Source organism: Balaenoptera ricei, chromosome 1 (assembly GCF_028023285.1).
Source record: "Balaenoptera ricei isolate mBalRic1 chromosome 1, mBalRic1.hap2, whole genome shotgun sequence".
Classification (NCBI taxonomy): Eukaryota; Metazoa; Chordata; class Mammalia; order Artiodactyla; family Balaenopteridae; genus Balaenoptera; species Balaenoptera ricei.
Window position 1 is genome coordinate 169,183,521 of NC_082639.1, and position 136,475 is coordinate 169,319,995.

General features: G+C 45.3%; 1 protein-coding gene and 1 long non-coding RNA gene across 7 annotated transcripts; one reads left to right on the plus strand and one right to left on the minus strand.

The window, feature by feature from the left end:
• Positions 1-15,872: 15,872 nt before the first annotated feature.
• Positions 15,873-42,948, minus strand: PSEN2 (presenilin 2). Of its 6 annotated transcripts, none has more exons than XM_059941434.1 (12): positions 42,868-42,941; positions 41,845-41,988; positions 32,909-33,069; positions 30,645-30,859; positions 29,227-29,368; positions 26,600-26,667; positions 25,671-25,891; positions 24,532-24,630; positions 21,934-22,017; positions 21,462-21,563; positions 17,895-18,013; positions 15,873-16,600 (listed from the first exon to the last, which is right to left on the minus strand). In XM_059941434.1, the coding sequence occupies exons 3-12, from the start codon at positions 33,047-33,049 to the stop codon at positions 16,445-16,447; spliced, it is 1,347 nt and encodes a 448-aa protein (XP_059797417.1). In that variant the 5' UTR covers positions 33,050-33,069; positions 41,845-41,988; positions 42,868-42,941; the 3' UTR covers positions 15,873-16,444. The 6 variants fall into 6 exon arrangements, 5 of the variants coding, with proteins under 5 accessions (XP_059797417.1, XP_059797442.1, XP_059797409.1 ...); XM_059941459.1 differs by having other exon boundaries at positions 21,462-21,560; positions 41,845-41,967; positions 42,868-42,918; XM_059941426.1 differs by having other exon boundaries at positions 41,845-41,967; positions 42,868-42,918.
• A 44-nt stretch (positions 42,949-42,992) lies between these two features.
• LOC132353884 (uncharacterized) lies at positions 42,993-92,802 on the plus strand. Its single transcript, XR_009499117.1, has 3 exons — positions 42,993-43,136; positions 88,981-89,019; positions 92,296-92,802. It is a non-coding gene; the product is annotated as an uncharacterized LOC132353884 (long non-coding RNA).
• Positions 92,803-136,475: the final 43,673 nt, after the last annotated feature.

Here is a 136,475-nt window from a genome sequence, read left to right on the forward strand (position 1 = left end):
TGTAAATTATTAATCATTAATACAATGAACTATTATACAGCCTTTAAAACTGTTTTTGAAGAATGTTTAATGATATGAGAAAATACATATGAAATACTGTCAATGAAAAAATCAGGATGCAAATACCAGAGAATATATGCTCTCAGTGATGTGAAAAATATCAGCACAGAAATGTGATGAAGGAAATATGCTAAAATGTTAACAGTAGTTATCTCAGATAGTAGAATTATTAGTCACTGTTAATTTCCTCTACATACTTTCCTATATTTTGCCACAGTGGGCGTGTATTACTTCTACAAAAAGGGGAAAAAACCTATTTTCTGGAAAAAAAATCACCAAGCTGGTAGAGCAGGTCAACCACACATATAAATAGGACATCATGGGACTTCCCTGGTGGCACAGTGGTTAAGAATCCGCCTGCCAATGCAGGGGACACAGGTTCGATCCTTGGTCCGGGAAGATCTCACATGCCACAGAGCAACTAAGCCTGTGAGCCACAACTACTGAGCCCGCCTGCTGCAACTACTGAAGCCTGTGCACCTAGAGCCCGTGCTCCACAGCAAGAGAAGCCACCACGGTGAGAAGCCTGTGCGCCGCAACTAGAGAAAACCCACGCGCAGCAATGAAGACACAACAAAGCAAAAAAAAAAATAGGACATCATGATTTCACAAGGCATTTGACAATGTCCTTCAACACTACTCACTTCACTGATAGATAAGATTGTGACTCAATATGAATATAGGTGGTTGATAATCACAGAATGACCATACCCCATCCAGAATTAGGTTTCCTGTTCAATATTTTTACCCTTGTCTCAGGCGAACATCTGCACTATCCAATATGCTATCCACTAGCCATGTGTGAATAATTGGTTTTAAATTAATTAAAATTAAATACAATTTAAAATTCAGTTCCTCAGTTGCACTAGCCTTATTTTAAGTGTTCAATAGGCACATGTGGCTAGTGACCATTGTATTGTACAGCTTAGCTATAGAGCATTTCCATCACTCTAGAACATTCTGTTGGAAAGTGCTGATCTACAGGTAATGATTATCAGTTTCACAGAGGACACAGGCTGAAGGAGAGTCAGCTTCCCAGGTGATCACCACGGGCTGGCACAACGAGCCAGGTCTAGACAGATGAATTTGAACAGTTCTAAGCATAACATCCTCCATGGGGGCTCCAAAATATGACTGCAGATGTATAGCAGAATGGAGGGGCGTTAATTTTTGTTGAAGAAAAGCTCCATAGGTATCTGTGAGGGTATTGCAGCTAACCAAAATAATGAGCTCTTGAGTTGAACTAATGAAGCATAAGGTTCAGAACAAGAAAGTGATAGTTCCAAGCTACGTTGGTCAGACTACACTGAGAATGTGTTTTTCCTTCACTGGTGTTTCAGAACTAGAATTGGCCAGAATGAAACTGATGAAATAGAAAAAATATTTTGCATCACTGGAGACTGCTGTTGGTTATGAGCAGATCTCAATTGGGAATTAGCACAGAGTATGGGAGGGAAAAAACTGTTAGGAAGAGTCCAGCTACTAGGTTTTAACAGCTTTGTGCCTTGTTTACTAAACCATGAGATAATAAGTCAAAGTTGCAAGACTGGCAAGAAACTGTTAACATGGTGCTGCTGTCTGTGGGGTGGGAGGAGAGAGAGAGAGAGAGAAAGGGTAGCGGGGAGAGAGAGAAACTGAGACTATTACCCTTGAGCAAATGCCAGAGGTGATCAAGTGATATTTAAGGTTTTATAGCAATCCTACCAGAACTATGAAAACAGCTTTGTTATCAAATTGTTTGCAAGAAAATTAATTTTGTTACTGTACATCTAAAACTTTCTATTCCTTAACCCTGATTTAAAGAAAACAGTTCTTACGTTAGTTTAGAACTCCTCTTTAAAAAGTTGTTTTTTGATAATGTGTGATTTCCCCAGAATGCAACTATCATATTATAGTGGAGTAGACAGAATTGTATTCAGTTTTGGGTATTTCAGTCCAAAAGGGATGCTGGAGTACTTGAGCAAGTCAAGAGAAAAAGGAGCAAAGTGGATAAAGTTCTAGAAACAATGGCTACAGAAGATATTTAGAACAGAAACTGCTGTGTGTACACCTGGGAGAAAGGGGAGTGATGGGAACTGGATCTCAGCTCAACACAAGGAAGGGCCTTCCAACAGTCAGAGATGATGGAGTGGCTGTAGGAAGTAGTACCGGGGTGAGGAAGGCCGAGTAAGAGGCCAACCTGAGTTGCATTCTGGAACTTTCTAGCCATGTGACCTTGGGCAAGTTACTTAGCTCTTCTAAGCCTCAGTTTCTTCACCTGTAAAAGAGATAATAACTCTTAGTGTTACTATAAGAATTAAATAGGGACTTCCCTGGTGGCACAGTGGTTTAGAATCCGCTTGTCAATGCAGGGGACACGGGTTCGAGCCCTGGTCCGGGAAGATCCCACATGTCGCGGAGCAACAAAGCCCATGCGCCACAACTACTGAGCCCGCGTGCTGCAACTACTGAAGCCCACTCGCCTAGAGCACCTGCAATGAGAAGCCCACGCACCCCAATGAAGAGTAGCCCCCGCTCGCCGCAACTAGAGAAAGCCCGCACGAAGCAGCAAAGACCCAACGCAGCCATAAATAAATAAATAAATAAATTTATTTTAAAAAAAGAATTAAATAAGCTAATGCATCTCTAGTGCTTATCATAGTGCCTGGTACACGGCAAACCCTCCATCAGTGTTACCTATTGGCCATTATGATTGTTCATGGTGATCAAGCTCCTTGTCTCTGGATGTTCCAACAGAGTCTGCTCGATTACTGATTGGAATAATAGGACAGATTTCTGCATTGGTAGATGGTTAGGATGTGCTGTGCCAATACTAGCAACCTGGAACTTAAGAGGCGATGTATGAAAAGGATTCTGTGGTTAAATCAGTTGACAAATGCTGGAAAATGCTGTCGAAATTCAACAGGTTTCTTTATACTCTGTGACTTCTCTGAGCCTTTAATACACTACCCTGAGCTTTAAATCCCCATCATACTTGGCCACAGAACCCTTTTTCTTAGAACATTTGAGGGAAGAGAGTGTTTTGAACACATTTTAGGAAATACTGAATTAGATGATTTCTGAGATTCTTTCTGACCCTGACATCTGAAAAAGTTGTGAATTTCAAACGCAGTGAAGTTTACAGCTACTCTTTATTGAGCACTTACTGTGAGCCACGTGCTGATTTGAGCACTTTAGATGCCTGTCACATGATTCTCACAGTAACCCTATGACATTTCATCACCCCCTTTTTACAGCTGAGAAAATTGAGACTCAGAGGTTAAGCAGCTTCCCCAAGTTCACACAGCTAACACATGGTGGAACCAGGAATACAACTTTTCCTGCTCTTCAAAGCCCTGCTCTTAACGGCCAGGCCATGCTTCAGCAGAAACTGCTGATTTTTTGTGCATCAGTGGGTTGACTAAATATGATGATGACTACTTAGGGAAAAAAAAAAAACAATGTGGGGTTGGCATAATAGTAAAAGGGAGAAAACACAGTCCAGAAGCCAAGAGACTTGGGACTTGAAGGCTTGTCTTACAAATTTAGATCTTATGCCCTTTCTACTGACCAATGTTCAAGCCAGCTATTCATGCCAGGTTGCTTTAAGGTTGTTGGGAAGAGGTCATTAGCTAACAGAAAGTGAGAGGATTGTCTGTGTTAAATGACCACAGGCTCTCTTTTTCCTTTGCTAGAGGTTTCCATGGCTGTTGAAAAATGAGGCCCTTCACATATGCCCTTTACCTCTACCTTCATCCAAGATGCGATAAAAGGAGAGAAGAATTCCTTTGCTCCCTCTCTCGCCTTACTTACCCCTTTACTGTGTTAACTACACGCTACTTAACAGGAAGGGGAGCAGGATACTCCTTCCTTGCGGGCAGTGCTGATGAGAAGGGAGCACGTCCAGGTTAAAGCTGAGAACCTGGAGAATGGGCTTCTCAGCTCATCTCGACATCGAGGTCATGTTCATTCCCAAACATGTCAACCTCTGCCGTGTGGTCAGTGTCTGGCCTGGGCCTGGATCAAACCTAGTCCTCTCCTGGCTCCTCGGCTCACTGGGAGGGAGCACAGGGGTGCTGCATCTTCTACAGGCAAGGACTTGGGTTTATCACCTTTGCTTCCCCAGCACCACTGGCCAGACACCCGACAGGAACTCAGTGCTGCAGGCTGAACCCTGAACACTGGGGCTTGAGGGCCTCACGGTGGCTTCTGGCAGAATCTGCTGCCCTCATGTGGCCATCCTGGCTCAGAGATAGCAGAAGAGGAAATTCAAACCCTTGAGAGGCTGGGAAGGACAGTTGAACTGATAGCCACCAGGTGAAAGTAGCAGCCTTGTGTGTGGGGGGAGGAGGGGAGGCAGTGGTCCTCCAACTTTTTGGTCCCAGTACCCCTTTACACTCATAAAAATTATTGAGGACCCCAAAGACCCTTTGTTTTTGTTTTGTTTTGTTTCTTATAAATTTTTTTATTTTATTTATCTTTGGCTGCATTGGGTCTTCATTGCTGCACGCGGGCTTTCTCTAGTTGCGGCGAGCAGGGGCTACTCTTCGTTGTGGTGCATGGACTTCTCATTGTGGCGGCTTCTCTTGTTGCGGAGCACAGGCTCTAGGCATGCAGGCTTCAGTAGTTGTGGCACGCAGGCTCAGTAGTTGTGGCTCGCGGGCTCTAGAGCACAAGCTCAGTAGTTGTGGCACACGGGCTTAGTTGCTCCACGGCATGTGGGATCTTCCCAGACCAGGGCTCGAACCTGTGTCCCCTGCATTGGCAGGTGGATTCTTAACCACTGCACCACCAGGGAAGCCCCCCAAAGACCTTTTGTTATGTGATTGATTCTCTCCTAGAAATTACAACTGAGAATAATTTTACTTTTTTTTTTTAAATTATTTTTTTAATTTATTTTATGGCTGTGTTGGGTCTTCGTTTCTGTGCGAGGGCTTTCTCTAGTTGTGGCAAGCGGGGGCCACTCTTCATCGCGGTGCGCGGGCCTCTCACTGTCGCGGCCTCTCTTGTTGCAGAGCACAGGCTCCAGACGCGCAGGCTCAGTAATTGTGGCTCACGGGCCTAGTTGCTCCGCGGCATGTGGGATTTTCCCAGACCAGGGCTTGAACCCGTGTCCCCTGCATTAGCAGGCAGATTCTCAACCACTGCGCCACCAGGGAAGCCCAAGAATAATTTTAAAATATTGATGTGTCAGTTCTTTTAGAAGTAACAATAAACATTTCATGTTAACATAAATAACATAGTTATCAAAAGAGGTGTATTTTGCAAAACAAAAGGAAACTTTAATAAAACGAGTGGCATTTATTTACATTTTTTCAATTCTCTTTAATAGAATACAGTAGTTCAACAGAAGACAGCTGGACTCTCATTTCTTTTGCATTCAGTCCCTTGCAGTATAGTGTCATGAAACTTATAGAAAACTCTAGCACACATTTGCGAGAGAAGGAGAATGAAATAGGCAAAGAATATCTTAGCATTATTGTGAAGTAGTCTTGACTTTATGGGGCCCTGGAACCACATTCTGAGACTAGTCCTGACTCAGGGTCCTCCTCTATCAGCTGAAGAGCCCAAGGCCAGGGAAGCCAGGACGGGAAGCACCCTAGGTGGCCTCTACTCCAAGAGGAAACTTCCACAGAAATAGATAGGAAAGCCTTCTAATTTTTTTTTCTTTTACATTTAAAAGAGCTGGACTGATGTGAGACAGAAAAATTGGGAAAGAGTCAGTGTTTCTCCATCAGAGACAAGATTTTTAAATTTTCTCCAGGCTGAGGGAGAGAAGAGTGTGCAAGAGGAGATGAATAGAAAGAGGTTCTGGCAGAGTCTGTGGGAAGAGCTCAGGCCCCGTGGCCCCCCTCTTCTCCCTCATTAGGCTTCTCTCTAAAGGAGGTGGCTGAACCCCAGATAACAGAGGGGACCTGCCCCCTCCTGCCCAGAACCCTGGGGACCACAGGTGCTCAGAGGTCCTTGTCCTACCTGTCATATGGATACTCAAGGGAAGAGGTGGCCACATGGAGGTACAGGCAGAAGGACCCAAGATTCCTCTGGGTTTTCTGTGGTCCCAGAGAGCAGCACCCTTCCTGTGCCCGGAGAAGGGCACAGAAGCCAGCAGAGGGGGAGGGAGGGAGAAACTGAGAGGGTCCCCTAGTTGGGACAAGGGAGTGTGGTATGCATCCTAAGGCCAGAGATCATCTCAGTCACAACCAAAGTAGACTAACCATGAACAATCCAAAAAGGAAATTAAGAAAACAATCCAATTTATAACAGCATCAAAAAGAATAAAATATTTAGGAACAAACTTAATCCAGGAGGCAAAACTACAAAACATTGCTGAAAGAAATTAAAGAAGACACAGAGAAATGGAAAGACATCCATGTTCATGGACTGGAAGACTTAATATTGTTAAGATGTCAATACTCCCCAAAGTGATCTACAGATTCAGTGCAATCCCTACCAAAACCCCAATGACATTTTTTGCAGAAATAGGAAAAAACATCCTGAAGTTCATGTGGTATTTCAAAGGACCCCAAATAGCCAAAACAATCTTGAAAGAGGACAAAGTTGGAGGCCTCATACTTCCTGATTTCAAAACTTACTAAAAACCTACAGTAATCAAAACAGGGTTGTATAGCATAAAGACAGATCAATGAACAGAATAGAGAACCCAGAAATAAACCCTTGTGTATATGGTCAAATGATCTATGAGAAGGGTGCCAAGACCACTCAATGGGAAAAGGATGGTCTCTTAAACAAATGGTGTTGGGAAAGCTGGACATCCATATGCAAAAGAATGAGGTTGAACCCTAACCTTACATCATACACAAAAATTAACTCAAAATGGATTACATAAGACCCCAAACTATAAAACCCCTAGAAGAAAACATAGGCGAAAAGCTTCATGCCATTGGATTTGACGATTTCTTGGATATGACCCAAATGTACAGGCATCAAAAGCAAAAAGAGACAAATGGGACTTCATCACACTTAAAAACTTCTGTGCATCAAAGGAAACAATCAACAAAGTGTGAAGGCAACCTAAAGAATGGGAGAAAATATATGTAAATCATATATCTGATAAGCAGTTTAATAACCAGAATATGAAAAGAACACCTACAACTCAACAACAAAAAACCAAATAATCTGATTGAAAAATGGGCAAAGAAATAAAATAGATACTTCTCCAAAGAAGATATACAAATGGCTTACAAGCACATGAAAAGATGTTCAACACTGTTAATCATTAGGGAAATGCAAATCGAAACCACAAATAGATATCACCTCACATCCATTAGGGTGGCCGCTATCAAAACAAAACAAAACAGAAAATAACAAGCATTGGTGAGGACGTGGAGAAATTGAAACTCTTGTGCAATGTTGGTGGGAATGTAAAATAGTGTAGCCGCTATGGGCAATAGTATGCTGTTTCCTCAAAAAATTAAATAGAATTACCATATGATCCAGCAATCCCACTTCTGGGTATATATATCCCAAAGAAATGAAAGCAAGATCTCAAAGAGATATTTGCACAGCTATGTGCATTGCAGCATTATCCACAATGGCCAAGAGGTAGAAGCAATCCAAATGCTCATTGACAGCTGAATAGATAAAGAAAATGTGGAATGTACATACAATGGAATATTATTTAACATAAAAAGGAATGAAATCTGTCACATGCTACAACATGGATGAACTTGAAGGACTTTATGCTAAGAGAAATAAGCCAACCACAAAAAGAGAAATACTGTATGAATTCCACTTAGATGAGTTATCTAGAGCAATCAAAATCATAGAGAAAGTAGAGCAATGGTTGCCAGGGGCTGGCGGGGAGAGAAAAATGAGGAGTCGTTCAATGGGTACAGAGTTTCAGGGTTGCAAGATGAAAGCATTCTGGAGATTTAATCCACAACAATGTGAATATGCTTGACACTACTGAACTCTGCACTTGAAAATGATTAAGATGGTAAATTTTATGTTATGTTTTTTACCACAATTAAAAAGAAATCAAAGCATATAGGTGCCAATCAAGGACTACATGTGCTTCCCCCATCCCTCCACACTTAGGTGCTACTCCAAGAAGAAGGGAGAAGATGACAATTCATAAAACTGAGTTTATCAGTTTTATTTTCTAACAATAGGCACAATGGGACTTAAGTTACAGAAAAAGTAAGAAAGTTATTGTGGCAAACACTGTTAGTTGTCTATCTAGAACCTTCCCTGCTCCTCTGCCATTTCTTCCTTAACTAACAGAACTCCAATTTTATTCAGATATCCACCCCTCCCTCGTGAGACTCAGGGTTCAGTTCTGATTGGTCTAGGCTGGCCATGGCAATCCCACACTAAACCAGTGATTGGTTTAGGTGTCGGGATGTGACACAATTCTGGCCAATGAGATTTAGGGGGAAATCTGCCCAGGGGGCTTCTAAGAATGATTTGCATTGACCTTAAAAAATGACACAGGAATATTCATTCTCTCTCCCCCTCCCCTCTTCTCTCTCTCTGCATCTGGCTCTGCACAGGTGAGAATGCCAGAGAAGAAAATGGAAAGAATGAAACAATAATCAATGATGATTTCGTTGAACTGCTGAATAAACCAAACCCAGAACCACCATATTCTACTTCTTGTCATGTGAGATAACAAACTCCTGACTGTTTAAGTCCATTGGAGCCTAAATTAAGACAAGACCTACCCCAATTTAAACAAATTAATTTCATTTAAACAATTAAAAAAAAAAGTCCCCTACTAAGGCCTTCAGATACTTGTAGCCACAGCATCCTGGTGGTTTTCTGTATTTTTTCACATCTGGAAACATGGTGTAAAATAAGTCCCCCTCATTCTGCACCATGGCCATCTGGAATCAGGGAGGGTCACCTTTCCCTCAGGTATCTCAGTTACCTCTCTGAGGTTCCCATACCTCTGACCAGCTCTGCTTTGCTGTCTGTTTTGTCACTGCAGCCCTCTTGGGTTTGACTTGTGCTTCTGGAAACTAAAAATTCTTTTAGTGGCCAGACTCCAAGCCCCTTGAGACCTGAATCTTTTCATTTCTATATCTCCATGCTGCCTGGAATACACCAAGGAGGTAGCAAGTTCTCTGGTAGGAATAAATTAATTTCCTCCTGAACCAGGGCAGACCATGCCCAGAAAAGTCTCCTTCTGTGGTGACAACTGACAACTCTGCCTGTACCAGCCCCTCCAACTACCCTCAATGCACAGGGCCTGGACCAATAGGGACGAGCCTGGGACAATTAACCAAGTCCCAGGCCAGGGGCTGAAGGGCAGGCAGAGTTCCCTTTGTGCCAAGGGTCCCACTTTCCTCCCTCCCAAGAGCCCTGTGTCACCCCCCCCCCCGCCATGTTTAATTCTGGTCTACCAGACTCGCTGTGGTTATTAGCTAATAGTTCGAGTGGCCTTGCCGTAGCTTTTTAAAAACTGTTAAAATACCATTTGGATCACTTTTACTACTCTTCAAATCACTAGTTTGGGAATCACTAATGTGTTTTAAACCCTTCACTTTATAAATGTGAGAAACTGGGGTCCAGAGAGGTAAATTGGCCAGCTGGTCATGGCTGTGGGTAGCTGACTATAAATCGACTTTCTAGGCCCCAAACAGCCATACATTTTATTGTATTACACTCTTCTTTTGTCAGGAAACTGTGACTATAGGAGAATCCCATGTGTATTTGCTTTAGGAAGATACAATTTCTTAGCCTAATGAGAAGGTAGAGGGAGACATTGGTTATGCTGGGGCAGGTCTTGTCTTAATCTGGTTCCCTCAGCAGCCAGCCTGAGATGAGGATTGAGAGCAGGCAGCTCCTGTGCACTGCGGGGGATGTTCCAGTATGGGGGGGAGGGGGAGGGAAGAGGGGGAGGAGAGGGAGGAGGGGGAGGGGTGGGAGGAGGGGAGGGGGAGGGGTGGGAGGAGGGGAGGGGGAGGGGTGGGGCGGGGAAGGAGCGGGGGCAGCAGCGGGTCAAGGTGCGTCATCAGGCTTCTGGCGGGGAGGCCAGTGGGGGGCAGGGAGTGTTGACTGAACAATTCCCCAACCCACCCCGACTCCTACATCTGCAAAGGAAAGTCACTCCCCGATCCTGTTCTAGTCCTTCATCCGTAAATATGAGCCATCAAGCAGGGATCATTGGCCATTTTAGAACAGGTATAAAAAAGAAAAGGATAAGCAGATGAAGAAAAAGATAACCTCCAAGAAAACTGGGAGGATTCAGAGAGTAGAAAACTTTTAAAACTGATTAATTTTTCCAGAGAGATCTGAGATGATATTATCTATGTCAAAACATTAACAGGTCAGCTGTGAGAAAGGAACAAGTAGAGGTGAACACATCCGGGAAATTTTTAAAAATATGATGCCATTCATCACACACACACACACAATTCTGTTAACTGTGTGTGGTGATGGATGTTAAGTAGGCTTATTGTGGTGACCACTTCACAATATATACTCTTAAAAAAGAAACAATAGGCCCAAAATAGAGTCACCTGTGCTAAGCCCACGTCACCAAACTGAGACTTAATGTCTAACCTAATTGCAGTCAGCCTGTCCAGAACTGTAATCTTAACCAGTCTGTCTGGAATTTCCTGGTCAGCACTACTGAGGTCATCTGCCAGCTAGACCCCTGCCATCCCCCAAAGGCAGGTGACCTTCCCTGAAACAATCCACTCTCTGCTTGTAACTTCCTTGTCCTGTCTCCTTCTGCCTATAGAAGTCTTCCATTTTGTACCGCAGTTCAGACCTCCTTTCTATCCGCTAGATGGGATGCTGCCTGATTCAAAAATCATTGAGTAAAGCCAATTAGATCTTTACATGTACTCAGTTAAATTTTGTTTTTTTTAACAATACAAATATCAAATCATTATGTTGTACATCTGAAACTAATATAATATTATATGTCACTTAATTTTTAAAAATGTGATTGCCAAAAAATAAAGTGTTGGAAGGCTGAAAGATAAATTAGAATATAGGCAGGAGGAGAGACAAAGAGAGAGCACAAGTGAATAGTTTAGAGACATGTCCTGCACACTACTAAGGAACAATTTGAAAGATCTAACAGCAGTCTCAAAAAAGCAAACAAACAAACCAACAAAAACCTAAAAGAGAGAATAGAGGAAATATGAGAACATTTCTGAGATCTAAACAAAGACACAACTATTCATACTGAAGGGACACAAGGAATACTGAGCAGGATGGAGGAGAGAAGATAAAATTCACATCCCTGGCTTCTGTAAGTCATCTGCACATAACACTATTTCAGGGTTGGGCTGACGTGATCAAAGGTTTGGGGGGTTCTGGGGTGAGGTAACATCACAGAGTGTGGCCATGGGCCTCCCACTGGCTCTTTTTCTTCCCTCATCAAGTAGATGCCAAACTCTCCTCCAGGAATTATTATTCTACCTCCTAGTGTATGAGGATTAAAGGCATTAACACATGAACTCATTTAGCAAACTCTGGGTAAAGCGTTGCTGTTCTCACCATCACTCTCCAGAAAGTTCTCAGGCATTGCCTCGAGGTCCTTCCAGAGGTGCTCCACGCTCACCCTCCTCAACCCACGGGTCTCCTGTCTGTCCCCAGGAAGCTCGTCCAACTTCCTCAAAGCCCTCTGGCCACTTGCTCAGACCCTTCCTACCTAGCATCATTCAAAGCTGTCCGGAAATCCCATGTCCTGCACACTACCTTTCCCGAGCAGCTGGAAGAAAGGTGGTGACTTACAGGGCCCTTCCTTCTCAGCAGATGACCCCAGGACCCCCTCTCCCCATTCAACTCACATAAATAATCCCACATCACCGAATCACAGACCCCCGGAGCATTTCTGCATCGGGTAGTTTGGTCAGCTTGCAGTGCCTGCAGGCTGTGTTGTGAGGCAGGGAAATGCCCCCTAGCAGGGGCCATAGATTTGCACCACATCCTTCATAAGTGTAAGCTGCTGGCAGGCACTCTGTAACGCAGTGGATAGCAGGAGGGGTCTCCTAGCTCATGGATATTGTGCTAGTGCACCTCCATCACTCTCTCTCCTGCCTGTTTTAACTCCAGGATGACTGTCTACCGTAATCCCTGGCTGTCGTCTGTGATCTCCCAGGGCCTATTTCTACCTTCTTCGAAGACACCAGCTTGTGGTCCACACTATCCCTCATGACCTCGTTTTCTCATACTGTTTTGGTAACTTCAAGATCTATGTTGGTGAATCAGAAGACACACCATAACCGCATACTTCCTTCTCTTCTTTAGACGGATATATGGTCATTTGAAATAAAGATATTTCTCAGTCTCCCTTGTAGCCATGTGAATAATGGCCAACTGAATATAAGTAGGAGTGCTGTGGGCGACTTTAAGAGGAGGAAGTGCATCCTTTTCTTATCCTCCTTTCATGTCAGATGGAGTGTGGATGGCTAGAGCCCGGCAGCCAATTTGGACCATGAGGTGAAAGCCACATACTGAGGACATCAAACAAGAAGATAGAAGACTGACCCCTGAGACCACAAGCTATCATGACCTCTCTGAGCTGCCTGTTTGTGGGAGAACAATAGCCATATTGTTTAAATCACTGCTATTTTTGTTATATACAGTTTAACTTAATCCTGTTATCAGGAAATTTAAGAGACTTCCCTCAGGTCACACGGTAAGTAACTGGCAGAGGCAAAATTTGAACGTTGGCAGTTTTACTCCAGAGCCCGTAAGGACACTCATGAAAGTGGGGTTTGCCTCATCTCGAGGGCCTTACAGAGGGGGCACAGCCCAAGGGACTGCAGTCATGAGCTCCAGGGGGCAAGAAGAAGCTGAGAGAGTGTGTGATGGAGGAAGAAAAGGGAGTAAGAGGAACACAGAGCAGAGGGAGTGGGTAAGCCTTCCCGTACACTCTGCGTCCTCCTTCCCATGGCACTGAGCAAGGAGACAGAGGGAGAGGAAAGCTGGCATTTGGGCTGAACTAGTTACACCAGGTTTCATTCCAGGACTGTCTTTTTATCCAATGAATACAGACGTTGATTCCTACAGCAACTTGACACTGGTATAATGTAGTTTTGTACTACTTTTGGAGATGTGGTGTAATCAGATTTACATACCCTCTGCCTCTAGAATCCCAGGAATGGAAGCTCCCAGAAAGAGCTCCATCTTTTCTTTTCACCACTGGACTTCTCTGCTTAGAATCACTTGGTGAGGTATTGGCGTGGGAGAGTGCACGTACCAGTGGAACAGAACAGATGGCTCAGAAGCCATTTATGGAAACTTGGTGAATATCTGGATAGTTCTATAAGCTCATGGGGAAAGCAGAAACTGTTCAATAAATAGTGCTGAGACAACTGTTCAGATGCAGAAAAACAAAATTGAGCCCCTGCTAAATAAAGTACACAAAAATAAATTTCAGATGAATTAAAAATCTTAATACGAAAATAAAAATTTAAGCTTTTAGAAAAACTTGAGGGCAGGGAAGGATCTCTTTAAAGATTCAAAGGCATAAGCCATAGAGGTGAAAGACTGCTACATTTAACAACACTAGCATTTAAAAATTACTTTGGCATCACAGAAGACTCCAAAGGGAGGATAGGGAAGACAAGCCACAGCCTAGGAAAGATACTTGAAATGCATATAATTGACCAAAGATTAGCATCTCTCCAGAATATATATCTCAAGAGGCCTAACTATCTGTAAGTAAAAGGCTAAGCATCGAAATAAAAACTGGGCAAAGGATATGGACAAAAAACAAGGGAATCTGGGGAATTCTCTGGCGGTCCAGTAGTTAGGACTCCGAGCTCTCACTGCCAAGGGCCCAGGTTCCATCCCTGGTTGGGGAACTAAGATCCCACAAGCCGTGCAGTGCAGCAGAAAAAAAAAAAAAGGTGGGGGAATCCACACAGTCAAAACGTGAGAAGATGCTTAACTTCATTGCAAACTCAAACCTCAGGAGGTAACACCTACCCAATGAGCAAAAGTGAAAAATTTGATAATGCCAAGTGTTGGCAGAGCTGGGGGAAAAGGGGGAACTCTCAGATGGCTGATGGGAGGATCAAGGGATTCAAGTGCTTGGGAAGCAAGTGGGAACATCCAGTCAATGAGAGGACTGCTGGTACGCACCCAAATTCACAAAACAGGATGCTCGTTGCAGTAGTTATAATACAGAAACCCTGCAAAAACCTGGAGTGTCCATCAATAACATCACGCATAAACAGTGGAATATCACGCAATGCAATACTAAACAATAGTTAAGACAAAGAACCAGAGCTTCATCTACATACATGAATGTCTCAGAATGTAATACTAAAATTTTTTTAGATGTCAAGTATGTACAGTATGATACCATTTCTATAAAGTTTTAAAAAACATGCCAACATGCAAAACTAAAGTAAACATGGATGGGAAGGACACAAGCTGACTTCAAGACAGTGGAAGGGAGTAAATGCAATTGGGGCAGAATACAAATAGCACTGCAGAACAGTAAGATTTTATTTGTACAAACAAATCTGGAGTGAATATGGAAAAAATACTAAGATTAATTGATTGGTTACCAGGTGGGGGACAGAGGGGTTTGCATACCACTTCTCTGTTCTTCTCAGCATGCATGCCTGAATTACCTTTTTTCATCCTCTTTTTTCCTCTCCTCCACTTGGGTGCTGGGTTCCCTAGTCTCCCAGCGACTCAGGGACCACGCTTCCATGTGTAGAGTCTCCTCAAGCATCTTTGTTTTCTCACCAGTGGCTTTTGCCCTTTTGCCTCCTCACATTTGTTCCTTCCCAGTCTTCATATTAATCTTAGCACCTCATCAGGGCACCGTTCACCTCTCCTCCCCTCACTGTCCATCTCTACCTTCTGCTTTTACCTCTAAATGAGGCTCCACCCCCAGCACCCTGGTCAGGCCTTTGACAAAGGCCTTTTAAGCCTAACCAGTCAAAACACTTGTCAGATCTCCTCTTTGGAAGCCCCACCCTGAGACCCCTCTTTCAAAGATAAACATTGCCCTACTTGCCAAACTGAAGAGTTTTTCCCAGTTTTTCTTCCCCTTTAATCTCCAGGGAGCTTTTACTATCACGGCCCAGCCCTCATCGTCTTAAAATTCTCCCTACCTTCAGCTTTCGAGGCTGTGATGCCGCCACCCTGGGTGTCACCTGCGAGTCAGTCACAAGCCAGTGACAGCTGTCCGGATTGAACTGCCACCCCCAGGCCAAGCACACTGGCCTCCAGGCTTCCACGCCTCCCTCAGTGCTTCTACAAACAGCCCAGGGGAAAAGGAAGCTAAGTCAAACACCAAAGTACACAATTCTTTCATCTCCTTGTGATACCCAGCCTCCTGATACCCAGGCTCCTGCGTTTCTCGTTTCTCGGGTGTCTGACAGCCGCGCTCCCCGCGGGCCCAGCGGCCTGCTCTGCAAGGCCTCAAGGGGCTCAAATTCCGGTCTGGAGGCTGAGGTTCTCTTTGCAGCCCGTGAAAGATGTAGAGAAACAAAGGAAAAACCCCTCTGCCCACCTCCCACCCCCCGCAGTGCCCAGAGACATGGCCATAGAAGGAAAGGAGAGCGGGTTCCTGGGCTCCCACCTGGCCCCCGCTGCGCTGCTTCCGCCGGGGACCAGCCCTGCTCTCTCACTCTGTGTTTTGGCAACAGCCTTGCAGTGTTTATGAAGACAGCCAGCCCGGCACCCGCCCAGCTGTCAGACAGCGGGCCTCGGGAGTCTGTGAGCGCCTCTGTTTAGGAAACCTAGTTAAAGAAACGATTGCAGAGAGGGGGGCAGTTAAGCCTCTCTCCTCACAACTAGGCAAATCTCTTCCCTTTCGTGCCCAGAGCACGTTATCCCAGGATGCCGGAAGAGGGGCCCACACTGATGAACAGACCAAACCCCAACACTGCAACAGGATTCGTCTATTTATTGATATTAAGACACTTCCCAGCAGTAACTGCTGTAACAAGGACTCTAAAGGTAATAAAATGATGACAACATCATAGACAAAGCGTTGGGAACATTCCTTGCAGAGAAAATTGGCTTTTCCTCTCTGGCCAGAGTGACCAGGCGCTACAGGCCGTCCCGGGCGTGACCTCCCGGTCCTGAATATATGCGCCCCGTCATCCGGCTGGGCCCTCATAGGACTCCAGGCTGTGGGGCGAGGGCAGGGGCCTTCCCCAAGCCCCTCCCACATCTCGGAACCTTCCGCAGCTCCTCTGGACCGATTTCCCATGTCTCCTGTTGGTGAAGCAAGTGCTCACGAAGGGGTGAGCCACGGCCTGGTGACAAAACAACCAGCACCAAAAAGCTGTCCTTCCGCTTCACAAAGTAAACACAACACTTTTTTATTCTCTTTTTTTTTTTTTTTAAAGGAAAGAAAAGTCTCAAAAATATATGGCACTAGAGTGTAAAACTGTACAACTGCATCCAGTTACCATTTCTTCCAGCTTCCAGGCCACGGTGCCCAGGCTTCCCCTCAGATGTAGAGCTGATGGGAGGCCAGGGTGTCCATGAAAGGCCGTACCAGGTTGTCCGTGGAGAAGTAGAAGATCAGCCCGAACGTGATGGAGATGGGGAGGGCAGGCAACGCTTTCTTGAACACGGCGAGCAGCAGGAGGGTCAGACACAAACCCTGCAGGACACAAAGGTGAGGGGGTTGGTGGTGACCACGGGCGTGGACGGGGGACGGGGAGCAGTCAGTGATGGTACAGTGCCCGGGTTCAGGAGCCCTGGACACCCCGTCGTCTTCCCTGGTCCTCTCAACAGCTCTGTGAGGTGCCTGAGGGCAGGAGCTCTCATCCCGTAGCAACGCCCTGCACATGGACGGCTGAACCAGAAAGCAGGCCTCCTGACCCCTAGAACGGGGCTGCCACTACCAGACTACCTCCCCTGGCTGGCTGCTGTAGGGACGTGTGGCCTGATGGTGGGAAGCTTCCCCCAAGGGGACATATATTTATACAAGAACTGGACGGGCTGGACTGAAAGCCAGCAATGTTCTCAGCAGCTGACACCAAGGGAACCAAGATGCCATGTGACCCCCCCCACCCCGGGAAGCAGGCACAGTGGCTGCCTATCCTGTTCCCACCCCAGCCAATGCAGGCAGTGGCCCAGGGTGGGGACAGGGAACCAGAGTGTCTGCCCTATCCCTGGGGGGAGCAGGAATTCAGGGCAGACGATCCGGAAGTGGAGGAGCCTGGGACTTCTCTACCCCATCCCTGACACACACTGGGCAAATACAAAATGTCCAAAGAACTGGAGCCTCAGCCCTAACGTGCCACGTGCCACCCGGGGTTCACCAGGCAGAACACCGAGTATGCACCGTTCAGAGCCTCCACCTCTCCAATCGCCATAAGACGCTTCCCCACCATGTGTATCTGGCCATGTTAAGTGACATACAGGTCTCCAAATTTCACTGCTGGGGTTCAATGTGATGGGCCCCCGTCTCAAGTCCCAGGAGATCCCATGGGGATTCACAACCCCATGGTGCCTGGGTGGCATGGAGGGAAAACACACAGCCCTGGCTTCAGAGACTCGAGTTCAAATCATAGCTCGGCCCTCACAGCTTTGTGCCCACGGGCCAGGCCCTCAACCTGTTCCGTCTTCTGTAAATCTCAGGTCACCATCCCTGCCTCACAGGTGCCGTGAGACAAATGCATGGAGCGAGCCAAGACCTTGGCACCCGGCGCACAAGCTCAGTAATGTCAGAGCCCCTGGTCGCTCCTCCCCTGTGCTGTGCCTGCATCTGTTGATGACCAGAACCTCCTGTAAACCTCGGTCTCATCTTGAGGATCTTCTTGGCAACCCTGCCCAGCCCCTCCAAGGGATGACAGCATCTGAAAATTCCCCTGGGTTCCTGGGCCCCCCACCAGACCCTCAGCGGCCCCATTGCCCAGGGCTGGGCGGGGAGCATCCCCCAGCCCACTCACGATGAGGATGGCCACAAAGCAGGCCAGCGTGGTGTTCCAGTCCCCACTGCCCGTGGCTGCCGCCTTGCCCACCAGCACGCTGTAGAAGATGAAGTCTCCGAGGCCGAGCTTCACGCCCCCTGTGTGGTGGAGACAGAGGGAACCCATAGGTCTCGGAAGCCCCAGGAGGAAGCGGCAGAGAAGGCTGACCCCAGCCAAACAGCCCAGGTTCTCTGCCCAGCCCAGGGGCCAGAGTCCTGAGGAACGCAGAGGGCAGATGGGGTAGTGTCACTGCCCAGCTCACCTCACCTGGACTCTGGGACAAGGACTGGCTGCCTTGGAAAAACAGCAGCCAGTGGGAGAAAGGGGGAACCTGTAGCCTGAGCGACTTGCATTCTGGGCTGTGCAAAGCCAGCATTTCTGATAACCAAGTGCCAAGCACCAGTTTTACTCGAGTTAAGACAAGAGCGAATAAAATGCATTGTCCGGGGCTGATGGGAGGCTACCCAACTGGGCACTCAGTTTGAATTATAAATGCTTTTTAGGAAACTTAATTTCACTACTTTCAAGAACATGTACAATACCTGAGGTTCTCTGGAGACTCATGTCCCTCAAAAATAGGTAAATGTACACTGCAAATCAACTGAACTTCAATTAAAAAAATAAGTAAACATAATTTGTAACTAGTGTATCCACTACTAATAAGGAAACAAGAGCTTCTAGAATGCTTTCATTTGTTTCCTTTAGTACAACCGCCCTGTATGCTTGTTTATAGGATAATTTTATTCATCACCGACAATAAAAATGTTTACGAAACAGACTTGAATTGAGGAGGTCTGCATCAAGGAAACATGCTCTGCCCCGTCTGCGCCCCTCGCCTCCCTTCTGGGCTCCAAGCAAGAGGCACCTCACCTTGGTCTGTCCCTTCCTCCACGCCCCCTCTTCTCTGACTTCAGCTTCCTCACTTTGGCTCCTGCCTCAGCACAGAGCAAACACTCCAGTTTTGTCACCTTACAGAGGTGACTTCTCTTGCCGTGCTCTCTCTCGCCACTACCCCCACTCCTGCTTCCCTGCTCTCTCCCCTCCCTTCTCTCTTTTTCAATCAGTTCTTTCTCAAAGGAACTGCGCTCACCTCCCAGGCACTTCAGAGATCTGTGGCGGCAGGTCCCACATCCCCCAGCCAACGTGCTCTGGCCAGGCCACCGCCCAGCCCCCGTGGACACCCTCACGCTACCTGTCTGTCTCAGTGCCCTGTCCCTTGGCTGGCTACTCCCCGGGGTCCTCCACAAGCACCCTTCCCTTCATCCTGTAAACGTCACCCACGCTGTCCCTCTCGCTCTCCATTCCGACCCTACACCTTCCCTGGGTACCTTCTGGGGACCCACAGTTCTGACAACATGTATATCCTGGTGACTCCCACTTGGGCCTCCAACCCCGACCTTCCTGAGCATCCCTCCCCTTCGTGTGTCTGTGGCATCTCCATCTGATGTCCTGCAGAGCCTCCCACCTTCCCCCGTCACCCTCCACGCCTCCCTGCCCATCCCTTGCCCAGCCAAGTCCCGCCATTGCGTCCCAGGTATGTGGTGGCACCAGCTCCTCTCAGCCTGCTGCCTGAGCTGGGCCCTCATGGCTCTTCCCGCACCTGGTCCCCCAGCAGTCTGTGTTCCTTGCTGCTGCCCGGGATCTGTCTGGGATGCCGCTCTGCTCACTTCAGTTCCCTGCAACAAACCACTCACGGCTCCCCACAGCCTGCAGGATGAAGTTCGAGCTCCCGTGGGCGCTGCTCACCCTTAAAAGGCCTGGCCCCCAGCTGCCTGGGCCACCCAACCGCCCGGAGCTCCCTGAAGGCCTCCTCCTCTCTCATCTGAGCCTTTGCCAGTGCTGCTGTGTAACAAAGAATCTAACTGGCCTTTGTCCCTGGTTCCAGGAGGGAGACCAAATCCTTGGAATTTCCCCAGTAACAGGAGTGTCTTTGTTATTCAGGAGCCCCTTGGATCAATGCAAATGAGAGGATCAGGATGGCGCTGGTCACCAGAAAGACCACGTGGTTATGAGATAAGGGGGTTGGGACTCTGGGCCAGACCAACCTCTGGGGAGAAGAGGGAGCCTGGAGATGAAGTCCAGTCCCACGAGCAATGTGGCTCTTCATTTGACTGGTCCTGATTTGTACCCTTTGTACTAAAACTGTAATTGTAAGTTTAGTACTTTCCTGAGTTCTGTGAGTCGTTCTAGCAAATTTTCCAACCTGGGGGGGTTGTGGGAGCCCCCAGATTTGTAGCCAGTCGGTCAGAAGTGCGGGTGGCCTGGAGGTCCCCAGGACTTGCGGCTGGTGTGTGAAGGGAGGGTGGCCTTGTGGACTGCGCCCCGGTGGGATCCGTGCTGACTCCAGGGGCTCAGTGCCAGGCCTGGGCTGCAGCCTGGCAGCCTGTCTGCGGGGTGACTGCCAACTTGTCCTTCCAGGCCCACCTCGGCATTATCTTCTTCCCCATGTCTGCCCTGAGTACTTTAACCTCCCCCCGCCTGGGCTGCTCCCACGGGAACTTCTCAAGGGCAGAGGCTGCTTTAACCCTGCAGCACCTCCCTGTTCCCATGTGCCACGCGGCACATAGTAGGTGGTCCATAAATGTGTGCTAATGGAATAGCTATTTTAATCCCCTTGGGATCACAAGCATATGTTAGAACGTCTCTGGGTGCGTCTTCAAGACGGCCTTCCACACCAGCTCCCCCTGCTCCCAGACACCCGGGGCTCTGCCTGGGGGAGTCTCCACCCCAGCTCCACAGCCCACTGTCAGTCCCCTCAAGGAGCCGTGCTGCTGGCGCCGACCTGCCCAGCCACTGGGACGCCCGCCGGCCACGCAGGCGCACATCTCGCCGGCCACAGGCCTGCCCTTCTCCCTCATGGCCCTCCTCCCACGCAGCTCGAAACCCTCCCCCACCCCCAACGGCTCCCACTGCTCACGGGACACAGACCAGCATCCCCGTTTTGATCCAGAAGGCCCCTCAAGTCCCTGCCTGCCTCCCTGCCCCATCTCTGCACTCGGGTCTCAGCGTCCTGCCTTCACTTGCTCTAACTCACCGTGCCGTCTGCCTCAGGGTCTCTGCTCCCAAGGTCCCCTCAGCTGGAAACGCACCCCCGCTGTGCGTCCCCCTCTCCGAGTTCCAGTGGCTCAGCCTCTGGAGCTCAGCTCAGAAGTTACTTCCTCAGGCGACTTCCTCTGACCCCTTGAAACAGGTCAAGAGCCCCGTCAGTGCTCCCCATCACCCCGTGCTCTCCTTCACGGTCCTCCCGGCTCCGGGGAGGGCGGTCAGTGCCCACGCCCGCGTGGGTGCGTCCCCCAGAGCCGCATCCGCACGACCGCCCCCCAGCGCACAGCGGGCACACAGCTGGTACTCAGCCAACGTCTGTCACACGCGAGGTGCAGCCTGGGCGTAGAAGTCCCCGCGGCCTGCCAACAAGGCTGCGCCTTTGCAGGCTCCTCGACTTTGCGAAGCCACCTCTGATGTGAAAGGGGCTCCTCCCCACGCGCCCTCCTCCCCTGACCTCAGGGAGCCCCACCCGGGCCCACGCAGGCCATCTGGACACCTTACTTTCCTCCTCCTCCTCCAGCTCCTCCCCCGGATAGCCAGGCACGGGGGGCTCAAAGATTTCAGGGTACGAGGGCTCCCCCAAACTGTCATAGGAGTCCTCTTCTGGGTGTCCGGCGTCGTGTGAGCAGAGAGCAAGGGAGAGAGACAACAGCCCGTCAGAGGGTCCTCTGAGCCCAGGGCTCCCCTGCCCTCACCATCCCCCTACCCCCCCGCCACCATGCCAAGCCCGACCCAAAGAGGATTCTCCAGTCCACACAGCAAGGGAAGGGAAGGGAAGGGAGAGGAACGGGGCCGAGGCAGAGGAGCGCAGTCCCACCGCACTCGATCCCCAGGGCGTGTGTGTCCAGGGGGGCTGGTCTTCCCACCTGCCCCCCCGGTCCCCGTGCCTCCCGCAGAGGCCAGGCCAAGCTGAGCTGGATGTGGTGAAAAGCCACCCCCGATGATGAGAGGCTGTCAGCCCCCTGATACTCACCCATCTCTGGGTCGTAGGGGAGCTGAAGGGCTCCCTGAGAGGAGGGGTCCAACTTGGCCATGCCCACTGTCCACACCATGGCGGCTGGGGAGGGAGAAAAGGGTCAGGCCTCAGGCAGTACTACCTGTGGCTGCCCCCAGGGCCTGGGAGGCAGGCGGGCCAGCCTGTGTCCACAGAAAGCCTGCACGGGACCCTCAGTTCCTGTGGGTATTTGCTTATGCCCCACTGCTAGGGGGCCGCTGGGGGTCCAGACTCACTGACCAGGTGTGGGCAGGCAATGCTTCTTCCCGTCTTTTTCTGCCTCCTCACAAAAACAATGATAATGTTATTAGTGAACAAGTTTGGTGAACTAATTATGTTTTTGTTTTATTGTGGTAAAAAAACATGTAACATGAAATATGTCATCTTAACCATCTTTAAGGTACAGTTTAATAGTGTTAAGTATACTCACACTGCTGTGAAAGAGATCTCCAGAACTTTTTTTGTCTTACAGAACTGAAACGTTGTACCCACTCCCCATCCCCCAGCCCCTGGCAAGCACCATTCCACTTTCCGTTTCTATGATTTTGACTACCTAAGATACCTCGTATAAGTGGACTCATACAGTATTTATCTTTCTGTGACTGGATTATTTCACTTAGCATAATGTCCACAAGGTTCATCCATGTTGGAGCACGTGTCAGAATCTCCTTCCTTTTTCAGGCTGAATAATAATCCATTCTATGCATATACCACATTTTGTTTATCTGTTCATCCATCCACAGACACCTGAGTTGCTTGCATCTCTTGGATATTGTGAATAGTGCTGCTATGAGCATGGGTGCACAAAAATCTGTTCAAGATCCTGCTTTCAATCCTCTTGGGTCTATGTCCAGAAGCAGGACTGCTGGATCCTGTGGTACTAACATGTTCTCTCTCTCTGGCCTGGAAACTCTCTCCTGAATTCTTATCCCATCTCTCGAACTCTCTATCTGAACGTCCAGTGAGCATCTCAAACTCAACAAGCCCTAAACGCTCTCAACAACTGCCCTCCGACCCGCCCACCAGCCTTCTCCTTCTCAGTAAGCAGCAACTCCATCCTTTTTGTTGCTCAGGCCCAAAAAACTGACAGTAACCTTGACTCTCTTTCTTACAACCTGCACCCCAACCATCAGAAAATCTCGCCAATTCTGCCTCCAAAATGTCTGCAGAGTCCAAGCACATCTCAACGCCTCTACTGCTGCCCTGGGGCCAGACGCCAACATCTCTCTCCCGGATTATTATTCAGCCTCCAAACCTGGCTCCTGCTTCCACTCTTGTCCCTGATAGAAACTTCGCGGTCCTGTTAAAACGTAGTCAGGTCAGTCCACAACCTTCCAGTGGCATCACATCTCACTCAGCAATAGAAGCCACGTCCCCACCATGGCCTAACAGCATCTGACCTCCCCCGCTCCCCGCTGGCTCCCTCTGCCTGGCCTCGGGGCGCTCCGAGCACACCAGGCCCACACCCATCTCAGGGCCTTTGCACTTGCCGCTGTTCCTTCTGCCTGGAGTTCTGTCACCAGTTATTCCTAAGGCAGGTCTCTGGTCAAATGTCACCTATGACACAGGGCCCCCTTGACCACCTTCTGTAAAACAGCACCCCTCACTACCCTGGAGTCCTTCACGCCCCCCCGCTTTATCTTTCTATGGAGCTCTCACCTCCTGACTTCTGTTGGCCTGTTGAGTCCCTGTCTGCCTCCCCTCCTAGAATGTAAGCTCCATCAGAGCACAGAGATGGTGAGCGGAAGTCTGACACGGCTCAGTCTTTCCATACACGGTCTCTGCTCATTTTTTAGGCTGTGCCTGGAATGTGCTTTCTCACCCTGGGGCCAGGCCGCCAACGGCTCTCCACGACGAGCTCGGTTCTTCATTTGTATAGAGTGCCAACTCTAGCCATTCATAGACTGTTTCCCAGTGCGCCCTGCAGACAACTGAGCCCCAGAAATTCAGGCTCTCTACGTGAATAACAGAGGGGAGGGCATGAAAACCACAGCGCTGTGAGCTCCCTGAGGCCTGGGACCTTGTGGATCTTGTTTCCATGGCAACCCCACTGCCCAGCACAGCGCCCACCACAAAGTATGAATTTGATGCATGTCTGTTGATGCCTTTACAAGTACAAATCCCCAAGTGCACTGGCCCCGAGGCCAGCAGCAACCCCGAGGGCATTCCCTTCAGAGACTTCACTTCAACCAGCCACGAAGCTGTTGAGGCAGCCCAGGGAAAGGCAGGCGCACCCTCCCCCGCCAGACCCCCACCCTGAAGAGTCCCTCTCCAAAGTCCCTTATCAGGGGCCTGGAGGGCTGAGGCCTTGGGCTCATGGGAACGTGGCCTGTAGCCACCACATGCCACTGGAGCTAGGTGGGAGGAAGCTGTGGGGCAGGACCACATCCTCTGGTGCCCTCTTCCTGCTGTGACTTTCCAAGTTTCTTCCTGTCTAAGAGCAAGACACAGCCCACCTTCGTCTCGGAAGGTGGAGCCCTCCTGGGGTCACCGAGGCTGCCTCGTCTCCTTTCGTCAGGGAAAGGGTTAACTATCTCTTCATCACCTCTGAAAGCCATGTATGTATCATATACTCACATGAATATATCAGGGCAGGAAATATGGGCTCGTTTCTCTCCTGGGCAGTTTCTACCAGCATTCTCAGCGGCCCTTTGGGGCACAGCACAGCCACGAGATCTGGGAAAGCAAAGACGCCCTTGGCATGTTAAGAAACATGTTTACTCCCAAGCAGTCCCCAGAGAGGAACCAGCCCTCTAACACCAGGCGTCAGAGCGAGTGTGTCCCAGAGCCCCAGGACAAGGCTCTCAGACCACGCCCTGCTGCTCCAGCAATCCCACCCCCGGGGTTTCAGCCACGATCCCTAGAGCCTGCATTGGCTGGAGCCCACAGCTCCGGGGTCTGAGCGGGGTCTAAACAGGCTAGCTGCAAACAGGGAACTGCTGTGTGCCTCAGAGACCAGAGGATGGGCTTGAAGTCCCACTTCTCTGAGCCCCAAATTCCTTATCCTAACAACGTAAGAAGCAGTACTGGTGATGGTTATCACACTAATACAGTCGGCTCTCCATATCTCTGGGTTCCGTATCCATGGATTCAACCAGCTGTGGATCAAACATATTCAGAAAAATATCCCAGAAAGTTCCAAAAATCAAAACTTGTATTTGCTGCACATCGGCAGCTATTTACATATTGTTTATGTTGTATTATGCATTTAAGTAACCTAGAGATGATTTAAAGTATTCGAGAAGATGTACGTAGGTTATATGCGAATACTACATCATTTTATGTAAGAGACTAGAGCATCCTCAGATTTTGGTATCTGAGGGGGTTCTGGTACCAGTCCCCCGAGGATACCGAGGGACGACTATACTAACTGAAGAGCAGCTAACATTTTGGGTGCTCGTCATTTATCGGTACTGTGCCCAATCTCAGGGTTGTTCTGAGGAACAAATGACTTCCAGTGTGCAAAGTGCTTAACGGTGTGAGTGCTCAGTAAACATCTGCTGTTATTAGTAACCATGTCAACAGTCACGATTCCACAGGACCCCATTTGTTATTTTACAAAGGTGAACTTTCTAGAAAGGGGACCATCCAGGCCTCCTGGGGCAGGGGTGGGGGGAGGGGGGACTTCTCAACACCCATCACCCTTGTCCAGCAGTGAGGACTCAGCCCTGGACGTCGCTCCATGGCCCACCCCTGCAAGCTCATGGCCCACCTACCATACACAGAGATGGCGCCCAGGATAACCCACGCAGACCACTCCGGGAGGTACTTGATGAACACCAAGGCCATGAGCGCGCTGATCATGATGAGATAGGCCTGCTGCAGCACCAAGGGACCCTTCCAGTGGATGCACACCATGCCCACCGCCCCGAAGTTCCAGACGGTCAGGAACAGGGTGGGGTAGTCCATGGCCACATTGTAGGTCTTGAGCACTTCCCTGCGGGACCACAGTCAAGGCCGTGAGCTGGGAAACTCAGTGGAGATGTTAGACCCTGACACAGTTCAACACCCTTCCATCATTAAGTCCCAGCCTGGGTTCTTCCAAACTCTGGCTTCATTTGCTGACATCTCCTTCCCTGTTTCCATGAGCCCTACATGTAACCACTTGAAAAATTTATGAAACGGTGGGAAGTACCCCAACGTCTCATCCTTGGGCTGGTTCCCGTAAACGTGAGCCGGCACGACCCGGAAGACCCTCTGCCTGTGGAAAAGGTCCTTGGAAAAGTGTTCTCTCCTGTCCCTCCAGTCTCTTTGGGCCCCTGGGTCAGGCTGATGTCCCAAATCCAGGGCAAGAGAGATCCCTTTCCCCATAAACTAGGAGGCAGCCAGGCCCAGCCCGAAGATCAGAATGTAAATTTTGAGGGGTTTCTGCCCCTGAACCCCTCCCCCACCCCCCGCTGGGGTTCACAGAGAACCTCCTCTGTGATGGCTCTGCGTTATTTGTTTAAAATCAGGAACCAGAAGGAGACGTGTGGCCCAACTCGCAGCTCCACTCCCGTGTCGAGGAGGCCGGGCTCCTGGAGCAGCAACGTGGGGAAGGTGTGGAGACCAAGGGGCGCCCTTCCCTCCCAGGTCCTTCAGGCCCACCCGTACCACAGGGTGGGGGCCTCCTGAAGGACCCTGTTGCCCACCGGCTGCCACTCACCCAAGGTAGATGTAGGTGAAGAGGAACAGCAGCATCAGGGAGGACACGATCAGCCAGCCGTGGATGAACTAGGTGGAAACAGGCAGCATGACCGCAGGCCCCGGTCCTCGGGACTGACGCCCAGGCCTGGAAACCCTTCTTCCTTAGGCTCCTTCCTCCCTGACTATGGTGGAAGGCGGCCATTGTACAGATAAGGAGGGCACAGAAATTCAAGGAGTTCTCTCCAGGTAACCCAGCAAGCATACGAAGGAGCTGGAGCTCCTTCAGGTCTAAACACCTAGAACTCTACTCGTTCACTTGGAAAGGACACACCAGGCACATTCCACGCTCTGGAGATAAAGCTGGCAAGGTGTCTGCCCCCAGGGGCTGCAACCCGGTGTGAGGGCAGTGGGACAACAAACACACAGACACATGTTAGCATGAAGTGATAAGGGCTACGGAAAAAACCTTGGCTGGGTAAAGTGACAGGAGACCCACTGGGGTGCTACTTTATTAGACAGAGTGGTCAGGGAAGACTCTTGAGGCAGCCTGTTTAGAAGAGTCAGCGCGGGGAGTCACTGCCCACCTGAGGGCCTATAGACAGGTCTTCAGAAAGACACGTTCCTCCTCCCCTGGCCAAATAAGGGAGGGTGAAGGGCGAGGGTGGGGCTGATGCTAAACCAGTCCTTTAGCCAGCCGTCAGCGGCGTGGTGGTCACCGCTACCAGCCTCCCTGGAGGACAGACCCATCAGTCACCAGCTCAGGCCGCTGGGGACCTCAGCAGCCACCTGGTCTGTCTGCCATGCCGTGCGCACCACCCAAAGGGGAAGGGGCCGCCTCCGGAACGTGCTGACCCTCCTCATCCCACCTGGGCCTGCTCAGTCCACTGTCATCTCCTGCCCGCGTCACGGAGTAAATCTTACTGAACAGAGGGTCGAGCTGCCTCTTAACAGTCCCTGGGAGTGGTCGCGTGACACCTGCTGACCAGAGCGGTGCCAGCTTTTCACTGGCCACGCTCCTTCTAGCTTGTCCTTACGCGTGCTGTATCCTCTCCTCCAAACACAAAGCCCTCTACCCTGCTTCCTGCCATCCACGGCCATCCCTGCCCCAGTTACGAACTCTGCCTTGTTTATACAGGTAGCTATTTATTGAGAAGCTCCAGCTCTCGGACACTCCCTTCCCACCGCTCACCCCCATGGTCACCCCCAGATGGGACGGGGCTCATCCCTCTAGACGGAGCCTCCCCATCTGTACCTACCTGCTCCACAGATGGCGGCAGCCTAATATCAAGTGCTGCGCACGCCTGAGTGTGAACGGTTTTAAATCAGATAATGTCTAGTTCAACTTCCCTTCAGTCTTCAGGGTTTCAAAGCCTTCCTTGGGAGAAAAGCCTGAAACCCGTGCCTAAAAGCTTACGGATTTCTATGGATGATTTGGGCCACGTGGGACTCAACTCCCCTGTTCCTCCCTGGGACTGCCCCGCAGTGCAGGGGGCCCACCCGAACATCTCCCAGTGTTGGAAGACCTCGGCACAGCAGCTGTACATCTCCAGCCGAAAGGGAAATGGGAAAATAAAAATAAACTTGGAGGAGAAGTATCGGGTGAAAGGAGCCCAAAATAGAACATCTCATTTCTTCGGAAGGAGAAGCAAAATAAAATTAACTTATGAATGTGAGAAATAACCCTATGAACACTGCAAAGAGGAACTCAAGTAAGTGGGATTATGTGTAAGTTCAAAGGACAGGAGTATTAGGTAATCCATGGGGGGGCAGAGGTGGGGTGGGAAAGAGTACAGGCAAACCTCAGTGAGGTTAGGGTTGGGTTCTGGACCACAAGAAAGAGAGTACGCAAGAAAGTGAGTCACAAATTTTTTGGTCTCCCACTGCACGTAGAAGTTAACGTCTATACTATACTGTAGTCTATTAAGTGTGCAATATATAGCATTAGCATTATGCTAATTAGTATTAGCAATAGCATTATGTCTAAAAAAATTTTAAAACAGCATTAATTAAAAAATAATACTGGGGCTTCCCTGGTGGCGCAGTGGTTGAGAATCTGCCTGCTAATGCAGGGGACACGGGTTCGAGCCCTGGTCTGGGAAGATCCCACATGCCACGGAGCAGCTGGGCCCGTGAGCCACAACTACTGAGCCTGCACGTCTGGAGCCTGTGCCCCGCAACGGGAGGGGCCGCGATAGTGAAAGGCCCGCGTACCGCGATGAAGAGTGGTCCCCGTACCGCGATGAAGAGTGGCCCCCGCTTGCCGCAACTAGAGAAAGCCCTCGCACGAACCGAAGACCCAACATAGCCAAAAATAAGTAAATAAATAAATAAATAAAAAAGAAAAATAACAAGTGACAAGTGTTGGCAAAGATTTGGAAATAAAAAAATAATAATAATAATAATACTGTTGCAAAAATGGCACCAACAGACTTGCTCAATGCAGGGTTGCCACAAACCTCCAATTTGTAAAAAACGCAGTGTCTGTGAAGCCCAATAAAACGAGGTATGCCTGCACCAAAAATCAGGGTCTATTTTACAGAAAAAAAATGAACTCTGTTAAAAAAAAAAAAAAGAGCCAGGGTTGCTGCCAAAGAGGCACTGAGGTGTGGCAGGCAGGAGGAGGAGAGCAGGCGGACCGGCGCTCACCTTGTAGCAGCGGTACTTGTAGAGCACGACCAGGAAGATGGTCATGACGACAATGACGCTGATCATGATGAGGGTGTTGAGCACGGAGTTGAGGAGGCGCTGGCCCACCGAAGGTGTGTCCTCGGTGAAAGGTGTGTAGATGCTGAGGGAGGGGCAAGGGCTAGGTCTCTGTGCCCTGCCTGCTTACACGCCTCACCCCGAGGGAGCCTGGACCTGGGGGGCAGGTGCCCTGGGCACCCCTGCCCCGCAGCACCGAGCTCTGGCTGCCCTGGCGAGTGCTGCCCGCCATCCCCATGAGCTGCCCTGCCTTCCCGTCTCCTGGCTCCTGACTTTGGCCTATGACTGAGCCGATGTAGCCGCACGGAAGGGCCTGGCTGGCCTCACCAAGGCCTCCCCTGGCCCCCACACCAACTCAGCCCTCCCCTGGAAGTGCTTCTCCCTGCTGACCCCAATCCCCAGCTCTGGTCCAGGGAGACCCACCAGTTCCCTACATCCACTTCCTTATCGGCCCCATCCAGCCTAGGATGCCTCCGCCCCCCCTGCTTCCCCTACCCACACCCAGCGTAACCCAGGAGCTGCACAGGCAGCTAATAAACTCAGAAGGCAATTCACTGATCCCTCGCTCTGGACGTAGGGAAACAAACTGCCTGCGAAGTTCTCAGGGTCTCTTAACGTTCTTCACCCGAGCTGCTCTGAGTCCCCCAACAGACTACAAGCTTCCTGAGGGCAAGGGCTTCTTTCTCTACTCTTTTCATTAAAAAAACCATAAAGAAAATTTAACAAAAACTCCCTAAAAAAAAAAAAAAAGATGTTTAGAGAAGGTACTCAGCAGCAATTACCACAGGGAGGCTGGGGGAGGGAGCACAGGCAGCCCTCCCATTTTCCCAGGCCGCTGCTTCTGCCTGCGTTTTCTTCATTAAAATAAACAAAATCTCCCGTGCAAGGCTGGAAGTGAGCTAAGAAATCATCTGGTCCTCCTTGGTTTACATTCATGGGGATATGAATGAGAGGCCCAGAGAGAAAGCAACTTGCTCGTGGTCACCCAGTGACGGGTGGTACAGCCACACCCGGGACGGAGAGCTTGCCTCCTGCAGTGAGACCCAGCGTGCCGGAGCCCTGCCCCGAGGGTGGCAGGTGTTCCTCTAAGCCCTTTACATGGATTAACTCACTCAATTCTCCTGGTAACCTTGTTATCAAACCCATCATACAGATGAGGAAACTGAGGCCGAGAAAGGTTAGGAAAGTGCCCAGGCAGGTCACACAGCCAGGAGGCAGTGGACGGACCAGGGTGTGGACTCAGGCAGCTCCTCGGCCCTGCTCTTCACTGCTGGCATGGGGCCGCAGGTGCAGTGGCCAACACAGGCTGCACTCCCCTCCCCCAGCTCCTCCTCCCCCGCCCCGCCAAGCCCCCAACTCACAGCTGTCCATTCTTCTCCGTGTAGAAGCGCACGGACTTGATGGTGGCCACCACCACGATCATGCACAGCGTGACAGGCACAAATAGCATGATCACGTGCTTTGCCCCATATTTCAGGGTCAGCTCCTCCTCCAGGCCTGGTGGCCGCCCGGGGACCCCGCTGCAGGCGTAGCGGTCAGGGTCCTCCTCATGGTCCTCCTCGCTCTCCTGGCCTCTCTGTGGGAAACCACGCTGTGAGGGCCACGGAATGCCCTCCCCCGAGACCTTAGCGACATAGCGCATGGGTGTTTTGGAACCGGAAACGAGAACTTTGAATGTTGCTTTCCAGATGTAAGAGCCAGTCTATGGGCTGTAGTTTAGATGTGGGAGTGGTGGAATTGCAGGACATTTGAAAAGTTTACGAGGACGAGAGATTTAAGTTGGCACTGACCACCACAGATGCAGGAAGGGAGGCCGCTTTGCTGTGGAAGAGGACGGTCCGTTTAGCTGTGGAAGAGGACGGTCTGCAGAATGGGTCTGGAGCATGTCTAAAGATCCGTCCCCTCCCTCAGTATAGGGACTCAGGATGCCACTCAGTTCTGTTCACACGGCCACACTAATTTGGCAGGCCAGGTGATAGGAGGAGGGCAGAAATTAAACACTGTTGGTTGAAAAATCACAAACTAGAATGGTCAGCACACATGGGGACGTGGGGACTCTCTCTGATTGTGAATAAGACACTGGGAATTTGCAGAGGAAGAGATTACTTTGAACTTTTTGCACCCCGTCCCGCCCCCCAAAGCAAGCATGCAAGATTTGCAGCTCTGAAGCAAAGGGGCTAACTGGGCATCAAGCATCTGGGAGGACCTGGGTTACATATAAATGAGGAGGCAGCGAAGGAGGACAGGACGCCTGCCAGGCGCTGGCACACACTGATCTGCAAGGATTTGTTTTGGAATTGTGGCAATTCAGGATCATTAGCTGCTTTGTTAATTACATTAACAGCCAAGACAAAGCCAAATGAAACAAAAATCATAAGTGGCTGTTGTTTGTTATCAGTTCTTTGCAGAGAGAATTCCACCTATATATTCATCTAAGAAAGGAAAACTGTTAATGAACAGGAACTGAAATAGCTGAAATGCACAAGAACTCCAGGAGATAAAAGACAAAGCCACTAGCAAGAAACGGGCTAAGGAGTAGCTGTGCAGTGGCCTTGAGCTGGTGAGATCTCTCTCAGAGCCCAGAGGAGGATAGGAGAAGTGAGCTCAAGTTTCAGCAAAGGGAAATAAGGCTGGCTGGAAGAAAAGATTACTATAATGGCAAAACGAAGAATGGAATTTAGGCAAATTCAGATGTTGTTTTACCCTGATGAGAAGGGAGGTGGCTTGGCTAGATGACTCTCCCAAGTATATCCTCCACTTCATACTGTTGCAATCTCCTGCCCTGCGGGCTGCAGAGGTAAAATCGCAGTGCAGCCCACCCCTCCTGCTATGGGCTGAATGTTTGTGTCCCCCAAATTCACATGCTGAAGCCTAACTCCCAATGTGATGGTGTTAAAAGGTACGGCCTTTGGGAGATGATTAGGTCACGAGGGGGGAGCCCTCACGAATGGGATTCGTGCCTTATAAAAGGGGCCCTAGAGAGCTCCCTCACCCCTTTTGCCAGGTGAGGACACAGAGAGAAGACAGCTGCCTATGAACCAGGAAGTGGGCCCTCACCAGACATCAGATCTGCCGGCACCTTGATCTTGACTTCCCAGGCCCCCAGAACGGTGAGAAATAAACTTCGGTTGTTTGTAAGCCACCCAGTCTATGGTATTTTTGTGATAGCAGCCTGAATTAACTAAAACACATCCCCAGCTCAAAAGTCAAACATGAATCAGGTAACCTCTTGGTGACCATGTCTGGCCATCTACCAAAAAGGTTCCCTCTAGCAGTTTCCTCCTACCATCCTTTCGTCTCTGCGCTGCCTGTCCTGGCATCCAAACTCACTCTCAGGTTCCTGTGGAAATAGTAACCTGCACTAGGAAGGTAAACCTAAGGGGCAGGGCCAGGATGGAGAGAATCACTCAGTCCATTGCGGAGTCGATCTGTAATAGGCTGTGTCTGTGCAGAGTCTACTCTCAAGCCTTCACAGACCTAGGATCCACCATGGTGGGCCACCCGCCCTTTTGGCCAATTCTCACCTTTCCTTTCCCCTCCCTCCCACATCAGGGAATGCCTGATTTCTGGCCACTAGGACCCCAGGGACCTGTCCGGAGGCCTTGGACTGCTGGTGGGAACCTACCCACTGGGCGGCACCCTCTCCGTTCTCCAGGGCCTGCCTGCCTTCCTGGCAGGAGCGCGGCATGGGGCTCTCAGCTGACATCAGGGACGTCCGCTCGTCACACACTTCTTCCTCGCTGTCAGAGGCCATGAATGTGAGCATGACCCTACCTCCGAAAGTGCCTGGAAAAGGAGCACAGGGGACCTCGTTCCACTCTCCTGCGAGGCAAAGGCCGCGGAAGGTGAGAGGCGGCCTTAAGACCTGCACACAGGTCCTGCCCGCAATGACCACCCAAGACGCGCTTGTCAAAGGACTGCTATAAAGCAACAGTCCCCAGGAGCCACTAATGAGGCTGCAGCAACCTCGAGAGGGACTGGCTAGAGGAGATCCAGGCCACAGGGGGCAAAACCCCCAACTAGAAATGTCAGAGCCACTCCAAACTGTCAGCACACTCACTCATTCAATCAACAAACATCTGTTCAGCACCTATCGTGTGCCAACGACACTTTTGTCGTAAAAAATTAAAAACCAACCATCCAATGTGACAAATTATATAATCCAGGTGTTCACCAAGAGGTACAGAAGCACAAAGAAGGGACTAAAACGCAGAGATCAGGAGTGTTTTCTGGAGAAGATAACATCATTTGATGGAGACAGCTTTTCCCAGGTGGGAGGGAATGGCAGAGGGCGTGAAGAATGTTCCAGCCTGAGCCCAGCACTGCCGGGGTTGGGGTGGTGATGCTGTATGCTGTGGAGGTGTGAAGGGTCTCTGGTGCCGAGTTCAGGAGGTGTGCTTCATCCCCCAGGACAGAGGTGACAGATCAGATCTCTGGTTAGAAATATCAGTCTGGCGACTGACTGAAAAAGGAGTAAAAAGAAGGAAAGGTGACCTCCCTGGAGACAATTGTGGGAAGTGAAGAGGGCCTAAGGTGGCAAGAATAGATGGGAGTAAGGAGAGAGAATCCAGAAAGGGTAGGAGGTAGACAGACAGGACCAGATGTGGGGGACAAAACGGGACAGAGTCCAGGACTACGGCCAGACAGGGAGTAGGATGGGGAAGGCGGGAGAACAAGGTTTCAGAGGAAAGACTGTGAATTTGATCCAGGAATCTGCTGAATGTAAGTGGGTTAAAAGGGGGAAGATGCCTGGGAGGCAGCTGAGTGCAGGGGCCTGAGGTGGAGGGGAGGGAGATGAGAGTCATGAGTTTAGAAGTGGTGGCCACGGGAGCAGTGAGCTGAGACCACGAGAGGCGAGCGTGTGTGTGTGTGTGTGTGTGTGTGTGTGTCTGTGTGTGTGTGTGCTGGGGAAGTACAGCTGAGCGTGGGACCCACAGGAAAAAACAAGGCTGAAGGGACCATACGGGAGGGAGCCTGTCCCCCGGGACTGCTGTGCCGCAGTGCTGTGGACAGGGCAGCACCACCGGGAAGCCGGGGCAGCCCGAAGCCCTACCAACATCCTGGGCAGGTCAGCTGGGCTAGCAGCAGGGCCAGCTCCCCCAGCACCTGCTTCCTGGGACCCTGGGGCAGCCTCACGCCACTCGGCACAGTCAGGTCTGCTCTCAGCTCAAAGTTCATCTCCACGTCAGTTGCCCCCAAGAATTTATGATTTTCAAGTGGGGCAGGCAGGTTCCTTCTACTGAGTCAGCCCCAGTTCTGTTCATCTTGGCAGGGTCCGAGGCTGCTGCTTTCTTTGAAGACAGTGCCCCAGGCTGTGGCCTGGATTACTACCCAGCTGGACTTCAACTCCATCCCCAAGTACAGGCCCACGGCAGGGCCTGACTCTGCTCACCCCACAGACTCGGGCCCTCACAGAAGGCTCCCCCGTGGCTCTCACAGGGATTTCAGAATGAACAAGCTAAGCTCCCCAGGGCTCAGCAGAGATAAGACAAGCACAGGAGTGACAGCAGTAGTGACATCAGTAGGAAGTAAAGTACAGTAGCTGCCAGGAGGGGTGACGAGGGCGCTGTGCTACTGCAGTTATGACTAAGGCGGGGCAGGCGGGGGGAGTCTACCAGCTGCCGGGGGCAGATGTCTCAGATCTCCAGGAGAAAGAGCGACGTGAAACGGGCCTCGAAGGTTAGGAATATCCTGCCAGGCAGAGACTGAAGGAGGTGGGGCACCTGGAAGTAGCCTCGTAACTAGATGGTGGGATGGGTGACCGGATGGGGCCGATCCTGACAACAGCCAGCAGGCTGATGTGGCTGAAGCGTGGGGACCAGGGAGGCAGCGGTGGGAGGTGGGACCATCCCAGGGAGGGGCGTGGAGGCCTGACCGGGGAGGGGGAGCTGAAGCTAGCAGAGGGGGCCAGCCAGGGTTTTGGTGCTGAAGAGGGCTGTGACCAGAGTGCACTTCGTGGGAGCAGAGGGCCAGCTGAGCCCTCCTGCCTCTTCCCGGAAGCCCCCAGGACTAGTGTGGCCTAGGGCCCAGGAGGCGGATCTGCTCCTCAGTGCCCAGGCCTGGGACCAGCAGAGTCTACCTAAGAGCCCAATTTGAGGGGACACGGCTTTGCAGCCCCACAGGCTGTGAGACCTTGGGAAGTTCTTAGCTTCCTTCATCTGCAGTAACGGTAACGAAAGAAACTACTTAATGGAGACCCAGGAGGGAAAACTTCAAAGCGCTCCTCCTCTGCAAGGCGGGGCCCCGCCAGATAAATCCCAAACAGACACCTGCCTGGACCCAGGAGATCCCCTCGCTGCCCACTCTGGCAACGGTGAGTCCATCCTTACTCAAAAAGGGGTACCCGCACACAGAGCTGGCTGCATTTCTTCAAGCTAAACCAGGACATTCCAACTGGAGCAGTGCAGTGGCTCTTTCCATACTTTATTCTGTAGCACGTCAGATTTGTCTGGGGCGTGAATTAATAATTTAGTTACGATCTCACTCCTTCTATTCTTCCCACGCCTCTGGAGGGCCTGTGATTCGTCTTTACCGTGACTGGAGGGGCAGATCAGGAGTCCCTGCATCTAAACGGCAGGGCTGCACCCCCAGGGCAGAGGGCAAGCTCACCCTTCAGAACCACAACGGCCGCAGCATCCTGGCTGCCTCTTCCCCTAGTAGGGAAATGGGCAAACAAGGAGTGAAGATGCTTCTTGGAAGGAGAAAGGGAGCTACGGGGCGGGTGCGGGACAGAAAAGCACGGGACCCGGATCAAGTAAAGTCCTTCCAATTTCCATTTCCTCAGCCAGTCACCAGATCCCAGGAAAGCACTCCTGCCTCCCAAAGTCTGTGAAGGACGCGCCCAGGGAGAGTGAGCTTAAAAAAGGACTGTATCCCTTCCATGCGGCATTGCAGTGCACAGAGGCAGGAAGTCAGAAAACTACAAAACATGCTTTTCCATCCACCGCATGTAATTCATGGCCTCCTCACCAGAAAACAAATGCTCCCTGAGCAGATTCCTTCCCTCCTTGCGCTCTGCCCAGGACTCCCAGAAAACCAGGGCACAGAGGGGCTGCAGCAGGGAAGAGCTGGTCTTGGCTGTGGCTCTAATCACAGCCCTCTGTGCCTGGTGGTCATGAGCCCAGGTGGAGGTGCCTCTCGCAGCTCCTAGCACCTGAGGGCACGGCTTAGGACTTTCAGAAAGCTGTAAGATGCTTGAGATGCTCAAAGTGGTCCAAGCCACCTGAGGGGTGGTGACAGAACAGCTGCTGAGCACTCACTATGCACTAAACACAACAGTCAGGTACGAGGTACTGCTATCCTCCTCCATTTCACAGATGAGGAAACAAGATTTAAAAAGCGATAGGTTCAAAGTCATCCTTGGACCTAGGTAGTCAGGTTCTGGGCTCTTAAACGCTACGCTAGGGTGCTTAATTTAAAATGCAGATCCTAAGTTCCATCCTGGCCAGAGGTCCAGGGATCTGCATTTTGAGATGGTCCCTGGGCAATTCTTAGGCTGGTGTTAGACCTTCCCTGGAGCTGCTGCCGAGTAACCAGATGCCCCAGCCAGGGCCCAGACTTGGTACTGGAAGTGCCCAGTTACAGTTCCCCTCCCTGTCGCAGGGGCAGGGCACCTCGCTCACCGACCTTGGCACACCTACTGCTCTGTACAACTTGCTCACTGAATGGGGGCGTGAAAGAACGCACCGTCCTTTCTCCTGAATACCCTGTGCCCGGTCAGAGAGCCACTGGGGAGGCACATGGGCAGGAGATTTTCAGACTAGGAGAGCCACAGGGGGAGAAGAGAGTGGTCTGGCTGAAAAAGTCCCCAAGCAATGCCCACCTCGAAGGAGGGTGTGGTAAAACTGGGGCTCAAGCGTTGCTGGTGCAAACTGGACCAGCCTTTCTGAAGGCAGTAAAAATCGAGGGCTTTAAAAACATTCATACTTTTTGATCCTGAAATGCTACTTCTTGGAATTTGTCCTAAGAAAATAATAAAAGATTTACATAAAAACATGGTTGTTGCATTTATAATTTTTTTTAAAAAAGTGAGAATGACCAAGATGCCTGACTCTGTATGATAATACATCCATTTGATGGGGTCTAACATATGACTACTAAAGATCTCACTTCAAAGAATATTTACTAAAAAAAAAAAAAAAAAAAAAAGAATATTTACTAACATAAAAAAACAAGATGTTAAATCTAATGGATATAAAACTTGACATACATAATTATCTGAATTGTCTTAGAAAATGCATGTATATGAAGGATTGGCAAGAAATATTACAAAACATTAAAGGTGGTTATCTTTGGATAGTGAGATTGTGGGTGATACTTTATATTTTTCTGCATTTCTCAAAGCTTCTATAATAAACATGGATTGTGCCTGGCGTTTTTTGTAAAGTTATTAATTTTTTAAAGGGAAATAACACGTATCAACATTTAGACAGATTTTCTTCCATCCCGCCTTCTCCCACATCCTCTCTTCCTGGACTTGGGGGGGAACAGATGGACTCAGGAAGCCGCTTTTACACCTTCTCCTAACCCCTCCTATTACCTGGTTCCTGAAGGAGAACAGAGCAGCTGGGATGTACTCCTTTTGCTTCTAAGTTGGAATTGAAGACTGATGATACTCTGCAATCCTTGGAGGGAAAAATCACCACTCAAATGTATGCAGATAAACAACCTTCTTGCTAGATGTTTGTCCACATCAGAGCACCAGTGACGCCAAGAACTCCTGCGGGGAGGCTGACTCACAGGCAGGTGCTGGTGGGACTGGGTGACTCTCCTACTGCTGATGTCAAATCCTATCAACCACACAGCAACCGGCTCTCCGTTCTCTCTGACAGAGCAGCGGGAAAATGCAGAGAAGCTAAGGGGAGGAACAGGTGCCTAAGACTGCATTCTGGAAACCCTTTCCAGAACAAAGCACTGTGGCTGAAAGCTCCTTGGATTAGGATGTAAAATCAAACAACCAAAGAAGCCACTGCTCATCCCCCCCCACCACATTAATCAGCTGAATGGGATCCAAATGCTGAATGAGCCAAACCAAGGGAGTCTGACCCAGAGAATTTCCCCAACCTTGCTTATGTCAGCAGTTCCTGCAATTATTATAGAAACCCTGGTGACCCAATTTCCTCAACCTGATTTTCATTTCAGACAAATGCAAAGGTTTTGACCTTAAAATTTAAGGCCAATGGACCTAAGTAGGAAATCGATTCCTACCTAAGTAGGAAATCGATCTTTAAATGTCATAGTAAACACCAGTGCCTCATGCAAAAAGATGGAAATTTCGGCTCCAAAAGAAAATTGGGAGTCACTGCACTTAAGACAAACAGGTGGTCAGCAGAGAAAGGCTTGGATCCGGGTACTTGTTTTCTTGTTTTCACAGGCCTAACTGAACAGTGCCCCTCACTTTCTTTCATTATTGAAGGATAGTTGACTTCCAATATTACAGTAGTTTCAGGTGTACAACATAGTGACTTGATAGTTTTATAGATATTCCATATAATGTTATTGCAAAATATTGGCTATATTCCCTGTGCTGTACATTACATTCTTGTATCATTTATTTTATACATAGTTGTTTGCACCCCTTAATCCTCTTCCCTTATCTTGCCCCTCCCCGTTTCCTTCTCCCCACTAGTAACCACTGGTTTATTCTGTTGGTCTGTTTCTGTTTTGTCACATTTGTTCATTTTACTTTTCAGTGCTCCCTCAAAGAGGGTGGCATTGGTTTTAAATGGGCCTCTTTCTATGGTCACACGGCTACTTCACAGAGCTCCCATGACCCCTGGGGGGTTCCCTGCCTTCGCTCATACCAGGGAAGAATTTCCTGAGCTGAGGAAATTCCCTTAGAAATTCCCACAGCTTGCCTGCCTGTCTCCCCCGACCATGTACTGGCCCTGGCTGACCTTCATCCACCTGTCCATCCACCCTGCCCATACTCTGATGCACATCACTTGCCAGATGGCTCTCCCCAGCACAGGGAGGTGGCCTCGGCCGGAGCCAGGGCCTGAGTCCCACAGGGAGGCCCTGAAGTCCCACTCCGCCCTCCCAAGTCACAGGCCCCAGGCGACCCTATGGGGCCTCCTGAAACCTTGATCCAGGCTCTAGATTTACCTCTGTCTGCCCTTTCCTACTCAGAAGTTCCCAGGAAACATTTTCTCTCATTTCCTGAAGGAGCCTGGAAAAGGGGCGGTTTGGAAGTGGCAGAGGGAAGCTGTGAAGGTAGCCACCGTTGAGTAGGGCCCAGAAAAAATTGTGGGTTTTTTTGGTTTGTTTGTTTGTTTTAATGAGAAGCAGTAAGCCAGTGGTCAAAAGCTGAGCCTTAGAAACGGACAGAGTTCCAACCAGCCAGCTGACTGATGCAAACCACACGCTGCGACAAGTGGCCCACACACTCGGGCCACTTCACATGGCCCCTGTCCCCTTCTGTAAAAAGCAGGAGAGGCACACTTTGCAAGATTACTGTAAAAACTAAAGATAATGTGTAAAGTGTCTGGCACAAAGCTCAATAAACGGTAGTTATAATGAAGATGAAATAAAGGCAGGGGACTCAGTGAGAAAGGATAACAGAAGCCTGTTGATGGCCCTCTTGGAAAGCTACCATCTGCTAAACCACCAGACACACGAGTTGAGCACCAAGGTCACGCCTCATCCAGGCCCTGGGTGTTTCCACTTTAGCCCCAGCCCAGGGCACGCTGGCAATGTGAACATTCTGTCAAACAAAGGGGCAAGTCCGTAGACTGATGTCAGAGCTGGCAAGGACCTTAAAGGCCATCCGGTCAGCACCCCATTTTCCATTTAGGGAAACTGAAGCCAAGAGGGACAAAAGGACAAAAGGTTAAGGGCCCATGACCAGAATCCACAGTTACAGCTCAGGTCTCCAAATTACCAACAAGGAGCTCTTCCCTGCTGCTCAAAGTACTTGTGAGGGTCACATACTCAGTGGCCCAGGGCCATAGTCACACAGGTAGCCTACAAAACACAGATGAGGTCAGGATATGTCTCAGCAGATACGGTACCGCAGAAAGTGAGCACCCTTTAATTTTTCTTCCCACTGCTCCAGAAGACTGTATTTTAGCAAAGACAAATGAGCAACCCATTCTCCCAGGCAACGAAGAAACTGGACAGAAATGATCTCCCTTCCTCACATCTGGTCCTCCCTTAGGATCAATTTGAAATTACTTTTCCCCAGACTGTAATAACACAGCAGCCTCACCACCTCCAGGTCAAGAAGCCAACACTGACTACACAGGGCTTGAAGCCCCTGTCAGATCCAGCCAGCTCAAGGTGCGGAGAACCTCTCAGGCCCTGGCCAGGGGCAGTGCGGAGGGTGTGCCAGCCTCAGAGCCCCTGTATTCCACCCCCAGCCCCACCCCCAGCTGCTGCAGTCCAGGAACAGGTGGAAGTACTGGCAGAAACATTTGTTGTCTTGCCAGTCCCCAACTAAACAGTGTCTAAAAGTCAAATCAACAGCTGAAAAACAGCCAAACATGTCTTCAATAGAAACATAATGTGACCTACACACACACTGCTTTGGTTTCTTTATAAAAAAAATTTTTTTTTTTTTTTTTTTTTTGCTTTGCCAGGTAGCTGCTAATGGAGACCACATAACAATGTCCTGGGCGGTAGTGCAGTGACATGGGTAGGGCGTGAGTGTGGGAAGCCTGCTGTGCAAAAACTCAAAAGGTGAAGGAGACACAGACAGCTGGGTTCAAATCCTGGTGCTCACAGTCACGGAAGCCACACAATAGGACAAGCCGCTTGTCTCCCTGAACCTCAGTTTCCCCTTCCGTAAAAGGGTAAAACTAAGAACGGCTTCAGTGTGACTGATGCTCTTAAGACAACTGTGACAACTACTGTACAAAATGGCTTTTTATTGTATATGACAAACGTAAGTTATGTTATTGTCATTATTATCATCAGTGACTTAGAGAGAGGCCAAGGTAGGTGGGAGCCTCTCATTTGGCAAAGTCCGGGGGTGCAGCGGGGCTGTGAGTAGCCACAGAGGAGCTGGGGGAGAGGGGCGACGGGCCCCCAGGCACATCTGAGCGGCAGCCCCTGGCCACGCTCTTCCTTGTCCTCCTCTTCCTCAAACAGACAGGCTCAGGGCATTCACCTCCCATGCATGCACATGTCAGACTCTAGACTTGGTGCACGGATACTTCAACACCAAACGATACAGAATTTTTCCTAAAAACCTGACACAACATCCATCCCACTCCACAGCAACATTCCACCAAGCCCCCCACCTCCAGCCTCTGCCCTGAATGCTCCCCCTCGCACACCCAGGGCACAAACCTGGATGGCCTGCCTGATGGGTGGCTGAAGCTGCAACTCTGAGCTGGAGACAGGACCCGAGGCCCTTTCACCAGCCGGGCTCAGAAAACACCGCTGCTAACACATTTCCCTGTCCCACACAGCCACATTCACACAGAGGGGAACCTGAGGCTCACACACCAGAAGCAGCTTTATACGAAGCCTTGTAACTACTGCCAAAGGTCTTGGCTGAAGTCCTTGGAGACTCAGGTGTCTACAGAATGGGGTCTATGTAGAAGTCAGGGGCATCCATACCGGAAGCCGGGGTCTGTACCGATCAGTTACTCTCAGGACAGGCTGGCAACCCAAGCTGTCAATTTTGGGTCAGGTTGGCTCTGCAATCGTTCTGGATGGGATGGATCCTCTCAGGTTCTCCGTCTGGAAATGAGGATGCAGGTACTGCACCAATCCACAGTTCGTACCGTAAAAAGGGAATACTCATTAAGTCACAGACGGGGGCATTTCATCCAACTGTCAAAGGGCTGAGGTCTAGTCCCAGGGCTGGACAACAGAACTAGAGTCCAGGACAACGGGTTCTAAGCCTCGCTCTCATATATCCGACCTGCGTGACCTTGAACAAAGTCACTTTAGCTCTGTGGGCTGAGTTTCTTCACTGATAAAATTTGGGATGGGAACTAGCTTCTGTTTCGGGCTTCTTCAGCTTCAAAAACTAGATTCTGCGAGTCTCCTCGCAGCTGTAAATGCCTGATACAACGGCCAAATACCGCTGATAACGAAACTGGGGTCTCCAAGTCCGGACCTGAGGTCCTGTTCCTCACGTACGCGGGAAGACCTCCGCCTCCCCTCCAGCCCCCGCCAAGCAGTGCCCGGGCCGGGTGCCACAGGCCGGCAGGACTGGGCGCCCATTAGGTGCCAGCCAGGAGAGAGGAACACAATGCCGCGTCCGCACGCCTTCGAGACCCACGTGCACTGCTCCTTTAAATGCCCCGGCCCTTTAACAGCTCGCACCGCGCCCACCCCGGCGGGGGCTCCGGCGGCCCGGTGGACCGGGCCCTGCTGAAGGCCCGAAGCCTGCGGCCCCTCCCCGCGCTCCTTCCACTCCCCAGTTCCGGGCCGGCCCCCATAGCCGCTGTCCCGGCGCCCTCCCCTCCCCGGCCGCTGGGGCCGCAGCCCAGGAACCCGCCAAGGGGCCGCGACCGGCCGCCGCAAACGGCGTGCGGAGGGCAGGGCCCGGCAAGCGGGTTGCGGCTCCACCCCGTGCCCTTCGAGCCGCGGGAGACCGGGCCGCGACCCGCGCGCGCCTTCCAGCCCACTCACCTGCTCCGCCGCGGCGCTCCGGCAGTGTTTACGCAGCTGGCAGAGCGCCCGCCGGACCCGGCGCCGGCGCAGACCCCGCCCCCGGCCCCGCCCCGGCCCCGGCCCCGCCCCCGCCCCGTCGGCGACGCTACGCTCCCTGGTCCACGTCGGGGCTCCGACCGGAGGCGCGTCCCTGGAAAGGCAAGGGGCGCGAGAGGGGCCGGGCCTACCCCGCTGCGCCGCAGGGACCCCGGAATGGACCTGACGTTGGACTGAGCACTGACCTTAGAGTGAGTGGAGGCTGGGCCTGTACTGTAAGAAGGCCTTGGCAGCAGCACCATAGGGCGGTAGCGCATTTGCTTCGTGGACAGTCTCCTGTCTTGTAGTTTTAGGTCCCCGCATTCCAACCCCCCCACCCCACCCCCGGGATTTACTCACAATAAGGGAGCACTAGTGGCCTGGGGTGAGCTAACATCTTGAGAGTTTTCCTGGTCTGTATTCTAGAGCTTCAAAACTACCAGGTAAAATTGAACAGGGATAAAATTGAACAGGGATGAAATTGCTACCCATGACCTGAGAATTGACCTGGAACGTTGTTTCCAGGATTTGGAGTCCAAGGGGTGAGTTGTCAATAATCTGATATTTCTGAGTGGCTTCACTTTAAAAAGGTGAAATTCACTCAACATAACAATTTTAAAGTGTGCAGTTCAATGGCATTTAGTACTTCACGGTATGGTACAATCCCAGCCACCTCTATCTAATTCTGAAACATTTCCATCACTCCAAAATAAAATCTCCTACCCATTTAAACAGTTTCTTCACATCTCTTTCTCCCCTCAGTCCCTGGCGACCTATTTACCTCTTTTGGATATTTCATATAAACGGAATCATAACAATATGTGACCTTTTGTATCTGGCTTCTTCACTTAGCATAAATGTTTTCAAGGTTCATCCACATTGTGGCATGTATCAGCACTTCATTCCTTTTTTAATTTATTTTTTAATTTTTTAATTTTTTTAATCAGTCATCAATTTTATACACATCACTTTATACATGTCAACCCCAATCGCCCAATTCAGCACACCACCATCCCCACCCCACCGCAGTTTTACCCCCTTGGTGTCCATACGTTTGTTCTCTACATCTGTGTCTCAACCTCTGCCCTGCAAACTGGCTCATCTGTACCATTTTTCTAGGTTCCACATACATGCGTTAATATACGATATTTGTTTTTCTCTTTCTGACTTACTTCACTCTGTATGACAGTCTCTAGATCGATCCACGTCTCAACAAATGACTCAATTTCGTTCCTTTTTATGGCTGAGTAATATTCCATTGTATATATGTACAACATCTTCTTTATCCATTCGTCTGTTGATGGGCATTTAGGTTGCTTCCATGACCTGGCTATTGTAAATAGTGCTGCAATGAACATTGGGGTGCATGTGTCTTTTTGAATTACGGTTTTCTCTGGGTATATGCCCAGTAGTGGGATTGCTGGGTCATATGGTAATTCTATTTTTAGTTTTTTAAGGAACCTCCATACTGTTCTCCATAGTGGCTATATCAGTTTACATTCCCACCAACAGTGCAAGAGGGTTCCCTTTTCTCCGCACCCTCTCCAGCATTTGTTGTTTGTAGATTTTCGGATGATGCCCATTCTAACTGGTGTGAGGTGATACCTCATTGTAGTTTTGATTTGCATTTCTCTAATAATTAATGATGTTGAGCATCTTTTCATATGCTTCGTGGCCGTCTGCATGTCTTCTTTGGAGAAATGTCTATTTAGGTCTTCTGCCCATGTTTGGATTGGGGTGTTTGTTTCTTTAATATTGAGCTGAATGAGTTGTTTATATATTTTGGAGATTAATCCTTTGTCCGTTGATTCGTTTGCAAATATTTTCTCCCATTCTGAGGGTTGTCTTTTCGTCTTGTTTATGGTTTCCTTTGCTGTGCAAAAGCTTTTAAGTTTCATTAGGTCCCATTTGTTTATTTTTGTTTTTATTTCCATTACTCTAGGAGGTGGATCAAAAAAGATCTTGCTGTGATTTATGTCAAAGAGTGTTCTTCCTGTGTTTTCCTCTAAGAGTTTTATAGTGTCCAGTCTTACATTTAGGTCTCTAATCCATTTTGAGTTTATTTTTACGTATGGTGTTAGGGAGTATTCTAATTTCATTCTTTTACATGTAGCTGTCCAGTTTTCCCAGCACCACTTATTGAAGAGACTGTCTTTTCTCCATTGTATATCTTTGCCTCCTTTGTCGTAGATTAGTTGACCATAGGTGCGTGGGTTTATCTCTGGGCTTTCTATCTTGTTCCATTGATCTATGTTTCTGTTTTTGTGCCAGTATCATATTGTCTTGATTACTGTAGCTTTGTACTATAGTCTGAAGTCAGGGAGTCTGATTCCTCCAGCTCCGTTTTTTTCCCTCAAGACTGCTTTGGCTATTCAGGGTCTTTTGTGTCTCCATACAAATTTTAGGATGATTTGTTCTAGTTCCGTAAAAAATCCCATTGGTAATTTGATAGCGATTGCATTGAATCTGTAGATTGCTTTGGGTAGTATAGTCATTTTCACAATGTTGATTCTTCCAATCCAAGAACATGGTATATCTCTCCATCTGTTGGTATCATCTTTAATTTCTTTCATCAGTGTCTTATAGTTTTCTGCATACAGGTCTTTTGTCTCCCTAGGTAGCTTTATTCCTAGGTATTTTATTCTCTTTGTTGCAATGGTAAATGGGAGTGTTTCCATAATTTCTCTTTCATATTTTTCATCATTACTGTATAGGAATGCAAGAGATTTCTGTGCATTAATTTTGTATCCTGCAACTTTTCCAAATTCATTAATTAGCTCTAGCAGTTTTCTGGTGGCAGTTTTAGGATTCTCTATGTATAGTATCATGTCATCTGCAAACAGTGACAGTTTTACTTCTTCTTTTCCAACTTGTATTCCTTTTATTTCTTTTTCTTCTCTGATTGCTGTGGCTAGGACTTCCAGAACTATGTTGAATAATAGTGGTGAGAGTGGACATCCTTGTCTCATTCCTGATCTTAGAGGAAATGCTTTCAGTTTTTCACCATTGAGAATGATGTTTGCTGGGGGTTTGTCATATATGGCCTTTATTATGTTGAGGTAGGTTCCCTCTGTGCCCACTTTCTGGAGAGTTTTTATCATAAATGGGTGTTGAATTTTGTCAAAAGCTTTTTCTGCATCTATTGAGATGATCATATGGTTTTTCTTCTTCAGTTTGTTAATATGGTGTATCACATTGATTGATTTGCGTATATTGAAGACTCCTTGCATCCCTGGGATAAATCCCACTTGATCGTGGTGTATGATCCTTTTAATGTGTTGTTGGATCCTGTTTGCCAGTATTTTGTTGAGGATTTTTGCATCTATATTCATCAGTGATATTGGTCTGTAATTTTCTTTTTTTGTAGTGTCTTTGTCTGGTTTTGGTATCAGGGTGATGGTGGCCTCATAGAATGAGTTTGGGAGTGTTCCTTCCTCTGCCATTTTTTGGAAGAGTTTGAGAAGGATGAGTGGTAGCAGTTCTCTAAATGTTTGATAGAATTCACCTGTGAAGCCATCTGGTCCTGGACTTTTGTTTGTTGGAAGATTTTTAATCACAGTTTCAATTTCCTTACTTGTGATTGGTCTGTTCATATTTTCTGTTTCTTCCTGGTTCAGTCTTGGAAGGTTATACCTTTCTAAGAATTTGTCCATTTCTTCCAGGTTGTCCATTTTATTGGCATAGAGTCCTATAAATATCAATTAAATCTATCTGGTCTATTGTGTCATTTAAAGCTTCTGTTTCCTTATTTATTTTCATTTTGGATGATCTGTCCATTGGTTTAAGTGAGGTGTTAAAGTCCCCCACTATTTTTGTGTTACTGTCAATTTCCTCTTTTATAGCTGTTAGCAGTTGCCTTATGTATTGAGGTGCTCCTATGTTGGGTGCATATATATTTATAATTGTTATATCTTCTTCTTGGATTGATCCCTTGATCATTATGTAGTGTCCTTCCTTGTCTCTTGTAACATTCTTTATTTTAAAGTCTATTTTATCTGATATGAGTATAGCTACTCCAGCTTTCTTTTGATTTCCATTTGCATGGAATATCTTTTTCCATCCCCTCACTTTCAGTCTGTATGTGTCCCTAGGTCTGAAGTGGGTCTCTTGTAGACAGCATATATATGGGTCTTGTTTTTGTATCCATTCAGCAAGCCTGTGTCTTTTGGTTGGAGCATTTAATCCATTCACGTTTAAGGTAATTATCGATATGTATGTGCCTATGACCATTTTCTTAATTGTTTTGGGTTTGTTTTTGTAGGTCCTTTTCTTCTCTTGTGTTTCCCACTTAGAGAAGTTTCTTTAGCATTTGTTTTAGAGCTGGTTTGGTGGTACTGAATTCTCTTAGCTTTTGCTTGTCTGTAAAGCTTTTGATTTCTCCATCAAATCTAAATGAGATCCTTGCCGGGTAGAGTAATCTTGGTTGTAGGTTCTTCCCTTTCATCACTTTAAGTATATCATGCCACTCCCTTCTGGCTTGTAGAGTTTCTGCTGAGAAATCAGCTGTTAACCTTATAGGAGTTCCCTTGTATGTTATTTGTCATTTTTCCCTTGCTGCTTTCAATAATTTTTCTTTGTCTTTAATTTTTGCCAATTTGATTACTATGTGTCTCGGCATGTTTCTCCTTGGGTTTATCCTGTATGGGACTCTCTGTGCTTCCTGGACTTGGGTGGCTATTTCCTTTCCCATGTTAGGGAAGTCTTCGACTATAATCTCTTGAGATATTTTCTCTGGTCCTTTCTCTCTCTCTTCTCCTTCTGGGACCCCTATAATGCAAATGTTGTTGCGTTTAATGTTGTTCCAGAGGTCTCTTAGGCTGTCTTCATTTCTTTTCATTCTGTTTTGTTTAGTCTGTTCCACAGCAGTGAATTCCACCATTCTGTCTTCCAGGTCACTTATCCGTTCTTCTGCCTCAGTTATTCTGCTATTGATTCCTTCTAGTGTAGTTTTCATTTCAGTTATTGTATTGGTCATCTCTGTTTGTTTGTTCTTTAATTCTTCTAGGTCTTTGTTAATCATTTCTTGCATCTTCTCAATCTTTGCCTCCATTCTTATTCCGAGGTCCTGGATCATCTTCACTATCATTATTCTGAATTCTTTTTCTGGAACATTGCCTATCTCCACTTCATTTCGTTGTTTTTCTGGGGTTTTTTCTTGTTCCTTCATCTGGTATATAGCCCTCTGCCTTTTCATCTTGTCTATCTTTCTGTAAATGTGGTTTTTGTTCCACAGGCTGCAGGATTGTAGTTCTTCTTGTTTCTGCTGTCTGCCCTCTGGTGGTTGAGGCTATCTAAGAGGCTTGATGGGAGGGACTGGTGGTGGGTAGAGCTGACTGTTGCTGTGGCGGTCAGAGCTCCGTAAAACTTTAATCCACTTGACTGTTGATGGGTGGGGCTGGGTTCCCTCCCTGTTAGTTGTTTTGCCTGAGGCAACCCAACACTGGAGCCTACCTGGGCTCTTTGGTGGGGCTAATGGCAGACTCTGGGAGTGCTCACGCCAAGGAGTACTTCCCAGAACCTCTGCTGCCAGTGTCCTTGTCCCCACGGTGAAACAGAGCCACCCCCCGCCTCTGCAGGAGACCCTCCAACACTAGCAGGTAGGTCTGGTTCAGTCTCCCCCAGGGTCACTGCTCCTTCCCCTGGGTCCCGATGCGCACACTATTCCGTGTGCACCCTCCAAGAGTGGGGTCTCTGTTTCCCCCAGTCCTGTCAAAGTCCTGCAATCAATTCCCACTAGGCTTCAAAGTCTGATTCTCTATGAATTCCTCCTCCCATTGCCGGACCCCCAGGTTGGGAAGCCTGACGTGGGGCTCAGAACCTTCACTCCAGTGGGTGGACTTCTGTGGTATAAGTGTTCGCCAGTCTGTGAGTCACCCACCCAGCAGTTATGGGATTTGATTTTACTCTGATTGCGCCCCTCCTACCGTCTCACTGTGGCTTCTCCTCTGTCCTTGGATGTGGGTTATCCTCCTTGGTGAAGTCCAGTGTCTTCCTGTCGATGACTGTCCAGCAGCCAGTTGTGATTCTGGTGTTCTCGCAAGAGGGAGTGAGAGCACCACTTCATTCCTTTTTATGGCTGAATAATATTCCATTGCATGTATAAACCACAATTTGTTTATCTGTTCATCCACTGATGGGCCTTTGTGCTGTTTCCACCTTTTGGCTATTGTCAGTAGTGCTGCTGTAGACATGTGTGTACATATATTTGTCTGAGTACTTGTTTTCAGTTCTTTGGGGTACATACCTAGGAGTTGAATTGCTAGATCATATGGAAATTCTATTTTTAACTTTTTGAGGAACCATCAAATGGTTTTTCACAGAGCCTGAACCATTTTACACTCCTACCAACAATGAACAGAGGGTTCCAATTTCTCCACATTCTCCATCACTTGTTATTTTCCATTAAATTTTAAAATTATTATTTATTGCCTTCCTAATGGGTATGAAGGTTTTGGTTTGGATCTCCCTGTTAACTAGTGATGTTGATTGTCTTTCCTGTGCTTGTTGACCATTTGTATATTTTCAGAGAAATGTCTATTCAAGTCCTTTGCCCATTTCTAATTGGGTTATCTTTTTGTTGTTGTAAGTGGTTCTTTATATATTCTGGATATCAGACCCCATCAGATATATGATTTGCAAATATTTTCTCCCATTTTGTAGGTTGTCTTTTCACTTTCTGATAATGTCCTTTAACGTATACATGGCTTTAATTTTGATGAAGTCCAGTTTATCAATTTTTTCTTTTATTGCTTGTGCATTTGGTGTCATAGTCAAGAATCTATTGTCAAATCCAAAGTCATGAAGATTTACCTCTGTGTTTTCGTCTAAGAGTGTTATGGTTTTAACACTTACATTTAGATTGTTGATACATTTTGAGTTAACTATTGTATATGGTGTGAGGTCCGGGTCCAGCTTCATTCTCTGGCATGTGGTTATCCAGTTGTCCCAGCACCATTTGTTGCAGAGACTGTTCTTTCCCCCAGTGAATGGTCTTGGCCCCCTTGTCAAAAATCACTGGGCTATAGATAAACGGGAAAAAACAAATTTTAAAAAGAGCTATTTAAATGAAAATTAACCCAAGATGGAAATGGGGCAGGTCAGCATTTTGACAGACAAAATAATGATCCAAATAATGACCTTCGATAAATTAGAGAAATGAATTACAAGTAACAGAAACAATGATTAAATAATAGGTTCTTTAAAATGTAAAGATCCTTGAGGGTCACAAACTCAACTGATGTATGAGCCATCTCTGCAGAATCCCCAAGAAAGGACTGCCCAGCCAGGTTTGTCGTTGTTTTGGGAACTTTCAGTATTGTACTTTATTGAGAGGTTGAATTTCAGCCCCTAATGTGGAGCATAAAGACTCGTAAAATGAGTTTAGGAAGTAGTCCCTCTTCTATTTCCTGGTAGAGTTTGAGAAGGATTAGGTGTTAATTCTTCTTTAAAGGTTTTGTAGAATTCACCCAGAGAAGCCATCTGATCCTGCCTTTGGAGAGATTTTTGATCACTGATTCGATCTCTTACTTCAATCTCTTTACTTTTTATAGGTTTGTTCAGATTTCCTATTTATTCTTGAGTCAGTTTTGGTAATTTGTGTGTTTCTAGGAATTTGTCCATTTTCTGTAGATTATCTAATTTGTTGGTGTATAATTGTTCATAGTATGCCCCTATAATTCTTTTTTTTTCTGCAAGGGTCATAATGATGTCCCCACTGTCATTCTGATTTTAATTATTTAATTATACCTTTTCTCTTTTTTATCAGTCTAGCTAAAGGTTTGTCAATTTTATTGAGCTTTTCAAATTTTTCATTTTAGTTATTGTACATTTCAGCTCCAGAATTACTTCTGTTTGGTTCCTTTTTATAATTTCTGTCTCTTTGTTGATATCTTCTATTCGTTTATACATTGATTGTTCTCTGGTTTCCTTTAGTTCTATGTCCACAGTTTCCTTGAGCTATTTGAGCATATTTAAGACAGTTCATTTAAAGTCTTTGTCTTAACAAGTCCAGTTTCTGGGCTTCCTCAGAGATGGTTTCGGCCAAATTCTTTTTCCTGTGAATGAGTCATACTTTTTCTTTGTATGCCTTGTAATTTTTTGTTGACAGCTAGACAATTTGAATATTGTGGCAGCTCTGGAAATCAGATTCTGTACCCCTTGGCAAGGTTTGCTGTTATTGCTTGTTAAGGGTTACAATCATCCATTTGTTTAGTGACATTTCCAAACTATTTTTGCAGACTGTATTCCTTTTTTTAATTTAATTTTTATTTTATATTGGGGTATAGTTGATTTACAATGTTGTGTTAGTTTCAGGTGTACAGCAAAGTGATTCAGTTATACATATACATATATCCACTCTTTTTCAGATTCTTTTCCCATATAGGTTATTAAAGAATATTGAGTATAGTTCCCTGTGCTATACAGTAGGTCCTTGTTGATTATCTATTTTATATATAGTAGTGTGTATCTGTTCATCTCAAACTCCTAATTTATCCCCTTTCCCCTTTGGTAACCATAGGTTTGTTTTCGAAGTCTGTGAGTCTGTTTCTGTTTTGTAAATAAGCTCATTTGTATCATCTTTTAAAATTCCACACATAAGTGATATCATGTGATATTTGTCTTTCTCTGTCTGACTGACTTCACTTAGTATGATAATCTCTAGGTCCATCCATGTTGCTGCAAATGGCATTATTTCATTCTTTTTTATGGCTGAGTAATATTCTATTGTATATATGTACCACATCTTCTTTATACATTCCTCTGTCGATGGACATTTAGGTTGCTTCCAAGTGCAGAATGTATTCCAATCATGTGTGGTCACTGAGGTCTCTGTTCCATTATCTCATTGGTCAGCCACTGACTTGACACAGATTTCCTTAAATACCTGGAGTTCCCCCTCCACCGCCCCAAATTAGAAGAAACCTCTCCTGGTCCTTGTAGATTGGCCCTGAGGTGAGTACTCCTGCTGCACTTAACCAGGCCACCTGCAACTCTGCCTTAGTCTTTATTTCCTGCTTGTATGGAAGATCAGCCAAAAGTGCAAGCCTAGGGTCCTCTCAGGTCTTTTCTGAGCATGTGTCTGGCCCTGGACATGTGTGTTGTAGTCTGGATTCCCTGATATAAGAAGTAGCCCTGCAAAGCCCTTATTCTTCCAGTATCTTCCTCCTCAGTCTTCCCCTTTCCAGGCTTTTTGGTTTGTCTGCTGCTTAACCCCATCTGCCGCCCCTTGCCCCAGACAACTATGGGTACTGTATGTCTTTAAATCCTTTCAAAAGACGCCACCTGGGAAGCTGTTCCAGTCTGAGGGGGGTGAAGCAAATGTCAGCCTCTGCACCCTCACGGAACTGCCAGCTGGGCCAAAATGTACAGCCACATTTTTGAGAACAAGGTCTGTATTGCCCACCCTGGCACCAGCAAGCCACAACGGATTCAGGCTGTTGTCCCCCTGGCTGCTGCTGGGCTGGGGAATGGGAGATGGTGGGTGGGTAAGCAAAAATGCTGCAACAATTTCTTACTGAAATAGCAGCCTCTTTCTTCATGAGTCACTCCCCTGGTTGCTCTAAGTTATTTTTTATTAGATTCCAGAGTTTCAGAAAAGCTGATTCTGTCAGATTTTATCAGCTTAATGGTTGCTTAAGTGGAGGTACTGATTCTTGGAGCTCCTGGTCTGCCATTTTCCATGACATCACTCCTAAGTAGCCTCACTTTTACCACTGAACACTATTGACTGAAAAATTTTCTCCTTGATGCCGTGCTCGCCTTATTTCTCTCCATGGTGGACTTCACCTCCTCTGCCCATTGTTGCTTCCAGGCGTCACTGGAGTTCTGTTCTCACTGTGCACACTCTTCTTGGGGAATCCACCCATGACCCAAGCTGCCACCTCTATGTTGATGAATCTCCAACTTAGTCCCCTCCCCAGAGCCCCAGACATATGGACCACTACTCATGGACCGCTCCACTCAGAAATCCCACAGGTCACTCTAGGTGAAGCCGTGTGAGTAAGTTCTGGCTAATGGGATGGAAGGAGAAGAGGTACATCCTTACTCTTATTCTTCTTGCTATCTGGAACGTGGAGGTGATAACCAGAGCTCAAGCAGCCATCTTGGACCATGATGACCATGAGGATGGAGAATCAGCTCTGTCTTTGATGATTGTGGAGCCACTAGCTTAGAATTGCTTACCTTCTTACTCTGTCTCAGGGAGGGAAAACCAATTTTATCTTGTTCAACAGGCTGTTGTTATTTTGTGACTCCCTCACATGAAGCTAAACCAAAGCTTGCTTAATGCACAACACTGTTGCAGCCCTATTCCCCTTGCACCATTGCTCCACTGGCTGTACTAAGCTACGTGCAGCTCTCTCTGCTAGCATTCCTTTGCACAGCATCTACTGCAGACAAGTCACTTGTCTCCCTCACTTCCTGTGAACATCTCTAGAGCAGGACCTATACATTTCTTGGATTCCTGACATGTCAACTTTTTTAAGGCAAGAAAAAGAGGAATAGGGAATGGACAGTTCTTGGATCCCATTTGTATGTGCTTTACATTTTATTTGTCTTAACTTGAACTATTAGAACAACTCTGTGAGGGGTGGAACATTATTATTGCTCTTTTATATATGGGGAAATGGAAGTCAACAAAGACAAAGCTGTTTCCCAAATATACATGGATAACGAGGGGCAGAATTAAGTGTAGACCTAGAGTCTGTCTGACCTGATGCAGCAGCCCTCTTTAGCCCACTTATAAGTTTCCATGTCAGTGCATCGGCTGGGCTGTGGCTGAGTAATCTTTGATGAATTAATTCCCTTCATGGTTCTCCTTTGAGATTGTCACTCTCAGCTGCTTTTCACATGCTCGTTTGTGAAGGATGAGTAAGCGCCTTCCTGAACCTGACCTCAGTTCCAGAAGGGGTGGCCTCTGCTTCAGGTTTTGGTGTGCAGGGGATTTTAAGTTTCCTCAAAAAATTAAAACTATGGTCCAGCAATTCCACTCCTAGGTATTTATCCAAAGAAAATGAAAACATTACTTCGAAAAGATATATCCACCCCTATGTTCATTGTAGCATTGTTTACAATAGCCAAGATAGGGAAGCAATCTAAGTGTAAATAATTTTTAATTTTTTGAGCAACCTCCATACTGTTTTCCATAGTGGCTGCACCAATTTACATTGCTACCACCAGTGCACAAGGGTTCCCTTTTCTCCACATCCTTGCCAACACTGATTATTTCTTCTCTTTTTGATAATAGCCATTCTGACAGGTGTGAGGTGATATCTCATTGTGGTTTTGATTTGCGTTTCCCTGATGATTAGTGATGTTGAACATCTTTTCATGTGTGTTGGTCATCTGTATATCTTCTTTGGAAAAATGTCTATTTAGCTCCTCTGCCCATTTTTTAATTGGGTTATTCATTTTTCTGATGTTGAGTTGTATATTTTGGATATATTATATTTGTATATTTGGGATATTAACTCCTTATCAGATGTATTATTTGCAAATACTTTGTCCCATTCAGCAGGCAGCCTTTTCATTTTGTTGATGGTTTCCTTTGCCATGCAAAAGCTTTTTAGTTTGATGTAGTGCTATTTGTTTATTTTTGCTTTTGTTTCCCTTGCCTGAATAGACAGATCCAAAAAAATATGCTAAGACCAATGTCAAAGAGCCTACTGCCTATGTTTTCTTCTAGGAGTTTTATGGTTTTATAAAACCTATGACTTAGGTCTCACATTTAAGACTTTAATCCATTTTGAGTTTATTTTTGTGTATAGTGTGAGAAAGTGGTCCAGTTTGATTCTTTTCCAAGTGGCTGTCCAGTTTTCCCAACACCATTTATTGACAAGGCTGTCTTTCCCCCACTGTTTATTCTTGCCTCCTTTGTCATAGGTAAATTGACATATAAGGGTGGGTTTATTTCTGGGTTCTCTATTCTGTTCCATTGATCTATGTGTCTGTGCCAGTATCATACTGTTTTGATGACTGTAACTTTATAACGTAGTTTGAAATCAGGGATTGTGATAACCTCCAGCTTTGTTCTTCTTTCTCAAGATTGTTTTGGCTATTCAGGATCTTTTGTGTTTCCATACAAATTTTAGAATTATTTGTTCTAGTTCTGTGAAAAATACCATGGATATTTTGATAGGGGTTGAATGGACTCTGTAGATTGCCTTGGGGAGTATGGGCATTTTAACAATATTAATTCTTCCAAACCATGAGCATGTTATATCTTTCCATTTGTCTTTGTCATCTTCAGTTTCTTTCATCAGTGTCTTATAGTTTTCCAAGTATAGGTCTTTTACCTCCTTGGTTAGATTTATTCCTGGGTATTTTATTCTTTTTGATGCAATTGTAGATGGGATTGTCTTCTTAACACATTATTGACCAGAGATGTATTAATCCGTTTTTAGAGAGTGATACAACTAACATCACCGTGCAAAGTTGTTAGAACTTAAAATTGATCAAGGGTTCATTATAGAACTCATGATTGTCATTATCATTCACATTTTGCTCCGTTAGGTTTTTGTTCCAACCTTATGTATATTATAAATGTAAAATTTTCTAACATGACGCATCACAAAATTTTGAGTGAAGAAGAATTTTTCGGCGAATTTTATGCAGATACTTTCGCTGATTGTCCGAGTGACATATATACTAGTGTCTCAGAAGGTGATAGTTCTTCAGAATATAGTTCTGATTCAGACGATGTGAATATTAGGCCAAAAAAAGACAAAAAACCTTAGTGATTGATTCTGATATGGAAAGTGAAAATGAAACTCATGGTGCTGGAGAGTGCTCCTTTGCTTCTACAGAAGAGTGGATTGAAGATAACATTTCATGAAAATTAGAAGACTTTACAGGTGTGTCAGGTGTAACTATTGAATATAATAAACCCTCTAAGTGTTAGTGAAATAACATAATTGGTTTTTAGCTGGCCAAAATAAAAATCACCTGCCACAGGCATTAGTTTCTGCAAAAATCCCCCAGTCAATAATGAGTTAATTTTATTTTCTGGTAGTTCATTATTAGTGTATAGAAATACAACAGCTTTCAGTATATTAATTGTGTATCCTGCAACTTCACTAAATTTATTTCTTAGTTCTAATAGTTTTTTGGTTGATGTTTTTAGGATTTTCTATATATAGTATCATGTCCTCTGAAAACAGTGACAGTTTTACTTCTTCCTTTCCAGTTTGGATTCCTTTTATTTCTTTTTCTTGTCTGATTGCTGTGGCTAGGACTTCCAGTACTATGTTGAATGAAAGTGGTAAGAGTGGGCATCCTTGTCTTGTTTCTGATTTTAGAGAAACACTTTCAGCTTTTCACCCTTGAGTAAAATGTTGGCTGCTAGTTTGTCATATATAGCCTTTATTATGTTGAGGTATGTTCCCTCTATAACTGCTTTATTGAGAGTTTTTATCATAAAGAGGTGTTGGATTTTGTCAAAAGCTTTTTCTGCATCTATTGAGATGATACTGTGATTTTTATTCTTCATTTTGTTAATGTGGTGTATCACATTGATTGATTTTAGATAATGAACCATCCTTGCATCCCTGGGATAAATCCCACTTGATCATGGCATATGTATGATCCCTTTAATGTATTGTTGAATTTGGCTTGCTAATATTTCCTTAAAGACTTTAGCATCTGTGTTCATCAGTGATATTAGCCTGTAATTTTCTTTTTTTGTGGTGTCTTTGTCTGCTTTCAGGCTTCATAAAATGAGTTTGGGAACATTCTTTCCTCTTCAGTTTTTTGGAATAGTTTGACATTAATAGTTTGATATTAATTCTTCTTTAAATATTTGGTAGAATTCATCTGTGAAGCAGTCTGGTTCTGGACTTTTGTTTGTAGGGAGTTTTTTTTTTTTTTTTAATTACTGATTCAATTTCATTATTGGTAATTAGTCTGTTCATATTTTCTATTTCTTTCTGGTTCAGTCTTGGGAGATTGTATGTTTCTAGGAATGTATCCATTTCTTCTCGGTTGTCCATTTCATTGGCATATAATTGTTCATAGTAATCTCTTATGAGTTTTTGCATTTCTGTGGTGTCAGTTGTAACTTCTCCTCTTTCATTTCTGATTTTATTGATTTGGGTCCTCAATCTGTTTTTCTTGATGAGTCTGGCTAAAGATTTATCAATTTTATTGGTTTTTTCAAAGAACCAGCTCTTAGTTTCATTAATCTTTTCTTTTGTTTTTTAAGTGTCTATTTCATTTCTTTCTGCTCTGATCTTTACGATTTCTTTCCTTCTGCTAACTTTGGGCTTTGTGTGTTCTTTTTTCTGGTTCTTTCAGGCATAAGTTTAGGTTGTTTATTTGAGATCTTTCTTATTCCCTGAGGTAGGCTTGTATTGCTATAAACTTCCCTCTCAAGGCTGCTTTTGCTGTGTTCCATAGGTTTTGGATTGTTGTGTTTTCAAGTCTGGAACAGTTTCTTTGCCTCCCCTTTGAGCCATGCAAAGCCACTTTCCATGATACACCATGTTTGGATAGTCTCACCAGTAGGGTTTCAGGACAGAGCCAGTCTGCCAGCTATGAAACCCAGCCATGGGCCAGTTGCTGGCAACAGATCTGCAGTATTGCCAGTCATGGGTGACACTGTGGACAGAAGGGATGCTTGAAGGACACCCTGAAACAGCTCTTGCCAGTAGGTCTAGAAATTGCCAGCAATTGTCTGAAAGATTATGTCAATTCACGTAATGACTCACATTTATATCATTTTCTCTGCATGATAGCTAGGATGGCTCATCTCTCCTCAGAGGATGTTTGTATTATTATTATTATTATTATTATTATTATTATTATTATTATTAATTATTATTTGGCTGCACCATGCAGCTTGCAGGGTCTTATTTCCCTGAACCAGGGATTGAACCTGGGGCCCTGGCAGTGAGAGCACCGAGTCCTAACCACTGGACCACCAGGGAATTCCCGATGTTTGTGTTATTTTAAAGGAGTTCCTATGATGTCTGCTTTTACCATTTCAATAATTTAAGCTAGACATTTTCTAACTTTTTGGTTTTGCTACCCCTTTATGCTCTTAAAACTGAGGACTCCAAAAAGCTTTTGTTTATGTGGACTATATCTATCAATATTTACGGTATTAGAAATTAAAACTGAGAAATTTTAAAAATTTATTCATTTTAAAGTAATAACAACCAATGACATATTAACATAACATTTTTTTTAAACTTTTTTGGGGTTTATTTATTTATTTAATTTATTTATTTATGGCTGTGTTGGGTCTTCGTTTCTGTGCGAGGGCTTTCTCTAGTTGCGGCAAGTGGGGGCCACTCTTCATTGCGGTGCGCGGGCCTCTCATTATCGCGGCCTCTCTTGTTGCGGAGCACAGGCTCCAGACGCGCAGGCTCAGTAATTGTGGCTCACGGGCCTAGTTGCTCCGCGGCATGTGGGATCTTCCCAGACCAGGGCTCGAAGCCGTGTCCCCTGCATTGGCAGGCAGATTCTCAACCACTGCGCCACCGGGGAAGCCCCAACATAATATTTTAATGAAAAATAACTATATGTTACCCAAAAAAATTAGTGAGAAAAGAGGCACTGTTTTACATTTGTGGTAGGTAGAATAATGTCCCCCAAAGAAGTCTATACCCTATTCCCTAGAACCTGTGAATATGTTACTTTAAATGGCAAAAGGGACTTTGTAAATGTGACTAAGGGTTAAGGACCCTGAGATGGGGAGTTTTCCTGGATTGTCCAGGTGGGCTTAGTCGCACAAATCCTTAAAAGTGCAGAACCTTTCCTGGCTGTGGTCGGAAGGAGATGCAACAACTAAAGAAGAGTCAGAGGGAAATGCAGTGTTGCTGGCTTTGAATATAGAGGAAAGAGACCTCAAGCCAAGGAAAGAGCGTGGCCTCCACAAGTTGGAAAAGGCAAGGAGACACCTTCTCCATTAGAGCCTCAAAAAAGGAGCACAGCCCTGTAACACCTGTTAGTCCCGTAAGATGTGTGTTGGACTTTTGCCCTACAGAACTGTAGGGTAATAAGCATGTGTTACTAAGCCACTAAGTTTGTGGTAATTTTTTATAACAGCAAAAGAAAACTAATACAACATTTTTACATATTTCTTTAATGTCTGGCTTATAAGAAGACAACTGGATCCTCACATCTGCTTCTGCATTCAGTCTTTTGTGATATGCCACTTTGGCAGAAGTATACGAAGAAAATTTGACCTTGCATAGATTTAAAGTTAGAAAACATAAGAGTGTTTCAATAGCCTTCTCAGATCATTGTGGATTATTCTGATACTATGCTAAATTTAACAATTGTAATTTCTTATAGTTGCAGAGTGGAGTCTGAAATGATATCAATGAACTTTTCATATGTTACATTAAAATCCATTGATCTCTCTTGAACTTTAATGGATCCTTTTACCCATGCATGATTTTATAACATCATGTATTGACCATTTAGAAAAACATTGGTTCACTGAATTATGTAGATCTTCCAAATGTTAACACACTTCATTTTACAATATAAACAACACAAATTTTTAATATCACCACCAATCTCATCCAAAAAATCTTTAGGTGCTGGGAAGCTATTAAAGTCACTATGGCAGATACAAGTTTTCTAGAATTCTCATTTTCACTTGAAAGCTCAAATTTTGTCATTAGCAACACATACCATCAGTATCTTCCTATGACTTGTTTCCCTTGAAATGACAGGCCCACTTTGTTCATTTTCAAGAAAATGTCTGCCAGGTACATAAGTCTGAATAACTTTCAGTTGTCCATCATACTTCCAAGCAAAAATGATGTTCTCTAGAAAAAGCAGCTAGTGCAGCTTACATGTAAGTGTAGTCACGTAAGTGCTTTTCATAGAGACAACCAAGACACTTCAGAGTGTAGCAGAAATGCTTGATGCCTGCTTCCCATTTCACTACACAGAATATTAAAAGGATTATAAATCAAGGGTAGAGATTAAATAAAATTGATAACCTTTACTGATTTCTTTTGTACGTTCTCAGTTGAATCTGGCACTTTTAAAAAGTCACTAATTTGTGGCAGTGACTGATGTAATGACTACCAGTACTGTTTGGTGCTGCTGAGTTCTTCTACACTCCGACACCAGAAGTTTTACCTGCCATTGCTTCAGTGCACATGTCAACATAGTGAGAAAGAGTAATAATAAAATCTTAGTATTAGTATGAAAACCACGTTGCCCACACACATACCCTAGGGGTCTGCAGATCGCACTTGGAGAACCACCAATTGAAGCCGTTTTCTCTCAGGGCTCCACCTTCGTTCAATATTTCTATGGCATGAAGCGGATGGGCGCAGCATTTTGATGTTTGTTTCTTTAAACCATTTCTAGGATGTGCATATCACCTTGTCGTTTTTCTTACAAGATTTATGAAATTAAATTATACTTTGTAGACAACTCGGCAAACATTTTTTTTAATAGCCTGGCTACCACTTTCTTATTTTCTTTGGTTGTGTGTACCACTCTACACGTGTTAGTTTAGGAAGGAAAGTAGTAGCTATCCAATAGTCATGCCCACTGAGGGAGGAATTACTTTACTGAACGTGGAGGGAAAAGGTGTGATGCACATTAAGGTAATCAAACAAGGAGGCCATTAGACTGAATTGGCTCTAATGCGTTGGTGCCCCACGCAAGCAAACCAAAACCTAAGCCAGAGTTGATGCACTTGAACCAGAGAAAATGAAACTTAAGAACCACCAACACAGCCAACTAGGCTTTCCCAGATAAGGCAACTAACTGCTTAAGCTGTGGCCAGTCAAATAATTTCCTTGCTTTGCTTCTTCTCTGTAAAACCCCTCCCCTAGCTCCTGTCAGTGAGAGCTCCTAATCACCTTTGGTTTGGTGCTGCCCAATTAAATCAATGTGGACTCAAATAAACTCTTAAAAAAAAAAAAAAGTTAATGTGCCTCAGCTTACCTTTTAACGTGCATATGTCTGGACAATATTTAGTTTCATTACACTTTGTTTTCCTCCACACCTAAATCATACGGTAACGTTGGATTGTGATATGCTAATCAACACTCATCATTTTCTCTGGCTTTACAACGTTTGTTTCTATGGTAAAGCGATACATATTCATTAAAGAAAAATTTTAAATTCTAAGTAGTAAAAAGGAGAAGAGAGTAATGAATAGTCCCGCCTCCCAATGATGATGAATGATAACATTTTGGTGCATTTCCTTCCAATCTTTTTAAAAAATACATTATGTGAACCATTTTATAGCCTACTTTTTTTTCCCTTAACATTGCATTATATTCATGTATTACTATGTAGTTTTCATAAACATTATTTGAAATAGTGGGACAATATTCCAGTGAATAGATACACCACACTATGTTTAACCATTCACTTACTATTGTACTTTTTAGATTATTTCCAGTTTAAAAAAATTTTAGGGTATAGATTTCTTTGTATTTAGAATTATTTCCTTTAGGATAAATCTGCATAAATGAAATTATTGGCGCTTTTGAAGAATATTATGAAATTGCTTTTCAAAAGATTTGCATTAAAGTTTCCTCCCCTCCAGCAAGGCATGAGACTGTCTCTTCCCTCTACCCTGGCTATTTTTAGAAATTACCATTTTTATAAAATTGCTAATTTTTTTTGAATTTTATTTTTTTTAATACAGCAGGTTCTTATTATCTATTTTATGCCTATTAGTGTATATATGTCAATCCCAATCTCCCAATTCATCACACCACCACCCCCCCCACTTTCCCCCCTTGGCGTCCATACGTTTGTTCTCTATATCTCTGTCTCTATTTCTGCCTTGCAAACCAGTTCATCTGTACCATTTTTCTAGATTCCACATATATACATTAATATACAATATTTTTTTTCTCTTTCTGACTGACTTCACTCTGTATGACAGTCTTTAGGTCCATCCACATCTCTACAAATGACCCAATTTCGTTCCTTTTTATGGATGAGTAATATTCCATTGTATATATGTACCACATCTTCTTTATCCATTTGTCTGTCAATGGGCATGTAGGTTGCTTCCATGACCTGGCTATTGTAAATGGTGCTGCAGTGAACATTGGGGTGCAAGTGTCTTTTTGAATTATGGTTTTCTCTGGGTATATGCCCAGTAGTGGGATTGCTGGGTCTTATGGTAATTCTATTTTTAGTTTTTTAAGGAACCTCCATACTGTTCTCCATAGTGGCTATATCAGTTTACATTCCCACCAAAAGTGCAAGAGGGTTCCCTTTTCTCCACACCCTCTCTAGCATTTGTTGTTTGTAGATTTTCGGATGATGCCCATTCTAACCCGTGTAAGGTGATACCTCATTGTAGTTTTGATTTGCATTTCTCTAATAATTAGTGATGTTGAGCAGCTTTTCATGTGCTTCTTGGCCATCTGTATGTCTTCTTCGGAGAGATGTCTATTTAGGTCTTCTGCCTTTTTTTTTTTTAACATTTTTATTGGAGTATAATTGCTTTACAATGATGTGTTAGTTTCTGCTTTATAACAAAGTGAATTAATTGTACATATACATATATCCCCATATCTCTTCCCTCTTGCATCTCCCTCCCTCCCACCCTCCCTATCCCACCCTTCTAGCTGGTCACAAAGCACCGAGCTGATCTCCCTGTGCTATGCGACTGCTTCCCACTGGCTATCTAGTTTACATTTGGTAGTGTATATATGTCCATATATACACTTTGTCCCAGCTTACCCTTCCCCCTCCCCATGTCCTCAAGTCCATTCTCTAGTAGGTCTGTGTCTTTATTCCCATCTTGCCCCTAGGTTCTTCATGACCATTTTTTTTTTTTTTAGATTCAATATATATGTGTTAGCATACGGTATTTGTTTTTTCTTTCTGACTTACTTCACTCTGTATGACAGACTCTAGGTCCATCCACCTCACTACAAATAACTCAATTTCATTTCTTTTTATGGCTGAGTAATATTCCATTGTATATATGTGCCACATCTTCTTTATCCATTCATCTGTCAATGGACACTTAGGTTGCTTCCATGTCCTGGCTACTGTAAATAGAGCTGCAATGAACATTGGGGTTCATGTGTCTTTTTGAATTATGGTTTTCTCTGGGTATATGGCCAGTAATGGGATTGCTGGGTTGTATGGTAGTTGTATTTTTAGTTTTTTAAGGAACCTCCATACTGTTCTCCATAGTGGCTGTATCAATTTACATTCCCGCCAACAGTGTATGAGGGTTCCCTTTTCTCCACACCCTCTCCAGCATTTATTGTTTGTAGATTTTTTGATGATGGCCATTCTGACGGGTGTGAGATGATATCGCATTGTAGTTTTGATTTGCATTTCTCTAATGATTAATGATGTTGAGCATTGTTTCATGTATTTGTTGGCAATCTGTATATCTTCTTTGGAGAAATGTCTATTTAGGTCTTCTGCCCTTTTTTGGATTGGGTTGTTTGTTTTTTTGATATTGAGCTGCATGAGCTGCTTGTAAATTTTGGAGATTAATCCTTTATCAGTTGCTTCATTTGCAAATATTTTCTCCCATTCTGAGCATTGTCTTTTCGTCTTGTTTATGGTTTCCTTTGCTGTGCAAAAGCTTTTAAGTTTCATTAGGTCCCATTTGTTTATTTTTGTTTTTATTTCCATTTCTCTAGTACGTGGGTCAAAAAGGATCTTGCTGTGATTTATGTCAAAGAGTGTTCTTCCTATGTTTGAGAAGGATAGGTGTTAGCTCCTCTCTAAATGTTTGATAGAATTTCGCCTGTGAAGCCATCTGGTCCTGGGCTTTTGTTTGTTGGAAGATTTTTAATCACAGTTTCAATTTCAGTGCTTGTGATTGGTCTGTTCATATTTCCTATTTCTTCCTGGTTCAGCCTCGGAAGGTTGTGTGTTTCTAAGAATGTGTCCATTTCTTCCAGGTTGTCCATTTTATTGGCATATAGTTGCTTGTAGTAATCTTTCATGATCCTTTGTATTTCTGCAGTGTCAGTTGTTACTTCCCCTTTTTCATTTCTAATTCTATTGATTTGAGTCTTCTCCCTTTTTTTCTTGATGAGTCTGGCTAATGGTTTATCAATTTTGTTTATCTTCTCAAAGAACCAGCTTTTAGCTTTATTGATCTTTACTATTGTTTCCTTCATTTCTTTTTCATTTATTTCTGATCTGATCTTTATGATTTCTTTCCTTCTGCTAACTTTGGGGTTTTTTTGTTCTTCTTTATCTAATTGCTTTAGGTGTAAGGTTAGGTTGTTTATTTGAGGTGTTTCTTGTTTCTTAAGGTAGGTTTGTATTGCTATAGACTTCCCTCTTAGAACTGCTTTTGCTGCATGCCATAGATTTTGGGTCATCGTGTTTTCATTGTCATTTGTTTCTAGGTATTTTTTGATTTCCTCTTTGATTTTTTCAGTGATCTCTTTGTTATTAAGTAGTGTATTGTTTAGCCTCCATGTGTTTGTATTTTTTACAGATTTTTTCCTGTAACTGATATCTAGTCTCATAGCATTGTGGTCGGAAAAGAGACTTGATATGATTTCAATTTTCTTAAATTTACCAAGGTTTGATTTGTGACCCAAGATATGATCTATCCTGGAGAATGTTCCATGAGCACTTGAGAAGAAAGTGTATTCCGTTGTTTTTGATGGAATGTCCTATAAATATCAATTAAGTCCATCTTGTTTAATGTATCATTTAAAGCTTGTGTTTCCTTATTTATTTTCATTTTGCTTGATCTGTCCATTGGTGAAAGTGGGGTGTTAAAGTCCCCTACTATGATTGTGTTACTGTCTATTTCCCCTTTTATGGCTGTTAGTATTTGCCTTATATGTTGAGGTGCTCCTATGTTGGGTGCGTAAATATTTACAATTCTTATCTCTTCTTCTTGGATTGCCCTTGATCATTATGTAGTGTCCTTCTTTGTCTCTTGTAATAGTCTTTGTTTTAAAGTCTATTTTGTCTGATATGAGAATTGCTACTCCAGCTTTCTTTTGATTTCCATTTGCATGGAATATATTATTCCATCCCCTCACTTTCAGTCTGTATGTGTCCCCAGGTCTGAAGTGGGTCTCTTGTAGACAGCATATATACGGGTCTTGTTTTTGTATCCATTCAGCCAGTCTATGTCTTTTGTTTGGAGCATTTCATCCATTTACATTTAAGGTAATTATCGATATATATGTTCCTATTACCGTTTTCTTAATTGTTTTGGGTTTGTTATTGTAAGTCTTTTCCTTGTCTTGTGTTTCCTGCCTAGAGAAGTTCCTTTAGCATTTGCTGTAAAGCTGGTTTGGTGGTACTGAATTCTCTTAGCTTTTGCTTGTCTGTAAAGCTTTTAATTTCTCCGTCAAATCTGAATGAGATCCTTGCTGCATAGATTAATCTTGGTTGTAGGTTTTTCTCCTTCATCACCTTAAATATGTCCTGCCACTCCTTCTGGCTTGCAGAGTTTCTGCTGAAAGATCAGCTGTTAACCTTATGGGGATTCCCTTGTGTGTTATTTGTTGTTTTTCCCTTGCTGCTTTTAATATTTTTTTTATATTTAATTTTTGATAGTTTGGTTAATATGTGTCTTGGCGTGTTTCTCCTTGATTTATCCTATATGGGACTCTTTGTGCTTCCTGGACTTGATTAACTATTTCCTTTCCCATATTAGGGAAGGTTTCAACTATAATCTCTTCAAATATTTTCTCAGACCTTTTCTTTTTCTCTTCTTGGGACCCCCATAATTCAAATTTTGTTGTGTTTAATGTTGTCCCAGAGGTCTCTGAGACTGTCCTCAATTCTTTTCATTCTTTTTTCTTTATTCTGCTCTGCAGTAGTTATTTCCACTGTTTTCTCTCGCAGGTCACTTATCCGTTCTTCTGCCTCAGTTATTCTGCTACTGATTCCTTCTAGAGAACTTTTAACTTCATTTATTGTGTTGTTCATCATTGTTTGTTTGCTGTTTAGTTCTTCTAGGTCCTTGTTAAACGTTTCTTGTATTTTCTGTATTCTATTTTCAAGATTTTGGATCGTCTTTACTATCATTACTCTGAATTCCTTTTCAGGAAGACTGCCTATTTCTTCTTCATTTGTTAGGTCTGGTGGGTTTTCGCCTTGCTCCTTCATCTGCGGTGTGTTTCTCTGTCTTCTCATTTTGCTTAACTTACTGTATTTGGGGCCTCCTTTTCGCAGGCTGCAGGTTCGTAGTTCCCGTTGTTTTTGGTGTCTGTCCCCAGTGGCTAAGGTTGGTTCTGTGGGTTGTGTAGGCTTCCTGGTGGAGGGGACTAGTGCCTGTGTTCTGGTGGATGAGGCTGGATCTTGTCTTTCTGGTGGGCAGGTCCACGTCTGGTGGTGTGTTTTGGGGTGTCTGTGACCTTATTATGATTTTAGGCAGCCTCTCTGCTAATGGGTGGGGTTGTGTTCCTGTCTTGCTAGTTGTTTGGCATAGGGTGTCCAGCACTGTAGCTTGCTGGTCGTTGAGTGGAGCTGGGTCTTGGTGTTGAGATGGAGATCTCTGGGAGATTTTTGCTGTTGGATATTACATGGAGCTGGGAGGTCTCTGGTGGACCAATGTCCTGAACTTGGCTCTCCCACCTCAAAGGCACAGCCCTGATGCCTGGCTGGAGCACCAAGAGCCTGTCATCCCCACGGCTCAGAATAAAAGGGAGAAAAAAAGAAAGAAAGAAAGAAAAAGATTTTTTAAAAAAAGTTATTAAAATAGAAAACAAAAAATAATTATTAAAAAACTTTTTAAATTAATTTTTAAAAAAGAAAGAAAGGAGAGAATAGCCAAACCAAAAAACAAATCCACCAATGATAACAAGCACTGAAAACTATACTAAAAACAAAACAAAACAAAACAAAACAAAATGGACAAACAGAACCCTAGGACAAATGGTAAAAGCAAAGCTATACAGACAAAATCACACACAGAAGCACTCACAGAAGACACACACAGAAGACACACTCACAAAAAGAGAAAAAGGGAAAAAAATTTATATATCGTTGCTCCCAAAGTCCACCTCCTCAATTTGGGATGATTCGTTGTCTATTCACATGTTCCACAGATGCAGGGTACATCAAGTTGACTGTGGAGATTTAATCCGCTGCTCCTGAGGCTGCTGGGAGAAATTTCCCTTTCTCTTCTTTGTTCATACAGCTCCCGGGGTTCAGCTTTGGATTTGGACCTGCCTCTGCGTGTAGGTCACCTGAGGGCATCTGTTCTTCTCTCAGACAGGATGGGGTTAAAGGAGCAGCTAATTCGGGGGCTCTGGCTCACTCAGGCTGGGGGGGGAGGGAGGGGTACAGAGTGCGGGGCGAGCCTGCGCAACAGAGGCCCACGTAACATTGCACCAGCCTGAGACGCGCCATTTGTTCTCCCAAGGAAGTTGTCCCTGGATCACGGGACCCTGGCAGTGGTGGGCTGCACAGGCTCCCGGGAGGGGAGGTGTGGATAGTGACCTGTGCTTGCACACAGGCTTCTTGGTGGAGGCAGCAGCAGCCTTAGCATTCCATGCCTGTCTCTGGGGTCCGCGCTGATAGCTGCGGCTCGCGCCCGTCTCTGGAGCTCCTTTAAGTGGCGCTCTTAATCCCCTCTCCTCGCGCACCAGGAAACAAAGAGGCAAGAAAAAGTCTCTTTCCTCTTCAACAGTTCCAGACCTTTTCCTGGACTCCCTCCCAGCTAGCCGTGGCGCACTAGCCCCCTTCAGGCTGTGTTCACGCAGCCAACCCCAGTCCTCTCCCTGGGGTCTGACCTCCAAAGCCCGAGCCTCAGCTCCCAGCCCCCGCCCGCCCCAGCAGGTGAGCAGACAAGCCTCTCGGGCTGCTGAGTGCTGGTCAGCACTGATCCTCTGTGAGGGAATCTCTCTGCTTGCCCTCTGCACCCCTGTTGCTGTGCTCTCCTCCATGGCTCCGAAGCTTTCCCCCTCTGCCTCCCGCAGTCTCTGCCCGTGAAGGGGCTTCCTAGTGTGTGGAAACCTTTCCTCTGGACTGGTGCAGGTCCCTATTCTTTTGTCTCTGTTATTTCTTTTTTCTTTTGCCCTACGCAGTTACGTGGGGAGTTTCTTGCCTTTTGGGAGGTCTGAGGTCTTCTGCCAGCATTCAGTAAGTGTTCTGTAGGAGTTGTTCCACATGTAGATGTATTCCTGATGTATTTGTGGGGAGGAAGATGATCTCCACGTCTTACTCTTCTGCCATCTTGAAGCTCCTCCTTCTGCCTATTTTTTGATTGGGTGTTTTTTTTGTTAATATTGAGCTGCATGAACTGTTTATATATTTTGGCGATTAATCCTTTGTCCGCTGATTCATTTGCAAATATTTTCTCCCATTCTGAGGGTTGTCTTTTTGTTTTGTTTATAGTTTCCTTTGCTGTGCAAAAGCTTTTAAGTTTCATTAGGTCCCATTTGTTTATTTTTGTTTTTATTTCCATTTCTCTAGTATGTGGGTCAAAAAGGATCTTGCTGTGATTTATGTCAAAGAGTGTTCTTCCTGTGTTTTCCTCTAAGAGTTTTATAGTGTCTGGTCTTACATTTAGGTCTTTAATCCATTTTGAGTTTATTTTTGTATATGATGTTAGGGAGTGTTCTAATTTCATTCTTTTACATGTAGCTGCCCAGTTTTCCCAGCATCACTTATTGAAGAGACTGTCTTTTCTCCATTGTATATCCTTGCCTCCTTTGTCATAGATTAGTTGACCAAAAGTGCCTTGGTTTATCTCTGGGTTTTCTATCCTGTTCCATTGATCTATATTTCTGTTTTTGTGCCAGTACCATATTGTCTTGACTACTGTAGCTTTGTAGTATAGTCTGAAGTCCGGGAGTCTGATTCCTCCAGCTCCTTTTTTTCCCTCAAGATTGCTTTGGCTATTCGGGGTCTTTTGTGTCTCCATACAGATTTTAAGACTTTTTTTTGTTCTAGTTCTGTAAAAAATGCCATCGGTAATTTGATAGGGATTACATTGAATCTGTAGATTGCTTTGGGTAGTATAGTCGTTTTCACAATGTTGATTCTTCCAATCCAAGAACATGGTATATCTCTCCATCTGTTTGTGTCATCTTTTATCTCTCCATCTGTTTGTGTCATCTTTGCTAATTTTTCAAGATTAAAAAAATACAAGAACAACTCCATGTTGTTATAAATTACATTGATTGCTAGGAAGTATGAATCTTTTTCTATATTTGTTTACATTTTTTCTTTTGTGAATTGCCTATTGAGTCATGTGTATGTATCTTTTGGTTTCTCGATGCTTTTCTTAATAATTTATATGAGCTTTTGTAATAAGGATATTGGCCCCATTCAAATATTTGCTATGAATATTTTCTGAGCTAACACAAAGGATCAGATGAAACTGGACTGACCTGAGGCAGAGATCTTGCCAGTATCAAATTTATGAATATAATAATCAAGAGGCACCTGCAAAGCAGGGGGAAGTCTGAGACATCCCTGGTGGTTCCCGGTTCTGTCCTTCCTGCTTGGACATGTGCTCTCTGGCTCAGAATAATATATGAAGTCTCTAATGAGGTTTGCAGGGCACCTCACACAGTGGGCGTTGTGGGGAGGAGTGGCATTTAGGTTATCTAAATTTAGGTCATCTCTATTTTATACCCAATAGTTGTACAACTATAATATTACCCTTTCCAGTCATAAATCCAGAGCCTAGGTCTGTTTATGATAAGCAATTCTAAACCAGAGACATCAAGCTGAAAGAATTTAGTTTATAAGCACTCTCCTCCTAGACAATATCCAGTTGTCAGTATATTTACAAGGAGATTAGACCAGGTCGTTGGTCTTTCTTTCCCTGGGAATGTCCCCCACTAATCGGAAGAGGAGTGGGTCCAAGCCAGCTGCTTAATTTGTTTCTTCCTCATTTTCCAAGGTAGCTGTTTGCATTAAAAAAAAATTTTTTTTTTGGACTCTAGAAGTTCTTAAAAATTGTAGTGTAATTAAGGGGGTTTCTGGTTTCAACAATGACAGAGTAGCTTATATTAGTCTAATCCTCTTACAGACAACAGTTACAAACTCTAGACAAAATATTTTAAAAATACATTATTTTAAGACACTGGAGAGCAAAGAAAGCAGGCAGAAACTGGAGGGTATTTGACTCTTGAGGAGGGAGGTGCACTATGTAAATCCCTCTTTTCTGTGACTTTCCCCTGGAGGCACTGACCAATCTGTAATAGCTTGGGGTGACTAAAAGTCAAGTAGGAAGCCACAGTCAGTCACAGACACAGTCAAATGTATCCAAAGACACAAAGTTAGGTACCAGAGCATGGAGTTTGAGGCTGGCAGAGTAACTAGAAATCAGGGGAGACCATCCTGGAAAGAAGGAGCCACAGAGGGGAGAGCCCCCTCCCAAATCTGCATGTAAATTCCCCTCAAAGACATGGCTGACCCCTGAACTGTATTACTGTATCACCAGAGATGAAGGGCATTTTATAATGATAAAAGAGACAATTCATCAGGAAGATACGACCATCCTAATTATGTATGTATCTAACAATAGAGGTTCCAAGCTCATGAAACAAAAACTGAGAACTGAAGGGAGAAGTTGAAAAATTCACAATCATGGTTGGAGAGAGCTTAACCGTCCTCTCTTAGGAATTGATAAAATGAGACAAAACACATACACGCACACACGCACGCACACAACAGTAATGATAAAGATTGGAACGACACTGTATTAGTTTCCTATGGCTGCTATAACAAATTACCACAAAGTTGATGGCTAAAAATACAAAATAACTCTCTCACAGTTCTGGAGGTCAGATGTCTGAAATCAGTTTCTCTGGCCCCAAATCAAGGTGCCAGTGGGCAGCACTGCCTTTGGAGGCTCTGTTTCCTTGCCTTTTCCAGCTTCCAGAGCTGCATCCTTGGTTTGTAGTCCCTTCCTCCACCTGCAAAGCCAGAAATGTAGCATTTTCCTTCACATTTCCTTCTTCTCTGTAGTCAAGTGTCCCTGTGCCTGCTTCTTACAAGGACCACTTGTGATTACATTTAGGGCCCACCTTGGTAACCCATGATAATCTTCTCATCTCAAGATCCTTAACTTAGTCACACATGTAAAGCCCCTTTTGCCCTTGTATAGAAAACCCACACCACTCCTGTGAGTCTCTCCTCTGCTCTCACATGACTACTACACTCACAACACTTCTGACACCAGATGTGTGGGGTTATTCCCCACACCAAGCAATTCTCCGCAACACCAGATGGGTGTCTACAGTTTAACTCAATTCTAACACTATCTACCTGGAGATGGCATTGATCCCACAGGTGAAGGGCTCAGTCCCACAAGACTTCAGATGCCACTCACAAGTAGTTGGTCCCCAGGTTACCCACAACTTGTGTCCAACGTGACAACTGATCAGTGATTCCCATGACCTTCTGCCCCTTGGATTCAATTACTTGCTAGAGTAGCTCTCAGAACTCAGGGCAACACTTATGTTTACCATCTATTAAAGGATATGATAAAGATACAGAGGAACAGCCAAATGAAGAGATACATAAGGCAAAGGCTGGGAGAGTCCCAAGCGTGGGAGTTTCTATCCCCATGGAGTTGAGGAGCTTCACCCTCCTGGCACATGGATGTGTTCACCAACCTAGAAGCTCTCTGAACCCCACACTATTAGGATTTTCATGGTGGCTTCATCATGTAGGTATGATCAATTTTTAAATCAATTTTCAGATCCACTCCTCATTCTCCAGAGAGGGGAGAGGAGCTGGAAGTGGAGTTAGTGATCAATCATGCCTGCATGATGAAGCGTCCATAAAAATCCCAGTAGTTTGGGGTTTAGAGAGCTTCCAGGTTGGTGAACACATGGAGGTGCTAGGAGAGTGGTGGGCCCCGAGAGGGCATGAGAGCTCCATGCCCCTTCCCATATACCTTGCCCCATGCATCTCTTCCATCTGGATGTTCGTGTGTATCTTTTATCATATTTTTAATAATAAACTGGTAAACAGTAAGTAAACGGTTTTCCTGAGTTCTGTGGGTCACTGTGGCAAATTAATCAAAACCAAAGGGAGCGTTGTGGGAACCTCCAATTTACAGCTGGTTGGTCAGAAGCACAGGTAACAGTGTGGACTTTTGATTGGCATCTGAGATGGAAGGTGGGGGGCGGGCAGTCTTATGGGATCTGATGCTGTCTCCAGGTAGATAGTGTCAGAATTGAGTTGAATTGTAGGACACTCATCTGGTGTCATACAATTGCTTGGTGTGGGAAAAACTCTCACACGTCTGGTGTCAGAAGTGTTGTGAGTGTGATAATAGTGTGAGAGTAAAGGAGAGACAAAAAAGAGGAGGACTGAGGTTTTCTTTAAAGCCATATAAGGTAATATTCACAAGTTCCAGGGATTATAACCTGAATATCTTTGGGGACCATTTTTTAGTCAACCACAGTCCAACCCTCAGCCCTCAAAGTGTCACGTCTATCAAAACATAGAAAAGATAGTCACCTCATCCTAGCATCCTCCTAAGTCTCAACCTATGACAGTATCATCTCAAGCCACAAATCTTGTCTAAATATCATCAGCTCAAAATCTCATCACGTATATCATCTAAAACAGGTATGGGTGAGACTCTGGGTATGATCCATCCTGGAGCAAAATTCCTCTCCATCTGTGGACTTGTAAAATTATAAAACAAGTTACCTGCTCCCAAAATACAATTGTGGGACAGGCACAGGATAACCGCTGTAGACATTCCCATTTCAAAAGGGAGAGAATGGAAGGAAGAAAGAGTCACCAGCCCCAAGCAATTTTGAAATCCAACTGGCCAAACTCCATTAGGTCTCAAGACCCAGGAGTTATCCTCTGTGGCTTGAGGCTTCCGCCCCTACCCTGCCCCCTGCTTCCCCATCTTCATTTTTCTTGAAGGGTAGCACGTGTTTGCAGCAGAGTAGTTTTATCAGCCTGTTACCGGCCTCTAGAATTTTGGTGACAACCTTGTTTCATTTCACCCTCTCTCTTTCAGTTCGAGCTGGCAGTGTTTCTGCTGATATAACATTCTCAAAACCCTTGTGTATGTCAAGGACATTAATCACACCATGAAACAAGAGGTTCTTCCACAGAGCTTCCCTGGAGTCTCCCATCTCTATTCTTGCCTTCTGCTGAAATGGCTGGGGGGATCCACGGTGACGTGTCTCACCTCTTCAGCACTAGCAAATGGCTCTCCAGCCACACCCTTGGCCTTCTCTCTACAGTCTGCTTTTTGGACAGTGACTCTCCTAATTAGCATCTTTTGCAATCTGGATGGGTCGAGGGTTTCCCAAATCATCAATTCTTGGTGCTTAACAGTTCTTCCCTCAATTTATCTGTTACCTCTCAAATTTTACTATAAGCAGCAAGAAGAAACCAGGCTGCATCCTCTGCACTTTGCTTGGAAGTCTCCTCAGCTACACATCCAAGTGCCTTGCTCACAAGTTCTGCTTTCCTCACAACAGGAGGACATAATTCAGCTAAGCTTTCTGCCATGATATAATAAGGATCCTCCTCCCTTCTGATCACATGTTCCTCATTTCCTCTGAACCTTCACCAGCAGCACCTTTAACATCCATATTTTTTGCCAACAGTCTGTTTATGACAATCTAGGTAGTCTCTAAGATTATGTGGGCTTTTCTACTGTGCTCCTCACTTCCATCTGAGCCATCACTGACAGAGTCTTTTTTTTTTTTTAATCATCAACAATTTTTATTTTATTATTATTTTTTTTAACAGGCAGTAAGTCTTTTTTTTTTTTTTTTTTTTTTTATGGCTGTGTTGGCTCTTCGTTTCTGTGCGAGGGCTTTCTCTCTAGTTGTGGCAAGTGGGGGCCACTCTTCATCGCGGTGCGCGGACTTCTCACTATCGCGGCCTTTTCTTGTTGCAGAGCACAGGCTCCAGACGCGCAGGCTCAGTAATTGTGGCTCACGGGCCTAGTTGCTCCGCGGCATGTGGGATCTTCCCAGACCAGGGCTCTAACCCATGTCCCCTGCATTGGCAGGCAGATTCTTAACCACTGCGCCACCAGGGAAGCCCACTGACAGAGTCTTTAGCAACCATATTTCCCCTAACAGTCTACTCACAGCAATCTAGGCTCTTTCTATCATGCTTCTCAAAATTCTTCCAGAGTCTATCCTTTCCCCAAATGCAAAGCTACTCTGTGTTTTCAGGTATTTGTTACAGCAGGACCCCGCTTCCAGGCAGTAGAATCTGTATTAGTTTCATATGGCCCCTGTAACAAATTACCACAAGCCGGTTGGCTCAAAACAACATACATTCACTCTCTTCTACCTCTGAAGGTCAGAAGTCTGCAATTAGTTTCACAGGGCCAAAACCAAGGTGTCAGAAGGCAGTGCACACTCCAGAAGCTCTAGGGGAGAATCCATTTCCTTGCCTTTTGCAGCTTTTAGTGGGGTTTCTCCTGCAGATTCCAGCTTGCATTCTGTGGCTCATGGCTCCTTTATCCATCTTCAATGCCAGCAGCATAACATCTTCAGATTTCTCTCTGCTTCATCATTGCATCCCCTTCTCTTCTGTCTCTGTAATCACATCTCCCTCTGCTTCCCTTAGAAGTACACTCATGATCACATTTAGGGCCCATCTGGATAATCCAGGATAATCTTCCCATCTCAGGATTCTTAACTTAATCATATCTGCAAAGGTTCTGTTGCCATATGTGGTTAATTTTATGTGTCAACTTAGCTAGGCCATGGTACCCAGATATTTGGTCAAGCATTATTCTAGATGTTTCTGTGAGGGCATTTTTAAGATGAGATTATCATTTGAATCAGTAGACTTTGAGTGAAGCAAATTACCCCCCATAATGTGGATGGGCCTCATCCAATCAGTTGAAGCCTTAATAGAAAAAGACTGACTTCCCTGGAAGAAAAGGGAATTCTGCCAGCAAATGGCCTTTGGACTCAAACTGCAACTCTCTTCTGGGTCTCCAGCCTGCCAACTACCCTGCAGATTTTGGATTTGCCAGCCTCCATGATTGCATGAGCCCAATTCTTTAAAATCTCTCTCTCTCTCTCTATAAATTTATACACACACATCCTATTAGTTCTGTTTCTCTTGAGAACTTGACTAATACATCATATAAGGTAACATTCAGTTTCCAAGAATTAGGACCTGGATACCTTTGGGGCCATTGTTCAGTCTATCACAAATGCCATCAATTCTTTTCAAGTGCATATGGAATATTCATCAAAATAGACCATATGCTGAACCATAAAATAAGTCTTAGTACATTTCAGTCCTACATAGTATGTTCTCTTTTGACAACAGGAATAAATGAGAAATCAATAATAATATAACTAGAAAAGTCCCACATATCTGGATATTAAGCAGTACCCATAGGACAAGGGAGAAATCACAAGGAGAGTTAGGAAATATTTCATACTGAATAAAAATACAACCTATCAAAAACTGAGGGTTGCAGCTAGGCAGTGCTTAGAGTAAAATTTATAGCATTAAATGCTTACAGTGTTAGAAAAGAAGAAAGATTTAAAATTAATGATCTAAGTTTTACTTCCAGAACTAGAAGAGTGATTTAAACCCAAAGTGAGTAGCAGCAAAAATAATGATAAGAACAGAAATCAACAAAATAAAAAATAAGTGATAGAGTAAATTAACAATTCCAAAAGTTGGTTTTCTAAAATGATTAATAAAATTGGTAAACCCCAGTAAGACTGATTAAGAAGAAAAATAAAGAAAGAAAACATAAATTACCAGTATCAGCAATAAAAGAGGGGTATCATCACAGATTCTACAGATGTTAAAAAGATAATAGATGAATATTATAAATAACTCAATGACACTAAATCTGAAAACTTAGATGAAATGAGAAAATTTCTTGAAAAATCCAAATTATCAAAACTGACACAAAAATAAATACAAAAATTTAATGGTCCCTTTTTACAAATATTGTCTATTACAGATGTTGAATTCCTAATTAAAAATCTTCCCACAAACAAAACTCCAGAACCAGATAGTTTCATTGGTAAATTCAATAAAACATTTAAGGAAAAAATAATAATGCCAATCTTACACAAATCCTTTCAGAACACAAAGGAGGAAGGAAGAGTTTCCAATTTGTTTGGTGACACCAGCAATAAATAATCTTGAAGCCAAAATATGACAAAGATGCTACAAGAAAAGAAAATTACAGATCAATATCCCTCATGAATATGGATACATAAATCTTTAACAAAATATTAGCAAATTGAATCCAGCAATGTGTAAAAAGAGCAATACATCAAGTCCAAATGGGATTTATCCCATGAGTGCAAGATTGGTTTCATATTGGAAATCAATCAAAGTAATTCATTGTATCAACAGAATAAAGAAAAACCATATGATCTCAATAGATGTAGAATAAGCATTTGAAAGAATGCAACACTCATTCATAATAAAAATCTCAGAAAACTAGGGGTACAAGGGAATTTCTTCATTCTGATAAAGGCCACCTATGAAAAACCTATAGCTAACATACTTAATGATGAAATATTGAATGTTTTTCCCTAAGACTGGGAAAAAGGCAAGAATGGTCTCAATTTTATTCAGCATTGTACTAGAGCCATAATGATTGCAATCAGGCAAAGAAAAATAAATAAAAGGTGTAAAGATTGGGAAGGAAGAAGAAAAACTATTTACATCTGACATAACCATATATGACATCTATGAAACAACCACTAGAACTAATAAGTGAGTTTAGTAAGGTCACAGATTACTAGGTCAATATACAAAAGTTAAGTGTATGTCTATATACTCACAGCAAGCAGTTTAAAATGGAAATTAAAAAATCTCTTTTTAATAGTATCCACAAACAAAAAAAATTAGGAAAAGATTTATCAAAATACATGCAGAACTTTACCATGAAAACCACATGACAATCATGAGGAAATTTAAGAAAATCTAAACCAATAGAGAAATATATCATGTTTGTAGATTAGAAGATGTCAGTTCTCTCCAAATCTATCCATAAATTCAATGTGCCAGTTAAAGTCTCAATTAAATTAAAATCTTTTTGGTGGGAAATGACAAGTTGATTAAAATTTTCTAATGGAAATGTAAAGAACCTATAATAGTTTAAACAATCTTGAAAGAGAACAATTGAAGGCTCCACAGAATCTGATTTCAAGACTGCTGTGGTAGTCAGGACAGAATGGTATTGGCATAAAGGCAAATAGATCAATGGAACAGAATATATAGAGTCCACACATAGATAATCAATTGATTTTTGACAGAGTTGCCAAGGTAATTCAATAAGGAAAGGAACGTATTTTCAATAAATGGTGCTGGAACTATTGGATAAATGTATATGAAAAAATGAACCTTGTCCCCATCATAAACCTAAACGTAAATGCTAACACTATAAAACTTCTAGAAAAAATTTAGGTCATTATTTTCATGACCTTGGGATTGGGGACGTTTTCTCAGAGCAGACACAAAAAAAGCACTAAACATAAAATTAAAAACTGATAAATTGGAGTTTTTTGAAGTTGAAATTTTCTGCTTACTAAAAGACACCATCAATAAAACAAAAGGACAGGGCTTCCCTGTTGGCACAGTGGTTAAGAATCCACCTGCCAATGCAGGGGACATGGGTTCGAGCCCTGCTCTGGGAAGATCCCACATGCTGTGGAGCACTAAGCCCGTGCACCACAACTACTGAAGCCCGCGTGCCTAGAGCCCCTGCTCCGCAACAAGAGAAGCCACCACAATGAGAAGCCCGTGCACCGCGATGAAGAGTAGCCCCCACTCGCCGCAACCAGAGAAAGCCTGCACACAGCAATGAAGACCCAATGCAGCCAAAAATAAATAAAATAAATAAATTTATAAAAAAAACAAAAAACAAAAGGACAAGTCAGATTGTTGGAAAATTTTTGCAATACATGTATTTGACAAAAGACATATCCAGAATATATAAAAAACTCCTATAAATAAATAACAAAATGACAGACTACCCAATTAAAAATGGGCAAAAGACTTGAACAGATACCTGACAAAAGAAGATAAACAAATGGTTTAAAAAGGCATGAAAAGATGCTCAACATCATTAGTTGCCAAGGAAATGCAAATTCAAACCCCAATGAGATACGATTTCTCGCCCTGACAATGCCAAATGCGGTGAGAACAGCAAGCAGCTGGAACTCTCATACAGGTGAGAGTGTTAAACGGTCCAGTCATCATGAAAAACTGTTCCACATCCGTCCATACTATGACCCAGCTGTTCTATTCCATTCCTAAGTATTTATCCACAAGAAATAAAACATAATGTCCAGAAAAAGTTTCTAATGAGAATTTTCATAGCAGTTCTATTCCTGTGTCAAAAATTGACAACAGCTCTAATATCTATCAACAGAATGGATAAACAAATTATTGTATATTTATACAATAGAATATTCAGCAATAAAAAGTAATATACTGGGCTTCCCTGGTAGCACAGTGGTTAAGAATCTGCCTGCCAGTGCAGGGGACATGGGTTCGAGCCCTGTTCTGGGAAGATCCCACATGCCACGGAGCAACTAAGCCCGAGCGCCACAACTACTGAGCCTGCGCTCTAGAGCCCGTGAGCCACAACTACTGAAGCCCACGTACCACAACTGCTGAAGCCTGCGCACCTAGAGCCCATGCTCCGCAGCAAGAGAAGCCACCACAGTGAGAAGCCCGTGCACCGCAACGAAGAGTAGCCCCCGCTCGCCACAACTAGAGAAAGCCCACACACAGCAACAAAGACCTAACGAAGCCAAAAGAAAGAAAAAAGAAGACCATTAAAAAAAAAAAATGTACTGATACATGCAACAGCATGAGTAAATCACAAAAATATTATAGTAAAAGAAGACAGGCACATTAAGAGTACATATGGTATGATTCCATTTGTAAAAAGTTTAAGAATGGGCAAATTTATCTATGGGCTAGAAATCAGAATAGTGGTTTCCTCTGGGGGGTGAAGATTAACTGGAAGCGGGTATCAGGAACTTTCTGGGTAATAAAATTGTTGTGTATTTTGTCAGAGTAGTGGTTATATGGATGTGTACGCATATCCAAACTCACTGAATTGTATATTTAATATCTGCATTTCACTGTATGTACATTTTTATATATTGTGTGTATAATATAAAATATATATTTATATTTGTTACGGGCATCCCAGTATCTCAAAAATAAGTGCTACTTAAGGTGAAGCTCAAAAGTAAAATAAAATACATTTAACTGGGTTTGTTTTTCCCCTCCTCTTTCCTTGTCTATTGTAAATATGCAATATCTTAAGTTAAAATAAATAATAAAGATTGAAAAAATTTCATTGTCTTTTTAAGTATTCTATCCAATCAAAGCTTAAAGAGTCTTGCTGAGATAGAAATTTGAAAAACATATTTATTTCTCTTATATATTTTTTTCTGAATTTCTCTTTAATCCATCCAGAATTTAGTGAGGAGAATGCCTGATTCTAGCAGTAGAGAGGAAAGGGCTTTCTTTTCACCTCCACGTTCTTTCCCCTTCCCTCCTTGCTTCTAGGTGCCTGCTTCTTCTGGCCAAAGAAAGAGGCAGTAGAAAAGTGTGAGGTGGCTATTCAGGGTGAGAGTTGAGTGTCGCCCTCTCCACAAAAGGGCACTTGTCCTTTTCCTGCTCATGACTGTCTTTGTCTAAATGACCTCATTTTCTGATTAATACAGCTCAAAATTGGCCCATTTCCTTGAAATTAAAACAAAAGTACAGTCCCGGAAACGCTCAAAAGAGGATAAAGCAGAAATAGTTACCTGAAAAAATAGGAAAATGCTCTAAATGGAATTTTATACCCATCCTGTGAAACGCATGGAGTGTTGTACATCTGATAAATATGGACCTTTGGGGAAAGGATGATTCTGTGATTGGCTCTGGTCTTTGGGCATCAGCCCTGGGGAGCCGGGGGTAGTTGGAAGTACATGCAGTAAGAGGTGCCTGAGTCTGACTTACGGGGTCATTTCAGTGCCAGGCTTAGTGGCATCTACACTCTGTTCTTAAACTAAAGAGCAGCTGGTCTTGGCACGAGTTGAAGAGAACTTTGGTCTCAGAGCCTTTTTCAAAGCTAGGTCTACATGGCAACCACTGTCAGCAATGGCAACATCTGCAGATACAAGAAGCAGCCAGGCAATTATTGTTGATCTTCCATAGATCTTCATAGCGTTTATTTGAGGGTGTTTAAAACCGTGAGACCAGAATTATCTGGGATTTGTGAACGCTGCAAAACGTGATGATAGGATAAAGCTGTGTGAAACTTTGTCTCCAGCTCACACCCCTAAGTGAATGTTACCCTCCCAAATCACCGCAGGAAGCACCACGTGGGTGCCTGGCTTAGAACATGCTTTAGATTTCTTCTGTTCAAATTGATGTAAGAATCAGCATATGATCCACAAGGGGGAAATCAGCTTGGTTTTCTTAATTCGCATCAGTTGGTTGTGAATAACTTGTGTCTGTTTCCAAAAATTCAGTCCACCCCCAGAAAGGACAAAGATTGGCCAGCAGTGAAGGTATTAAAGGAAATTCCGGTCCACTCTTTTGAAATGTTTGCCATCAGAGTTCTCCACGGACATAAGGTGGTTGGTTGCCTTCCGCACGGAGCTGACTCTGAAGGGACTGCTCTCATTGGACACATCGGTCCTATTGGCTTGTCACCGCACTTCTCCTGCATGCCATATTCCTTTAGGGTTGGACCTCATCAGCACTTACAGATTTCCCTTCTGCTCAAAGTGAAAAACAAATGTCAACCCTGCCGCTAATATTTCTGCCTTTTCTTCTAACTCTTTCTTCCTCTCCTGCTCCCACTTGATGGTTTGGAGGATGAGAGGTGATAAAAGATTTCTGAGGGGTGGAAGGAACAAAAGCTTTTCTCATATCTCCGTACCCCGCAATTTTCCAACCTAAAAAATGACCACTTTCCTCACCAGATGACATCAGCACAGTCACAGTGATTCACCTGGATCCCGGGTGAGGGCTGAGTTCCCTCTGTTTCACGCCTCCCTCCTTCTCTGCTCTCCTCCAGGCCCCCAGTGATGTTCCCTGCAGAGCAAAGGCCCTAAAATGTTTATTCCCTCTGCTTCCTTTCCTCTGCCTACCACATGTTCTTCTTGTCTTTGCCTGATAAGCATCTATTCTGTATACTTTTATTTACCGAAATTAAAAATTTTTTCTTGTTCATATAAGATAGACTTTAAAATATATTTTAGAAACGCTGTAACATCTACTTATGACATTTAAAAATGTACAGTGTTCTAAGGTTCCTAAATTGCAATCCCTTTCTAGCCCATCTCTCCTTTGGCCTTTTGTTTTTTACTTTATTTTTATTTTTAGTTGTGGTAAAATACACATAACATAAAACTTACCATCTTAACCATTTTTAAGTATACAGTTCAGTAGTGCTAAAGTACACTCGCATTGTTATGCAACCATCGCCACCATCCATCTCCAGAACTTTTTTTAAAAATTACTAAACTTTATTTTTTGGAGCAGTTTTAAGTTCACAGCAAAATTGAGCGGGAAGTGCAGAGTTCCCGTATACCCCTGTCTACACAACCTGCCCTACTATCAACATCCTGCACCAGGGTAGTACATTTGTTACAATCCCTGTACCTACACTGATGCATCGTTATCACCCAAAGTTCTCCAGAACGTTTTCATCTTGTGGAACTGAAACTCCATACCCATTAAACAGCGACTCCCCATCCTCCACTTCCCCCAGCTCCTGGCAACCACTGTTCTACTTCCTGTCGCTATGAATTTGACTGCTCTAGGTGCCTCTTTTTTTTTTTTTGAATTTTATTTTATTTTATTTTTTTAATACAGCAGGTTCTTATTAGTTACCAATTTTATACATATTGGTGTATACGTGTCAATCCCAATCTCCCAATTCATCCCCCCACCCCCCCCCACCCCCCTTTCCCCCCTTGGTGTCCATACGTTTGTCCTCTACATCTGTGTCTCTATTTCTGCCTTGCAAACCGGTTCATCTGTACCATTTTTCTAGATTCCACATATATACATTAATATACGATATTTGTTTTTGCCTTTCTGACTTACTTCACTCTGTATGACAGTCTCTAGGTCCATCCATGTCTCTACAAATGACCCAATTTCGTTCCTTTTTATGGATGAGTCATATTCCATTGTATATATGTACCACATCTTCTTTATCCATTCGTCTGTTGATGGGCATTTAGGTTGCTTCCATGACCTGGCTATTGTAAGTAGTGGTGCAATGAACATTGGGGTGCATGTGTCTTTTTGCATTATGGTTTTCTCTGGTCTAGGTGCCTCATATTTAAGTAGGATCATACAATTTTTGTTCTTTGGTGCCTCGCTTATTTCACTTAGCATACATAATATCTTCAAGGTTCATCCATGTTGTTGCATGTGTCAGAATTCATTCCTTTTTAAGACAATGATATTCCATCGTATAGATGGACCACATTGTGTTTATCCACTCATTCGTTGAAGGACACTTGAGTTGCTTCCACTTCTTGGCTATCATGAACAATGCTGCTATGAGCATGGGTGGACAAATATCTCTTTGAGACACCTCATTTCAATTCATTTAGGTATATACCCAGAAGTGGAATTGCTGGATCATATGATGATGATAGTTCTATGTTTAATTTTTTGAGGAACTGCCATGTTGTTTTCCACAATGTCTGCACCATTTTACATTCCCATTAACATTGCACAAGAGTTCCATCCTCGGCAATACTTTTTATTTTCTCTCTTTTGGTCTTTCTGTCTTTCTTTCAGAGTAGCTGTCCTAATGGGTGTGAGGTGTTGTGCACTTTTACTTTTTAAGCTTTTATTAAAAGCCTGGTGTCTTTCAGTCACGATCTGATTTCCTTCAGATCCGAAGTAGGCACTTTAGGATCTTCTGTGTATCTACTTGTATATCAAATGTTCATCTGTACATTTTCTTTCTCAAAATGTGTACAACAGGAGTGCATTGTCTTTCTGATTTAAGCGTAACTGAATTGATATCTTCAGATGGGAAGACAACTTAGCCAGCAGAGACACCTGCCCCCATGGAGAGTACCTGGAATGATTCAGCCAGGTTTCCTGGTTTGGATGGGTCCCCTTCCTCCTACACCATTCCCGGACACCTGTCCCAAAGCTCTGACTGATGTCCCTCCAAGAGAATAGCCTTCCCAGACAGACCTCTCTGTGCAGCAGTCTGAGGTACTTGGATACATTTACAGATTATATGTTGTGTGTGTGAATTTAGTGGTAGCAGTCTCAATCTCACTGAGAAATAATGAAAAGAGTCTAAAATCCGGTCATAATGGAAGGCACTCATTATTAAAACCGTGTGCCTTATAACAAAGCATTCTTTTTTTTAATATAGATTTACTTTATTTATTATTTATTTATTTATTGGCTGCGTTGGGTCTTTCGTTGCTGTGCACGGGCTTTCTCTAGTTGTGGCGAGCGGGGGCTACTCTTCGTTGCAGAGCTAGGGCTTCTCCTTGCAGTGGCTTGTTCCGGAGCACGGGTTCTAGGTGTGCAGGCTTCAGTAGTTGTGGCACGCGGGTTCAGTAGTTGTGGCTCGCGGGCTCTAGAGCGCAGGCTCAGTAGTTGTAGTGAACAGGCTTAGTTGCTCCGCGGCATGTAGGATCTTCCCGGACCGGGGCTCGAACCCGTGTCCCCTACATTGGCAGGAAGATTCTTAACCACTGCGCCACCAGGGAAGCCCCTAGGAAAGCATTCTAAAATCACATGGAAGCTAGCAAACGCAGGGAGTACAATTTTTCCTCTTTCTACCCTGAGTCAGGGATCTTAGGGAGGTGGTGTTTCCAGGGCCATGTCACCCCTTTGGTTACTGCTTGGCAGGGTGGCTCAGCATCCAGCCCTGTTGGTCTGACTGGGAAGCAGTTTCTCTCCACTAGAGGGCGTCAGGCTCCTTTGTTCAGATCATTCTTTGGAAATCCAGGGAGGCCTCTTGCTCTTTTATGTTGGACTGGGCCTCCGGCCTCTATTTTTAGGCCCTCTGTGTTGACCTTGAGTGTTCAGGCCTGGAGACCCCCCACCTCCCCAAGTCAGGAAACTGCATATTCTCTTGGAGACCTTGGCCGAGACCCCCTCTGGGAGTCAAGTTCCTGCCGGAAAGCAGGCTGTGAGGGTGGGGTAAGACAGGTCACCTTGCACAGAGCATTCAAGGCCCCTGGGGGTTGGGGGCTGGTGGGGGGAAAGCATGCCATTGTCTCGTCACATTTTAAGTTCTCAAAAATAAAGTAAAATTTTAAAATAAAAGAAAAATTGCAAAGTCCAAAAAAAAAAACAAAACAAAACTGCCTTTATCTACTTTGCCTTCCTCTATGGTACTTCCTAAAAAGTTGAGAATTGTGTGGGAGGCACAGGAAGCCGTCCTCTCTGCTTCCTCACTTGATTGTGTGACCTCTTGGTAGCATTTAGACCATGGAAGCTTTAAGAGTCACCAGATAAAAGAGCAGACACCCAGGCCCCACCCTCAGAGGTTCCAGCTCAGTAGGCCCAGGGTGTGGCCCAAGAATCTGCCTTTTTGGCAAACACCTTATTTGATTCTCAGGCAGAGGATCCTCAAACCACACTTTGAGAAACTTTCCACTGTACTACATCCTCTGGTGCCATTCACATAATCTGAGAGTTCTAAGGTAAGTTTCCTATTCCACGTGGGAACCATCCATGCAGGAATTCCATACATTTTAATATTTCAGTTACAGGCCACTTCTCTTGTGTAACCCTGAGCCCCCTGGGCAGCCCCCATCTTAGGGTCTGAAGTGTAGTGTCTCCCAGCCTCCCTCCACCCCACTTCTAACCCCTGCTGCCTGTTCTGTCCTCAGCCTCCTGTTGCGGATGCTTCCTAACTCCCCCGGGCCAGGCAGCCTTCTAAATTGCTTTCATTTTTTTCATAGCTCTTGGGAGAAACCTTTCCTCCTGGGATGGAAGCCCCCAAATGAGGGTTTGGCTGTGCCTTTCCCTCCCTCATATAGGAGCTTGTCTCAACACCAACTCCAAACACACACACACACACGCACTGTGCAGCTCTAACAACTACGACTGTTCTCTAAGTACAGCCCAGCAGCCAGACTGTAGCTCAGTTTTAGGCGTTTCATGGTGCCTTCTGCTCTGAGGGTGCTGGGTGAAAGTTCATGTCAACAAGCTTGAGGATCAATCATTACCCTACCTGTGTCTGGGAGTGCCAGGATTAGGACCGCTGAACCAATATCCACTTTGGAGAACTTGAAGCCCAAGCAACAAGTAATTGGGAGGGGGACTCCTGGCACCTCTTAGTCTGACACGAATGGTGTCTTTAAGACATAGCAGCACATACTGCTGCATCTTCGACACACGAGAATAAACACACACACACACAATGCCTGATTTCCCATTCCCTGCTACTACGGGTTCCCCGCTTTCAGCACTTTCTTGCTTGATTCTCATACTAATTCCTACGCCTCTGGGTGGCAGCCCTTGGCTATCTACTCTGGGTCTGGTATTGAGATCTAAGACTAAATCCGTCATCAGTTTGCAATTACCTGGTACTGAGCTCCCACACGACTCCAACATCAGAGGCAACCTCTTGGAAGAATGCGCCGGGGCCTGTCTTCTGAGAGGCCACCCCACCTGCTCCCAGTGGAGCGTCCACTCATAGGCCCAAATGGCAGCCAACAGAGGTCCAGGGTTGCAGGGAAGGGGGCTCACAAGTTAGCCTGGCCCTAAAGAAGGTGGGTCACCATGGCTCAGTGGTGCTGGGACCCAAGTAGGCTTACGAGAGACCGACGCATGAAGCCATCACTTACAATGAGAAATAAGATCAGCTAGTTCTATCAGCCCAACCAACTCAACAGGCAGGGGCAGGGAGTGAGGCTGGGGAGGGGGCTTCCTTTTGTGGGTGTGGCTCAGAACAAGTGTGGTGGGAAGTACGACTCCGGTGTAAGTGGCAGGGGTCTCTGCTGGCGTTCAGTCAGAGTGGATATTCAGCAGAATACCCTCCATGACTCCACAAATTATTAATGGCTGGAGCTTATTCTGACTGAGCAGCACCTCTGCCATATAAGTTAAATATTTTAAACATTACCCTTAATAATAGGTGCGTGTAACACCTGCTGGAAGAGTCAGAGTTTCTGGGAGGCTGACAGGTTGTCTCTCCCCCGGACTGACTATAAGCCCCTCATTAGACTTCACAAGGTTCTACTCCTTGGTTAATTTAGCATCTAACACATAGTAGGTGCTCAATGGCACATAATAGGTGGTTGTGATGTTGAGCTCAAACAACTGATAGTGGCCGCCTGGGCTCTGCCACGTTTGCCCCTGGGCTTCCCTTTTCTGGGCCTCCGTGGTTGACTACTCCCCTAGTTGTGACATTCTTTCTTCGCATACACCAGGCTGTCCTGGAAGGTACCCTGTCTTTCAGGTGACCTTGCTGACTCAACAACCAATATTTGACTGAGCAACTACTACATGCCAGGCTTGGGGGATTTGACAGTGAGCAAAATAGTCATGGTTCCTGCTCTCCTGGAGTCAAGTCTGAAAAACGAGTTGGGCATTAAACACATAAGATGAATAGTGTGGACAGAGAAGGACCAGGGTTATGGGAGGACATGGCAGAGGAATGAGGCAGCCTCTTGGAGGAAGTGATGTTACAGTGAGATCTGAAGAGTTCACTGAGTAAAGGGAAGAGGGGCAGGAGAGGTAAGAGGAAGGATAATTCAGGCAGAGCAAACAGCATTTACAAAGACTCAGGTGTGGGAAAGAGTGAGTTGTGTCAGAGCAGCAGGAGAGGAGCTGAAGAGGTGGGCTGCCGGCACGTCGAGGACTTGGGATGTGGTGGCCGGATGAATGCACCTTGGAAACCTCCAGCTCCGTGGAGTGTAATTGGCCGAGAGCTCCCGCTGCCACGCTCTAAAATCCACTCACACCAAAGCGTGGCTTCCCTGGCTGCTCCCAGGCAGTGCCTGGGCACCTCGGGGTACAACGCAGGGCAGGCTCATTCCCGGGAGGCACGGGGCTCCCGCGATGCCAGCTTTGGCTCAAGGACTCAGTGGCTTTGCTGAACCTTCCTTAGACTGCACAGCAGTCTGGGACACTTCTACCTTCCCTTCTCGCCTCTCTCCTTCACTGGGGGTCAGACTCGCATCACAGTCTGACGGCTCTCCCAGTCTCTCACGTTTCTCTCACCGACATTTCCCCAAAGAAGATCCTTACATGTTTAATATTAACTTTGTGTCTGCTTCTGGGAAGATCTGGACGAACACCTGAGGCTTTATCCTCGTGATAATGGCCAGTGGTGGAGGGTTTTAAATGAGTGACACGATCAGAGTATATCTGGAAAAGAACAATGTGGCTGCAGGGTGAAGAATTTGGTAGGAGAGGATGGGGAGTAGGGCCAGGAAGGCGATTAGGAGGCTGTTACAGTGGCCCAGGTGAGATAGCTTAGACTAGGGGGCGGCAGTGGGGATTCAAAAATGTGATCGATGGTGGAAAACAGGAAGAAGGAGAAGTGGCACTGGGTGATGGATTGAATGTGGAGTGTGAGGGAGGAGTTGAGGATGACTCCAGGATCCTGGCTCATTCTACAAGCGGGTGGAGGCTAGTCGTCAGGTGCTGTCCAGCTCTGCTGAGGGAAAATGCAGCATCCGGCCAACAGAAAGGTGAGCTCTATTATGGGTCAGAACAGCTCACTGGCCTTCGCACTACCTGGGTGAAACACCTCTTGGGAACATCCAGCACGGTTTGTTTGAGTTCATGCTCACTTAACAGCCTTCGGATGGTTAATTAGACACATGGGCATTCAGATGCCAGGCAGATCCCTCTGGAAAGGAATAGTGCCAATGAAAAATGAGTAAATGAATTGGCATTCTAGTTTACCCAACAATGTCCTGGGTGCCTGATGTTCCTGAGCCAACCTCTCCAAGCTGATCAGCTCTGTGATACTGGAGACTGGACCCTGGACCAGAGAAACTCCACTCTGCTCTCAGAGGCCCTGGTGTAGACAGCCAGCTGGCCTAGTAGGATGTGGAGGGATGAATAATGGCTGCTAAAGATGTCCATATCCTAATCCCCCAAACATGTGACTGTGTTACCTGATGTAGTAAAAAGGACTTTGCAGATGTGATTACATTAGGACTGTGTGTTGGGGAGATCATCCTGGATTATTGTCTGAGTGGAACCAATGTAATCACAAGGGTCCTTAAAAGAGGGACAAGGAGAAGCAGAGAGCAGTAGATGTGACAACAAAAACAAGAGATTGGAGTGATGCAGGGAAGGCGCCAATTTCCAGATGTGGGCAATCTCTAGAATCTGGAAAAGAAAAAGAGACAGTGTCTGTTCTAGAGCCTTCAGAAGAATTACCAGACTGCTGACACCTTAATTTTATCCCAGTGATATTGATTTCAAAATTCTGACCTCCAGAAATATAAGATAATAAACTCGTGTTGTTTTAAGCCACTAAGTTAGTGGTAAGTTGTTACAGCAGTAATAGGAAACCAACACACAAACCAACTGCACCACCTCACCTTTTCAAGAGGCAATAAATAGCAGATTTATACTATGTTGTACACCTAAAACTAATACAATATTGTAAATTAACTATATTTCAATTTTTAAAAATAGCAGATTTAAAATGAATGAAATAATATATAATATAGTAATAATTATATATATAATATAATTTTATATATATAATACCTATTTTCAGGTCATAGTGACTAAAATAAAGGGCCATGTAGAGTGGATATGTGTCATATTTGTGACTGCTTAACATCTTTTGAATAAATAACTTTCCTATTGTCAGACTTTTAGGCCAGAACTACATTTCCCAGGATCGCTTGCAGCTAGAACACAAGCATGTGACCCAGACTCCACCAATCAGATGCACCATTGTGAGAAGGCACCTGGAGGAATTCTTTCCTAGGGGCCTCAGGGGAGCAGTCATTGAGATCTCAGGACAGCAGGGGCAGAGGTGGTGGTGTCCTATCTCAGTAGCTAAAGTGCCAATGGCACCTTCACTCCAGCAGTGGTGGGAAGGTGATTTGGGTATTGTTCCAGGCTGTAGAGCCTCCAGGTATGATCTTCTGTCCTTCCTAGAAATTCTGTAAGCCACACAATTATCCTTCAATAAATCAGTTTGCTAGTTAATCTTACGGTGTGGATTTTTTTTGTTTGCAGTTAAGGACCCTGAATGATACATCACTTCATGGCATTGTGGTAAGTAGCCGGTCAATTTTAGCAGCTGGAAGGTGAAGCATTTTGCTCTTCCAGCCAGGCAGAATTGTTTGTAGGATCAGGAGATGGAGGCCAAAGTGCACATTAGTTCCCAATTACAGCTGCAGAGCATCAGGGCAACCGCAGAACAGCTGGTCCTCTTTAAGCCTTGAGCGGCCATGGAGAGAGACCAGGGTTCACATAATGAGTGTGGAAAGCTCCAAATGGGTTTTCCTGAGCTGCAGAAGGGCCCATCTGGAGGAGGCGAGGGATTACTAAAATAGTTTCCTCAGACACAGGTGAGGGAGCTGCTAGAAACATCTTTCAGAGTCAGTTTCCCCCAGGGGCGGGTAGCCAGTCCCCATTTCCGGTTTGGGGAGAAATGCCTGAAGTGTTCCTGACCTTTCTGGGGCTGAGAGCTCTCAGGGATGAGGCAGCCAGATGTGAGCTGAGCCTTGACACCCATCCCGCTTCCAGGAGCTCATGCTCATCCTGGAACACTGTCAAGGAGATGACAGATGTGCCTTCTTCTTTGGGTCAGCTTCAGATGAAGTCTCCTTTCCCTCTGGACTCTGTCAGGATTAGTTCTTGGTATTTCTGAGTCACTTGACAGTTTATAAGCACTTTGGGAACCAGAGGTACTGAGTGTCTCTGTGCATGAAATTTTATACTGTGCCTTTACTCCTGAGGATGCTCTGGAAACCCTGAACCAAGAATGTTGACCCCAAAATTAAATGTTACATAGATAGAGACTTTTGAGAATTTAAGAAGCATAAGAGAAGGGGAAACTGCGAATGGACATTCAAGAAGGCATAGGAATTTTAGCTACTAGGAAATCAAATCCATGTCTCTAGATGATCTCACATCCTCCCGGGAATGCTGTTTGTGTTTTCTTGGATCCTACAAGGGGCAAGTAAAGTAGAGTGGTTTTATATATGGTTTCATTTGAAGAATGCTAATCCCAGGAAGATTTTTCTTCCTTACAAAATATTGTTGAGGAGAGGTTTTCTGATTACCATTGCCTGATCTACCCTTAGACATTTTTATTCCTTTGATTTAAGGCTAAAACATCCTAATCCAAAGTCTCTAGAGGGTAAACGTTACGACCTTCCCAATAATTACTAATAATAGTAATCAATATAAGGATTTGATCAGATCCTTTCCAACATCCCTTCAGCAGAACAGTTTCCCAAGAAATAAATTTCAAGTTTTGATTGCGGGGGTAGGTTAGGACATTAATTGATGAGCTAATTACACTTAGGGAAAAACTGTTCATTCCCAAGGAGCCCTTTCTAGAGGAAAGCTGGAAAGATGTCTTGGACGCATCCTCCCTTCCTTTATGGTACGTGTGCTTTATTCATTACCCTGGGAAGTTTAGCCCCAGATAGGGTTTGCTCTGGGCCTGACCCTACTAGTTAAAAGTTCAAGTAGAATTCTGATAGTAACTAAGATTACTACCCAGTGCAATACAAGAATCAGTGATCCGTGTTAATCGTGCTTTGCTGATACGGCTGCAATAAATCGAAATCATTGCGGATGTGGATACAGTGAGTTGTATGTGAACAATAATGTCTATTTAATGCCTCTTTTTCCCAAGTGCATGTTCATTTAAACCAGAGTCTTTAAAGAAGACTCTAGCTCCAGGTCCAGCCAACCACTTGGTACACGTGGTGAACACAGGAGACCAAGGGCCACCCTTCCCAATCAAGGGATCCCTGAGTGATGTCCCCTTGTCCCCCAGCCACCCAATTCACCCATGGAGGAGGATCCCTGCCCCTTTCCATGTCTGCAGCAAGTGCATTGCTTTTCCTTTTTTTTTTTTTTTAAATTTATTTATTTATTTATTTATTTTTGGCTGCGTTGGGTCTTCGTTGCTGCGTGCAGGCTTTCTCTAGTTGTGGCGAGCAGGGGCTACTCTTCACTGTGGTACGTGGGCTTCTCATTGTGGTGGCTTCTCTTGTTGCAGAGCACGGGCTCTAGGTGCACGGGCTTCAGTAGTTGTGGCACACGGGCTTAGTTGCTCCATGGCATGTGGGATCTTCCCAGACCAGGGCTCTAACCCATGTCCCCTGCATTGGCAGGCGGATTCTTAACCACTGCACCACCAGGGAAGTCCCTACATTGCTTTTCTGATATGGGCATTCTTGGCCAGACTTTGTACCATACAAGAGAATCTAAACATTGTTCCTCTCCTGCTCACTCAAGACAGTCTCTTTCTCCAGAGCTGGATCTCAGAGCTGGGCAGTCCCTGGTGCTGTCACTATGTGTCCAGGTGGGATGCATTTGGCAGATAGAACTCACTTAACACACCCATCTACCACCACAACCCCAGATCCTCCAAGACAGCCCTTCCTGATACTCTTAGCACCCAACTTGACACTCAGAACCCAAATAATGTGTCAGCTTTACACGGATCACCTGCTTTGCAGGATCTTGACTCCTGAAGTTAGGAAGATCCTGGAGGGTCACCACTCAGCTTTCCCCAATGCTGGTGCCAGTTTAATTCCAAGATGGTCTAACACATTTTGTTGTTTGTTTCTGCTCTGAGGTGACCCCTGCCCTTCCTGCACCCCAGGAAGCAGGATGTAGTCACTCTTCAGTAATCTATAAAATACCAAGAATCACCTACTCAACATTCTGAAAATGATAGCAAACGTTTTTAAGTATTACAGCAGGAGGACATGGTAACGTGTATCCTGCTTTGGAACTAACAAAACATCCCCTTTAGCCCTTTGCTTCCTTTCCCTCCCTGAAGGAATTTGCTATTGTTTGTAAATATAATATACTCTTAACACTGGCTTTGTTTAACCACTTATTCAAACTTAGCCTTTCTGATTATTCTTAGTAAGTCAGTTTTGATTTTTTTTTTGAACCAACTCTATTGAGGTATAATTTACATGCAATAAAATGCACCTGTTCTAAGCGTACAGTTGAATGAGATATGACAAACTCATTGTGTAACCACCACCATACTCAAGATATAGAATATTTTCCATCACCCCCAAAAGTTTCCTCATGCCCTTTCACAGTCAACCCCCCTCCCCACCCCCAGTTCCAGGCAACTAGTGATCTGCTTTCTGTCACTATAGATTAGTTTTAAAGAGCTTTGATTTTAATGAGAATATATTGTGGTCAATAAAGTAACATTCTACATGATTCTGCTCAAAACCCTTCAAGGGGACAACATGAGACAATTTTAACATTGAAAAAAATTGCAATTTGTGTGTTATTTGAGCCACATAAAATCTACCCCTCTGTTGACTTCCTTTCTTTCTTTAGTGTGGCAAATTGTTTTCAAAGATGGCGCCAACAATTCCATCCTCCCTGTGACCTCATGCCACTCCTCCCAACAAGTGGTGGAAGATACCTCTCCTCCCCTTGAACCGAGCCTGTCTTTGTGACTTGATTTGACCAAAAGAATGCGGAGGAAGGGATGCTCTGCCAGTTCCAGGCCCAGGCCTTACAAGACCTGATAGTGTCTGCTTTTGGCCTCTTGGGATTTGGCCACCATGGATAAGCTCAGGCCAGAGAGCTGAACGGCAAGAGCCTGCCTGGGGAGGGAGAGGCCCGGTCAGCTCCCTGCTCTTCCAGCCCCAGCCAAGGAGCCAGACATGTGAGTGAAGCCATCCTGGATGTTCCAGCTCCGGCCAAGCTCTCAGCTAAATGCAGCCACGTGAGTGACCTCAGCCAACTCAATACAGATCAGAAGAACTAACTGCCTGGCCGAGGCCAGCCAACCCACAGAATCATGAAAAATAATAAATTTTTATTGTTTTAAGCCACTAAGCATTAGGGTAGTTTGTTGTACAGAAGCAGATATCTAATGCAGTTAGGAACAGTGATGGAGGGTAATGCCCTCCTAGAAACACTTGAAACAACACTGGAGAAAGGAAAGGACACACAGCTTCCACAATGCCCTGAAGCCCTGTCTGCTCCTCTGTGAATTTTCAGATGTGCGTTAAACTCACTCCTACTAGAGACACCAGAACCCAGGGTGCAGTCCCGGGCCAAGAGGGGCCTCGTCAGGGGCTCTCGAGAACTCAATGTGAGGGTTGGTTCAAGGAAGAAAGGGGCCCCAGACCCTCTTAGTTCCCTTTCTCCCTGTGGCCTTTCAAAGGGAGGGTCTCACACAGATAGGAGTCATAGCTGAAGAATCTGAGTCTCTAAGGAGACCTAGGACCCTATAGGAGGTTAGGAGCTTCTGAGAGCCGAGTTTCCTTAGGAAGACCCAGATGAGAAATAATGCAGGAGTTCCCATGTTCAAGGCCTGGCATGACCCATAGCATGTAACAGTTACTCACAAAGGTGTTAAATCAATCAATTTCTGCCTGAGTTATCTGGATATTTCATTAGGTTCAGGGAATCCAAGACTGGTGCTAAGGTATCCCCCAGGCATGGACAATCCACTTGGACAATTCCTGGGGCATCATACACACTCTCCAGACCAGAGAGAGCCACAGGAAATTTAATTTGGAGATGAATTGTTGGCCTGTTGTAGACTTGACCTTCACCTACCATTGAGCCACATGGTGGGGTGAGCTTGGGTCATCAACATAAGCCCATCACTTGCATTTCTTTTCTGAAGACCCCCTCATCTTCAACCAAATCTCCAGGTCATGGAAAAAAGATCTCCTCTAGCAGTTACTCATTTGAATTGGGGAGGGCTCCTAATGGGATGTATGTAAATTGTTGCTCTAAATGTTTGAATAACCAGGTGGTAAAAGCAAGGGGACCAGCATTTCCTGATAAATATAGGCAGTCAGCTGCCAGCAGAAGCTGTTTTGAATTGGATACGGTAAGCAGTGAGAACAAAACGGCTTTGCCTCTGTTTCACCCGAAGTATCCACTGGTTGACAAGCCCCTGAGAAGAAGGAAGACAGGGGACAAGAGGAGTTCCCTGTATTGGGGCCAGAAGATGCTTCTCTCCCTCATCTTAATCTTTCAGTGTTTAGAATGGCCCCAGCCCATTTTCTGGGTCTTCGTGTTCCCCGTGCATGCATTTGAGGTGGGTTTCCATAGAGTCACCTCTCAGAAAACAGAGGAAGGGGAAAGAGGTGGAAATGTGGTACCACGGGAGTCTTTCTGCAAGAAGGGCCATGAGCGAGTGGCAAAGGCAAGGGAGACCAGGGCACAGGCCAGCAGTCAATGTGGAGCAGCACAAAGGGGGGTGTCAGAAAGAGTTTTCACTTTCTAAATTGGCTTGTGCCTTTTTGCACAAATCAAAAGGCCGTGTTCCTCTGCTTATGCAACATCTCTCCGTGTATGCAAGCTGTTTTGAAATGCTTTAAGTGCTGCATGAACCACAGGTAGAGTGACTGCTGTTATTAGCTCTGTCTGTAACTGGAAGATGGCCACACCCGCTGGCATCTGACTGAGTAGGAAAAAGGCCCCAGGGTATCCTGTGCTGGGGACACCAGGTGACCGTACAGAGTCCACGCCAGCCAGGAGATCCCAACAGGTGCAGGGCTGATGGGAAATGAGCAAGCTTGGACGGTTTTCCTGCCTAGATGGAGCGTCCGGCTGAGTCACTCTTCCCTCTGCCTGGGGGAGTGAAGTCACAAGTTCTTTGCTCTGTCTTGCCAGCCCTTCTCTTCCCTCCCCTTAGCACTCTTGCCTTCTGTAGGACAGCAAACTAAACATAACTAGGATCCAGAACACACTTACTTTAACAGACTTTCCCTCATATACTTAATATCTAAGAAAAAGGGTCACATGGCAAACAGACACCTCCCAAAACAAGAGCCAACCACTTGGCAAAACCAAGCTATTATCAAGGATTTTTAAAAGAAAACAAGAGGTGAAGTATAACGTAGGGTCAAAGACAAGTCCAGAACCATCCTACCCTTAATACTTTTATAGGCTGAAAAATGAGATTGATATTCTTTTTTTTTTTTTTTTTTAATTTTAGGGAAGGCTCTTATTTATTTATTTATTTTTATATTTATTTTTGGCTGTGTTGGGTCTTCGTTTCTGTGCGAGGGCTTCCTCTAGTTGCGGCAAGTGGGGGCCACTCTTCATCGCGGTGCGCGGGCCTCTTCACTATCGCGGCCTCTCTTGTTGTGGAGCACAAGCTCCAGACGCGCAGGCTCAGTAGTTGTGGCTCACGGGCCTAGTTGCTCCGCGGCATGTGGGATCTTCCCAGACCAGGGCTCGAACCCGTGTCCCCTGCATTGGCAGGCAGATTCTCAACCACTGCGCCACCAGGGAAGCCCGAGATTGATATTCTTAATGTGATGACTTCATCACAGAGATCCTCAGACATATTCAAAAGTAATATTTTATTATTTAATTTGCATGCTGTTCCATATCCTTTTTGGAATGAAACAAGGCAATAATAATAATATATTTTAAAGGCTTTTGCAAGTACTTCCACATACTTTATTTTCTTTGATCTTTGGTCTTACAACGGCCTGTTGAACTGGTGGAGTCTTGAATGGGTCAAAGACAACCTGCCTTTTGGGCTTTGTCTGAATCTGTAGCACAGAGTTGGGGCACCTACCACCATCAAGGCGGTGGCAGGGTGGGTATATGTGGCTGGACATGTGGATGTCCTGACAGCTTTCCTGTCTTTTGCTGACCCTGTTGGCCGGTGACTTTCTGACGACGTGTTAGGGACAGCATTTTAATCTCCGTGACATGTAGGAATACAGCCTCACTGGCTGGGGATGTTCCTTGGGCCATTATAAAAGTGAAGTTTACCTTCGGACTCTTTTAGTCACAAGTTACAGAAATCTGTTTAAATTGGCTCAAGTAAAAAGGGGACATTTGTATCAGGATATACTGGTGTCTCCAGGAACCCAAGGGTAAGAAGGGCAAGTAGTCTTGCGAGGGCCTAGAACCAGAACAAACACACGTTCCAAACAGACAGACAGATCCAAACAGATTTCTGAATCTGCCAGCAGAGAATGTCGGAATCTTCTACGACCCAGCTGGGTCTGACCCACTCGATGAAATGGTGTAGTCCCAGCCCAAGAGGGGACAGGGAGACAGCCAGAAAAAAATACCCTATTACATACAAAAATTAAATGTGTGATAAAGCATAACAAATGGGAAAGATTAGTCAACAAATGGTGCCAATAGCATTTAGAAGTTCATTTTACTTAATAAACCAAAATAAACTCCAAACTAATTAAAGGTATACATTTTTAACTAGTTTTTAAAAGTATACCATAAAAACTAAAATAAAATATCACTTAATGTTAATTGAGACGCTAATGAAAAAAGGGAATAGCTTCTAAGCCCAGAAAGCACAGAGAAAAATAACAAAGAAATGTTGACATCTATTGAGTGCTTAATTATGGTCAGTCTCTATTTTTAAGCACTTTGTCCACATAATCTAATATATCTTTCAACCTTATGAAAATGGTATTATTATTCTCGTTTTTAAAGATGAGTGAACTATGGCAGAGAGATATTAAGTAACTTGCCCAAGATCACACAGTTCGTGGCAGAGCCGTTTTACCTGGAACTGTCTATCCTGAAAGCCAATGCGCTAATCCTCCATATCGTAAGGTCTCCTTCATATACATTTAAATGGGTTTAAAAGGGCCCAGTTCATTCACTCATTTGTTCAACATGTATTTATTGAGCTCCCACTAAGGGATGGACACTGCTCTAGGCCCTGGGCATACAGTGATGATTCGGGCAGGCAAGCCGCCTGACCTCAGGGAGCTTATGTTCTAGACTCTAGAATCTAGAGAAGGTACAGACTATTTTTTTTTTTTAATGGATAAATAAACCAGGGAGTTTCCAACTGCGGCAAGCACTGTAAAGAAGAAAATCTAGGGCTCTGTGATGAATAGTGACTTAGGTAGATTGGATGCTTGGGGAGAGCCAGGGAACGGAGCCTGGCTGGTGGAGGAGACACAAGGCTTCGGGGAACAAGAAGAAGCCAGAAGGACTCAGATTCCGGGCTAGGGTGGATTGTAGTGCCATTTACTAAGATGGGGAAGAACAGCAAAGGTACAGCAGGTTTAGGGAGCAATATTGAGGGTCCCATCTCAAGATGTGTTAAATTTGAATGGCCCATTAGGCACCCAAGCTTGCCTTACAACTTCTAATACGTGCATAGCAAATATCACAAAGCGTTCGTATTGGATACCTTGACAAGAAAAACACACAACTTCCAGCAGACGTGTGGGCAAAGGATGGGAAAAGACAATTTAGAAAAAGGAAAATATAATCAATCAACAAACCTGGGAAAATATTCAGTCTCACTAGTAATCCAAGAAATGAAACTTGAAACATGAATGAGGTAGTATATTTTTAAGTACTAAATTAGAAAAAAATTTAAAAACAACACCCAGTGGAGCCAGGGTGAAATGGGTACTCTTCTTCACACACTGATGATGACATTGTAAAGTGGCACAAATATTTTGGAAAATAATTTGCCAAGGGTCATAAAAATTCTTATATCCTTTGACCCAGTTTTTTCGCTTTGGGGAGTCTCCCTTTAGGAAAAAGTACTGTGTGCCCATGGTATTTAGCACGGAATTATTAAGAGTGAAAATTCGAAAACAGAAACAAAGCAGCAGGGAGATGGTTACATAAATTATGGTAAATCTACTCCACTAGAGCCCCGTGGCTGCTGGTTTACCTCCAGTAATGAGTGAGGAAAGTTCCTCCTGGTGGCTAAGGTGATCCAGTAGAAACAGAGCAGGCTGGGAGGCCACAGCCTGCCTCAGGTGTCCCGAGAGGCCCAGGCCTGGCTGGAGGGACCCTTCAGGCCTGGTCCCCACAGCCGGGGCACCTGGGAGGACGGAGCCACTGTAGCTCCTGGGACTGGCTGGAGTCTCTGAGATGCCACAAGGTGAGAAGGGAGGAACCCACATCCTGCAAGGCCTGTGCCCCATTTCTGCCTCACGTTACGGAACTTCTGACAACACCTGCGTGACTGCGGAGGCCTTTCCCCGAGATGCAGATAGAGCCGGATGACCCCTGCTGCTCGGCAGGGGGCCCCCGGCCCCCGCAGTTTGCCTCTCTCGGTGCTGTGTCTCTGACCACCCTCCGCTTTGCATGGGCTTTGTCGTGAAACACCTGAAATCACAAGTGAAGTGGCTCAAGGTCATCGCCCTTCAGCTGCTCGGCAAGCTGTTTAAATGTGAGGCAGAATGTCACACCACTGGTTCCTAGGCAGTTTCCTTGGTGACCACTAAAGCCGGCGTGGATGACCACTAAAGCCGGCGTGGAATGCGTTCTCCGGTCTCAGCGGGCAGTCTTCTCAGGGGGAGATTTCCTAGGAGTCAGATGACCCCCAGTTTTTCCATGCATGTGAGGAGGAGGGAACCCCGGCCCTGTCTCCAGGAGAGCCTCTGTTAGCCCAGCCCCTGACCCCTCCGAGCAGCTTAGGCCAAGGGCACTTCAAAAGTGACCCGAGGAGGTACAATGGACCAGAGAATGTGGCCAAGGGCAGGAAGGAGGCTCAGAGGAAAGGCCCATCACAGCACAGCGAATCAGGAATCCAGGATCACCTCTCACTCCTTCCCACGATCCCTTGGAGAGACTACCGTGTCCAAGTCAGACAGCACTCGGGAGCCTCCCTGCCCCCCGGACCGGACCCAGCTTGCGTCTCAGGGGTGGCAGCACCTCTGCCGCCAGCCTGCGGGTGGAGCTGTGCCAGGAGGCCACAGCGGACATGCAGTGGAGCAGCCCCGGCTGAGAGCCTGAGAACCGGGCACTGCACGCCCGCTGCAGCCCCTGCTAACCCACTCGGTCGCCAACATTTTCTGGAACCAGCTGTGCCCACCTGTCTCGAGGTTCCATCTCCCAGGAAAGCAATAGACCTCCTAGACACACAGCTCTGTGGCCACACACCTCACCCTTACGCAGGGCCTGATGCAGACACCCAGAGCTTGCCTTAAATATGTGCTAACGATTTCCCTGATATGAACTTAGAATACTTGGTGTATTGCCCTTCTCAGTCCCCACCTCGCTCAAACACCCAGCACGGGGCAGGCTGCAGAGATCTCTCCAGAGGTGCCGATCATTGCTTTTCATTCACCCCTCCCACCTCCAGCCCCGTCACTGCTGAATGGATCCAGCTGAGCTCATAATTTAGCTCCAGGGCCCTGCCCCTGGCTACAGCAGTTTGGACCAAATGGGGTATCTGAATGTCGGCCAGCAAGCTGTGGCTGTAGCTCCAGCATGAGAGGGGCTGCTCAGATTTCTCTCTGGATTCATTCAGCATCAGGAAACTGAGGGCTCTGGCAGAGAGTCCAGAGCTCCAGGAGGATGGGAGGCTGACAGAGGAAGAGTGCAAAAGGGACAAAAGTGCCTCTATAAGAAGCTGAAGTAGGGGACTTCCCTGGTGATGCAGTCGTTAAGAATCTGCCTGCCAATACAGGGGACACGGGTTCGAGCCCCGGTCTGGGAAGATCCCACATGCCGGGGAGCACGCGACTACTGAGCCCGTGTGCCACAACTACTGAGCCCGTGCGCCTAAAGCCCACAACAAGAGAAGCCACCGCAATGAGAAGCTTGCACACCACAATGAAGAGTAGCCCTCGCTCGCGACAACTAGAGAAAGCCCGCGCGCAGCAAGAAAGACCCAACGCAGCCAGAAATAAACAAACTTATTTATTTATTTATTTATTTATTTATTAAAAAAAAAAAGCTGAAGGAAGCATCTGGTTCCCCACCAGCGGTGGTCAGCCGGCAGGAAGAGAGATCTTCCTTACAAGCCCTTTGGAGTGACTGCTGTCCTAAATCTTTATGACTCCGAGCTGTGTTCCAATGCTCCCAACAAGGGTAATCCCAAACGAGAGACCCCGTCACCCAGAAACGTGCAACCGATCCGTCTGGGGCTCACAGGGCACAGGTACCCGGAGCATCCCCTATGGGCGGGGCTGACTGACTTCCTCAGACACCAGAAGGAGGAAGCCGGTGCTTCCTGTTGTCTCACTTTTGTTCTCGCTCAGCGCTGACTGTCCACTGGGCTTTCAAGGCTGAAGGCCCCACGACCATCCTGATACCCTCGCTAAAGCCACAGCTGTGTCCTCAGCCTCCCTTTTGACAAGCCACATAATCTGTATGGCTTGGGTGGTCTCTTTTTACCCAGGTTTGTCTGGATTCCATGCTGCACCAGAATCACTAGAGGAGAGAGGCTGCTTATTAATCATATATTGACTTCCAGGTCTCACCCCAGACATAGTGAATCAGAATCTCCGGACCTGGAGTCCTGACCCTGTATTTTATAACGCTCCCAGAGGATGCTGATGCACAGCCCAGGGTGGGAACCACTGAGCCAGGCCAACTCCATCTACTCCAGAGGTGGAGACAGGCCGCGGGAGGGGAGGTGTCTTGCCTCGGCCCCTCAGCTTTTAGTGGTAGTGGTGGCTGGGTGCTTTCCTCTCTAAACAAGGTGCATTCCCAAACAAGGTTCCATTTGTGTAGTCACCTGGGTCTGATTTCTCTCATGCTCACTGGGAGCACAAGTGGGGGAGAGGAAATGGACAAGTTGACATTTATTTCACATTCAGGACCTGGGCCCCGGACCCACCTCATTTATCCACATCCCTATGGAGATGTACATACATGTGTATTAATATATAGCTTCTTAATCATGCAAAAGGAGGACAGAAAGGACACCACTTAGACAGACTTTCCATTTCTGGCCAGTTGAGCTATTTCTTGTTACTGGATGTGGTTTCCCTGCTCAATTCCCTAAGGCTCATAACAATAGAGAGTCAACATACACAAACCTCGGGCACTGACAGCACCCCCTGAAAGGGAGTACTAGTTTCTCCTACTCCGCAACCCTCGAAGGAACCAAAAAACAAGACAAACCTGGAGAAACCCTGGTAAAGCCCCAAGGGCAGAGCAAGACCTGTTTCGTTCATCACTGAGTGTGTCTTCAGGCTCGAGCACAGTGTCCGACGTACTGTGATGTTCACTAAAGACCTGTCAATCAATCAAACTTCCAGCTTTTTATGGCTCCCATTAACCCAGCTTGATCGATCTCTTCTATTCTGTTAGCGTCAGCGATCCCCCTGGGCTCTGGAATGAAGGGGTGTCCTGTAAAGCATGAGCAATACCCGCTTCTAGAACTTTGCAGAGGTGCTTTCCCTTTTGCCCAGCCATGACAGATCTCTCCTCCCTCCAAACTGCTGCGTTCCCTGCCTCCTGAATGGCCCCTCCCTCTCTAGCCAGGGAGCATTTGGACGCTGATCTCACCCACTGTACCTTGCTGGTTCTACCTCTTCAACAGGTCTCTCTCACCTTTCCTCTCCCCTCTGTGGGCCTCAAGTCACACTTGGCTCCTCCCCAAGCCATCCTCCCTCCACTCACTTCTTCCCAAAGGGCAAGTATGTTGGTCTGATGGATTGGTTTCCCAGACACGAATTGGGCCATGATTCCTGTGGGCGCCATCTTGAAGATATTCCTGATCCTTAATGAGGCAAACATGTTCTACTGCTCTGCCTCCTGAGGCTGCCCTGAGGCTTTTCCTCACATAAAAGTTACCCTTTTATTTTGATAACTGGGATTTAGGACAGCTAAAGAGCACTGATCTCTAGCCTAGGCCAAAAAATATTGCACATGGTTCAGCCCAGTTTAATAGAGGTTGGGATTTGGACCCCAAACACCAGCTTATATTAAACTTGGAGTCTTAGGGACTACAATAAATGACAAGCTTGTTTTCCTCATCCAACTTCTGGACTAATTTAGAGATAAAAAAGGAGGAACAAGGCATATGGATGTCAAATTGTCATCTTTGTTATAGATAAAGCTGATATTAGAGAACGTGGCTTATCCTGGAAGCAAGTAGGATCTCTTCCCTACAGTCAGTTCTGGACCAGGGCAGCTTCCAGAATGGGAGACTGGCAGATGTCAGCTCCCATAAAACCTGAAGCATGGACCAGCAGACTGCAGTGTGTGCTTTCTCCCCTGGGAGGAATCCGGGAAGCAGTGGCAAGAGACCAGAGTACTGTGCTAACTGATACAAGGACAACTGATCCTTCTAAGCTTGGAAGGAAACACAAAGAAAGGGGAATTAATATGGCAACTTAACAAAAGTGATATTTCCTCTTTCTTGCTCAGCCTCCATTCCCTGGATGTTTCCCCGGGAGCTTTGTAGGTTGGCAGGTGGTTGGGCTGGAGCAAGATTAGACATTCCTGGGTCCTCTGTCTTGATAACCTTATAACAGTACCCAGGCCCACCATCATGCCTAAACCCGTCATCCCTCTTGCTGCTGCAGAATTTCAGGCCTTTGTCATCACCTCCCATCTGTGTTACTCCAGTGGGCTCCTGTCTTTGTCAGTTTGGGCTGCTATAATAGAATTCCATAGACTGAGTGGCATATAATATAAGCAAGAGAAATTTATTTCTCACAGTTCTGGAGCTGGAAGTCCAAGATCAAAGTGCCGGCGCATTTGGTGTCTGGTGAGAGCCCACTTCTTGATTCATAGATGGTTGTCTTCTTGCTGTGTCCTCACATGGTGGAAAGGGTGAGGGAGCTCTCTGGGGCTTCTTGTATAAGGGCACTAATCGCATTCATGAAAGCTTTGCCCTCATGACTGTGTCACCTCCAAGGACCCCGCCTTCCAATATTATGACGTTGAGTGTGGGTTTCAACCTACGGATTTCAGGGAGAAACAAACTTTCAGACCATAGCAGCTCTTCACTAGAGTCCCTAAGCCAGTTCCCCCTTGAAATCAACCTCCCACTTGCACCCAGAATGATCTTTCTAAAAACACAGATCTGACCATGTGACTCTGCTGCTAAAACCCGCAGTAGGCTCCTCGCCAGTTACAAAATAAAATTCTGATTAGCGTGACCCCTGCCGGATAAGAGCCCAGAACTTCCAGTGGAGGGGTCAGTGTGAGGATAGGTTTCTGGTTGCCAGGATTGAAATTTACTCAATCTGGGTTGCCTGAAAATGTAGCTCAAAAAATTTGTGGTAAAGTTCATCTAAGCTCAAATGAAGGATCAAATTCAGATGCCTCAGTTCAGCATCAACCCGGAAACCCAAAGATATAATACCTCCCTTTCAATGGCTGGATATCTGACATGACCTAAACAGGGTGTTCGGACATTGATGGATTTTCCCATCCCTCCTTACCTTCGGGTCTGTAGCAGCGGCCTCAGCCTAGAGTCTCTCACCTGGTCCTTCTCAGATGGAGCAAGAAGGTCAAAATCTGATAACAAACTGTTATCAACTCAGGCCCTCTTCTCTCTCGGTTCACAGACTGGACCCCATAGACTTGAGGATGAAACAAATCTCAAAGTATTCTGTGCTAGCTTCCACTACATGTGCTCCCCCCAGCTCCATGTCACAGGTGATGTTTGCACCGACAATGGCAGAACTTTAACTGTGTTTTCACCCAACTGAGTGGAGTGAGAAGTGACACAGGGAGAAGATGCCTGTCTCATAACGTCTCACCATCCCCTGTACCATCCAACACGGTGGCGAGACTCCCTTGTCTGCCTCTGCAGACGCTCAGCTCAGCTCTCTCCTGAGCAGCCTTGGGGCTGATGATTCACTCCCCTCCCCCACTTCCCAGCCCCTTGCAGCAGGGCGTCCAGAGGTCACCTCTGTCCCCTGTCCATTCTCCTCTGGATGTGGAAATCAGCCTGAGAGGTATAAAGTAAACTGTTTTCTGATGACAGATGGTTCTGTGGTGGAAAATAAAAGAAAGAAAAGAATAATGATACTAGTTATTCCAACTTTTTTTTTTTTTTTTTCCTTTTGGGAAAATGTCATACATAAAATAGAAGGAAGCAAGATTTTGCCGTAAAATATATCTTCCTGGAGTACTCCAACAGTGGCTCTGCTGAGTGCTCAAGGCCTGATCTGGCTGAACTAATACGTACTCAGTCAAGGACGAGAGTGAGAACCCAGTCCAGGCCCCGGAGGCCCTTACAACTTCTGAGGGATGTCCTGGCGTGGGACTCGGCTCCCCCAGACAGAGCAGGTAGCCAGCAGAAGCTCCTTTCAGCAGGAGGTGCCAGCTGGAGGGGTGAAGCCCACAGTGCTCACCTCTGATGGCCGTGGGCCGGTTACTCAGTGCTCACCCTGGTGTCCCTCCCCACGGCCAAGGGCCTGTCTTTGGATCACTGAGAAGGTGAGCAGCTGGGTTCCCTCTTGAGGTCCCAGGTAAGAACCTGGGCCTGACAGATGCTACAGCCCTGACACAGGTGAAAAGGGACAGTGGCCAGACAGCTCCACTGCTGTCAGCAGACGGACAGACCCAGTTCCAAAACCCCGCGCCAGCTTGACCCTTCCTCTCTAGGTGAGGGAAATCAAACTCTGCCTGGGTAGGTTTTGAAAGGATAAATGGGATGAGGTACCAAAAAGTGACCAGCACAGTGCTTGGAACGTGATAGACGCTTAGTAATTAACTGAGCAAGTGGGTTCGCTGCCGTCTGCGCAGAACGACCAAATACCGAGGCAACAGTCTTCTGCGGAAAGAAAAAAGCTTTATTGCAGGGCGGCCAAGCAAGGAGACAGGAAGTAATGCTCAGATCTATCTCCCCATCAGCTTTTGAGGTGGGATATTTATAGTGGAAGTAGGGAGCAAGAGGGGGAGGGGGCTTAGAAATGATTGGTGGAAGCAGTTTGTAAGTTTCAGGCGTTCTTTGTGCAGCCTTGCCTGCTCTTCCTGCCTCTTCATGGGTCCTACATCTCCTCGGTGAGCAGAAGCCTGAGGCCTTCGGGTGTCTCAGGCCCCCAGTTTGGGGAGGCAGTGGGGAACAGGCCCAGGCTGGGATGTCGGGGGGGGGGGGGGCGGGGTTCAGAGCCCCTCTTGGAGAAAGATGCTGGGGGCTGATTCCTTAAGGTGATTTCCTGGGGCCCAGCTGCTTGCAGGACAAATTGATTCTAAAGTCCAACGGGGCCCACAGGCCATCAGACCCAGTCCTTATCTATCTTCAAAGGGAAAACACGGCTGCTTCAGGGCACGCCTTCCTTCTCAGCTAGAAGATACCATTAGCTTTTGTTTTGTCATTGTTCTCATTATAATATTCAGAGTCCTCCTACTGGGTGAGACAACCTGCTGGATTCTATGCCTGGCCAGGTGTCTTGAGGGCCAGGGCAATGCAACTCTCTTCCCTCCCCACCCGACTCCCCACTGTCCAGGATCTGATCTGTCAGTCTTCTGGATGCTTCTAGACCTGATGAAGGTAGGAATCAGTGGCGGTACAGGGAACCGTCCACCGAGACAGAAAGGTGGCATTTGGAAGCCTGCTGGGGAGTGGAGCGGTGCTCTCCCTGGACCCGCAGCGTGAGAGGATGGCTGCCCTGTGACTCATCTGCCGGTGCCATCTTTCCCTTAGCTTCCGCCTGGCCCTGCCACCCCTCTGCTACATCACGCGCTGTGCCCACTGGGCTCTGGATGAAGAAGGGGCTCCTTCAGCTCCACCCTGGAGATGGGGGTAATGGGGCTGGTACCTGCACATCCCTACACCTCACCCCCCAGGCAGAGGGTAGGAATCCAAGGCCCTCCCCTCCCACCCTTGGCTCTGGCTCTGTGTTTCTCTACCTTATTTTGCCCTCCTAGGTAGCCACTAATTCTAATTTTAACCAAGATTTTTGTTCAATCAGCATAGTGTTCCACATGTCCTAAAGAAGCCCTGTTCTTACTGCCCCTTGGAGAAAACCAGAAATGAGTACATTTAAGGAGTGGTTCGGAATGTGGGCTCCAGCTGGGGGTCTCCATAGGGTATCCCCAGTACGCACCCATGGGCAGGAGGCAAGCTGTGGCCATCCACACTCATGGGGAGAAGCCAAAGGACAGAGACCATTTACCACAACAAACTTGGGAATCGAAAATACTCAAATTCCACAGTGCCTCAGCTAATGGAAATGCTTTAAGATTACCTCTTTACGTACCTCACTTTTCCCAATTTTATTCATCGTGGATAGAGTTCTTTTTAAAATGTTTAATTCACTTTCCTGTCTTCCCAGAAGAGTAAGTTGAAATTGATTTTACCTACTTTTCGTGACTCTGTTATCACTTTGAGTATTGGTAACGGTCTGTGATATATTGGAACGCCCTCACGAACCATTTACAAAAAACAGTTGTGACAATTGGCCGCTAGTCTACTATGTTTTTTGAAGTCTACTTTTCTTAATTCTTTCTCGATAATAAAAAATATGTATATTTACATAGGTAGAGTAAAAACACCTTTCTTTTCTTCCAGTTTTTAGTCTGCAGTAGATAGAGAACAAGATGAGGAAGTCTGATAGAACTATTTGTAAATTAAGTGTCAACATGACTTGAGTGAGTGTCTTAAGAGGCTCCCCGTGAGTGAAGTTCAGGATATTTAAAATAGAAATTTTGTGGCATTTAAGCTGCCTCAAGTCCTTTTCTCACATATTCAATCACTCACCAAATAGCTCTTGAACACCTACCAGCTGCCTGGCCTTTTCTGAGCACCATGGCTACAACAGCGAACAGGAGAGCAAGCTCTCTGCTCTCCCACACCCAGCTTGCTTCCTAGCGGTTGGCTGTGGTGTCAAAGGTGAAATTGCTGAGTAACTAAGTTCCAGGTAGAAAGAATGTGGCTGCGTGTGCCTTTTGTATGTGGTTCAGAGACATACATTTAGTTCAGAAATGTGTTAGGACACACATACATTTCTCAGACACTGTGCTCCCAAATCCCTCTAAATCCACCCCAGTCTCCTCCTGCCATTGGTGCCAAAGACACAGCTGAGAGTAGAGGAGCTCAACCATTTACAGAAAATAGAATCCTGACTTTAATTGCCATCTGTGGACAGATGGGCAGATAATTATGAGACGAATTTCAAAAAGAAAATGTAGTTCCCAGAGTGTCCCGTCTCCTTTCCTCTCTTCCTTCCCTTCTTCCTCCCTTCCTTTTATTCATATAACAACATTTGTTGAGCACCTACTACATACCAGGCCCTGGGCTAAATACTGGAGATGTAAAGTTAAAGAAGACTTACCTCTTATCCCTGAGGACCTGACACTGTAGTGAGAAGTGATTGTCGTCATCAGGGATGATGAATACCAGGATGGAGATGCACTGCTGCACAGGGAGATCTGGGGACACACAGGGAGAGATTTAATCCTGAGTGAGAAGAGGAAAGAGAGCATCAAGGAGGGCTTCCTGGAGGAGGAGGCAGCGAAACTCAATTTTGAAAGATGAGTGAGAATGGGTCTGCTTCTCGCCTTTGACATCTAACCACCAAGTCGGATCCCATAGGTTGGAAGTCCCACCTAGGCGAGGTGGGCAAGAATGGAGCCATCTGGGGTATGGAAGGCAGGAAGTGTTGTTAGAACCCTTTAAAGACCCCTAGTGTTCATGTCCTTCCTCACTAGCCACCTCCGAGGCCTATTTTTAAGATCATTCTGAGCCAAGTCCTTTTCAGAACTGGTAACCTCTGAGAGGGGCTGTTGGACCAGCAGACACTGGGTTTGTCTATTTGTGACCTCAATACCCCTGCAAGCTGGTGGAGCCTGGTGGGTGGCACTTTTGTTCACTGAGCATTTTTTGTGCACCTACTGTGTGCCAAGCCCTGTCCCAGGCAGTGGGATCCATGAGTGAGCAGACAAGCCCTCAGCCCTGAGAGGCTGACAGTGTATTATGTGTAATTTGATGATCTCAAGCAAAACAAAGTCCTCCAAACATGCCCTCACTCACTTGAACCCACTCAAGGTTTCTTTAAAAAAAAAAAACGAAGTATTGACTAACCCCTTTTCTTCTTTGCAAAAATTTCTTCTCAAGAACTGAAATAAGTGTTTCTGCTTCCCTGCTTAAGTATGCAGTGTTTTAATGGACTGTTTTCTTCCTGTGTTGCTTTTGTCAAGAAAAATAAGAAGAGCACCCCTTTCCTTTCTCCTAATGACGCAGCAGAGAACATTTTCAACTCGACACTCCCCCATTTCCTCTCCCCACCCCTTCCCAAACCAATCTGGCATTTGTCCACTTTCCACCTTCAGGTTCAAAGTGAGTCTATGTGCTGTGAGAACAAGGTCATGTCTGGAACTCATCTCTACCCTGTGTGCTGTGACATTTTAGGTTTCGCTTTTTTCAGCAGAAATACCTGGGCTTGGTGGGGAGGAATCAAGCAGATCTGAGTTCGAATCCTGTCTCCTGCATTTACCGCTGACGTGAACTTGGGCGGGTCACTTAACCTCCCTGACCCTGTTTCCTCCTCCGTAAAGTTGAGCTGAACCATCAAGCCCAACTGTTGACTCTTCCAGGTTGGAAGGGTTAGTGACAAATGCTGGGACAGGAGAGAGGGGGTCATCCTGAAAATACACCGCGAGTAAAGACATGGGAAATCAGCCCAGCGTCAAGACAACTGGGCTGCCAATGGAATCACTTGTCAAACTGCCCACTACAGTCCTGGCCCCCCTGAGGCTCAGTTAATACTTCTTCCTGTCTCATCCACCTTCTCCAGTGAGACCAAGGTCAGGGACGATCCAGACAGCTTTGGTCTATCCCACGTGTTCTGGGATTGTCAGGACAGCCCCGATTTCCTTTCAAATGTTCTCTGCAGGTATCCTCATATAACATCAAAATTGTTGAGAAATCCAATATTTCAGCATATATCCAATGACTCTCAGACTACCTCTCATATGGGAAACTAGCACAAGTGTGCCTTGTTCAAGCATAAGTCCTGTGTTTTGTTTCCAAAACGCCGTTCATATAGCTGTGAGGTCTCTATGGGGCAGACCAGGAGAATGAGGTTGGGTCCACGCAGCCTGTCTCACTGAGGTCTGCTCAGGGCTCTTAACACCCTGGCTTCTGTGTGGCCTCCTGAATTCTTCGGGCTCTGCAGTCAAGCACTGTGTTTGGTTCCTTGGCGATAACAACTCCCTTTCTGATTACCTGCTGTGCACGTGGGCCACTTGGAGGCCATTTTCAATCTATGGTTTTGATTGATTTTCATAAGAATCCTGCAAGGTAAATCTTTGTTTTCACATTGCAAGGGATATAGACAAATGTTATTTGCCCCAGGCCAGGGAGGGCTACTGTAAAGACGTATTGGAAGTGAAGAAACACAGGGTCTCTGGGTGTCAAGACAATGGAACCTCAAGGAAAACAGGGAGATTGTTCTGGATCAGGTGTGCCCTAGATTGTTCTGGACCAGGTGTGCCCTCAGAAGCAGGCGTGCACGTGTTGGGTCCCACCTGAGTGTCTGCCCGACAGTGATTCAATTTATCCGGGTCTCTGTAGTATCTGCAGCTGCTTCTCTTGCCCCTACTCTCTCCATTTCTCTTCAAGCACCTTCTTTCTGCCTCAAGGCTTCTGCTGACTCGTGGGTTTCCTCACTGTCCTTTCCTGGCTGACATTCAGCCCCCGGAGTCCCCTCCGTGTGTCTCTCCGCAGCCACCCTCCGGTGCAGCAGGCAGAGTCTTTCTGCAGGGCCCCCTGAGGGCCTCTGCAGCTCCCACAGGGCTGCCTTGGAGGTTCCCAGGTCCAATCAGTGGTGGGGTCACATGTGCAGAACAGGGTCACCCATGCTCGAGAAATTGCCGGGACCTGCTTAATGAAGAGCCACAGCTGGGCAGCTGCTCAGCACCATAGCCTGGTCAGGGACTGGCCCTTTGTATAGGTGAGGAAATGGACCCCGAGGAAGAGTCAGTATTAGTGGCAGAGCAAGGACCAAGCTCAGTTCTGGCATCTGCAAACCCATCACACTCCTCTGCTTCCTGCTTCTGTCCTCCCATGCAGGATCAGAGGCAAGAGGAGCTTCTCCTGGCTGCTACCTGCTTTTTGCCTCTGTCCTGATATGACCTGAGTGTCCATCATCCCCAAACATTCCCCTCGCCTCTCAGCAGCTGGCCAAGACTTGAAAGTCCCCCTGCTAGAGTCCCTAATGACTCAGACAGGAGGGCCCCGGTCTCCCGGAGGACCCAGTGAACCCACCATTGGCCTGATGGCCAGGTGGGTCCTGGGACGGTGTGAGGGAAGGCCCAGGCTCATGGCACCAAGGCTGCACTAAGGAAATAGAGGGCCAGCAGGCAAGGTGGCTGCAGCTCAGAGAGGGCAGCTTGAAGCACCCGTGGGTGAGTACAGACGTGCAAGGCCTCCACTTCCATCTTCCATCTAGGGACCCCCAGTCCATAGCTGATCAGGTTTCTGGGCCCCAAACTGGAACACGTGGTCCAATATATCATGTTTAGACAGTGAGACAAAAGATTCAAAATCGGGACTTCCCTGGAAAATCCAGTCCCTCCTGTGGTCTTCAGGTGGGTGTTTGGTTGGGTTCAACTTCACGTGCGAGCTCCCGTCAACCACAGGTGGCTGGGGCCCAGGAAGGAGGCGCCTCTTGCAAAGGCGCCCTTGAGAGACGCGCTCTCCCCAGGGCAGGCGGCCCCAACTACTTCTCAGCTCCTGTGGTAAACTCGAGAAGATCAAGGGAGAAGGAACCTGTCACCTCCTCCTGCTCCTCCGCCCTCCCCCCCCCCCCCCGTCTTCATTCTGTCTCCCCTCAGCCCGGAGTTGCTCTCTCTTCCCAGCTCACTGCATGCCTGAAGTGCCCAGTGAGTCCTCCCACTTTGCAGATGAAGAAATGGACGTCTTCGGGGGACTTCCCTGGTGGTCCGGTAGGTAAGACTCTGTGCTCCTAATGCAGGGGGCCTGGGTTGGATCCCGGGTCAGGGAACTAGATGCCACATGCATGCCACAACGAAGATCCCACATGCCACAACTAAGACCTGGTGCAGCCAAAATAAATAAATAAATACATAAATAAATAAATAAATAAATAAATATTTTTTTAAAAAGAGAGAGAAAGAAATGGGGGTCTTCAGGGCATAAGGACACTTTCCAAGATCATAGAAGACAGGTTAGCCGGAAAGTTTCTATAATTTAAGACTCAATCTGGCAGCCTGTCTGTCCCCGAGAAGGCCTGGCACCATGTGTCCAGTGCTGAGTTGGGCACCATGGGAATTAAAACACAAAAGAACAAAATTCTTACTCAAGAGGTATGTGGTCTACATGTGGAGATAAAGCTAGAAAACAGAGTAGGGACTGAAATGCAGCCTGAGCTCTGCTCTCCAAGTTGCAGTTGCCCTGGTAGGGGTTGGAAGAGACGCCTTTTTAAAACTTGCACCAAAGGTACTCTGTGGACGAGGAAAGACCTTCAGAGGTGAGATTCCCCAGGACTGGGCAAGCTAGACAGACAGAGTTGTTTGATGTTGAGACAATTGGTGGTAATAGGGAGCCACCGTGTGTCATGGAGCTACTGAGTACCGAGACAGGCTGGGGGAAGCCAGCAGTGAGAGGGGCTGCCGGATGCACTGGAGAGGGAGAGCCTGGGAGGAGGCGTGTCACAGCCCACAGCCAATGCGGTGATGATGGGGACAGCCCAGAGCTGGGGCTGACGATGAAGTTAGCCCCACCCCCAGCCCAGGCCATCACCCACGTTCACAGGGCCACTTACAGCCCCTCCTCCCCAGCACTTAGCCCAGTGGTAACTTAACATCCATGTGTGGTCATCTGATGAAGGTCTGTGGACCTTCCCCTCCCCCACCCCCAGACTGAATGCTCTGCGGCGGCAGGGGTTGTATATTTTTCTGTCTTTTTTTTTTGTTTAATTGGAGTATAGTTGATTTACAATGTTGTGTTACTTTCTGCTGTACAGCAAAGTGAATCAGTTATACATATACATATATCCACTCTTTTTTAGATACTTTTCCCATGTATGTCATTACAGAGTATTGAGTAGAGTTCCCTGTGCTATACAGTAGGTCTTTATTAGTTATTGTTTTATATATAGTAGGGCATATATGTCAATCCCTATCTCCCAATGTATCCTTCCCCTATTTTTTAGTCTTGTATCCCCAGCACTTAGAAGTCACTCCACAGGGCTTCCCTGGTGGCGCAGTGGTTAAGAATCCGCCTGTCAATGCAAGGGACATGGGTTCGAGCCCTGGTCCGGGGAGATCCCACATGCCGCGGAGCAACTAAGCCCGTGCGCCACAACTACTGAGCCTGCGCTCTAGAGCCCGCGTGCCACAACTAGTGAGCCCATGAGCCACAACTACTGAAGCCTGTGCACCTAGAGCCCGCGCACTGCAACGAAGAGTAACCCTCGCTCGCCCAACTAGAGAAAGCCCGCATGCAGCAATGAAGACCCAACGCAGCCAAAAATAAAATAAATAAATAAATTTATTAAAAAAAAAAAAAAGAAGTCACTCCACAAATGACCATTGAATGAATGAAAGAATGAATGAATGAGGGAAAAAGTGATCAGTGACCAAACTGGTCACTTTGATAAAGGAGTTTTATATTTGCTTTCAGTTTTCCAATATCCACTTTCTCGGTGAGTGAAATGATATGTTTTTCTCTTTCCCTCTGCTTCCAAAGGTAGAGTAATAGTAACACTTTTTAAAAAGATTGGTGGGACTTCCCTAGTGGTGCAGTGGTTAAAAATCTGCCTGCCAATGCAGGGGGCACAGGTTCGATCCCAGGTCCGGGAAGATCCCACATGCCACGGAGCAACTTGGCCCGAGCGCCACAACTACTGAGCCTGCACTCTAGAGCCTGTGAGCCACAACTACTGAAGCCCGCGCGCCTAGAGCCCGTGCTCTGCAACAAGAGAGGCCACCATGATGAGAAGCCCGCTCACCACAACGAAGAGTACACCCTGCTCACCGCAAATAAAGAAAGCCCATGCACATCAATGAAGACCCAACACGGCCAAAAATAAAAATAAATAAATAAATAAATTTGGACCAAAAAAAAAGATTGGTATTCCTCTGGAATCTTTTTTTGTTCTTTTTTTTCCTCTTTCAGCCTCTGACCATGAAAGTAAAACATGGTCATTATAGGAATTTTTTAAGTAGAAAAAAGCATAAAGAAGCTGGAAAAAAAAAATTACTCATGACCCCATCATGAAGACGCTTCAATAGTCAGTTTGTTGGTGTATTTCCTTCAGGACTCTGACATCTCTTAGGGGCAGAATAAGATTTCAAAGGCCTTGGCCTCAGGACTTGTTCTCAGGCCTCCTTCCCAGCTGCCTCACTCACAGCCATTTCTCCAATTTACCAGGGAACCATTCCTTACCCTTCTCCCCTGCTCTAGTCCTAGCGCTATCCCAAGGCCTTGACGAGCCTTGGGAAGGCTGCCCTCCACTTAATGATGGAAATGAAGAAGCGACTTTGGACTTGAGCTTTTCCCCTGTAGCTGGCAGCCAAGCTCTCCTGGTGCTGGGTGTCAGGTGTATGGGTGTTTGGCATTATGTTAATCTCTTGCACTATTATTCTTTTCCAATTTTTCTGTCCCTTTCCAGACTAGCTGACATTTCAAACAGTTGACTCAGCCATCAGCATGTCACTAAAATGAGTTGTGAAGTTTCTTCAAAATTACTTGCCTAAGACATTTATAATTTCTGGGTTTTCAAGATGGTGCTGTTCTTTGAGTCTCTCCTGGGAACAACACTGGTCCTTTGGAAGCCACAAAGGAAGCACAGGCAGGGGCGGAAAGAGGTTTCATCTGCATGCTCAATCTATACAATTGGTGACTGCAGCTGCAGGTGCTCTGAGGAGGACTCTGAGTCACGTCCAAGTTCACTGGGAAAAAGTAATGTGGTTGATTAGTTATGTCTGCCATGGGAATGGAATGGGGATGGGGAATGGAATGTCTTTTGCCAGCCTGATTATAAGATGGTTAGGCCTGCAAGGAGCATAATGATTCCATGGTGAAAGCAAATTAAATTCAAAGTCAAATAATATGGGCTAAAATGAGTGATATTACTGGAGTTCCCGTGAGGGAGAAATCAAAACCGGCTGGGAGGTCCTGAAAGGAAGTCAGACAATGGCTGGGCCAGGAGGAGATGAGAATACACTCCAGACTAAGGAAAGAACTTGAGGAAAGTACTACCATGACATGTTTCAGGGGGATGTGAAGAGACCAGCCTCTTCAAAGTCAACATAAAACTTTAGAATACGTGTAGCCAGAACTTACTGGGTAAGTTAAATCACATCTAGTACAGAGTAAAAATGCATTTAAACTTTTTAAAGTGATGACTACCTTTTTAAACTTGTGAAATGTTTAAAAATGCAAGGGGGTGGGGTGGTGTAAGAATGATATAACAAAAACTTATTCTTAATTTTTCATATATTGTCATATTTGTCCCATCTCTTTTTATTTTCAAAGAAATAAAATACTGTATGTAAAACTTCAATCCTTTTGACTGTCACCCCATCCAATTCCCCAGGAGCAACCACAATCACTATCAGAAACTTGAAGTCTGTCTTTCTAGACCATTTTAAATATTTTTACATACCAACCTATGTACATTTTTGACCTTTTTTTGACTTTTTTCATCCTTTTAGTTTCAAGAACTAATAATTCTCTACTTCAAATTAGCTCAAATACAACCTTCTCCTTGCCAACCATGTGTCCTCAGCCATTTTCTTTAGACCCCCTTGGGACCCTCCTGCCACTCCCATTACCTCCCCTCACATTCCCCTGCCCCTCCCCCAATAAGCTGCCTCTCCCTTCTTGCAGAATAAACCTTGTACTTTTCTTTCTTCCCTTTCTCCAAGCCCACTCCACGTGATTTCCCCCTTGTTTTGAACTCCTCTAATACTGATACATAAAACCTGGCCGATATGACTACCCATTTTTATAAGTTGAAGGTTTCCACTGTATTAAGTATTTAGATGAATTAGAGAATGACCAAGAGGAGAGGCTAGATTTCTCTTGTATTCATCATACTCTACAACACAGAGCGAGGCTTAAAATAGGATCTTAACAGTTGCTTAATGGATGAATAAAGCCATTATGTAGAGTTTTTCTCTGTCAAGTGTCAGAGGCTGATAACCATCCCTCTTTTTCTAAATAATAGAAGGGATTCCTAACGTGGGGTCTACAGACCTTAAAGGGTTTGTCAATAGAACCATATTTCAGTATGATTGGATTCTTCTGTACTTCTATGTATTTATTTTATTCATTTAAAAACGTTATTCTGAGAAGGTGTACGAAAGCTTCGCTAGACTGCCAAAGGGATCCATGGCAACAACAACAACAAAAGGATAAAAATCCCTATACCCTTGATGTTTAGTTGGGCATGTTGCTGTGTAGAATAGAGATATACTTTCCAGTTTGTTCTGACAAGTGTAATGCTATAGAAATGGTGTTTGCAATTCCCTCAAAGAGTCCTTAAAAAGAAGGAATATATCCTTTCTCTCTTCCTCCCTTCTGCTTCCTGGATTCCAGACATAATGGCTGGAGCTCCAGTAGCTATCTTGGGCCTTGGGAATGGAAGCCACAGATGGTAGTGCAACAAGATAGAAGACCCGGTTCCTTGACAGCATGGAAGGCTGCACCAGCCCTAGGATGACTACCTCCAGACTTCTTACATATGAGAAGGAAATAAAATTCTAGTTTACTTAAGCTACTGTTATTCTGGGTTTATGTTACTTGCCACTAGGCGTAAGCCAAACTAATGCAGCAAGCCTTTCTGAAAAATCAAAAATGGTGTTGTTTATCTGAAGAGTTTTCAGAAATCATCTTTCATTCTAGACAAAGAATCATTTCAGACCTAGACGATGACTCTTTCAGGGCCTAACCATATACGTAGTATTTTTTTTTTTAAAGCTAGTTGTGTGGAAACATATTTTATTCAGTTTCCATTTTCTGACACAACTAGTAAACTTGGTAACTTTTTGAAATTCTCATTTTTCAGCCACTTCTTTAGTCTGCTTTTGTCTCCCCCAAAGAGCATTTATGAGTAGACTAGCTTGGTGCCCACCAACTCTTAATTTATGACAGTGGTTCTTTTAAGAACACGTCTTAAGTATTTTAAAAACCAAATAGTAAAGATTTTTCTGGCATGTCCATTATATTATTGATGGATTCAGAATATATGTATGATATAACCATCAATAACACACCTTTTTTTTTTAAGGATGCTGCGGTAACTGAAAGGTATAGAATAGCAGTGCCTTTCCTCAAAAAAAAATTATGATATAATTAGGGCAATAGACATGAAAAGATCACTAGCATACAACATGTGTCATAAGAACAATGCAATCAGCAAGTGATAAGGTAATTCAGAAGAGGGAGCAACTACAGTCCTTGGAAGAAGGATACAGTTCTGATAAAGGAAAAAGAGCAATGACAATGAAGGCTAGAGAAAAGAAGGAAATGGGTCTACCAGTTGGCTGGGGGAGAAGTCTAGCTCAAATGACATCTCTGTAAAGCCCTTCCTGACTTCCCCAGGTGGAATTAATCCATCTTTCCACATAGCTATGTTTCTGTGTAGCTTTGTGTGTGTTTTTTTAAATTGAAGTGTAGTTGATTTACAATGTTGTGTTAATTTCTTCTGTACAGCAAAATGATTCAGTTACACACATATATATACATTCTTTTTTATATTCTTTTAAAATGGATAAAGAAGATGTGGTACATATATACAATGGAATACTACTCAGCCATAAAAAAGAATGAAATAATGCCATTGTCAGCAACATGGATGGACTTAGAGATTATCATACTAAGTGAAGTAAGTCCATATAGCTTTGTGAATGCTTCTAATATCACAGGAGGGTGATACATCCTCATTTTTATAAGCCCCACACCTACATGAGCTTCTAAAGTTACCATGAATGAATATAATTTTTTATGAGTGTACATACTACATCTTTTAATGAACCATCCCCACTTAATATTTTCTTTAAAATTACATAAACAAGTCACATTTATTGTAGAATTATTTTAAGATATCTAAGTAGGGACTTCCATGGTGGTGCAGTGGTTAAGAATCCGCCTGCCAACGAAGGGGACACGGGTTCGAGCCCCTGCAGTCCCGGAAGATCCCACATACCGCGGAGCAACTAAGCCCATGCGCCACAACTACTGAGCCCGCGTGCTGCAACTACTGATGCCCGCGCGCTGAGAGCCCATGCTCTGCAGCAAGAGAAGCCACCGCAATGAGAAGCCCGCGCACCGCGACGAAGAGTAGCCCCCACTGGCCACAACTAGAGAAAGCCGGTGTGCAGCAACAAAGACCCAACACAGCCAAAAATAAATAAATAAATAAATAAATTGTTAAATAAGTTGTTGTAAATCTAGAATAACCATATTGAACTCATTGAAAGGCCAATTGTTTTAAAAAATAAAGTATCTAGGTAAACACAAAAAAGGAAATTAAAATTCCCATTTTTAATCCCACAATCCAAAGATAAGACAGAACCACTCTTAATATTTTAGTGTACATCCTCACACAGTCACACATATAGGTTTCACTTTTTTGATTCTGACCTGGAAATCTGGGTCTAATTTTTCTGGAATGGCCATCCCAATATCTGTAGAATGCATGAAGATATATACATTTCAGAGTGTTCTGACTGAAGCTGCCCTGAGCATGGACCCAGAAGCTGAGGTGGGCAGCCAGCTGGTGAAGTGAGCCAAGTCCTGAAAAAGACCATTGTTGCATCACAGAAATGATAAGCACAGGAGGCTTTAGTGTATTACAGGCTTTGAGTGGAGAGAATGGAAAAGGCTTTCTCAGAGAGCTTAACGAATAACTCATCCTCAGGCAGCCACTGCTGAGGTTCCATTGTGAAACACTGTCATTTAATTGTCTCCCTTAATTAAAAAAATTACTGAGGTGAAATTCACATGATATAAAAAATTAGCCTTTTTTTTAAAGTGAGCAATTCAGTGGCATCCAATCATTCACAATGCCTTGCAGACACCACTTCTAAGTAGCTCCAAACTTTTTCCACCACTCCCAAGTAAAGCCCCACACCCAGTTTCACCTCATCGCACCTTTCCCCTAACCTCTGGCAACAACCCATCTGTGTTATGTCTCTATGGATTTATCTCTTCTGAATATTTTATGTAAAAGGAATCAAATAACGTGACATTTTTGTCTGACTTCTTTCACTTAGCATAATATTTTCAAGATTCATCCACAGTGTAGCAAGTATTAGTTCTCCCTCTTTATGGATGAAAAATATTCCATCCTATGTATATAACAGAATTTGTTTATCCATTCATCTGTTGATGGACCTTTACTCTCGGCAAGGTACCTATAAAAGGAAAGATTTGCAGATCTGGGATTTACAGACAAGGTCTCATAGGGAGGGGGCAGCGGTTCATTTGGGGTCACATGTCAGCCCATATCACTCTCAGTTTGGGAGTGTCTAGTGCACTCAAGTGCCCCTGGGGTATAACTGGTGGGACTCAGAAAACCTCATTATAATTCTACTCCATATTTGCTTCCCAACTTTCCACCTACGTGAGACAATCAGGACAGAAAAGCTTATCCCCGTTTCATAGATGAGGGACCTGAATTCCAGAGACTAGAAGTCAGATGACCTGGCTGGGAAATATTCATTGTCAGGGCACACCCAGTCCTTGTGATCAAATTTATCCCTCACCTCCTTTAAACGGTTACCACTAACAATAACCACAGTGAAAGACAAAGACCTGGGTGGGAGGGAGATTTGCGTGTCAGGAATAAATCTGGTGGCAAATGAATGGAAGTGAACAATTGCAATTCTGTAAGAGCAGGAATGACACTGGTACCGAGGATGGAGAATGCCTTTCTCCATCCAACACTCCATCCTCGCTGTTCTCCATCTGCTGCCCACGCATCAAAGCATTTGAGCAGGAATTCCCGTTTCACCTCTGCGGATCCTGCTTCCTGTAGATCTGGGAAGATGGCATCCTGGACATGGTGGGCGTGGGGTGGGCAGAGAATGTTCCGAATGGAAGCAGGCAGCACTATGCCTTTTACACGTAGAGGCACTTAGGCAATGTTTGTGGGCTGAATGAATGAATGGACAAATGAACTGGCTCAGAGCTCTTTTGAATCTTTTGCAACTTTTTCTGCTAGGCAGCTTATTCTCTTTGCATCAAAAACAAAGTCTCCATGCAACAGTGGCCATCAATAGACCAGAGCGTGTGCTTTTCCCCTGTCTCTAGGAGAGAAAGGGGAAGCAGAGCTTTCCTATGTGCGTTAGTTAGGGTGGAGGCCAGACAGCTATAGCAGAAATCCCAAGATGTCAGTGGCTTAAAGCAGGGGTCTCCAACCCCCGGGCTGGAGCGAGGCGTGTTGGGAACCGGGCCGCACGGCAGGAGGTGAGTGGAGGGCGAGCGAGCAGTGCTTCATCTGCTGCCCCACATTGCTCGCATTACCGCCTGAACCATCCGCCTGAATCATCCCCCGGAGCCCCTGCCGTCCGTGAAAAAATTGTCTTCCACGAAACTGGTCCCTGGTGCCAAAAAGTTGAGGACTGCTGGCTTGAAGAACAAGTATGTGTAGAGAAAAGGGAACCCTCATACACTGCTGGTGGGAATGTAAATTGGTGCAGCCACTGTGGAAAACAGTATGGAGGTTTCTCAAAAAACTAAAAATAGAACTACCATATGACCTAGCAATTCCACTCCTGCATATATATCCGAAAAAAATAAAAACACCAACTCGAAAAGAGACATGCACCGCAATGTTCATAGCAGCATTATTCACAATAGCCAAGATATGGAAGCAACCTAAGTTTCCCTCAACAGATGAATGGATAACGAGGACATGGTACATATATACTATGGAGTACTACTCAGCCATAAAAAAGAACGAAATTTTGCCATTTGCAGCAACATGGATGGATTTGGAGGGCATTGTGCTAACTGAAGTAAGTCAGACAAAGACAAATACTGTATGATATCACTTATATGTGGAGTCTAAAAAATACAACAAACTAGTGAATATAACAAAAAAAGAAGCAGACTCACAGATATAGAGAACAATCTTGTAGTTACCAGTGGGGAGGGGGGAGAGGCAGTATAGGGGTGAGGGAGTAGGAGGTATAACAAGAAAATTTCTAAAAATTTAAAAATTAAAAAAATAAAAAGAACAAATACATTTAAATCTCTCTCCTGTACAGTTTCACGTGAGCATTCTAGGCTGGTGGGCATCTTTGTTCTTCCTGGTCATTCAAAGAAAAATGGTACAAATGAACCTATTTACAAAACAGGAATAGAGTCACAGATGTAGAAAACAAACTTATAGTTTTACCAAGGTGGGAGAGCTGCGGGGAGGGATAAATTGGATTTACGTATACACACTACTATATATAAAATAGATAACAAATAGGGACCTACTGTATAGCACAGGGAACTCTACTCAATACTCCGTAATGACCTACGTGGGAAAAGAATCTAAGAAAGAGTGGATATATGTATATGTATGACTGATTCACCTTGCTGTACAGTAGAAACTAATACAACATTGTAAATCAACTGTACTCCAATAAAAATTAATTTACAAAAAAAAAAAAAAGACCCAGGCTCCTTCCTAGTCATTGCTGTGTCATCACTGAGACATGGTTGTCATCTGCATGTCAAAGCTTAGTTGCTGCGAGTTCCAACTGGCCAGCTGGTGGAAAGAGAGAAGAAGCATGCAGGAGGAAAGCCTACTGCCTTGAGGCCTAGCAGGAGTTGCACACATTACTTCTGCTCAAATTCTATCGGCGAGAACTTCACCCCATGAGCATACTGACTGCAAGGGAGGTGGGGAAATACAGTTTAGCCATGCGCCCTGAAGAAAGCGAGGATAGATCAACTCACACACGCGCTTGCTCTCTCCCTACTACCTCGTGACCCCTCTCCAAACTGCCATGTTTCATTGGCCATCCACCTTGTGCAGTGGTCTTTGTCCGATTCTGCCGGTAAAGAAACAGAGGCTCAGAGAAGTTAGACGACTGTCCTGGGGCACACAGCCAATAGGCGAGAAGCCAAGAGTTGAGCCCAAATGTGTCTGACCACACAAGTCTCCCATCATCACCACCCTGCCTCTCCTGACGTGAGCAATGCCTTAACAGGACAAACTCTGAGGCTCCCAAGCCCCCTTCCCGTGAAAGAAGTTGTCCCTGTGTTCACATGAGCGACCGTGCTGGACAACACAAGGACAGAGGTCGGACGCGTGTGCCCATCTCAAGCCTTTGCTTCAGCGAGGCTGTGTCCCCTCGTTCACAGCTTCCTCCTCGTGCCGGAACGATGCGAGGGCTGTGAATCCGCAGGAAAGCTCTTCTTCCAAAGACCAGAAAAGGAGCTGGGCCCTCAAAACAGCAATAAACCCCACAAGGTTTTGTGAATTTAAACAGTGTAATCCGTGGCAGGGAGGGGTTCAAGGGCCACAGACGGAGCCTGAATGACTCCCAGAGGAAAAGAAAGGGAGAGCCGGGCTTCCCATCTGTTTATTGGGAGCACTGCTCCTCCAGCCCAAACTGCATCTCCATAATAGGGAAGAGGAGAGCGGCGCTTTAAGGGAGTCTTGACTCTTAGGGCCGGAAAAGAGCAAACGATGCTCCTTTGGTCTGCAAAATATCAGCCTCAGACTTTCCATTTCCCTCTCCTCTCCCTCTCCGATCCCCCCCACTCCACCCCCAGCCCTGGGGTTTTTGGCCTTTTGCTTGCATGAAAATTTATTTCACATCTTGACACTGTTGAGATAATCCATAGCACCTTCTTAGGACGAGATGAACAAGAAGCTGCAGGAAATGGAATCGAAATTTCCACAGTCTGGGCAGCTGAGCTTTCGGAGAATAGAATGGAGAAAGCTGAACCTCGTCTTGTGGAAGCGTGAAGTCTGAGGGGCTCTGCCGTCCCAGCCTGGTCCTCAGCGTCGCTGGAGCCCTTATCACAGCTGGGGGGAGGCTGGCTCAGCTGCTGGGCCTGGGGACGGAACCTGCTCTGTGGTGTCTGTGACAGAGGCAGGAAGGCAGGAGATGGCTTTGTGTCCTGAGAGCCTCCAAATTATGAGGATGTCCAGCGATGGATTTCACCACCCTGGCCAGTCTTTTCTTCCCCAGAAACCTCCTGGTGTTGTTATAAGTGCCTAGGAGAGAGCTCTTGTTTTTAAGGGACTGAGAGAGAGATTCGTGACTCCACTTGTTCTGGCTTAGGGGTAAAGACAGCTGGACGGTTTATGGCAGGCGCTGTGGCATGGATGGATGCCGCCTGATGAAGACCAGAGCTTCTCAGGCCAACTTGCCCAGTGCAGTCAGGGATTGTTCGAGGCCCTTCACAGGCACCTAGACACAGGCCAGGTCAGCCTCCCCCTCCCCTATTTGTTAATAGGCTCCCGCCTCCAGGGCTGTGACGGGTGGTGTGTGTGTGAGATAGAGTGTGCATGTGTCCATGTGGGTGTGAGTGTACAGCAGGAGGTCTCCTGGGGTCACAGTTAACTTGGCAAATTCGCCACAGGTCAGGTTCAATCATTCAGGCTCAAGAATCTAATGTCAGTCAGAATGAGTGTGCCCATTTTCTCAAGGGCCAATTCACACTAACCTGGCTCACAGAGACTGATGTATAGACCAGAGTGCCCTCATTCAAAGTGAGAATACAGTCACCGGGAGGACCAGTCAGAGCATTCCCAGTTGATGGGTGAGTGATGTGGGAAGTGAAAGTGTCACTGGGACTTTGCTTGGTAAACATGGCTGAGGAACAAGGGGAACGGATCACATTCATTAAATTAAATGGTCTAGTATCTGCTCACTCCTGTTCCCCACACCACAGTCACGCCAAACAACTTGCGTTTCCATGGATGTGCCACATTGCCTATTGTGTGCATTTGTTGGTTCCCCATCCAGTAACCTTTCCCCTCCTAACAAGGTTCAAACTGTTATCACAATATCAGCCATGCACACCCCATGGGTTTCAGGGAGACTGACTTCATCTGCAGCTCCCAATCCAAACTGAACCATGACTGGCCCCCCAAAAATCCATTAAAAATTCCATACTCCAAATAAAGCATCAATTGGGGCAGAAAAGTGACTTTATCTGAAGCTCACATCCTCCAGACAAATGGTTCTCAGTTTGTGGGGATGATTGGGTAATACTACCCCTTGTGGCATTTTGGAAACGTATAAGGCCCTTTTAGCTGTCATAGTGCTTGGGGATGTTAGGTGTTACTGGCATTTAGTTTGTAGGTGCCAGGAATACTAGATATTCTGCAATGTGTAGAATATTCCACACAGCAGAGAACTGTCTATAGTCCTGCAAGACCTGTGTATGTCTTATCTGACATCAATGTTGGTAAAAATCCTGTTCTTTTAGTTTGAGTTGTCCCCAGAGCAGATCTTGAAGTATAGGCTTATGTGTGGTTTATTTAGGAGGTGATTTCAGGAAGCAAAGAGTATGTGATGGTTAATTTTACGTGTCAACTTGACTGGGCCATGGAGTGTCCAGATATTTGGTAAAACATTATTCTGAGTGTGTCTGTGAGGGTGCTTCTGGATGAGATTAACATTTGAACTGGTTGACTGAATAAAGCAGATTGCCCTCCTCAGTGTGGGTGGGCCTCATCTAATCTGTTGAAGGCCTGAAGAGAACAAAGGCTGAGTTGGTTGAGTCCAACTTTCTCTCTGCCTATCTTTGAGCTGGAATATTGGTCTTCTGCTCCTTTTGGACTTGAATTCAAACTGAAACACCATCAGCTCTCCCGCCTCTCAGCCTTCAGACTTGGATGGAACTGCACCATTGGCTCTCCCAGGACTCCAGCTTACTGACTGCAGACCTTGGAACTTCTCAGCCACCATAATAAATAATCTCTTATAATAAATAATCTCTTTCTCTCTCTCTCTCTCTCTCTCTCTCTCTCTCTATATATATATATATATATATATTTAATATATATTCTATTGTATAATATTATTATATAATACATAATATAAAATAATATATTTTCTAGTATATATTTTATAATTACATATTATATAATTATATATATATACATATATATATGTTATATATATGTATATATATAACATATATATTCTCCTATTGATTCTGTTTCTCTAGAGAACCCTGACTAATACAGAGAATGAAGCAGGAAAGAGAAAAAACTAATAGTAACTGGGGCTCAATCCCACGTGAAGAATGAGAGGCATCTATCCATGGTTCCTTGTTGGCCAGGAGTGTCCCAGATGCTACACTCGCCTCCACTTCCTAGTTGTGCAGGTGCTGTTATGTGTGCCCCACTGGTATCCAGGGTGGGAGATGCCTGAGGCAGGAAGCCAACGTACTTGGGGTGCACTTGAGGCAAGCCTCTCTTTCCCGGAGGTGGGAGTCTGCGCGGACTGCATACTGCAGCAAGAGCTGGACTCCGTGTCTGGTAGGCAGAATACTCGCCCCCAGGTATGCCTGCATCTTAATCCCCCGAGCCTGTGAATGCTACCCCCCAGCAAAAGGGACTCTGCCGATGTGATAAGTTAAGAATCTCAAGGAGAAAGTATTAAGCAGGATTATCCAGTTGGGCCTGATGTAATCACAGCACTCCTTATAAGAAGGACACGGGAGAAGTCAGAGTCAGAGAAAAAGGGCATGTGATGATGAAACAGAGGTTGGAGTGATGCACTCTGAAGGTGGACAGAGGGGCCGAAAGCAGGTGGCCAGGAGAAGCTGAAAAAGGTAAGGATGTGGATTTTCCTTTCAGAGCTTCTAGAAGGAACCAGCCTTGGTAACATCTTGACTTTAGCACAGAAATTGTCTTTGGACTTCTGGCTTCTAGACCTGTAAGAGAATAAATCGGGGTTGTTTCAGACCACTAAGGTTGTGGTAATTTGTTACAGCAACCGTACAACCATAGGAAACTAATACACAAAGGTGTGTCAGAGGGGACATGAGGCAGCCGATACATCTGATTATAATTAATTGAGCCTAGAACCTAAGTCTGTTTTATGTACAAACCCAGGGCACTTTTTTCACAGTTTTAGAATATACCAGATTTTCCAGGGAAGACTGGGGGTCCACTACTCAGAAGTTCACCGAGAGTCTTTCCTCACTTCAGGCAAAGGTACCCGTGGTGGCTGACTCGCCAAATCCACAGACCTGTATCAGCCTGTGTTTGTCACCGTCACCGTTATGGAGATTCTAAGTGCAGATGCCAACATCTCACTATGTCTTCTAGAGTAGCTGTGTCCCAAAATTCACATATTGAAATACATATTATTTTGTTATAAATATGTTCCTTTTTTTTCTTCCTCGATATGAGCCTCTATGACCTAGTTAGGGCCTGATATTGCTTTTTTTAAAAACATATGTATGCATGTAGGTTATATTATGCACTTATTCCCTTCCCGGAGATATAAACTATTTGTTAGAGAACAGGACTTTGGGTCACATAGAGCTGATAATGACGGCTCTCAAACTTTGCTGTTGTTACGTGCATCCGCTATCTAAGTAATCACGTCTTCCCTCCTTTTCTCTAAGACTGGCCTGACGATTGTGCAGTGTCCTGCCGGTCCCCACTCCCTCACCTATAGCAGACGTATTAGTTCAGTACAGCATTCTTTTCCATTGAGAGTGATTTCGGCTAAAAATTCTGCTCACCTGAGTGCTCTAAGCAGCGCATTGGCTAGAGTCAAGGGCTGTCCTTTCGTCCAGACGCGGCAGGTGCCTTGGCCTGAGACACCCTCTTCCTGCCCAAAGGCCATTGCTGGCCTTTAGACACCTCCTCCTCAGGAGGCACCCACCCCCCCGGTGGGACAGGAGTCTTCCCTTGGCTTTCCCATGGCTCCTGTGTTCTTCTGGGTCACCCCACCCATCTCCCAGTTTGCAAAGTGCCTGCTTATTTTTCTCTCCCCTTCTGAATTCAGGCTCCTTGAGAACAGGAACTGTGACACATCCCTTGCACTTAACATAGTGCCTGGTAGGGACTAGGAACTCAATAAATCTCTTTTCAAATCAGGCACGCAAATCGACACAACCAGAGCCTGCCTTCAAATTTTCTATTTCCTATTCTTCTGAGACTTACTAATTCCCTTCTGACTGATGATTTTTAATTTAGAGGTGCTAATAGATCCCGTCAGTCTGCAGTAAAGCTGGGGGCCTGTGAAGAACCTGTGTCGTTTCAGCCACCCACCTGCCAAACAGCCCTCGGTTGGGAGAATCCCAGCCCTGGTGGGAGGGAAGTGCAGGCACGAGGCCTGAAGGATCAGGCAGATGCCCTTACGCAGGACTTAGACTCTTGAGGGAGGGACACTAAGACACAGAGTCAGTCAGAGCCACCAGCACAGCTGTGGTGGACCCTACAGCCCAGAACTGGGGGCGGGGGGAGTTCGGGGGCTGCAGCATCCTGTAGGATGCTGGTGAGTGTCTGGGGTCCAGAGGAGCAGTAATAAATGTGCATGGTGATGAGGGCAGCAGTGGCCTAAACGGATGACTCCTGGGGATTCTTGACTAGATCGCGTCTTGTTTGGCTCTGTCCGAGCCTGTTCTCCAGCTCCCTGTCAACTGCGTGAGTTCCCAGAGAGCCTCCGTCCTCAAACTTGTCCCGGATTCCCGCTCCTTTCCCCACAGCTTCTTTCTTCCTGTGTCTCCCACCAAATCTTCAACCTCAACCTCCACCCTGCCCCCAACACACCTCAGATCTCAGTCCCCTGTCCTCCCAAGCTCTGTGGCTGCAGTGGGATGTGGCCCCCATTCTCAAGGAGAGGAGCGAGGCCAGCTGCCCGCCCTGGGAAAGCATGGATGCGGGTGCTCCGGTGGGAATTTCCAACCAGAGGAACGAGGGAAGAATGAGGGCAATGTTACTGAGTGGCAGAACGACGCCTCCTGGAAATCCTGATCTTCTAGAATCTGGGAATTCCCACACGTGAGAGGCGGATCCAAAATCTACAGAAGCTCGTCCATGAAAACTCATGTTCATTTTTCATATGTTCGTATATTTCATTTTCATTGTCCAACTCCGTATTTAAGACGAATTCTTTTCTTAGTTCAGAAGGCGCCTGACCAGCCCTTGTTGCCAATGAAACCGCATCGCGGGGACGAGCAGCTTTGGTTTCTTCTTACTCCAGCCAGGGGCCTACCTGGGTCATAAAAGAGCAACATTAATCTTTAATGACGCCTTGATTTGTTGCCCTGGGAAGGGCTCCAAGTTCAATGGAGTTCTTCCGATGGAGGGGTGTGGAGGGTAGTCAGATCCTCCTGCCACAATAACGAGAATGATGACGACGAAAGTGTCCGGCCCAAGTATGCTGCTTAGCCCGGCCCTCAACACACGGCAGAGAGGATGTCACTCAGTGTGACAGCAATTCCGTGCTGGTGCTGGGAGCGCAAGCACCCACACGCTGTCAATGCGGAAACGGAGGCACAGAGGGACTGTGTCCCTTCCCGGGCCCGAGAGTGGGCTCTTGTCTAACGCTCGGAGAGGAATTGTCCGAGGAGACACACGTGCTGACAAAGCAAAAGACTTTATTGGGAAGGGGCGCCCCGGTGGAGAGCAGCAGGGTGAGGGACCGCAGGAGACCTGCTCTGCCACGTGGCTCACAGTCTCAGGTTTTGTGGTGATGGGGCTGGTTTCCGGGCTGTCTCTGGCCAATCATCTTGCTTGGCCCATATTTGGTCTGACTCAGGGTCCTTCCTGGTGGTGCGTGCATCCCTCAGCCAAGATGCATTCCGGTGAGGAGGATTCTGGGAGGTTGGTAGGACGTCCTTTTGGCCCCTGCCGAATTCTCCCGGTTAGTTTTCGGGCGGCCGCACTGCGTTCTTTATCGGGACCTCCTGTTGTGAGACAACTCAGGCAAGCGGTTATCAGCATGCCTGGCCAAGGTTTGAGTCAACGGTTCCTTGACAGGACTTTCCAAAGGTCACACAGCTAGCGACAGGCAGTCTTAGATGCTAAGCCCTGAAGGATGGGAGGAAAAAGGAGAACAAGGGAAGAATGAGGGAAATGTTACTGAGTGGCAGAACAACACCTCCTGGAAATCCTGATCTTCTAGAATCTGGGGCCAAGAACTAGTACAAAGAATTGTGTACCAAGCTAGGCACATTTTTTTAAAAAATATGTTGGATTTTTGAATACATTGACTGGGTCGCCAAAGAGAACTATCTTTTGTCTCTTCTCCAAACAAATAAAGAAACGTCCTCTTATGAAAATTGGACAGGGATGACAATTTAACACAAACACGTTATTCTGGAAAAACTCACATACAACATTTCACTATCCTACTGGAACTTCGCAGAATATAGAGTTGGATTGTGTTAAAAGAGTGGATGAAGAGCCATATCGATGCAGTGTTTGGTTTGGACGCCTCCTGGGTAGAACTCAGGTTGCCTCTACAAGCCTTCTGTAGCCCTTTGTTCTGCCCTGGGCCTGGGCCTTCAGCACTCTGCATATCACACATGTGTACCAGAAATAAATGTATCAAGTCACACACAGATGGCTTTGTCACTGGGATCTGGTGCTCAACGTGAGTACAGCGAGGCTGGTAACCGTAAACATCCACTCTATTAACTAACACCATTCAGGCCCAAGAAACATGCTTCTCTACATCTATTGCCGCATATTTTCAAGACAAAAAGTGACTGCCTCTGAGTGCCATGAAGTTTGTGGGTTGTATCACTGCCAACTTTGGAGAAGGACACTATTTTTGGAGTGTGGAAAGATTTGAGCAGTGGAAGAATTTAGATAAAAGACAAATTAATTAACTTGTTAAGTCCTCTTCTCAGCACGAATGCAATAGATTCTTGTACAATGAAGCATCATTTCCCAGGGGGGTCAAACATGCATTTTCTTCCTTATCCTTGGATTCCCACTCGTGGTTCCGGAGGCCCTCACTAGTGCAGTGTCTGCCACAGTTGCACATGCCAACCTTAGAATACTTTGCAATGTTAAACATCACTCTTAGGTTTGGATAGACAGTCAGTTTTTATTATTTGAAGTAGTTATGTTCTATAAAATCACCACAAACCCTGAATTAATGAATACTGAACCACTGTTCCTACAAGAAATACAGAATTAGGTTCCTGAGAGCCTCTGGTCACAACATTTTTGTCAATTGATCTATACATAACCTGGTTTTATGTGTGTTCCTGTTTAAAAACACCCTATTTAATAAGTATTGCTGATTCATTGACATTGAACTCATGGCGACCAGTGCTGTAACTGATGCCTGAACAAAGCTTATGTAACACACGTAGCTCCTTCATAGGCTCAGCACAGCTTCTTGGACTTAGGACTCTAGACAGCACCACAGCACTATGTAGGGGGACATTCTGAACAGCAAAGTCACCCCAAAAAGCACAAAAATTAGAAAAGAGTGGCTCTAAATAGACCACAAAAAGGATGCTTATTTACAGTATGAAACAAGAAGCCGGGGTGTCCCTTGTTCCACCTCAGCTGGGAGCGTGTGTATCACGTGGCTCAAATTTTTCACCGTAGTCCCCAAATGACCTAAAAAGCCCTGCAAATATTGATTTGGGGGTTACAAATCAATTTTAGCAAGTAGGTGAATTCTTAAATACAGAATCCATGCATAAAGAGGGACAGCTGTATATGATCTAAATGTAACCTGTGTGAAGTAAGATACTAATTTTTTACACTATATTAGCTAGTTGGGCATGGAATGCCAGAATGCAAACACTTTTATTCTTATAAAAAAATGTAATAAGATTTAATTAAACCTTCAATAAAGTAAATTAAAAATTTCATCTTTAAATAATTTTGATCAAAATGTTTATATTTATTAATTTATAATTTGGCTTTTAATTTTATTAGATAAGATTAAGTATTTTTAAAGAAAAATAACTTTTAAGAAAGCATAAAGACTTCCCTGGCGGTCCAGTGGTTAAGACTCCACATTCCCAACGCAGAGAGCACGGGTTTGATCCCTGGTGGGGGAACTAAGATCCCGCATGCTGCAGGGCGTGGCAAAAAAAAAAAAAAAAAATTTATAAGTTTATTGCATTTTATTTATATGTTTGTGAAAATATTTTGAAATGTGTACTTTGAATATGATTTTTTTATTATTTAATTCTTTAGATCATTATTGTTAGTGGAAAACAAATTATCCAAATATCTTTATTACAATACCATAATTAATAATGTTGCTAAAATAAAGATAAGAAAAATTAATTTTATGGAATAAATAATATGATAATATGTGAATTATGTATGTCTTTATTTTGTTACTCATCTAGATATTGCAAGCCTATCAACTGAAGCCCAGACATATCCTATAAATAAATTTATATTTATATATAATAATAAATAGATACATAACTATCTATTCTAAATAGATAAATTGTTAGAAAGATAAATTTATCAAGGTAGGAGGAGGGAGCACGTTTTATTTTACAGCTTATTGGTTTGCTTGATCTCTTCTTACTTTTTAGACATAGTGTATGTGGAATTTGTACTCTTGCTCTGGGGTGGGCCTGTTACTATGGAGATTGGCGGTTTTAGGGGCGTTTTGGAGTCTGCATTCAAGAAGAGCAGCAGCTCAGCCTAGCAGATATTCTGATATTCTGATCAGGTCTCGCCCCAAATCTCAGAACAAGAGACAGCAACAACATCGAACCAAGCTAGAAACTCCCCGATAATAGTGCTAAACATCGTCGCAGGGCTGAAAAAAGTCCACCCTGGCAGCCTGGAAGCCAGAAGTGGAGGGGGTGAGAAAATGCAGGGCCACGATGGCAACAGCAGGGAAAGGATCCTCAGAGAGTTGTTTGTTCTGCTGATCAGAACAAGAAATCAATACACTTCACCGTCCAGCCCTGAAGGACTTCTCCAATGGGACCAAGACCCCGTCCACCCTGAGCATGGAAGGTTCCAGGCAACAGAACTGTGTCCTGGGGCTCCCACCTCAGATTAGCCCCAAACCAAGGCTCCTCCAGAGCATGTTTATAAGAAACTGAAGACAAAATGCCATCTGCCCAGGTATTAAAGTTAGGGCTGTAAATCATCTGAGGAAAGATTCAGCATATGTGAAATTTCAGGGGACACAGAAAGTGACCTGGGTTCTACTTCCAGTTTCTAGTTTCGATACTAACTACCTGTGCGACCTGGGACAATTTTTTTTAACCTCTGCAGGCCTCTGTTTCCTCATCTTGAAGACAAAAGCATAGTCTTAGTTGATTTTTAAGGTCCTTCTTGTTTTGCAACTCCACGATTTATCTGCCAGAGGGATTCCTTCTGTGTGTCTTGGACAACGTCCAGTATAAGGATTACTTATTCCCAAAGGCAGCTGTTCTTTTGTTTGCTGTCCTCAGGGGGAACCCAGATATTTTATGATGTTATGAGGGAGCGGGGCGGGGGGGGGCAGTGAGTGACCGGCAGGTTTCCCTCCGCCTCGGGGCCCCCGTCATTGGCACCGGCCCAGGCTCTTTGGTGGATGTCATCCCACCCTTGTTATGCGGTCAGCCTGGCTACCTTCAGGGAAGTACCCACAAGACAATAGCTCCCTTTGACAGCACCACATCCTTCCAATTGCGACAGACAGCCCTTGGGCTCTCTAATGGGGTTCAGTCTGTAACTTCCTTAAACCATGACTTATCCTTATTATCTCATTCAATAAATGTTTATTTTGGGGATAATAATATCTACCGTGTAGTATTTCTGTGAAGAGTAAACAAATTCATATAGAACGGACTATGCCTAACACATAATACACTCCAATAAACGTTAGCTATAGAGTATCTACTATGTGCCAGGCACGAGTAGGCACCGGAATGCCAGAAGGAGTTAGACCAGCTCCCTGAGCAGTGCACCGCGGGGATGGACATGGGCAGAACAAGAGCACACTGTGAGAAGCAATGCAGCAGGAAGAAATAAAACTTATGGGAGTACAGACAGGGAGGTACTGATTCTTTCTGGCGCAGGAACGAAGAATGGAAGGTAAGTACCCAGCATCGCATCCCTCCCGTCTTCAGATAGGAGAAGCCCTCTTACTTGTGGGGAATTCATTCCATGTAGTCAGGAAGGATGATGAGGGCAGGTGACCCAAGTCTGGCCAATCAGAATATCTACCTCCCTGATGACAATCATTGCTCAAGGATGACCATGTGGCACACACAAGGACAATCAGCTACTGAAGACTTTTATCAAACCTATTAGAAAAGCATTCATTGTCTTTTTGTCTGGGGTCCTGAGCTTTAAAGATAATGCATGCCTGAAGTTCCCAGTGACCATCTGTAACTTTAGGTGGAGAGAAACTGAACCTAAGTCGAGGAAAATCTTGGAGGGAAGGAGAGACAGAGAGACAGAGACAGAGAGCAGTCATGGCATTCTGAACCTCTGGATCCAGTTGAGCCTGAAGCTACAACCACTCCGTCACATGAGCCAGTAAAGTACCCCTTTGCCTAAGCTAGATTGTATTGGATTTCTGACGTTTGCAACCATCAGCCTTGGCTAATACAGAAAGGTGTCTTTTTTCCAATTATAGAAAGTTTTAAAGAAGAGGGGATATATGAGCTGAAGTTTGAGGAACATGTAGGAGCTCATGAGGCAAAAAAAGTAACATTAGTCTTTGAGATTCAGTAACAAATCATAATTCCCTGGAATTCTTGAGATTTCCCCCCAAATCACAAATTATTCTATATTTTATAACACTTTATGTAGTTGTTTTCAAAAAATAATGGGTGACCATAATAATAAATCATGATCATGTTTCTGTGGTAGGGTTATAAAAAATGTTTCAGAGGTTTTCCATTTTTAAAAAGACATAATAATAAATGTATAATTTATTATTGTTATGAAGAAATATATAGTGCTTGTAGATTATATATTTCAATAACACAAATAATCTCTACCTGATATAGACATTTGACAGTAGAAAACAATAAAAGTTATACCAGAAGAACAAAATAAATACCAAATAAAAGTCATTAAAATTGAAAGATATTATCACAGATACTGAAAGTTATTGTTCTTTTTTTAAAGTTTTTAAAAATTTATTTATTTATTTTTGGCTGCGTTGGGTCTTTGTTGCTGCGCGCGGGCTTTCTCTAGTTGCAGCGAGCGGGGGCTACTCTTCATTGCGGTGCGCGGGCTTCTCATTGTGGTGGCTTCTCTTGTTGCAGAGCACGGGCTCTAGGTGCGCGGGCTTCAGTAGTTGTGGTGCGTGGGCTCTAGGGCGCAGGCTCAGTAGTTGTGGCACACGGGCTTAGTTGCTCTGCGGCATGTGGGATCTTCCCGGACCAGGGGTCGAACCTGTGTCCCCTGCATTGGCAGGCAGATTCTTAACCACTGCGTCACCAAGGAAGTCCCTGAAAGCTATTGTTCTTAAAATGAAATGTTTAAACACAGAAAGCATCAATTGCCCTAAACAATGGTCTTGATCTTTGTTTCATGGCAAGTGTTCCATAGGTAGAAAAAGACCTTTCAATTTGTGTTGACACAGGTTGAATTGTTGAAAGTGCATCCAAAAGCATCCTTAAGTTGGGCAGAGGGTCCACGTTGTTTCATGTAAGCTCATTTCCTATGTAATGATGAAAATATTTCATCTCCTTGCCCTGATTTTGATTTTGCCTTTGCAATCAGTATCTCTTTTGCTAGTGTAGACTTCAGACTGTGCCTGACTTCATGTCATCTTCTCATGGGGTTTCTTCTTTTCTAGGGTCCATCTGGGCACCCCAGGTGCTCAGCAGGGCTCGCCCACTCTGGCTCTGGGAAAGGCCAGCTACTCACGGTACTGCCTGGCTTCTGGGGTCTCCAGGCAGCTTGCAGCCTCACAGCCTCACAGCTCTCTGTCCATCCCTCTGCCAAGGACCACCACACTCAAACTCCTGGGCTCCCTTCTCTCCACTTTCCCACCCCACAAATTCCGGAGCTCTTCCTCCTCGGCTCCATAAAACTGCCTCTCTCTGCATCTCCTTGCTGTGGTTCAGAGAGTGGTCCCAGGAGCAGGAAGCTGGGGTGGATGTGCGGTCACCTGTGGGTATCCCAGCTCTCAAGGATCACAGCCCTGTGTTGCTCGTGCTCCAATTCCTGGAAACAGTTGTTTCATCTGTTTTGCCCATTTTTATAGTCATTTAAGCAGGACAGTATATCCAGTACCAGTTACTCCAAGATGACCAGATATAAAAACCCATCCCTGATTTTCAGTAGAAAATTGCTATTATGATCATGATTATTATTACATTGTCCAAGTTTATAACACGTCTGTTCTGGTTTTGTAGCCATAATTCCACCCCTTTCTTTTCTTTTCTTTTTAGCAATAATACTATATTTAAATAGATTCAGTATTCTCCCTAATACCCTAAATGTAATTTTTACAAAGTTCTCTTGATTCTTGAGTTCTTCATTTGATTCATTCCCCTAAAGGTTTGATTTTATAACAAATAGGTTTTTGTTTTGGTTTGTGTTTTTCAAAAAAGACTGATAGGTGCTACATTCCTGAGCTCTTTCAAGTTTGAGAATGTCTGCCTTTTGTCTTTATACTGAAATGGCATCTTGTCTGAGTATCATTTTCTCAGTCATGCTTTGTTTATAGTACTATATATATTTTTCTTTATAGTGCTCTATTTTCTTCCTTAATTATTTTCCTAGTGACTAAAAGAATCTTTAAAATGTCAAACAACAATATCATCTCACACCTGTGAGAATGGTTACCATAAAAAAATCTACAAATAACAAATGTTGGAGAGGGTGTGGAGAAAAGGGAACCCTTCCACACCGTCAGTGGGAATGTAAATTGGTGCAGCCACTATGGAAATCAGTATGGAGGTTCCTCAAAAATCTAAAAATAGAACTACCATAGCAATCCTACTCCTCTGGTGTATAGCTGGAAAAAATGAAAACACTAATTCAAAAAGATACATGCACCCCAGTGTTCACAGAGGCACTATTTACAATAGCCAAGATGTGGAAGCAACCCAAGTGCCCATGAACAGACGAATGGATAAAGATATGGTGTATATATATATATATATATATATATATATATATATATATATATAATGGAACATTACTCAACCATAAAAAAGAATGAAATTCTGCCATTTGGAGCAACATGGATGGACCTAGAGAATATTATGCTTAGTGAAATAAGTCAAACAAATACTGTATGATATCACTTATATGTGGAATCTAAAAAATAATACAAACGAATGTATATGCAAAACAGAAACATTCTCACAGATATGAAAAACAAACTGGTGGTTACAAAAGGGAAGGGGGGGAGGAACAAATTGGGGTAGAGAATTAAGAGGTACAAACTACTATGTATAAAATAGATAAGCAACAAGGATATATCATATAGCACAGGGAATTATCCATTATCTTGTTATAACTTTTAGTGGAGTATAATCTGTAAAAATACTGAATCACTATGCTGTATATCTGAAACTAATATAGTATTGTAAATCAACTATGCTTCTATAGAAAACTTTTTTGATAAATTAATTTTTTAAATGTCTAGAATTTTGTTTCCTTTATTCTTATGAAATATTGATACCTATTAAAGAATGTGCATAAACTATATATTATAAATCATCATAATAAAATGAACATGCATGAATTCATCAGCTAACCTCATAACGGATACATTATTGCTACTGGTGAATCTCCCTTTGGGCACCTCCCCAAGCTGAGTTCCTCTGACAACCCTCAGAGAAAATCATTATCCTAAACTTCCTTTATAGATTTACCGCGAAATTTTCCTTAAGTAATATATAATTGTTCTTTAACATGAAATGTGCAGCATGTTTCTTAAGATTTGATCACATTGATGTGTGTAGCTGTAGTGCATTTATCATCACTGCAGTAAAGTATTCAGTTTTATGAATACACTACAATGTATCTATTCTGTTGTCAATTGACACGTTGTTTCTAGTTGTTTTCTATCTTGAGCAATGCTGTTATGAACATTCCCCGCTTGGTGCTTTGTGTCCACTGTTTCCTGGCCTTGAATGTCACTTGTGAAGAGGGCTGAGTCCTGCTGGTTTCTGCTCCCCTGGAATGATTTGCTTTTTCTGTCAAATGCCTGAAGAATTTTTTCTTTATCATCGAAGTTCATAATTTCATTAGACTATATGTTGGTATTTAACATTCTGCATCATGTTTCCTTGGAACAGTGTATTCTGCTTTTTTATATATTTAGCCCTTCCTTTCATGGAAACTCACTTGATCATATTTACATTTGAATACATCTTTTGTCCCATGTGTTGGGCCCTCTACTTAAGGACCATCAGTTATCTTTATATTTAATCACTTTTTCTCTCTTCCGTACCTATTTCTCTCCCAGTCTCTCTCTTCCATACCTATTTCTTTCTCAGTTACATTCACGGTGATTATATTAAGCTTTACCTCTGCATCATAATTCAAATTTCAACAGTACCTATCCTGTTTCTTCTTATTCTGTTCTTCTTATTTCTAATTTATATTTTCATTCTATAATATTGTCCTCTGTGTGTTTCCTTAAATCTGAAATCTCCCTTTTCATCTCATTTCTGTTGTTTTACAGTCTCGTCTTTGAGTTCTTCTTTCACTGGATTCATGCTCTAATTAAGCCGTATAGCATGAAGAAATTGGGAGGAATTTCCTTCTGTTGCTTGATTTACTATTTCTTCTCATCTGGGTTCCTGGTCTTTTGCATGTTGCTTCTCCCTAGCCCTCACTCTATAGTATGGTTTTATTGTTGTCATGCTTATTATTTCATTTTGCTCACGTATAGGGAATTACATCCATTCAGTTTATTTGTTCTGATAGAGTGTGGGTGACTTCTTGACTCCTTCCCTGTTGTATTTGAGATCAGTTTGTTTTTCTCTCTGTTTCATTGTGAGGATCAAGGGAGCTGCGGAGTGGTGGCACCAG

Coding starts and splice junctions, on each gene's coding strand:
- PSEN2 (XM_059941444.1), bottom strand. CDS start 33,049: ATGCTCACATTCATGGCCTCTGACAGCGAGGAAGAAGTGTGTGACGAG. Junction 29,369..30,644: donor ACGGAGAAGAATGGACAGCT/GTGAGTTGGGGG, acceptor CCCCTCCCTCAG/CATCTACACACCTTTCACCG. Junction 22,018..24,531: donor TCCTGCCCTGATATATTCAT/GTGAGTATATGA, acceptor CTCCCTCCCCAG/CCGCCATGGTGTGGACAGTG.